Source organism: Peromyscus maniculatus, chromosome 1, assembly GCF_049852395.1.
Source record: "Peromyscus maniculatus bairdii isolate BWxNUB_F1_BW_parent chromosome 1, HU_Pman_BW_mat_3.1, whole genome shotgun sequence".
NCBI classification, from domain to species: domain Eukaryota; kingdom Metazoa; phylum Chordata; class Mammalia; order Rodentia; family Cricetidae; genus Peromyscus; species Peromyscus maniculatus.
The window spans coordinates 208,184,398-208,328,576 of NC_134852.1; the positions used below are offsets into that span (position 1 = coordinate 208,184,398).

Sequence of the window (144,179 nt, forward strand, 5' to 3'; positions counted from 1 at the left end):
CAAATGGGCCCCGGCAGGACTAGGCATGGTGCAGGACAGATCAAACTCTCTGTCACTGAGCAAACAGTCACCTTTTCTTCAGGAAGGTAAGCAGGGAGAGAAGAAAATGCTCCTTCTAGAATTTTCCTGTAATCTGTAGTGATACAGAAATCCCCCCGCAGTAGAATCAATTAGGAGGAAGCATCATATTCCTCTACTGTGTATAATAGAGAGGGGGTCCTTACTAGGTAGCCCTGGCTGTCCTGGAACTCACAATGTAGACCAGGTTGGTAGCCTGAAACTCACAGAGACCCACCTGCTTCTGCCTCCCTAGTGCTTCGATTAAAGGCATGCACTACCACACTCAGGTCCCCCACAATCTCTTAGAATAAAGATAGATAGCACTGCACTAACACACCCAGGTCCCCACACCCTCTTATAATAAAGGTACATAGCACTGCACTAACACACCCGGGTCCCCCACACCCTCTTATAATAAAGGTAGATAGCACTGCACTAACACACCCGGGTCCCCCACACCCTCTTATAATAAAGGTAGATAGCACTGCACTAACACACCTGTTCCTTTTCCCATTTTCCCTTTTTCATTATTGTTCCTAAGACACTCTATACTTTGACATTACAGTATTAAGACGTCACTTTATATATGGTTCTAACAGACTATTTCAGTGAAAGAAGTCATTTTTGATGTATCCTTAAACATTCATATTTAAAGCCATGTCAATCACATGGTAGAATTATTTGTCCAGTCAATGAACACATGGATGCTATGAATGTCTAAACGTTGGGACTCCACAGAATCTGGTCTCCCAGGGAACATGTCCATGTTTAAGTATCATTTTGCATTTTTCTCACTTGTCTACCCATCTTCTAACAAGTTGAACCAGATCCGAAGCTATTTCTCTCAATTATTTTGCAGTTCCCCATTGATGCCATGGGTTCATGGTTCACAAAATTCATCTCATAAATCTGCAGGCCATTTCATTGTGCTCTTATTCAAAAGATGGAAGGAACTGAAAACAACATACAATATTTAAAAAAGAAAAGATCTACTAAGAGTAAATACAGGGCTGGAGGGATAGCTCAGCCGTTAAAGGCTAGGCTCACAACCAAAATATAAGAGTAAATACAAAAATGAGGCAAAATCACCATAAATTTTTATCTTTCTTATCTTCCCTTTGGACATGCTCGTCGGTCTACTTCAGTGTCACAGATGGGAGGTGGAAACTATTTTCCAAGAGTATTTCACAGTTCACTCAACAGCAACCCAGTAACCAGCCTCCCTCCCAGATTAGCTCAGAGCATGCATACAGAGGCAGAGCCAGGAAAGTACCATGCTTCATTCAGCCTCAGTAGTTGTCAGCAAGCCTAACAGACTTCACAGGGATCCTTTAAACTCACTTGACACTGATGTACTTTAAATATGCATCAACTTTGGGGATGAAATCATTAGGGAAAAAAGTAAGATAGAGCCAAAGGTCAAGGCTGAAGTGAATCAGTAATGGCCTAGGTCCCCTGAAGATGTCTTTTCCCTCCAGATGCCCTCTCTGCCTCAAATCTCCACTGAGCCACTTGGCAGCTAATAAGGAACCAAGAACATCTATGTTCCTCTGTTCACAGGCACAGAGTTGGAACTCGAGATAATGCTATGTCCATCACCCCCCAGTGGGCAATCCCCACTAACACCAGTGAAGTCAAGGGCATGCTCTACCTAAGGCGGGCCTGAATCAGTGTGCAGCTGGGCTTTCCTGAGGATCACCCTCAGAGGAAATGAAGCAGGGTACAAAGAAAAAAATTAAAACTGGAATCTTTTAAGCTTTCTTTTTTGACTTCCCAGGAGGGTTGCATGAAAAATGAAATATCATAAGGACAGAAAGAAAGCTAGGGAAATTTTCAGCTCTCATTTTAAAGGAAATAACACAGTTGTTTGTTCTGGTGCCAGATATGAGTGACCACGACCTGGGGAAACAGATTCAGGCTGCCTCAAATACCATGTTCCACCGTAAAGTAGTTACAGAATAAAGGAAGTCATAAGTCAAGGAATTTACCAAATGCACGGGTGGGAACCAGAGCTAGACAGATTTCTAGCAAAGTGGGGAAATGTGTTGCAGGCCTCAGATGTGATCTTAGCTTCCAGGTTGATGGATGCTAGTGATTTATCAAGAACACATTTTCAATGTTGTGATAGTCACTGGATGTTAGTTCAGACATAGAACTCAGCAACGAAGACGTTCCAAGGGACTAAAATTAACCCAGGATAATTTACCTCTGACCTAGAACATCTGAATTCTCTACAATCACACATTTCAATCCTTCAGCTTTGTAGAACCTTTAACACAGGTGTAGCCAGAAGTTCTTCTGTGTCATGCCCAGCCCTCAGCAGCTTATAAAATAATCACTCATGGGCTTAACATTAATTGCAGACTATTTGGTCTATGGCTCAGGCTTCTTGCTAGCTAGCTCTTTCATCTTAAATTAACCCATTTCCATTCATTATGTTTTGCCACACAGTCGTGGTGTTACCTTTCTGCTGACAACCTGTTCCTTGGGCAACGGGATGGCATCTGTCCTGGCTCTGCCCTTCATCTCCCTGTATCTCCCCTTGGATTTCCCATCTGGCTCTTATTCTGCCTTACCATAGGCCAAACCAGCTTTATTTATTAACCAATGGGAGCAACATATATTCACAGCATACAGAAAGACCATCCCACAGCACATAGATGTGGCTCTATCCCACTCCCTGCAACTATAGTTCACAGCAGTACGTAATTTTTTGAAAGTAGGAGAAGACAATGATGTCAGCATGTTTAGGAAGCCCCAGTCTGTGAATTGCCAGTTGAAACATTGAGTAATATCTTTCAAGTCTTTTCCAAATGAGCAAGGAAAAAAATACTACAGTGTAATCTTCTATCCATCAGGAGACTGCCTTGTCCAGCTGTCAGACTTCCCTAGACAATCAGACAGCAGCATATAGAGCAGAGGTCCATGCTGCTGACAGGGTTAGTGGTCTCAGCAAGAACGAGTCACCTGGTTCCTGAAATAAAAAAAACATACTGAAGCTAGAATCTTGAGTTCTACTTATTTTCAATTTTTAAATTTAAATCTATTTGTACTTTTTTTTTTTTTTTTTTGGTTTTTCGAGACAGGGTTTCTCTGTGTAGCTTTGCGCCTTTTCCTGGAACTCACTTGGTAGCCCAGGCTGGCCTCGAACTCACAGAGATTCGCCTGGCTCTGCCTCCCAAGTGCTGGGATTAAAGGCGTGTGCCACCACCGCCCAGCTCTATTTGTACTTTTTAAATTTTGAGATATTGAACATTTAATAATATATATACATTATATATGCAGATATATAATCAGCTTTGCCATTATCATTTAAACTCGGCGACTGATTGACATATCAAATCTGTCAACTTCTAACCTCTCTATACGTTTTGATCTGAGAAATCCAGTCTTATCTTCCCTCTAAATTGTGAAGTCCCAGCCTGTGGGTTGTCAAATAAATTTGAGGTGGAGAAAAGCCCATCTATCTGCTTCTTAGCCCCAGAATTTACTGCCATCAATTCAGAGGTCAGATTTGATACATGCCTGATAGAACAATTCAATGTATTGAATTTAATGCCCATGTTTGCAAAAATATTAATGCATCATATTATTAGAGGGAAATCACCATTTATCTAAATGAGGATCTTCATTAAGTAATGAGAAGTCATCATCAAGAACTTTATGAAACCAACACATTAGGTCACCATGCCAAGACTGTGCTATAGGTTGACCACCAAACTCATGAAAGAGTTCAACTCCCAATATTATATGTTAATGGCAATAAGAGAGCCCTCATGACGAGAGTCAGATGGAAGGTCGAGCAGACAGACATAGGAGTCTCTTGCCATGGGAAGTTCTTCCAAAACTTAGGTCTTTGCCAGCAAGAAGTCATCTCCAGATTAGGCCCCTCAGCTTAGGACTTAAGTAAACATTTTTTTTTCTTTGTAAAGTTTCCTGCCACCAGTATTTCATTGAAGTAATAAAGACTGCAAGTTTGCAAGTGTCAGAAGCCTCCAGTTGGGAAGTGCTCAAAGGAGGAACAGCATCTTTTCAACTTTCAAAAGTGTTTTGGGAAAGTAGTATTTCCAGACTCCTCCCTACAAGAGCCTGGACTAGCTGCTCCCGAGGTCAAGCAGCAGCCCTTCTGTCAGGGGTCACATGACCCTGCTCTACACCTTGCTACATGTACTCACGGGAGTTGGAACAAGTTTCCAGTGTGCCTGTGTTTCTGTTGTGTATTCCTGTGATTATGTCCTGCGTTGGGGTATGTTCCACAGCCAATGCCCCATCTGGTCCTTTCATGTCTTTCCCACAACCCAGACTCCTGCAATCATCCACTTCCTTTCTCTTCCCTCCTCTGCATGCTCACACTGATTCTTGCTTCTTGCTTTCATGGCTGCCCTTGCCTTGAGCCCTTTCTCTCTAACTATGGAATCCCTATCAATGCATCCAGACCCAGAGGAAGCACTACGTGGCTCCATTGTTAACCCCTATTATCCCACTTTCCTCCTGTTAATCTTTCTTCTCTGATCTCTCAGAGCACAAGTCAGTGGTTCATGATTTGGTTCTTGATGTTTTATCTAATTTATCTAATTGTTTTGATGTAGATGCTCTGGTTTCAAGTGACTTGCAAAGTCTTCAAAGACAAGGTTAGACAGTCTGCATCTGTGCTAGGTCCCAGGGAGGGAGGTGCGCAGTCTTCATTTTAGGCTACTCAAATATTTTCTCTACCTGAGGCCTTCCTAGGGAATCAAATCAACAAATACTTGGTGCATGCACACCTGCTGGCTTCAAGGCATGCTTCCCTGGCCATTTCAGCTTCCTTGTTTATATGAGAGCCTCACAGGTGAAAATCTAAATGAGCCAGACATTAGGAGGACTTGGCTGATACTAACGCTCATGAATATTTAGCAGGGGTTGCTCATTAGCTGGTGTAGCAAGGTCTCCCTTGCAGTCACTGAGCTATAATGACTGCTGGCATTTAATTGTGCTCATCCAATAGTAACTAAGCCATGGGGGAAGGAGGTGAGCTGAGACACACAATACAGTGTGGCATTATGGTTTAAATCAAAGCTGCACACAGCTCTTATATCCTTCCAAGGTAATTTGGGGGTAGGAGAGGGTAGCAAAGGAGAAACTTGCAGGTATCAAACTAATCCTCCACCACTCATTCAGGCAGCTCATCTTCCATGACAGCTTTCATGTCAGGCTGATCTCAAGAAAAAAAAATGTTACTAAAAATATTTAAAAAAAAAAAAAAAAAAAAAGCAAGCCACTGTAGACAGAAGACTGTTTGGAATCAGAAGGCAAGGTGTTTTGCAGGCTCAGCCTAGTATTACCAAAGGGAGACTAGATACATGGAGATCTCTGTGCAGCTCAGGTTTCCCCATGTCAGCAGAAAGAATGACCGATATTGTAGCCATCCTGGAGGAATGAAGATCTAAAGCCCCCAACCCCTGGACTGCTTCAGATGTCACATTATTGAAACATTGGATCCCAAGAAGTTGGGATTTCTGTAGGAATTTCACAGTGGGAAAAGAAAAAGGTTGAAGTCTGGACCCAGCCTGAGGAGCAACTGATCTCCCAGAAAGACCACAGTTGGTGCTGACACCTTGTCAGACCACCCTTCCAGAGAGACTGGAGCAGAAACAGTGATGGGTCAATGATGGGTGGGGCTACACCTTGATGTAGGATGGCTTTGTTACCATACCCATTGCCTCTGTTTAAACAACCTAATGTCAGGTGTCTGACAGGCTGTCATAGGACCTCACGGCTCCTCTTCTCAATGCAGCCTCATTGGACAAATCCTCTTTTCTACTCTCCACTGCTGTCCCTCTAATTGGTCGACATCCACCTGCATGTTAGGGCTGCCAGAGTTCAGGCTCTAACAACTCCAGTAACTAACCAGACACATGGAGTTACAGTGACATGTACAGAGTAAGCACCTAATCTATGCTACCCTGGAGGAGACAGCCTCATCTTTCCTAAGAGGCACATTAACTCAATCAAACACTTGACTCCTAGGGACCTAGGAACCTCCATGCATCTAGCTCACCATGATCAGACCCCAAACACAACACAAGACATCCTGCCACCTCCTCCTCCACCTCCTCTCCCTCATGAAATCATATCCTGTCTGAGTCAGGGCTTGATCCTGGCATCCAGTAATACCTATGCACTGAGCATCCTGAAAATGCCTCACTGCATAAATGACTACATAATTCAATTCAGAAGACTCCCTTGTTGAACACTGGGGACATAAAAGAGTACAAACTAGGATTCTTTGACATTAAAGGACTCTTCTAGTCCCAGAAATGACATAGATGAATGGCATCTCACCCAGAGGAATAATATTGAATTTCTAACAAACAAACAGAAGCCTGCTGGCCTGATCTCTTCACAAATTTGAAAGAAACATATATTTGGAACAGTCCACATTAAAACACTTTTATATAAAATTGACTCTGAATCTCACAGCCAAAACTGAGATGCAATGAAAGACCTGACCATCAAGAAATAGAAGCTAGAGATGTTAAATTGCGCTAGGTGAAGCCACACCAAAAAAATTGCATTTTAATTTGGAAAGAAGACCCAATTTACAGGTGGTGATTTACAAGTGCACTGTTTCTCACCAGAGCGATGCTGTGTGTTAATCATGCTGAATTCTATCAGCATTGGTTATTTAATGGTGGTTAATGGTTCTCAAGAAAAGCCAGCAGTCTGAGTCAGTTGCTATGATTCTCAGTCACAGCAGTGTTTGCCAGTCCTTATCCCTAACAGTGACAACACCCTTCCTGACTGGTGTTGTGCCTACTGTGCAAATGAGTTTAGTCAGCAGCCAAGAATTAAGTGCTCAAAATGATGACTTGGGAAGTATCCCAAGGAGGAACTAAGCCCCAGACTCTGTGACTCTAAAGCCTATGGTCTCAGCTCCTGGGAGAAGAAAAAACTAAAATGTGAGACATCACATCTTTTCTTGCAGACAAGCTCCAAACACAAGAACCTCACCCTGGGGTCCAGAGTTGGAGGCCAAATTGTCCAGACCAGGAATTGTGGGGGCCCACAGAGTTTCCCTAGTAAGGCCTTACTCAAGGTCAGGAAGTCTGAGCTTGCTTTGCCTAGCAGGGCTGCATAATAGGATGATTTGGCCAAAGGCATGGATACTAGGTGTTTTAATGAGTCTACACTTGTTGGTGCTCTATTCCTCGACCTTGAAAGGGGGAGGTCTTTTGCTCCTCCCCTTGCTGATGTATAAAATGCCCATCATGATTAAACTCAGGGCGACTGGGTATTGACCCAGGACCCTCCCTAAGCTATCCTGTGTCTCTATCTTTCTCTTCATCTAGGCCTATATTTCTGTCTAACACTTCTCCATTCCTCACTCCTCCCCTCAAGAACCCTTTGACAGGTCAGGGCTGGTCCCTGACAAGGGATGGACAGCTTTGGCTTTGAGAGAGATGGACAACACACATAGCACCTCTCTTGAGGAAGCCATGGATTTGTGGAATGAGCCCAAGGCATTTTCTGTGCTCAGTAGGAAACAAACCTCCGCCAAGGGTGAAGCATCTCTGTAGTGCTCACCTGGCCGCAACCTGCCCCACTTGCTGCTACCTCCCTCCCTCTTTCTGTCCTCTTCCCAGAGAGAGCCTCTGTTCCAAACTGAGAGTTAATCATTCTCTTGCTTTTCTCTTTAAATGCCACTGCTTAGATTTGCCAAGAAATTTCCACCTAGATTAACCTGATTGAAATCATTGCAATGTTTATATAAAATGAACAGGGTCCAGAAGAGAAAGCCACAATCACCACAGCTAAAATATATAAGCCACCAGCTGCATGAAGAAAAATGGAGCCAGTGATGGGGTGATGCATCCGTTCAAGCTCTTCTAGCAAGTTCCTTCTGATCTTTTATTGACTCCTGTTTTTCTCCTTCTATGGAAAATCAGAGAGAAAACACCTATGTCCCAGGGTGGTTTGTTTACATTCAATATCTAAAAGATATTTCCATGTTTACATATTCATAATTCTTTCCCTAACAAACCAGAAACATCTCCACAAGTTAGAATTATCCCTGTCTCCATGTCTTGCAGACAAAACAGAATCCCAAAGTACATTCCTGCCTTCTCCTCCATTCCCCCTCCTTTCTTTTCTCATGATGGCCATGATCCCAGCCTTCTGTGCCCAGGAAGTCTTGACCCCATGACTCTGACCTGTTCTCAGTGATATTTTGTTTATTAATGTCTGTAGTTGGCTCACTCTTGGTAAGCTTAGTCAAGAACCTCAATTTTGCCGGGCGGTGGTGGCGCACGCCTTTAATCCCAGCACTCGGGAGGCAGAGGCAGGCGGATCTCTGTGAGTTCGAGGCCAGCCCGGACTACCAAGTGAGTTCCAGGAAAGGCGCAAAGCTACACAGAGAAACCCTGTCTCGAAAAACCAAAAAAAAAAAAAAAAAAAAAAAAAAAAAAAAAAAAAAAGAACCTCAATTTTGTTTTCATTGTAGGGATTCTAGTCAAACAGCCCCTTTCCTTGTGCTGAGTGACTGATACACCCTCTCTTGTCCCCAAGCAGTTTATAGCAAGTCACCTAGAATTTCAACTAACACAAAACATGGCACCCACTTCTTCCACTTTTCCTCTCCTGCAGGCTCCAGTTCTCCTCGCAAAGCTGCATGGCTTTAACTCATAACATTTCATTATATCCTTCTACACCTCTTTTGACATCCCATAATTTCTCATGGCCATCTGAGTCTGTGGCTCAGCTTCCAAATTCAGATAAAAACAAACATGTTCCCTGATAAATCACAAGTTATGCAAGCAATAAATCAAAGGACAATTGCTCTGTGGGAAAATTTTGTGCTGATTCCCTTTAAATAATTGACCAGCAACCAGGAGATTCATCAACACAGTAGTTGACTCCAGACTGAGTCAGCCTTTCCTGCAGGCATATGTACACACTGGTACATGTTAAAGTCTTGGTAATGTTTTCATTTTTCATCCACGGTAGTCATGAACATGATAATAGATAACCCATCGCTTACAACACACACTCACAGTGTGAAGCCCTTCCCATACAGCATTTGATCCTCACACCTTATTAACACTATTTCACAGGTAGTGAGTTTGAGATTGGAGATGGTAAGTGGCCTGAATGTAGTCATGGAACTGCTCAGAGTCCATTGAATGTGATTGTTTGATAGACATTAATTTTCCTTACTCTATGATAAACTCAATCAGATGTTCAATAAATATCTGACAGGTTGACAAAATCAAGAAATATTTTGTGGTTCAATGTGGGGATATTTTGTTGTACTCTAATAAAATTTGCCTGAAGATCAGAGGACAGAGTCAGTCAGAGTTAAACACAGAGGCCAGGCAGTGGTGGCACACACCTTTAATCCTAGCACTCAGGAGGCAGAGATCCATCTGGATCTCTGTGAGTTCAAGGCCACCCTGGACTACATGAGATTGATCCAGTCTAGGAGAGAAACAGAGCCAGGCAGTGGTGGCTCACACCTTTAACCCCAGTGTTTGGGCAGCACACACGCTATTAATTCCAGCACTAGGAAGATTGAGATAGGGAGAGAAATGGATGGGTGGAGAAAGGCATATAAGGTGTGAGGAGACAGGGGCTAGAGAGCCTTTGAGCTAAGGACACAGAGGCATTCAGTCGAGAAAGAATCAGCTGAGGAGTTAGCAAGGTGAAAGTAGCTGTGGCTTGTTCCTTTGTCTCTCTCTCTCTCTCTCTCTCTCTCTCTCTCTCTCTCTCTCTCTCTCTCTCAGCATTTATCCCAATATCTAGCTCCAGGTTTTTATTATAAGACCATTTAGGATTCATGCAACAGCTAGTATAGTGTGTGCATTGAACTCACATGAGGTCTTGAGTTCAATCCCCAGAATCAAAAAATAATAATTAAAAAATAAATTTTTGGGAAAGTTTCAAAGACTTCAGAACAACACAAGCTCTTGCCAGGTCCCTTGGTTGTGGATGTGCTGTCTGCACCAGACTGGGTCTGCACCAGACTGGGTCTGCACCAGACTGGGCCTGCACCAGGTCTGCACCAGACTGAGTCTGCACCAGACTGGGCCTGCACCGGGTCTGCACCAGACTGGGCCTGCACCGGGCCTGCACCAGACTGGGTCTGCACCGGGCCTGCACCAGACTGGGCCTGCACCAGACTGGGCCTGCACCAGACTGGGCCTGCACCAGAATGGGCCTGCACCAGAATGGGTCTGCACCAGAATGGGTCTGCACCAGACTGGGACTGTCACCAGTCCATTAGGACCAAGCAGAGGCTCATGGGCCCTACTCCTTCTCAGCTGAACTACTGCTACTGATGGATCCTGGGAGAATTGTGGGCATCGTCCTCAATCGTGTGCCCACTTAAGAGCCCACTTGGTGCCAATGGATAGTTCCAAAGCCAGGCTGACAGAAAAAGCCCTGGTTAAACTCAGTGGGTCTCAAAAGAAAACAGCAAGGCAAGAATGTAGGAAAGGGAATAAAAGGATGGTGGATGAGAGTAACCAGAATATACCATATCCACGTACGAAACTGTCAAAGAACAAATGTAATTAATAAAAAAAAGTGATTGAATTAAAGTTTCTTGAATAAAATTTAGGAAAAAGGAAACTTTAAATAAATAGATGCAGATTTTTATTGGTAGTGAAGCTAGCAAAAGTAGCAGGGGAAATCTGGAGACAGGATTCATGGAGGTAAGATGCAAATTCAACAAAACATCTCAGGAACACAGGAGGTAAGCTAGCTGAGGGACAGCATGAGATCTTCCTCCAAATATACTCACGACCCAAACTGACCTGCGTTCTCCCTCTGGCTCCGTCCTCCATAATGAAGGGATAAGAGCGAGGAGGTCCCATTAAATGTGGTAGAGCAAACACTTACTGTGCTGTCTAAAAGGAAGGAAAAACTAAACCTCTCTACAATTTCCCTAAGTGGATTTAAAAGAGCGTTTTAAAATCTAACAAGATGAGCAAGCCAACGATAACAAGATTTAAAAACCAAAAGGAAGAAATTGTGTTACATCTGAGGATAGAGATTCAACACAACAAAAAGAAAACAAAGAGTTCAGCTGGAAGTTGAAGAGACCCCCCAAATAAAAGCATGGGACAGGATAAGTGGAAGGTCTCGGGGGTAACCAGACCTAGGAATCCACACCACACCCCAGAACATGCTGGTAAGAACGATCTTCTATTCTCATCCAATGGGACTGGAGCTCAGGGTGACTGAGAATGCCATAGAACACAGGAGGCTGTGAGGCTGTCTAGATGGGAAAATATCGAGAGCCTTGGCCCTCCCCCGCCAACCTCTTCCCACCTTTCCCAGTTCCCTCCCTACGGGATTTCTAAGCTTCCTTAGTCAGGTTTACATCATCCAGGTGGAAAATGAGCACGTTTTCTCTGGGGAAAATAGAAAGTCTAAGAAAAGTGACCTGGTATTGAAAGAGCTGCAGATTCTGTGAGGTAGGAGCCCCCCAGCTGCCTGAAGGAGTGATGTCTACGCTGCCAGGCTCCTCTGCAGCTTTCTCACCCATCAGTCAAAGAAAACCAGCAGACATCTTAGGAGCCTTCAGCCCTCGAGAAAAGCGTCTAATGTGAAAGACAGAATTAAAGGCAACAAAGAGGGAAAAGGAACTTGGGGGAAAACACTGTGTAGGGAGCAGAGAAAAACATCTAATGGATGCTATAATTTACATCTTCAGAATGGTGACACCAGAACATTGCGTTATTTTTTAAAAGAACACATAAATATGATAAAAATATTAAGAATTTGGAAATTATAGCAGAAATGAAAAATGCAACAAAGGGTAGAAAAACCAAGTTAAGGGAGTTTCCTAAACGTAAGTCTTTAAAGCGGTTAAGGGGGTGGGCGTAAGAGGAAAAAACTAGAAACCCAGCACATGGGACCAATGAAAAGAAGAACCTGGGGAGAAAGTTACGAGAACATGCTTTAACTTATGGGGGATAGCCCAGAAAACTTGTGTTACAGATTTGAAAGACTGACTAAGCATAGTCCAGAGAAAGATGAGAATTCACAGATAGCCATGGCCATGAGACTCCTCTAAAGTCCCGAGGAAAGTGCCAGGGCTGTACTCAGTGGTAGAGTACTTGCTGGCATGTGCAAAGCCCTGGGCTCCATCCATAGCACCCAAGGAAAAGTCCTTTACCAGGCAAATTCTCACACTAGTCTGGCCATTGATGGAGTGTAAAGGGTCAAAAACAAGAATAATACAGGCAAGCCCTTCGAAGGAACCTTTGCCAGGCAGTGTTTCTCAGAAACCTACACCAGAACAATCTTCACCCAAACCCCAAAATAACAAGTGGGAAGCTATGGCAACCTGTAAAAGGGATCTAATCCAGGCCATAGCAAAAGGGAATGTGCTAAAATGGTAGAGGGAACAGCACATATGCATGCACATGCTGTGGATACTAATTGTATATGTGTTTAGTCAAATATATATCTGGTAGATTGAATGAGAATGGCCTCCATAGACTTCACATATTTGAATGACTTGTCTCCAGTTGAACTATTTAGGAGATTAGGAGGTGTGGTCTTGTTGGAGGAGGTGTGTCACTGGGGGTGAGGGGTGGGTTTTGTGGTTTCAAAAGCCCTGTGTCTCCCCTGCCTGCAGATCAGGATGTAAAGCTCCCAGCTGTTGGTACAGTGCCATGCCTATCTGCTTCCTGCCATAATGGTCATGATCTCCACTACCCCCTAGAACCGTGAGCGTCAAATTAAATGCTAAAGTTGCCTTGGCCAAGGTGTCCCTGCACAGCAACAGACCAGTAACTAAGACAGTATGCATATATCACATGGTTACCTGAGCATAAGTACCAGGTGTTAGGTTCCTAAAACAACTACTGAAAGATGAGCTGAGGGGAAATGGCATAGAGAGATTTCAATCATCATTATGGGAAATCAATAGTTCATCTAATGCTGAAAAGGAAAAAGATACATTTGCAGAGAATTCAGAGATGAGCAGGAAGTCCAGGTGAAGCTGGTAAAGAACTAAAAATACTAATTACTTCTGAGAATGAGTGTCGGAAGCAGAGTGAAGGGTGACAAGGGACTGCTCCTTTTTGTTATAGATATTATATAGAAGATTGAATTAGCTGATCGGCAGTTCCCCGGGTTTTAATTGGATTTTCAAAACGTCTCTTTTGATAAATGAGTTCAATTTGTATTCTAAAAAACTTCCATGAATCACTCTTGCTAGAATCTAAGGGAAGAAACTTCTCCTTCCTGCTTGGCATCAGTGCCAGGGTCACATGTCCTACATATTGTCAGAAGCTAACCCGGTTCCTGCACAGCCAGGCACACATTCAGTTTTCAGAATTCCTCTACGAATAAAAGTTTGGAGTAGGTTTGCACCATGTGTAAAGCAAGCTGTCTAGGCGGGTGGAAGAAGCAATAATGATGAACTGGGAGTAATTAGGAACTAAAGCATTTGTTTTAAGAGAAGAAATTGGCGGCTGGAGAGGTGGCTCGGTGATTAAGAACACATACTGCCTTTGCAAAGGCCCTGAGTTTGGTTCCAAGCACCCATCTCAGATGGCTCACAAAAGCCTGTAACTCCAGCTTGTGGGGACTCAATGCCACCCTCTTCTGGCCTCTAAGTGCACCACCTGTATACACTTCACACGGACATGTACACATATACATAATTAAAAATAATAAAAATACACACTTTTAAAAAGGAGACATGTAATAGTTTCCTTGCATCTCATCCAGTCCTCCATGTCAGACAGACTTCGTGACAGCAAGTCTAATGGCTAGCTGTTGCTAGGAAGCAGTTTCAGGAGGCAAACAGGTCATGTGCTGGCTAATCTCATTTCAAATGGGAATTTCTCTGTGGTGTGCTGTTCCATGATGGGAACAGAAACTGTCCCTTCTTGATGCTCTCAGACTCTGGCTATGTGAAGTTTTAACATTTTCCAAACAAACTGGGCCATACATATGCTAATTAGTGCAAGTTTCCCCATAATACATAGAGAGAAGAATCCATTTTAAAGAAGAAATAGAGGTACCCACCTTCCCATGGCCTAAGCTCCACACCCTGAGCTCTCTTTCTCTCCCATCCCAGTTCTTGGACCTCCAAGGGAAGCCGTTCATCTGCAGCCTGTCTCTCAGGTGGTCCTGCTGCACTGATCAATAAGGGGAGGCCCAGAATAAAAGTAAAAATCGGATTCCCCGCTCACTCCCTAGCAAACCATCTCCACCAGGGAGCAGGCTGCGTGACATAGATGCGGACTGGCTTTGCAGGGAACATGGGGAGTGTGTGTGTGTTTTCTCGTGGTTCACAGCTTAGGAAGATGGTGTGGGATGATGTCTTTTTGTATGCTGTGAATATGTGTTGCTCCCATTGGCTAGTAAATGAAGTTTTTTTGGCCTAGGGCAAGGCAGCTTAGAGGCAGGTGTGGGAAATCCACGCAGAAAGACAGGAAGAAGGCAGAGAGACACGCCAGCAGACGGATAAGCCACAGAACACGGTGGCAAAACATAGATTAATAGAAATGGGTTAATTTATGATATAAGAGCCAGCTAGCAAGAAGCCTGCCATAGGCCATGTAATTGGTAATTAATATTAGGCCTCTGAATGATTATTTTATGAGCAGCTGAGGGACTGTGAAGCCAGGTGGTACCGGAGAAAACTTCCAGCTACATGAAGATGTGCACAAAGCTGTGCCTTGTCCATGTTCCCCTTTGTAGTGAGGAGATGTACTCCGGCACTAATCTCAAAGTATGGGGAAACCAGCAACATGAACTGCTCTGGAGAGGGAGCTCCAGCATACTATGGAGTTCCTCCATGCAGGAGAGTAGTGGAGGCCACTGTCTGTCTCAGCCCATTGCAAGACACCAAACCAAGAGGCCTTTTAGGAAAACCCAATCTCAATGCCTGACTTGAAGGTAGACATAATTACTGCTAGCACAATTCCAGTTTAAATGTAAGGAAAAACACTTAGGAAGGACAGAAAGACAAGGACCAGGGGGACATAGAAGAGAAAAGCAGCCTCTGGTCCCAGGGTTTGATTCAAGCCTCTCACCAGTTGAAAGCAAGAATTGCAGCAGCACACCCCACAGTACTGCTCTGAAGACACCAACCTAGAAATAGTACTCCTTTCATGTAGCATATTTTATATGAAGGTCACAATGAACCAGGGTTAAGGCATGGGTAGGGCTTTATTCCTTTTCCCAGACATTGCCTGAGAGTCTCAAACAAGACTGTTCACTTTGTTTACAGAGAAGATAATGTATCTTTCTGCATCCCAGGATCTTATCAACTGTCAACCTACCATGGACACCTCTAGAATCACTTGATGATCTCATCCAGATTCCTCAGGCACTTCCTCAAGTTAAAGATAGTAACTTCCATCCCTACCAAAATCCTCTATATGACGAGCATGGAAATCTATAAACTGTGACTCACTCTTAAGCTTTATCCACTCTTGAGTATGTCTTCCTTTCTGTGACTCTTCTTGGACAAGGTGCTCACAACCATGCTCACACCCATGCGCACATCCATGCTCTAAGGTATGTCTTACTATCTCCTGGATGCCTCCCTTTCTCTTAGCCTTGAGCTCAAGTCTGGATTAATAAATCTTTGTTAAACCACACCTCTGCTTCATACACTAATCCTAAATTTCTTTTCTGCAATAAAGCCATGAATCCAGGTTTCGCTTGAGTCAAGGTCCTGAAAGAGCAGGTAATTCCTCCAACCACTGCAGGTGACAGTGGGAAGCTGTGCCTCCTGCCTCTGTTCTCCAAGATGCTAACAACTCATGCAGACATCCTACGCATTGTCCCTGTTTTCTAATGACTTTGTTGTAACCATCAGAGTGCCAAGGGTTGTGACACAAACCACCCCTCATCCTTCCCCACACCACCATATGGCTGCCTTACCCGTAGACAGACTTTGTGTCCTCAGAATACATTCCATTAGTCTGCACAGGCTAATTAAGTGACTCAATTTCAACCCTTTGTACTTTCCAGGGTTCGATGGACTTCAGAAGTGTTATTGACCTGTGCTAAATGAAGCAAAATATTCATTCTTAAAGAATTCACTCCAACCATGCAAGACTTCAAAAAAGACTCCCGCAGAAGAGCCAGTGTGGGGACTAGAGTGCTTTGATAGGGATCGTGTCAGGGACATCGGTGGACACTACCCACCACGTGTTCCTGACTTGGTGGGTATGTTGTACTAGACACGGTACATGGAGGCACTCCCTGTGCTGGGAAAGGAAACAATCCTATAACCCAGAAGGAAATGAAGGAAATACTAGGGAGACTCTCAGAACACTGCAGAGCTCACAGAGAGAGAAAAAGAAAGCAGTTAGTCCTGACCAGGTGGATTTGTGACAGTCATTGCCCTTCATATGAGCTCAGCTAACAGTGCAGCTTCCAAAGATGGGAAAAGTGGAATGCACCAGGCAAGGAAGTGTTGGGGATAAAAGCCGGGAACCCCTGAGGGAAAGGGGGTGCTCTCTGCAATGGGTGGCTCGGGGCTTGAGCAGATCACAGAGGCAAAGCCTGATCCTGGCTTTTGTACGCCAGTCCTTTCTGGGCTTCAGCCGTCCATTGGGGTAAATGCACTAGGTGAGAAAAGCCACAGCAGCTGGTGTTTTGTAGTTAGAGGCTGAGTCTGAGTGAGAGATTCTTCAGTGCTAGCATCAATCCCAGGAGACTCCCAGGTTGGTGGAGAGCCTCTGCGCTGGCAGCCCCTGCTTAAGTTGAGGGCGACAGAAGAGCTGAAATGTACCAATGAAGTCAGTAAAACAGAGGCACAGAAAAACATGTGAGTCCAAACTCCAGGCTGTGACGCAAGGAAAGCACACTCCACCTGCCCAGGTGAAGGAGATGGAAGGAAACCTGCTTCCTGTGCTCTGTCTGGAATGTAGACAGCGCCAAGTGCAACCTTTAGCCTTCCCATTTTACAGGTGTAGAGACTGAACTCGGGGAACCTGCCAAGGACAGAGCAGGCCTAGGGCTCTGTGCTCCAGATCTCTTGCTCAGTCTCATAGGATCACATACCCCTTCAAGTGGGTACCACCCCATTGGCCCAGAGGATTTCACTGGTCTTCCTCCTACTTATCACAGAAGTGATGGGCTTTATTCTCCAACTCCTTTGTAGCTCTCCATCTCTTCCATTGTATAAGGAATCATCACTGAGCTGTTCAGAACTGGGTCCCTAGCACTGAAGGTGAATCAGCCACAGGGCAGACTCAGGATCAGTAAATGCTGGCTAAAAGAATGGATAAGCAATGGGTGGATGGGTGGATGGATGGATGGGTATAATGAATCTTTGTCTTGCCTGTCAGCTCCCAAATAATGACGCTGAGACTTCTTATTAATTATGAAAGCTCAGCCAATATCTTAGGCTAGTTCCTAATAAGTTCTTATAACTTAAATTAACCCATTTCTATTAATCTATGTGCTGCCACATGGCTCATAATTGCTACCTCTCCTCCTGTGTGTCTTGCTTGTTCTCCATCTCCTGGCATCCTGCTGGAGATTCTTTCTGTCTTCTGCCCAGAGCTCTCTGTCCCCAGAAGTCCCACTAATCTCTTTTTGCCTAGCTAATGGCCATTCAGCTCTTTATTAAACACAAGACTGGACACATAGTGGGTAAACTTTCCCTTGATGGAACTCTGTCCCAGAATTTTGGAATGACCCCTTTTGGTGGTGGCCATTTAAGAGGTCACATTTTCACTGACATTTCATCCAGAAATATTATTCCTATTCCTCCCCAAGGGGGCAAATCTCACCTGGCTCTAGCCTGACCCACTCAGATGTACAGAACAACATGAGCCAACATGGTGACAGCCACACCCTGTCAACATCCCATTCTCTATCAGCTGGCACATCCATGAGAGCTGGAAGGACAAATGGCAGCCATCCCAACACAGCAGGCACATAATACTTCGCCACATACCTGGGGTGATATTAATTTATTCAGTGCCAATAAATAGAGTTCACGTAGGAAAATGATTGCAGCCATCTTCCTATGCCAGCTAACATAAGCAATGAAGAACCACTGCTCAATCCATTGTTCCACCATGAACTTGGTTGTAGACTATCAAGGGAAATACACTACTAGCTGATCTTCGAGTTTGGCCAGGTACAGGGGAAGGAAAGACCTGCAATGCCCCCTCCCCCCACCTCAACAGAGAGAGATTCCAGGCCTAAGAGCTTAGAGAACCATCTCTAACTAGGAGCCAGTTACCTATACATAGTCACAGGCCCTACCCAGCCCCTTTGAGTCAAACACTCTAGGGGGTGGACCCCTCCATCTTTTTTTCAACAAGCCTTCCATGGCTTTTTAACACCTTCAATTAAGGTAGCAGTACTGGGAAGTGTTAAAATAGTTCAGGTGTTCACTCCCTGTTCCTGAAATTCTGATTGGATCAAGCCAGGTGTGGTGGCATGTGCTTATTATAATCTTAGCATTTGAGAGGCAAATGCAGGAGGATTGCAACAGGTTCAAAGCCACCCTGGGCTACATAGTAAGACTCTGCCTCAAAAAAAAAAGCACCCAGGCAGGAATGGGAGGGTAGAGGGCCTCCCAGTAAAGGGTAAGGTGTTGAGGAATATTATTCTAACTAGGCAAAGATGTATTACATTTGTCTATACTGCAGAGTATTAGTTTAACTGTGGAATGATGTGTTAATTTGTTTGTGCTGCATCTGTTTAATTATGTAAAGATGTGTTGCATCTGTTTCACCTTGCCTGCTTAAGGCACCTGATTAGTCTAATAAAAAGCTGAATGGCCAGTAGTGAGGCAGGGGAGAGATAGGCTGGGCTTCCAGACAGAGAGAATAAATAGGAGGAGAAATCTAGGCTCAAGAAGAAAAGCAAGAGAGAGAAGAAGGAACAAGAGAAAAGAAGAGAGGAGAGAACAAGGGAGATGCCCAGGGCCAGAAGCCAGGCAGCCACCAGCCAGCAGACATGAGGAGCAGTGAAAGAAAGATATACAAAAAAGTAGATAGAGAGGAAAAGGTTAATTTAAGTTAAAATAGCTAGCTAGAAACAAGCATATGCTGGACTGAGCATTTATAACTAATAAAAGGTCTCCATGTCATGATTTGGGAGCTGGTTGGTAACCCAAAAGAAAAAGCCTAGTACATTTAGGAACACTAGAGAGTCAGGAGGAGAGCCTGCAATCAGATGAGTGCCGTGCTCGGCCCTGCTCAGAGAAGCCTCCCTTTGCAACAGATGAGAGTTAATGCAAAGGCTCCCAGCTAGTTATGTACTAAGAGTAAGTGACTGTTGAGTGCTCAGCCCTAAATGAGACCTCTACATTGTACGTTCTAATGCTCGGGGAACATCGCTGGAGAGTGGGGGCAGAAAAATGTAGGGTTACAGGATAAGAAGAGCACTGTGAATGCTATCATCTAGCCATGACATGGTTGTTGGACCCATGAACTCAGAGGATCAGTGGTTACCTGCATAAGACCCACACAAGATGGGGCCCACCACCATGTCCTCATGAGTAGAGGCAGAGCTTTCGAGGCCCCATTCTCCCTGAGAATCCATTAATGGTTGCTAGAAGAGAGAGTCATGGTCTTCAGTGCTGTAGTCACTGGTAAATTTCACACACTCCAGTTTAAAAACAAAAACAAAAAAAAAAAAACATACCCATGCTTATGCAAACACCCTAGTTTAATGCATGAGGCACAAAAAGAAATTAAGTCAGGAAGGGTAGTTTGTCGGGAGGAAGGGGTTTAGTGGGAGGGACGTGGAAGGCTTCCTGACAAATGGTTCTGCACCTGGTCCGGAGATTTCCCCATCTTTCCCTGGGAGATGAAGAGGCAATGGCGTCACTTCATTTTGTATAAGTGAGTGTGTGATCTCCATTTCATCCCTTAATAAGTAAGTTTTCTTTCCAGAAATTCTTGGATTTCTCACTTTATCTGGTACCCAACATGGGGCATTGATCCACATAGACCTGAGAAAGCTGAAAAGAGATTCTGATCGCACAGAAACAGAGCCACACTGGGCCTCCTAGTCTCACAGTCTCACGCCAGCAGCAGCACAGAGACGTGTCTCCCAACAGTGGCCTGCAAGATGGAGCTGGCCACCAGCTGCCATGAGCTAAGCAGTGTGCAGGGCTCCTGCCGTCTCTCCCTCAGGCCGAGGTATAAAGAGGCTCCTCCCAGCCACTGCCTGCAGGCTTGGGAGCACAGCCGTGGGCTTAAAAACACGGGCATGCTGCTTAATACTGCTTCCCAGAATTGAGGGGGTAAGCGTGACTTGTTGGTACCTGGACCATGGTGGAAGGCAGAGCAGGGTGGAGACACAGTTCGGGTCCTAGCCATGCTGCGGTTTAAAGCAATGGTCAGAAAATGCTTACAGACACACAATAAGACAGATTCAGATGGAGGGGGACCTCTAAACGGGTTATAGTGTGTTTGAAAATATGCCTAGGCTTGAGAGAGAGGAGAAAAGGGGTAGAGAAAGTCCTTAAAAAAGAAATAGAGTATAGCATGAATCTTAAAGAGTCTTATTAATAAAATCAAACCTGAGCCAGTTATTGGGGTGAATTCTGGAAGATCAGAGAAGCAGAACAAGCCACAGCTACCTCACCCTGCCAATTCCTCAGTTGATCCTGTTTCCTCAGACTGGAAGCTTCTGAGTCCTCATCTAGGATGAATCTCAGCTGAACTGTGATGCTCAAAGCCTAAAAGCTTAACCAGGCAAAAGCTTCTAGTTTCTGGTCTTCATGCCTTATATATCCTTCTGCTTTCTGCCATCACTCCCTGGGATTAAAGGTGTGTGTCACCATGCCTGACTGTTTCCAGTGTGGCCTTGAACTCACAGAGATCCAGATGGATTTCTGCCTCTGGAATGCTAGGATTAAAGGTGTGTGCTACCCTGCCTATCCTCTATGTTTAATATTGTGGCTGTTCCATTCTCTGACCCCAGATAAGTTTATTAGCGTGCACAATATTTTGGGGAACACAATACCACAATAGAGTGATAAAAAAAAAAGCCATGTAAAGACAGAAAATATACAGAGTCTGGATACTGTATATTATTGTGTTGTCTTTGGGATTTTTTTTTTTAACTGCAGAGAAACATTTGATTTTGTGGGTGGCTAAGTTAAACTAACATATATCTTAAAGGTATCTTGACTTCAAAATTTGGGTCTAAGGATATGTTGCTTTGGAAAAAAGGTTCTGCTTTGTTTCCACAGAAGATGAGAAGCTGAGGATTCCTTCCAGGTTAATATGGTTCCATCAAGGAAGACCCCTGAGAGGATCCAATGGATCTACGGCCCAGATGATCCAATATCCAGAACAGCTTTAAAGCAACTGGCTGAGAAGATGCAGCCTCACAGACTACTACAGCCAATATTTAATCACAATCCTGAAATTTCTCAGGATCCCCATAAGATTGCCAGTGTCCCCACTCAGCAAGAAGTAGTATGGAAAGCTACGCTCAAATTCCCAAAATATTGTTTATGAAGGTTTGTTTTTATATAAAGGGGGTTGATAATAAATGCAATCTGTTTCTAAAGAAAAAATGGAGATAATGATATAGAAATGATAAAAAAAAGATAGATTATTGAATCTACTTTAATCCAAAAACAACTGTTAAACTTACATATTTTACATCAGTTTGGATTTTAGTTTATTGATACAAATTTAAAGTTAATTTTGTTATATGTATATTTCTGCTCTTGTTTGGGGTATTATGTTTATATAGCTCATTTGAAATTGCAACATATAATTAAGAAATACAGATTAATAGCCATCTATAATAATCAAACTTATATTAAGTTTTCTAGATATACAAAGATATATTTCATATAGACAAGCAATCTTTAAACACTTCAAAGACCTACAGAATGTGGCATTTAAAATGTTTTAAGAACTTAGACTTTTCTGGACAATGAGACACATCTGCTCCTGGCAGCACCAATTGCTTCAAAGAAACTCATTATGAAATTTGCTTACAATATAGAAAAGGCTAGCCATTTGGGAAAGAAATTGCCTTTGCCTAGACTGCTTCATAAAGTGAACATGCAGGACCCATGGGAAGGTGATCACTAAACTTTTCCAAAACAAGGTGAGATGGTTCTTCAGGTTCCTGCTTCACAAAAGAAACTGCCAGACATTCTGTAGGGCACAGAGAAAAGTAACTGATGAACTTTGTCAATAGGCAGAACAGTCCTTCAAATTTCTCACTTCACTGAAAAATCTGCCAGATACTCTAGGCCTGTAGGCTGAAGATAGATGCCCCAACATTACAGAGGAACTTTGGGTGACTATCCAGGCAGCCAGATGTCTCTGTCATTTCCAGAATTATGGAAATTGCTTGCAATGCACTTCCTGATTACTCAGATAATATTGTATCCTTCTGGGGTCTTTGATGGAGTTGAAGACTAGATAGTTATAGTTTTCCTTAGTTATGGCAAAGGTAAATTAGATATGAAACTTTAGACTCACAAAAATAGGATAGATGTTAGAGTATTTTCTTTAATTTTGCCAAATACAAATAGACTAGATATTGTAACTATAATTATTGCTTGATAACTGTTTTGTTATGTGTAATTTTACTATGTTAAAGTGAAAACCTTCCTTTTTGCTTAGACAGAAAATGGGAAGTGCTGTGGGATGGTCTTTCTGTATGCTATAAATATGTGTTGCTCCCATTGGTTAATAAAGAAGCTGCTCTGGCCTATGGCATGACAGGTTATAGCCAGACAGGAAATCCAAGCAGAGAGACAGGGAGAAGAAGGGTGGAGTCAGGGAGATGCCATCCAGCCACCCAAGGAACAAGATGCCAGCAGACCGGTAATGCCACAGCCATGTGGCAAAATATAGATTAATAGAAATGGGTTAATTTAAGATGTCAGAGCTAGCTAGCAATAAGCCTGAGCTGTAAGATGAATCTTAAAGGGTCTTATTAATAAAAACAAACCCAGAGCCAGGTTTTGGGGTGAATGCTGGAAGATCAGAGAGACAGAACAGGCCACAGCTAACCTCACCTTGCCAACTTCTCAGCTGATCCTGTTTCCTCAAACTGAAAGCCTCTGAGTCCTCATCTGGAATGAATCTCAGCTGAACTGCTGCTAAAAGCCTAAAGGCTTAACCAGGTTCTAATTCCTGGTCCTCATGCCTTATATACCTTTCTGCTTCCTGACATCACTTCCTGGAATTAAGCGTGTGTGTCACCATGCCTGGCTGTTTCCAGTGTGGCTTTGAACTCACAGAGATCCAGATGAATCTTTGCCTTCAGAATGCTAGGATTAAAGGTGTGTGTGCCACCATTTTCTGGCCTCTATATCTATCTAGTGGCTGTTCTGTTCTCTAACCCCAGATACGTTTATTAGAGTGCACAATATATTGGGGAACACAATATCACCATACTGAGCCATAGACCAAACAGTTTGTAATTAATATTAAGCCTCCAAGAGGGGGCAGACCAGGTGGGACAGAGAAAGTTCTGTCTACAGGGAACAATAAAGGATAATAAGGGCTCTGACATTTTTCCAGCACAAGCCTGGGTTCACTGTCTGCCTACCTGCCTTGCTTCCCAGCAAACAAGCAGCTCTGTCTGCTCTTGATCTGCATGTTCAGCCCCTGAACAGACAGGCCAGCTTGTCACAGCCACCATCTCATTTTCAAAGGCTCTGAAATGTCAAGCTTCTTGTTATTCACATTATTTTTGTGTTAGTTACGGCTGTTGGTATCATCAGCAAATCAAATCAGAAGATTTTACGGGCTTGCTGTGAAAATCTCTCTGGACATCTGCCTCTCTAGCTGAGGGGCTTCTCAGGCAGTCATATCTGCTATCTGGAGGAAATGCAGGAACTAAATGAAAAGAGGGAGAGCCAGCGGAATCCAGGGGCCTGGCGTGCAAACCTTGGTTCAGTCTACCCGCCCACGTGTCCCTGATCTTCATGGACGTCCACTCAACACCAGCAGTTTGGTTCTGCCCAGGTTATCAGTCAGAGCCAGGTGGTGTGTCTTCTGTGTCCTTGCGATGATTTGCTTCTTAACCACTATGTCTTGTTAATATTTCTAGTGACAATGTACTTTTCAGAGTCCCATTCATAGGCAATAACCTTTTTTGTGTTGTTTGATTGAGAAAATCTACGAAGAGTTATTCTGAGTTTATTTCACTTAGAAATTAACGTGCATGGCACATGTCAAGTGCATTTGAATATGCCTACCTATGTCGGAAGCAATTTTTTACTCAGCCTAGGTGCAGTACTTGGCAGAAAGGGAAATTGTCACTTTACAACTCGAAGGGACCCACTACATATATTACCAGCCCAGGCTCTAGAGCTGCCTCTCCATGACCAGGAATCCTGTGGTGGTTACAAAAGGTACCTTGGTTTCTGTCCAGATTATCCTGAACCACTCCCTCCGTGTGTGTGTGTGTGTGTGTGTGTGTGTGTGTGTGTGTGTGTGTATACATTTGGAGGCCAGAAGTCAACCTCTAGTATCAACTTAATCTTTGAGACAGGTTCTCTCATTCACTCTTTAGCTCACTGACTTGTCAAGTCTGGGGAGCCAGTGAGTGCCAGGGATCCTCTTGACTCAGCTTCCCCAGAACTGGGCTTACAGGCACATGCCACTGCAGCAGGTATTTCAGGTGGGTTCTTGGGTCAAACTCAGATCCTCATGCTCAAATGGTAGGCACTTTGCCAAATGAACCATCTCCCTGGCTCAGGACCCTTCAACATTAAAAAAATAAAATAAAAAAATAAAAACCTTGCCCTATTTTTCCTTTCAGAACAAAATTACATGTATAGAATTATTTTTCCTTTGAAACAAAGTATGTTTGTCAGGTGGTGGTGGTGCACACCTTTAATCCCAGCACTTGGGAGGCAGAGACAGGCAGATCTCTGTGAGTTCGAGGCCAGCTAGGTCTACAAAGTAAATTCCAGGACAGCCAAGGCTACACAGAGAAACCATGTATTGAAAAACCACAAAAAGTATGTTCAATATATGTGCCCAAAAATGTTGGTATGCATAAATAAAAAGAGCAAATAAAACTAAAAACATTGATATCCTGGAGTATCAGCACTTCCTTTTGGCAACACTGCAGACATGAATAAGGTTGTTCTGTGCTTGACATCATTGGCCTCGCAACACTGCAGACATGAATAAGGTTCTTCTGTGCTTGACATCATTGGCCTCGCAAGGTTCCCCCAGCAGATCCCTCTAAGCAGAGTGTCCTCTTCCTTCCACACATCTGCCTGTTTTCCATCCCCTTCCGTTTCTACCTTACACACTACACACTGGATGATGTCACATCCAACTGAAGTGTTCACCACACAGAAAGGTACACTAAAACCTGATTCAATAGATGGTAATTAATGAACTACTTCCTTCCAGGAAGCCCTCCTTGACATCCTCATTCCTGGGGTAGTTGATCTTGTCATGTGCTCTCATGGACCAAACACAAACATTCCCACCTCCCCCTGCTCTGACCATGTGACTCTTCTCTTTCTCCCTCATGACTCCACACTCTGAGACCAGTTCTACATAATTTGCCCTGTACACACCTCCCCACCGTCTCTCTAAAACAGAGAAAACCCACACACTGTTCTGTAAACTGTCTTACTTTTTTTTAGTCTAGACAGTGAACATATTGCCATGTTACCCAAGACAGAAGTCTATTGTTATTTTAAACAGCTGCTTCCACTGTATGGAAATCCTCAAACCTTTAATCAGGTTTGTACTGACCATTGCTATGACATGCTATATGTACTCATGACTATTTTACAACACTCAATACAGTTGAAGTCACTAGGCTCTGGGTTAGAATGAAATAACTGTGTTCCAAGGAACTTTAATGCAAGAATTTTCTTATATCTTCCATCTGCTCAAAGGGTCTTTGCATGTATAGTATGTTTTGTGGATGAATAAGAAATGTCCCTCATAGGCTCATGTATTTGAACACTTGATCACCAATTGGTGATGCTGTTTGGGGAGGTTAGAGAACCCTTGGGAGATGCATCCTTGCTGGAGGGATATGTCACTGGAGGAGGGCTTTGAAGATTTACAGTCTAGCCATACTTCTTGTGTCCATTTTCTTTCTTTCTCTCTCTCTCTCTCTCTCTCTCTCTCTCTCTCTCTCTCTCTCTCTCTCTCTCTCTCTCTCTCTCTCTCTCTCTCTCTCCCTGTATCCTATGTGCAGATAAACCCACTCCCTGCTCCTGCCACCATACAGCACCCTCCTCACCACTGTGAACTATAGCTCCCTAGAATATACATAAGACAAATAAACACTCTTCCTTAAGTTACTTTTGGTCATCATATTTAATAATGCCAACAGAACAATAACAAATTTACTGTGTGGTGACTACATTGTAATGGTTGGTGTTGTGACCTTATAGCCTTTGGCTACACAGTACATTGTTTTAAAGTTAGTGAGTGATCACCTGTACACTAGACCCCAGTGATCTTGCCCAGGAGGAAGATATTTCCTATGACATTTACTTTGCCCAGAAGACAATGTGAAATACAAAACCCACACCCTAACCTCAGCTTCACCGAGTTCTCTAGAAACTGAGAACATTCTAGTCCAGAGGCCAGACAGTCTGCACATCTCCCATTAGATCAGGTTTGTAGGGCTCTGATTGTAAGCCTGGAACTGTACTGGACCCTGTGGAGAGGGGAAATTGTACTTCTTGCTCCAGTAGAGCTTATCTTTTTGTACTGACAAGATATTCACATCCGAAGTTCTGGATCCCAAAGCCAATCCACAGCCCCAAGGAGATACAAACAGGCCTGCATCCATCAACAAGCCTGACCCACCATCTGGAAAGTCAGGTGAGTCACTGCGATGGCACTGTGAGGATAATTTGAGGACTTGGAGGGAAATGACTAATCTCACAGAGACCAAAGGGTCTTCAGGGCTATTGAGTCAAGGCATGCAGAAACCAGGCAAGTCTCTAGAGTCACTTTGCTCTCCAAATTTAAGTGTTAACCTTTATTGCTGTGTTAGGATGCAGACATGCAGCTGAGTGATGACTAGAGTTTGGGGACCATCAAGCAGTGTGACAATGACACCAATATTTACGTATTCCCTTCCCCTGAGGTGCTCAGAGGCTCTTTACAATTGTTTAAACTATAAACAAGAATCTCCATAATGCTCAGCACATCCATCTCCAGAAAAGACACAATGAGAGTCCAGTAAGACCTGAAGTAGGGTCACATGCAACCAGCATGTGTTCACACCCAGCATCCTTTACTTACCCTAGGTTCATATTCCCTTTTTATCAATCAATCTATCTATCTATCCATAGATAGATAGATAGATAGATAGATAGATAGATAGATAGATAGATAGATATAGATAGATAGAAGATATCTATCTACCTATCTATCTGTCTACCTATTTAGCTATCATCTATCTATCACCCATCTATCTATCTATCTATCTATCTGTCTATCTATCTATCTATCATCTATCTATCTATTGCCTCTGCATCTTGACTGCCTGCTCAATGTTTCAGAGATTCTCCTAATACTGCATAATCAGCCCCAGAGCTGGGTTGGAGCCAATGAATAATTTTTAACAAATGCACAATGACAAATGTGAATTGTGTCACTCCTGAGTTGAGGCAAGTACAATAAATGGTTCTGGGCTGGAGAGATACTGCAGTAGTTAAGAACAAATGCTATTCTTGCAGGGGACCCAAGTTCTGTTCTTAGCACCGATAGCAGGCAGGTAACAACCTCCTACCACCCCAGTTCCAGGGCAGCCTATGCCCTCTTCTGGCCTCCACAGGCCTCTGCACTCGTGTGGACACAGACACAGACACAGACACAGATACAAATTAAAACATAAAAGTAAATAATTTGTTAAAATAAACTAAATATTCTCTATGGACACCTAGGAGGTCATGTGGAGACCTGGGAGGCCACATGGAGCTGGGGGCAGGGGTGTCATATGGAGACCAAGAGGTCACATGAGACCTAGGAGGCTCACAGGAGCAGGAACAGAGGAGCAAGAGCCCCAGTCACCAGGATGGGTAACAGACTCCACCTAGCACTCCTCAGACTCTCTGTTAGGGGAATAAACCTGTGCTGTACTACCCACTAGAGTAACAGGGCTTACCTCGCAACTCAGCACAACCTCTGGTGTCAACTTCATTTTTGAGACCCAGCACAGCTCTGTCTATCCTTCTGTATACAATCCATCAGCCATTATTGCCTCAACAGTTATGACTGGCGAAGTCCCAGTTGTTCACAATTCCCTCTCCATCTGGGCACATGCTCAGAGTAACTTCCTCTCCAGCACCAAGAAGATGAAGCCTGAGTTGATATCAGCCAATCACAGTCCTTGATGCATTGGGTAGGCTCTGGCAGGTGATCTAACTCTGAACAGGGAGAAATAAAGTTTTTTGGTAATTTCAGGAAAGGCTTTCTTCTACATGGTCCTGCACACATCCACAGCTTTGAGGCAAAGGACAGAATCCACATGGTGAAGATCGTGGAAGACAGAAGGAAAGTGTGTGAGTTCTTGAAATAACAGGAGCCACAAGCTAACCAACCAACTCTGACACATCTGCTGTTCTTCTGAATGAATGGTTGTCTGAAAAGTGCCTGCCACGCATGCGCATGCGCCAGCTTCTACCCAACTGCACACAGATCTGAGGAGAACTTGAGGTATAGCCGTACCTCAGTCACACCCCAAATTCTGTGCTAATCCAACTGCTCTGGAGCACAGACATCAGCCCCAGAGGACAGCCCACTGTGGGATACAAGGACAGCAAATGCACCAGCCACAGGACTTCATCTGCAAATAGACACTCTCAACCTTGGCGACTCTGCAAAGCTTTACTGTACACTGAAAGATCAGATCCTGCACAGCAAGAGAAACAAAGGCCATGATGCAGAGCCAGCCAGAAGGACTCTGGCACCTCCCCATTCCCTCTGTCACTGCTCTGGGGCCTCACCCTCCACAAAATGTGCAGACAACTCCCCAAATAACAGCTGCCCCTCCCCCTCTCTTGCGTTCCTAGGACGCTGGCTTCTTCCGACTCCCCTGTGTTCCTTTCCCTTACAGAGCAAAACAGAGTCCAGAGGGCTCTCTTCCGTTACCTGCCACTTAGCAGCAGAGTCCAGATGAAGCTTAGCCGGAGCCTCACTATGAATCACCCTGAAGCCACAAAGCTATCCATATATCACGTGGCTCTAAGGCAGTGCTTCACGGTGTGGCTCGGGGTGCCGTGATTCACACATCATGTGGAGTAGGGAGCTTGCTTGGGATAGCAAGGAGATAGTGTGGGATCACAGGACTGATGGCTGAGTTGAAAACAACTCTGCATTTCTTGAGATTTTAAGCTAAATCAGTTATGCACTTTTTTCTGGTCCTTTCTGTGTTATAGTTTGGATTTCAAATATCCTACCTCTTTGCTACAATGCACTTCCTTACTACCAGCCCAGGAAATATGGAGCCAAGCTATCATGGACTACAAACATGAGCCAAGATAACCCTTCATCCTGTAGGGTGATTTTCTCAGGCATTTTATCAGAATCCCAAACAGCTGATTAGCACCAAAGGTTTTCACATATTAACCGGGGGTTGGCACAGCGTCTCTGCTGCGGGACACTGGCCTGCTGGCCAAGAGTCTCTGAGAGCACACGTGGGCTTCGGCACTCCGGGAAACTAGCACTGGCTTTGTCTCAAAGCTGAAGTAGTGCTGCAAGAGAAGGCAGACCTATGACGACCCTTGAGGTCTAACCTTGGAACTGAGAAAACATCACTTCCTCTGCATTCTGTTGAGTACAGAGGGCCAAAAGTCTAGTCTGCCTCAGGTAGTAAGACAGACTCTACTCGTAAGTGAAAGAAGCACATGACAATGGAAACGGAATTGGGGAATATTTTCTATTTTAGTATCACACCACTAGATTGCATCATTGCTACATGCTCAGTGGCCAACACTATAATCCTTGCTTCATTCCTGTTGCTATGATAAAACACCCTGACCAAAAGCAACTTAGGGGAGGAAGGAAGGTGATTTATTTGGCTTACACTTCGGGTGACAGTCCATCACCAAGGGACTCGAGCAGCTAGTCACATACCATGTGCAGTCAACAGCAGAGGGGGAAAAAATGGACCCAGCTGTCTGCTTGCTTCTGCTCACATCCAGTCTTCTCCTGTCCTGTACAATTCAGAACCATTACCCAGGGAATGAATGATGCCACCTCCAGCGGACTGGGTCTTCTCACATGAGCTCACAATCCAGGCATGCACCACAGTCATGCCCACAGACCAAACCTGGTGGAAGCAGTTCCTCAGCTGAGTCTTTCTTCTTGGGCAATTCTAGGTTGTTCCTAGTTGACAATTAAGAATTAACCAGGACGACTCTCCCACAAAAAGTCTGAAGAGTTATGTGTTACCTCACTGTAAAGTGCTAAGAAATAAGGCGTCTTTTGTGAAACTGCAAGAGGTAACTCTTGAACAGTGAGAGTTTTTCAGAACAGCCACTTTCCCTTTGGAGAGCTGACAGTTCACCCAAATGAAGAACTCAGTACCAGAATGGCAACTCAAAACTCAGACTGTAATTTCCAAGAGAGCTTCCTCCCCAAACTCCATCTCATAAAGGCTGCTCCGTGACCTTGAACTCCCAAGACAAGCACACTTCAGTTTTCTTCAAATTACCTTTAAACAATTACATTCGTATTGCACTCATGTCCAGCAATCTGAAACCCAGTCCTCCAAATTGTCTGTAATGGAAAACATGACTAACTCCTTCCCCAGGCAAATATTTTCGCCTGGTATGTGTGGTGACATCTTTTAAACAGATTCTTACAAATTGAACTTCTTATGGAGTATGTAAAGTGCCGTTCAGAATGTGGGGAGAAATCTGGGCTGCAGAAAGCCAAGTCCACAGCAACATGCACTGCCTCACAGTGCCCCGCTCCTCCAGCCAGACTGAAGTTCCCAGGTAAATGGGACACACCCACAGTACCTGTGCTCATCTCCACTGTCACCTCCAATACCTTGAGTGTCCCAAAGACCTGTGGGATGCTGTATTCATCACTTTTATATCCCTGTGGCAACAATAATTTATAGAAACTGATTTTGACTCATAAGTTCAGGTTTCAGTCTAGTATTGTGGGGAAGGGATGTGGAATTTCACAGTAGCGGGAGTGGGTGGCCCAGGCTCTTCCTTGCACAGTGGAGGAAGGAGAGATAGCATGACCTTTATTCAAACAATCACAGCATACTATTGGGTGTGTCCTAGTCCCTCCAGGTTCTCAAAGTCAAGGGAAATTTTGCCTATAAAAAGTAGCCCAGTTATATTTTTCACATGTTCCTTCTATTTCCTTCCAAATAAAAATATTAAAATATTGAAAGTATTGTATATGTTGTCCATCTAGAGGCAAGAGGTCAACTTCTGGTGTTCCTCTGTCACTCTCCTCCTCGATTTTTAAGACACAGTCTCTGAACTTGTCGCCCACCATATTGGCTAGCCTGGCTGGCCTCCATTCTGGCCTTACAGACCAGAACTGCCTCACACAGCTTTTTCTGTGGGTGCTGTGAGTCCAAACTCACATTTCGTTCTTGCATAGCAAGCAGTTTACCAACGGAACCATTTCCCAGTCCAAAAACATTATTCTGTTGAGGGAAAAGGAGAGCAAAGGAGAGATTAAGGATGAAAACCTTTTTTTGTGTGTGTGGGGCCCAATATGATGTTTTAATTTGTGTTTATAATACATAATGACTAAATGAAACTAATCAGCAGATCTACCCAACCAGCTACTTATGCTTCTTTGGTTCAGAAGTCATTTAAAACTGTTTTAGCAATTGTTAAATACATAATAGATCATATTTTTTTAAAGATTTGTGTATTTTTTAGTGTGTGTGCATATGTGTGTCTGAGCAAGAGAGAAAGGAATTTGTGTGTGTGTGTGTGTGTGTGTGTGTGTGTGTGTGTGTGTGTATTTGAGTGTGCATTTGAGGGTAATGGCTATGAAGTCCAGAAGAGGGTGTTGGATCTCCTGGATCTAGAGTTCCAAGTTCTTGGAAGCCACCTGACGTGAGTTGGGGGAATGAACTTGAGTCCTCTGCAAGAGCAGCATGTCGTCTTAACCCCCGAGGCATCATCTCCAGCCCCCCACATTGGTCACCACTCTGCAGCTATTCTCTCTAGCTTATTCTTTCTGTCTAAATCAAAGTTCCTACTCCTTACCAAAGGCTTCGTTCCCTTGAGCCACCCTCACCCTTGTTGCTAGTTGGGACAATTGTTCAAGGATTGGAGAGGGTTTCTCCAGGAAGTGCCTGTGTCTCCCGAGGGAACCCATGATCTATCCAGGGAGCCCCTTATGGTTTCATATCCCTATCCCGATCCCCTCAAACCTCCACAAAAGATAGCTGAACATCTCCAATTGCTTGCATCTCTCCTCAGCATTTTGATTGGCCAAGTTTGGCAACAAGTTGATTAGGAGACCTTAAAGATCAGATGTGGCTAGCAAAACCAGATATGGGTTCTTTGGGGAGAAAGGGAAATCACAAGAAACCATTTTGCCCACACATGTAACACTGCCTGAATGACATTTTGAAGACTCCAGTAGTTGTGAGCCATAGGAATTCACTAGGAAAGGAGAGAGAAGACCCTTCCAGGCAAAGCCATGCCAGAAGAAACACCAAAGGTGTCACCTGCAGTCAGAATACCTTGAACACGCTTGCTTTCATCTGGTCTCAACTCAAAGCTAAGCAGAGCTGTGCCTGGTTAGTCTTCAGATGGGAGATTGTAAACAAAGTCTTGGAAGAAATAAGGAAACACAGTACATACAATATGTTGAGACACAGGCAAAAAGAGAGAGAGAGAGAGAGAGAGAGAGAGAGAGAGTAGCATCGGAGAAGGCTTTGTTGTAGTACAGCAGTTCTCAGTCCGTGGATCTCAACCTCCCCAAATTAATTAATTAATTAATTAATTAATTAATTGGAAAACACAGATGTTTACATTATGTTTCATAACAGTAGCAAAACTACAGTTATAATGTAGCAACAAAAATAATTTTATGTCACCACAACCTGAGGAACCGTATTAAAGGGTCACAGCATTAGGAAGATTGAGAACCACTACTTTAGTGAAGGGATTAAAGCATTATCATAGTAGCAACACTAAATCCTCCTTTCAACTGGGAGGTGGGTGGTGAGGAGTTTAAAAATGACCTAGCCTACTACTTTCTATTGGTGTGATAAACACTGTGAGCATTGGGAACTTAGGGAGGGAAGGGATTATTTTACCTTAAAGGTTATGGTTTGTTATCATGATTGAAGGAAGCCGAGGCAGGAGAAGAAACAGAAACCAGTAGAGGAATGCTGCTGACTGGCTCAGTTTTTCATGGCTTGCTCAGTTTGCTTTCTTCTATAACCCAGGACGCCTGCTCAGGGGTGGCATTGCCCACAGTGGGCTGAGCCCTCCCACAGTCATTGACCAAGAAAAATGCTCCATGGATGTCCATAGTCCAATCCTGTGGAGGCGATTCCTCAGTCAAGGATTCTTCTTCTCAGGTGACTATAATATGGGGGTGGGGAACCCTAGCACAACAACAAACTGCAATTCTGTATAAACCTCCCTAAGAAACTTAAAAACACACATGTCGGGCTGGTGAAGTGGATCAAAGGGTAATGTTGCCTGCTGCCAAACTCAACTACTTGAGTCTGAAGCCAGGGAGGGAAGCAGATGCTGTAGTTACCCTCGTGTCCACACACCTGCCCTCTCATGCGAGTGCACACACATAAATAACATAAATAAATAAATAAAATGAAGAGATCAAATTTTAAGTACACATATTCAGCCCCTCTGCCACAAATTTCAAGGAAATGTTTCCAAGCACCAATTTTTTTTTTTTAAAGAATCAAGAAACTGCCTGGAAATAACTCAAAGGCCACACTAATACATACCTCTAAAGAATAATTTAGAGAGCTGGAGAGATGCCTCAATATTAAGAGTACTTGAGCCGAGTAGTGGTGGTGGTGGTGGTGGCGGCGGCGGCGGCGGCGGCGGCGGCGGCGGCGGCGGCGGCGCACGCCTTTAATCCCAGTACTTGGGAGGTAAAGGCAGGCAGATCTCTGTGAGTTCAAGGCCAGCCTGGTCTCAAAGCGAGTTCCAGGAAAGGCGAAAAGCTACACAGAGAAACCCTGTCTTGAAAAACCAAAAAAAAAAAAAAAAAAAAAAAAAAGTACTTGTTACTCTAGAAGAGGACCTGAGTTCAGTTTCCAGCACCCATGTGGTAGCTCACAACCATCCCATCTGTAACCCCAGTCCTAGGGGACCTGACACCCTCTTCTGACCTCCCAGGGCACACAAATATATGCAAGCAAACAGTCATACACACAAGGTAAAGTAAGTAAATCTAAAAATAAATTTCAAATCTATAATTTATTGTCACACAGATGAATCTGAAGCCTTCTGTGGATGAAGAATGACTCCATAATAAGAGCTCGATTGGCTGGGTGCCTTTATTCATGCACAGATTCTCATTAGCCCATCAGCTAGATATGGCAAATAGCCACAATTCTATTTTTTGTCTTTGCAAAACTACATATACAGTTTTTTCAGAGAGTGCAAACCCCTATGGGTTTGGAACTCTGCAGACAGTGAAGAGTGAATGCATTTAAAGGTGGGGGTGCACCAGCAATCAAAATTGCACAGTACAGCCTAACAAGGACAAATAAAAACAAAGGGAGGGTCGAGTCAAACTCTATCTGGGTGTGCAGGAAACTGCTGGGTCGTTATGTAGTTTTGAGGGGAATAGGGATGGATGTGTTTCTGAAGCAGTAGATTCAGTGTTACCTGGAATTAAAAATACTTTATAAAGGTATGGAAGGGACCCTAGCTTTCTCAGGCAAAGGGACATTGTCTTCTGCTGACTTAGCCCATTATGATATAGAATAGGCAATTAAACCAAAATGAACATGACAGAAAGATAATTGCAAATCATATTTAAAACCTTTTCCTAGCACCACCACCAATAAAAAAAGATCTATATTTCAAACTACTAAAGGCAGGCAGAGAAGTGATAAGTATTTCAACACAACTCATTATGCCAAACAGCATGGATAACTCAATAAAACCAAACTAGCTCCAGGTGCTTGGCTTTACACATCATCAGAGAATTCATTTGCCTCAGTTCGCCACCTACAACAGAGCAGAGTTGATTAAAGACACTTGGGAAACAGGGCATCTCCGTAGGATTCGTGACCGAAGCTCCTGGTCAAAACTCACTGCCAAAACCAAATGAGTGAGGAGCACTAATTTCTATGGTCTTGCTTGTATAAAGAAAGTAGGAAAGAGACAAAGAAAATGCTAAGAATGCAGTGGGCTTATTCAGACAAAGGGAATCTTCAACTTTGCACATAGAAAACCAAAGTACCCTAAATCTTTCTAGAAGTGTCCGTTTGAGAATAATATCAAAATTCTACACAGAGCTAGCACCCCATGATTCTGCAACAGTGGATACCTAAGACAAAGAAAAACAGGGCAAAGTTAGATAACAGAGGTATTAGGAAATTGGGACCTTTTTTAAAATTCTAATTCTTCATGAAATTCAAACAGCAGGAACGCTTTCTTAATCCTGTGTTCTGTAGTCATTTGTAAGCTAGACCACTCTGGTGAAATAAGTGTCATTTAAGTGGCTACACCCGAGACTTAGGAGGAGTCACTTCCTCACTAGGGTGATGGATTATGATACCACAAGCTAAAAAAGAGAATTTTTCCCCTGGTAAAAGAAAAAGAATAGTAAATAATACATAAAGATTTCTCATTGTTTTTAACCAGTCAATCAATTGATGGTGAGTGCTGGGCAAAACATTGAGGGTTTCTACGATAAATTATGAGTTAAAAAACAAGTCAGGAAAACTCCATTTAAGGCTCGCATTTGCTCTTAACGCATATTCCTCCAAACTCACAGACAGATGCAGTGACATTTACAAAGGAAAGATGCTGTCATTTCTGGACAAGGAAGTATTTGTCTTCCTCTAGTTAAATTTACAGCCCATTGAAAATGAAGACACAGCAGGGTCACACTGTTTATATTTCACTTACAGCTAAGTGATGCTAGCAAGTGCTAATGTTGTTGAAAGGAGGCTCATTTCCAACAGGCCAATCTCGGTTACTTTAGAAAAGTCACTGCTAAGGCCACCAAGTGCTCTAACCAACAACAAATTAAATGGTGACACTCCCTCTTTTATTTGAGATAAGACCTTGTTATGCAGCCCAAGGCCACCTAAATCTTTCAATGCTCCTGCCTCGGTCTCCTAAGCGCTGGGCTTACAGGTGTACACAACCACACTGAGGCTTAAAACAAGAACTTTCCATAAGACAAGAGCCTGTGTATTCTATAATATACATATTTCTTGAATGTCTGTTTTAATTTTTAAAACATTTGGCTTTTAAAATTTTATAATACCATTATTTGAGATGTTTTTGCATGAATAAATAAAATCAAGACCCAGAACTTAGGTGTGTGCCCAGGACCCCAAGCTCCAGCCTCCTTTGTGGGTGTGCCCAGGACCCCAAGCTCCAGCCTCCTTTGTGGGTGTGTCCAGGACCCCAAGCTCCAGCCTCCTTTGTGGGTGTGTCCAGGATCCCATGCTCCAGCCTCCTTTGTGGGTGTGTCCAGGACCCCATGCTCCAGCCTCCTTTGTGGGTATGCCCAGGACCCCATGCTCCAGCCTGCTTTGCACTGAAGCTCAGATCACTCCCTAGTCACTCCCAATCACAGCATCCTTGGACAGCAGCTTCATCAGTCTCAAAGATTCACTGAGACACAATGGTGAACTGTGGACCAATTATAAGTCTGCTCTTTCTCAACCTCTGTTCTAGGAACTGAAGGGTAAAAATGTAAGATCAACTTGTCTTCCTCAGGCTTGCTTAGTCCAGTTATAACTGCATAAACATAAATATGGTCACACAACAGCATGACCTTCCTGATGTGAAAACTTGGTCAGAATCTCCTGTGGGTTTAAAGCACTGTGTGCATCTGCGGATAGTCCCCATGTTCCAGGTAGTTTACACAAACCACTTGGTTTAATTCTGAGTGTAGCCTGTGAACCAGGCATATAACTTCCACATTTTGAAGAGAGAAATGGGGGTCTGGAGAGGTCAGTAGCCACCATGGATCACGCAAAGAACCCTCTGCTTTTGGCCTCGATGCTGTAGAGATTTACAAAGAGGAGATAATGAGCTTCATCTTGTATGGAGTCAGGACAAAGAGCAGCAAGTGTTTCAGACAGGAGTTGACCCTAGAGCCAAGCTCAGTAGAGTGAGTGGTGTGCACAAGACGGGCAGTAAACATCCAAGCCCTCCCATGAGTCTTCTGGATGGGGGCTGGAGCCGTGGGCTGCACATGTCCACAAGAGCTGGAGAGTATAGAACCAACTTAGCATTGTAGAATTACCTGGTGTCCTGGGGTGACAGCTCATTCCGGAAAGTGCTTGATTTCACAATGTTCTCAATCACCAGAACCAAGGTGAAAATGTTTGTAATACCTGCCCTGGGGAGGTGGAGACCAGGGATGCCGGGGCTCACTGGCAGCCAGCCTCGCCTGCTGGGTGAGCTGCAGCCCAGTGAGAGACCATGTCCCACAAAACAAGGTGAACAGCTCCTGAGGAATGACACCCAAGGTTGTCCTCTGGACACACACACACACACACACACACACACACACACACACACACACACACACCTGCGTGAATATACAAGCACATGCACATACACACACAAAAAGAAAAGAAACAGAATTATCTGGTGGTAGGGATGGAAGGTGGACTAGAGGACTGGGTGAGAGAGGAAGCCAGAAAGACCTGGTTGTTGTACTCAGGCCGGATAAATCCTCCTTCTTCAGCACTGAGGGAGGGAAAGGGCAAGCCCAATGAACTCTACAGATTGTGATGACTCATCCTGAAGAGAGGGATGAGGTACGGTGGGGAGCCAGATTTCTGATTTAGGAGTCTGAGGGATGCCAGACTCTAGGAAAATCATACAGAAGAGGAAGCAACATTAAGGGAAGGCAGAGGCCATGAGATCATCTTTGAATTCATGGACTATCAGGTTCCCACAGAGCATCTGAGCGGAGGTACATCCACTGTGAATAAGGGAGCAGTACGCATCAAATGCAGAGAAGGGGAAGAGCCATGGACAAAAGTACCCTAGCTTCCTGGTGTGCCCATGCTGTGGAACCTGTGGTGTGTCCCTGGATGAGAAACCTTGAAGCCCCATGAACAAGGGAGGTGCACATCCCCAGAATCTCCCACAAGGGAGCAGCCAAAGAGTCCCTTCTCCTGACCACACCTTGCTCACCCAGGGGGTGGTGGTATTCTAACTGCAACATGGTCCCAGAGGAGGCCCTGTCCATTTGCCCTTTGCTCCTTCAACAAAAAGGCCAGTTGGGATAAGTAATTTTACCTTAATGGTCCTGACTGTCTGAAGGGGGTAACAGGAAGACCTAATTCTGCAATATATATATATTGCAGAATTATATATATATATATATATATATATATGATATATATATATATCCAAATAGGAGCTTAAGTGTGCCAAAAGAAGTAAAGGTCACAGTGGTTTCCTGTGGCCAGTTAGCCATTGATAACTCCACTCGCTCCTTCTTATTTTTTTGGTCAAGGTATTCTGCTGTTTATTGTAGAGATCCACAGAGGCTATCTAGTGAGACCTTACTCAAGGACAGAGAATCTGAACTAGCTTCATCCAGCAGGGCTGCATAAGGAGATAATTTGGCCACAGGCATGTTTACCAGGTGTTGAGAAGGTCTACATTTGGCTGTAGAGTATGCTTTGATCTTGCAAGGGGACGATCTTGGCATGTTATAAAAAGCCCTTTTGAATAAACCTCTGGGTGGCTGGGTATTGATCAAGTGTAGCTAGAGTTTTCCTGCCTTGCCCACAGTCAGGACAAATCTCTCTCACCCACCAGTCCCACAGCCATTCAGACCCGACCAAGTAAACATAGAGACTTATATTGCTTACAAACTGTATGGCCATGCCAGGCTTCTTGCTAACTGTTATTATAGCTTAAATTAATCCATTTCCATAAATCTATACCTTGCCACGTGGCTCGTGGCTTACCGGCATCTTCACATTCTGCTTATCATGGCGGTGGCTGGCGGTGTCTCCCTCTGTCTTCCTGTTCCCTCCTTTCTCCTTTCTGTTAGTCTCGCCTATACTTCCTGCTTGGCCACTGGACAATCAGTGTTTTATTTATTGACCAACCAGAGCATTTGACATACAGACCATCCCACAGCAATCAAGGGCCCTCCTGAAGCTACCCTGTGTCTCTTTCTATCTTTCTACCTAATATTTTCTCATTCCTTTCTTCTTCACCTAAGAACCCTTCGTAAGGTGGGAGCAGGTTGGGGCTGCACTCTGGCAGACTCCCACAGTTTATAATCACACGTGTGGTTGTTTAAATGGCATTTGCCTTTCTATTCTGCTCATGCCTACTTGTGTAACTACATCATCCTAGTTGATACCTAAAATTCAGTAAAAGCTTATTCAACACTCACTGTGAGTCAGGCACCATGCTTAATCTTAGTTAGGGATGTGGGTTGCTTGGACCTGGCTCCTACCATCAAGTTGTTTACAGCAGCTTATTATCTTCTGATTCTGTTTCAAGGTGACTTCCTTGGTTTCTCTACGCCAACCCCTGAAAAGCTCAAGCCAAAGACAGTCCAGGTAAAGGAAGCTCCCACAAGATAGATGTTGTCAACTGAGTCATACTGCCACCATCTTCAAGAAATCAGCTTGTTTATTTGGGAGAGTCTGTCATGATTGTTGGCGTGTTGACCTGATGTGAACTGTTGATATCCCTTCACAGAAGGAGCACAGGGGTAGTCACTGGATCCTCATGCCAGTTTCCAGACACTCTTCCCCACCATTTTGTATGAAATTCCACCCTAATTACATGTGGTCCCAGGGTCTCTAAAGGTGCCACAGTCCAGGCTGGGAAGGCCAAGAGAGAGAACACCCACCCCATCTGTGTGACAATGGTGGGACTGAAGCCCATACTGGGTAGATTCCAGTGTGGCTGCTTTGGGCTCACTCATGTTTCTCTTCCCCATGCTCCATGTAAGTAATCCCAATAAATTCACTGGTGGAACTGAACTTTGGTTTGCCATTAGGACTTCAGAGGAAGAGGTGAACATTCACATTTCCCCTGGAGAAAAAATTAGCAATGGCTTCACACAAGACAGGACCAGAAATGCTCAAGGCACTTTGAATTGCTCTTACAGGTGGTTATGAGTGATATCCATTTCAATTCTTAAGCAAGAGGGTGTCTTTATTCCTTTAAGAGTGCCCTTTGCTACTTTTCCTATTTGGACCTTGAGATATTTCACCAGAATCTGGAAATCAAACAGCACTGCCCATTTCCACCACATGCCTGGCCTCCTAGAACAACATGGTCAAAGACAAGAGCTGCATATTTGTCCTTGACACTGAGATTATTATATTTTTCTGCCCCAAAATAATCATTTACAAAAATCAGTTTAAAAAAGTAGAGATCTAACACATGATCAGAACTGATTAGTCTTGGGGATAATCGAAATTTACAAAATGACTTTAACACTGAGTATTTCCGTGGCTGCTATTTACATACACAAACTAAACAGTGAACAGTGAACACTCTCATCCTATGTTTCAGGTAGCAACTCATCTATCTGTCTGTATGTCTATCTATCTATCATCTGTCTATCTTTCTGTCTATCCATCCATACATCTACCTATCTGCCTATCTACCTTATATCTGTCCCTGTCACTCTCTTTTTCTTCTCTACCACTATACACACACACACACACACACACACACACACACACACACACACACACACACACACACTTTTTATTTTACATGGGGTCTCACCATGTAGCTCTGGATGGCCTGGAACTCACTATGTAGACCAGATCACACTGAACTCACAGATAGCCACTTTCCTCTCTCTGCCTATCCAGTGCTGGAATTAAAAGGATGTGCCACCACACCTGGCTTCCACATTTGTTTTAATCAGATATAATCTATGTGCTATCAATTCACCCATGTTAAAGGACACCGCTTAATTATTTTTAATATACATCTGAATTATACAACCATAATCACTGTAACTTCAGAACTGTTTCATTATTGCTAAAAAGAAATCCCACATACAACGCAGTTGTAGCCCTTTCTGCCTTCTTCCCAGACATCAGGTATATCCATAGCTGATCTCTGTCTGTCTGTCTATGTAGATTTTCCCACATTGAACACTTCCTACAGATAGAATCCTACCTTTCATTTGTCTTTTTCACTAGGTTTTGCAATTACAGAGTATAATTCATTTAAAGTTTACCCATGTTATAGTTTATCAATACCTTCTTGCAATGGCTAGTTATTATTCTGTTGCATGAATAGAGTACATTTTGTTGATTCATTCATGGTTGGTGGAGTTGTGGGTTATTCCCTCTTTCAGCCTATGGTAAATAATGTTACCATGAACATTCTATAAGTGTATCTTGCCTATATACCTAGGCCTGAATTGCCGGGTGATAAACCAGCTCCGCACCCAATCTTTTCATTTAGCTTCTGTCTGAATATTAACCCCATATCTATGAGCTTACAGATCTTTTCTCACACCCCACAGATTGTCTTTGACTCAGTTTCCCCAGCACCACTTGTTGGTGAGGTGGTCCTTTCTCCAAGCATGTTCTTGATATCCATCTAGATCTATTGACTATAAATGTGTTCATATTATGCTAGACTCTCCTATCCCGTCCGTCTGCTTATCTGCTCGCACGTCAGCACCCTGTTATCACTTAACCTTCTGAGGATCTACAAGACTGTTTCCCAACACACTGAACCCTTTGGAATTCCTTCCAGAAATTCCTTCAACACTGGTGACTATCTTTCTGTCGTGAACTATCCCAGTGTGAATGAAGTGGGACCTCATTGCAGTATTGATGAGAATTTCCCTGCTGGCTAATGATCTCATGGCTTTTTGATGCCTAAAGTTCTGAGTGTAAGGATTTGGTCCTTAATTACGTCATCAGCCTTTGACGGCATCCCAGCCTAAAAAGCGGGTGTGCCTTCTGTGTGCCCTTCTCTTTCCTTTCTGCTCCTTCCTTCCATCGGCCCCCCTCTCCCTCTCTCTCTCTCCCCTGTCTCTCCCAATAAAGCTCTAAAAAGGTAACCATGGCTGTGATTCTTTCAATCAGCACTCTTCTCTGCCAGCATGGCCGCAGCAGGCGGCAGCCAGCCACGAGGAGCAGCGCCACGGCTTAACCAACACTGAGATGTGTTTTCTCCCCATATTAAAATAAAAAACTGTCTTCTGAGAACTTACCAATATAAAACCATAGGATCTACTGGGCCCTTTTAATATCAGTAGCACTTAAAAGCCCCATCAGTGACTAGGGGGGATAATTAATCATGCAGTCAATATAAGATGATGGATGGGACAGGAGGCAGTGGCCTTTAATCCTAGCACTCGGGAGGCAGAGACAGGTGGATCTCTGTGAGTTCAAGGCCAGCCTGGTCTACAGAGTGAGTTCCAGGACATGCACCAAAACTACACAGAGAAAAAAAAAGATAGATGGAATATGCTCATATTTTGGGGATTTCAGAAAGAAAGAAACAAAAAGTACCATTAAAGTTCTACCAATCAGAGAGGGCCAGTCCAAGAGCCTACTTAAGCAGGCACTCATTTTTCTAAACAATAAGAAAAATGGGAATTTGGAAAAGCAAATCATAGTCTGTGACTAGCTCCAGAGAAGATGTAGATTAATTTTACATACTAGTCTAGAGATGAGATTGTAGGGAAATGTCTGAGGTTGTAAAACCAAGAACAGATGAGTATGTTGAGCATGTTCAACCTGCAGCTGCTGATGTGAAAATGTGCTCTCACCATGGATGTGGCCATGACGACTGTTCACCTTTCTAATAGCCTCCCTGACCCTGAGATTTGTATGGATCACATGCATTATAAGAAATTAGAGAAGCCGCTTGCTAGTTGATGAAGTTCTTAGAAGCAGCATTGAAACATGCATGTTTTAGAGAATGCTACTGAATGCTCACCTCTGTGATTTATTTAGTATATGATATTTATCAGTACACTCAAGTTTAAAAAGTTAAAAGTCACTGTTTGGGATGAGACTGTCATTGAACTGATTGCCAATTCAAGCTGAGTCAGCATGCACCTTCCCAGGATTCCTGGCCATACCTGCACTCTGGGATATTTGGGACATGCCATTCTGTAGCTGATCATCCATGTTGCCCTCACACTGGATCACATGGGTGATCTTTACAAGGCATTGATGCCTCACCCTCTGCTCCCCAGAATTCCCTTGCAATTGTTCCAAGGTACAACCTGAACATCAAATGCTGAAAAGCTCTCCAGATAACCAGACTCAGGACAACTTTAAAAGATGTGATAAAGCCCTAATCAGAACACCTTTGAAATGGAAATATCCTTTCATGCAAACTACCAATCCGGCCAGTCACCACTCAACACTCTCCTTCCTGAAGGGCCACGAAACCTTACCACTTGCTCACAGTCAACCTCAGAGAAACAACTTTCAAAACCTAAGGGCATTAAAAGCCTGCCACTCTGCCTGGCAGCTAACTCTAGATCTGGTCAATTTAAACTCTTCCTACAAGCATTCAAGTTCACTAAAATAATGAAAGAAGCCCAGAGGCTGTGGGGTCTAACCCTCTTGCTTTGCAGACACGACACAGAGAAATATCTTCAGTCTGATGGAGGACCTGAATGCCACCTCTCTGCTGGACACATGCTGCCTTTGAGCAAAGGATGCTCATGGAGAAAAGATGCATCTATGGTCAAAAGTTCATCACCAAAATATTTGTTAAGGAGGTTGAAAGTTTCCACGCCAACCCAGCGCGGCCAGGTGGCTCCCATTCTTTCAGTTCACATTCATCTAATTATGGGTAGGTACAGTAATTAGAAACAGGCAGGGATTCAGGAAATGGAAACCTCTAATACAATTCTGTGTGGAAGGGCCAGTGTCCACAATGGCGAGCAGCTGGGACTTGCACGGTCTGGTCTGAGGGAAGTAAAAGGAAGCGCATTCCAGGAGTAGAAAAAAGTGCATTAAAAAGAGAGGTCCCAGGGTCTAAGAGCTACAGCCCCTTCTGGATATAAAGAGCACTGGCCAGGCCACCGTCCAGCTTGTGTATGCTGAGGGCTATGGAAGATTCACTCTGCATGCTTGCTCGAAGTCAGGAAGTTGTTCCACAAGTACGTACCAGGTGTCTTCTCTTTATACTAGCCTGTATAACCCTTGAAGCCATTCCACGAGGTGCATACCCCCATTTGGCAGAAGAGGTAACTGAGGACTAGGATGTCTGAGTTATCACCTGTCTGCCCCCAAACCCCGGTCAGGAGTGGAGTCAAGACTAAAAGCCAGAGTTTGGGCACCCTCTATACCACACTGTCAAGACTAAAAGACACATGCATCTGAAACCAGAGTTCTAGCACCCTCTATACCATGCTATCAACCCCTTCCCACATCAGCAACCTCCATTCCTAAAGGGGACTAACCTCATACTGACAGGCAGGGTGCTCAGAAGAACCAGGATCCCTCAGAACATTTGGTGGACAGAGCAGAGTGGGCACTGGAATGCAGGCCAAGCCACACCCTGAGCACACGCCCCTCTCTGCAGCTAGGAAAGTGCCCACAGGAGTTCAGCCATCCCAGACCTGCAGACTTCACTGCAAGAAGACCCCAGACCCATAGCTACTATTTGTACCATCTGGCTCAGTTGCCTGTCATACCGCCATGTCAGCCGAGCACAGGGTCTCCAACAAACACAGTTTAGCGAGTTCACAGCTCAGTGATTCCCTAGATGAATTACCCACACTCTGGTGCCAGATTTTCCGCAAAGCCAGCTGCAGGTGGCTTCTCCTGGTTGCCATCTGTCTTGTCAACAGACATGATATATAGGTCATCATTTTCCCCTCTGGTACCCACCAGCTGGACTCTAGTGGTTGTGTGGTAGTTTGGAACTAATGTGTCCTCTCTCTCTCTTCCCTCTACTCCCAGTGTGTGACCTGACCAGACCTTAATGAAGGATGGATTTGTTCTGGCTCAGTCTAGAGGACTGTGGTCCATTGCTGCGGGAAGGTGTGGAGTATGCGTAGCTGGTTACATTGTGTCCTTAGTCAGGAGATGGAGAGATGAATGCCAGTCCTCACTTTGCTCTTTTTTTCTTTTTCCACATTTTAGGATCACAGTTCATGGGGTGGTGGCACCCACATTCAGAGTAGGTCTTCCTTTCTCAGCTAAATCTCTCGGGAAGCACCCTAACAATATGCCTCCGAGGTTATTCTCAATCCAGTGGAGTTACGAGTGGAGATTAACCAGCATGCCCCTTCCTTGGCCATCCCTACTTCTGCATTTCCATTCTAAACTTTCGCGACAGATTTGAACTTCATACTCCTTTGTGATTGCTTTTAAGCCTAACCTCCTTCGCTCTGCCTGTCACATCCAAATAGAAATCAAGGCTGGGATGCTCCATTTTGTCTATGCAAGGGAGGGCGTAGAACCTGCTGATTGATGCCCACTCTCCTTTTCCCTAAGGTTTTCCAGGAGCTTCAGGGGACACGTTTGACTTACTCCTTGCCTGCCTGACAAGAAGCCTAGAAGAAGAGCCTGTGGACGCCAGAACAAAGGCTTCTGGAAGTAACTAAAGGTGGGGAAAATCACCCACAGACACAAGTATATGTACGCACACATGCATGCACATGGCACTCAGCAAGCTACTCTTGACTTGTGCTTTCCAGATACCACACTCCAAAACCTCAAACCTGAATCATTCAAGCCTCCAGAGTCACACACACCAGAAACACAGGGCCCAGGGAACTTGCTAGACAGGACCCCAGGACACATAAAGCAAGTACTAGGTATGGAAAGCTGCCCAAGACTCAACCAGGTTTCCTAAACAAATTATTACAAGGGCAAGAAAGAGGGAGAGAGAATATAGTACTATGTGTGACACTTGTTTAGATCCCAGCTTGGACCAAAGAGGAGGAGGGGGGAAGAGGAGGAGAAGGACAAAGAGGAGGAGGAAGAGGAGGAGAAGGACAAAGAGGAGGAGGAAGAGGAGGAGGAAGAGGAGGACAAAGAGGAGGAGGAAGAGGGGGAGGAGGAGGACAAAGAGGAGGAGGAGAAGGAGGAGGAGAGGGAGGAAGAGGAGGAGAAAGAGGGGGAGGAAGAGGAGGACAAAGAGGAGGCAGAGGGGGAGGAAGAAGAGGAGGAGCAGGAGGAGGAGGAGCAGGAGGCGGAGAGTGTTGGAGAGAGGGCTCATTGGTTGAGAGCACTAGCTACTCTTCCCGAGGACCTGGGTTCAATTCCCAGCACCCACATGGCAGTTCACAGCTGAGGGGATCTGGCACCCTCACACAGGCATACAGGCAGGTAATACACCACATTAAAAAAAATAAAATAAATCTTTAAAAGAGGAAGAGGTAATTGAATACTGGCTGGAATTAATGCTGCTGTTTTATGTGTGATCATTGGATTCTGATTTTTTTCTTACAGTGCCTCATTATTCTCAGCTGTCTGCTCAATATTTATGGATGAAATGACAGGATGTGAGCGATTTGCTTGGAAACGATCCAGGGGTAGAAGAGAGAGGGGCATAGCTGGGAGGAAGCGGGCCCTGGGTTGGCAACAGTGGAGCCCGTGACTGGAATGTGGGACCCGGCAAGACGTCACTGCTCTTACCACTCTGATTCGTGTTCTGAATGTCCCACGATGAACGGGGATTTTTTTTTTTTTTTAAGGAAGAGGTTAAAAGGCCTCTGCCCAAGAAGACTTCCAGATCGGAACATTCACAGTCTCTCTAAATCTCTGTCTCAAAAGCGAGGAGTGCTGCTTCCCAGGACTAGTAGCTAATAAGGGCATCATCATGGTCCTGACTTCCTGCCCAGGGTGTGGGCCTCTCCTTTGGATCACCCTGACACTCTGCATGGATGTCACATGGCCTGGCCATCCCTGGAGCTCTGTCCTCTGCCTCTAGCTTGCATTAAGTGTCCAGCAATATCGTCTGACTGACTAGTTACATGAACACTGTACTCCTAACCCTTAGGATACTATTTGCAGACAGAACTTTGCAAGTTATGATTAAAAGAAGAAGAGGAGGAGGAAGAGGGAGAGGGAGAAGAAGGAGGAGGAGGAGGGGGAGGAGGGGGAGGAGGAGGAGGAGGAGGAGGAGGAGGAGGAGGAGAAGAAGTAGTCTGACTTCTCTTCCTTGCTTGCTGTGTGGCTCTGGGCAGGAATCTGAACCTCTCTGAGCCTCATCTCTCATAAGTCACACCGACCGACTGCCTCCTACCTGCTGGGCATGGCCTTCTGTTGCCTGTCTGGTGGGAACGCCCAAGTCCCCCACACACACACAGAGCAGCTCCCTAGGCGTCCCCAGCGGCCCTCAGCTTCAGAGGTGCCAGCTCGCCAGCCCTCTAGCCTGGTGCTTCCTCCCTGGAGTCCCATGGCGGCTCTGCACAGACTTCAGGTCCTGGCGAGTTTTAATACTAAGGTCCTTGTAATGGAAAGCGTCCCCCAACGTCATTATAAAACAAGTGTGTTCACATTTTAGACAAACCCACTACACAACCAACCCAATGAGGGGTTGTTAGGGAGTGAGGGTCACTGTGAGGAAGCAGAGTGCCTGACTGCAGGAGACAAAAGAGTCATCTGCCGAAGAAGAAAATCCAGCCTGGCAGGTGTGGCCTGACAGGCAGGTCTGCCAGCGGGCCAGAGACACAAGACCATGCACAGACCTGAGTCCAGGACAGCCTGTGTGGAGTCCGCCTGGGAGTCCCAGCAGACTCAGCCTCTACCGTGCATAACACCTCTACCCGCCACTGTCATCATTTCCAAGGACCCAGTGGAAAGGCCAGTAAGGCCGTGGCTGAATAGCCGCCAAGCAGGGGCCCACGGTGCTGGTGGCCGGTGTCCCTGGTTCCCCAAAGAGCTTGCAGAGGCCAACTGAAGGCCACGCTGCAACAGAGTAAGGATCTAGTTCCGCGGCCTAGAACAGCTTAGCAGAAGGGAAGGGTTCGGGAAGCTGGGGGGAACCATCATCATCTGTTCATAGCCTGCTTCCAGAACACTGGGCCCAGGAGAGGTGATGAGCTCCGAGCGATGGATCAAGCTGGGCCTGGAGGGGATACAGAAGAATGAGCATATGCTGCCGACACCATGGCTCTGCTGGTAAAGTCGCTGGCTGCCAAGCCTGAGTTCCATCCCTGGGTCCCACCAGAAAAGAGAACAGACTCGGCAACTTGTCTTCGGACCTCCATGCCTCATCGTGTCCAGGAGGAGCAGGCTCCTAGGAACGCCAACTCGGCGGCTCTGCCTGTGAGGGCTGACTGGGTCCCTGAGGTGTCCCCACAGCAGCCCAAGTCCCCGGGCCCAGGCCAAGAGATACCCATCCCACATCCCAGAGTTCACGCTGGCAAAGGTGGGACCGGATCTGGGCATAAGATGCCCACGGAAACAACAGCCACACTTGAGCAGGAAAGGGGTTAAGTTTTAACTGTTAGGGGGCTTAAGGGGGTGCGAGGAAACAGTCTGCTGATGGCAGTGTTTAGAGGTCCCTGAGATGCTCCCCAAACCTCACACTTCCACGCCGGCTCCAACTCCAGGCTAAACTGAAGGACGCCTGCGCCCTCCAGTGGACAGAACGGCCATCGTCTCCATGGCTCTTCCTTCCGCGGAGAGGACGCATTCAGAAAGGGGCAACCAAGAATTGAGCTGTGGGTCGCTTTACACTCCTCTCCAGCCCGGTGCCCTTCCCTCGCTGCCCCTCAGTGGTGCCCCGTTTTCACACAGACCAGATCCAAACTTAACCTCCTCCCTACAGCCCCTTCCCAGCGCGCTCTTTTGCTCCCACGTAAAATTCACACTGGGGATGGATGCAGGAGATTAACATGGAAGTCCCATCCGGAGAAAGTCGGTTTCAGCGGGCAAAGCCTGGCCTGAGCCCTGTTCCCACACGACGGCTTAGGCACCACAGGGGCGTTTCCAGGTGGCCGGGAGGCACTTGCGTCCTCATCATGGACTTTGGAAATAATTTGCACCCTACTTTCGGATAAAACAAAGGTAGGCCAAAGGGAGGAGTAAGACTGAGCCTGAGCTCAGTGGTAGGGCTTGGAGCCCCCCTGGCACCAATGAATGGAAAGCTGGGGAGAAAAGCGGAGACCTGCGCCCACCCTGCACCTTCCGCAGCCTTTGCAGGCATTCATTCCTAAGGGTGCCTGGACAGCAGATGTCCCGCCGCCACAGAGGCCTCCAGCTTCCAGTGGACGTCGAGCAGCCCGAGCCACGCCCTCTGCCCCGCCCCATGCCCAGGCCGGGTCTCTGTAGCTTTCCCTGTCCTGCCTTCATTTCAGGAAGCCCTCCCTCCTGGGGTCTAACCCTGGCAGCCTGAGACAAGCAACTAAGAAGTATTCGTAGACGCACCCAGCCTGGCTGTCTGGGCGGCCTCGGCCATGCTGTTTTAAGCCTACCTAGGTCTGTGGCTAAGAACCCCTTGATGAAGTTCTATCGCCACCTCGTGGGCAGATCCAAAAAGTGCGGCAGGGCCACACCCAGCATCCTGGTACAGGTGGGCCCGATTGAAGGAAATGAAAATTAATGTGTGACTGACTTTAAGACAGACTGAGGCTGGGGGATCCCAAAGCCTGTTTATGCAGAGGCTAGTCAGTGTCTGTCAAACGCTGGCCAAGGAGTGGGCGGGCAGAAGACAAATGAGTTTGCCGGGTTATCTGAAGAGACAGCGCCCTGACTGAGCTAACATTTAGCCATCGTAATAAGCAGGCTGGGGCAGAGTGCTTCCAGCGTGTTCGGTTTTTCAGGTTGTCACCTGTTAGATGAAAGCAGGTCGTCAGAAAACAGGCTCAAGACCCAGTAGGTGTGGGGCTGGGACGTGAACCCAGGCAGCCTTGACCAGGGTCTGCTACTGGGTAGCAAAGCTTTGGGCACAATATCATGCAAAGACAGTTACACCTGAAGCTGCTGTGGACGGGAGGAAGTCTCCAGATACTGGCACCAATTTCCATGGGTTCAAAATGTTGTGTTGGCAATTTAGACTCCATGCCAAAAGAAAGCATTTTTTAGAAAGCACTCACCCATGACCTTCTATGCAGTGGTCATCTTTTCTTCTCCCTGAGGTCCCAAAGGTAAGATTGACGGTTCATCACATGCAGTGGTGATGTTCAAATTACCACACATACACACATGGCCACAGCTGCAGCCCCTTTGGGCTGGGCTGGGTTCTGGCATGGGGCTTCACATTTTGGATGAAATAATAACTTTATTTCCTAGTGCTCCTCCATTCTACCCCTCTCCTTCCCCCACCCCAGATGAGATTTAACCACATAGAGTCCTGAACTCCGAACATCCACAAAGAAGGCCAAGGCCGAAGAAACCTGAGGTCCGGCCTCCTAGTTGCCAGCGTCCCCGAAGAAGCTGAAGAGTTTGTGTTGAAGAATCTCACTGCACTTCTTCATCTGTCGATCGGGAAGTGGCTGGTCCTGCCCACACAGCTGGCCGCTCGGTGATTGGCTGTCAGTTTGTGTTCAGAAAAATCAAATTGCTCCGTCTGCAGATTCAACTGGCCCTCTGTCCTCCATTTTAAAGATGTGTGCATTCGGAGACACCTCTGTCCACTTTAGAAGACAAAACAACTGCACAGGCCCAGGGATCAGATGACCCTTCGCACAGGGCCCGGGCAAATGCAGCAACAGAAAGATACACATCTCTGTTCCCCACCAACCCACAACTCCAGGTAGGAGTGTAGATCTAACAACTTTAACCACAGCCAGAGGGTTACAGGGGGAAAAAACACTTCCAACGTCTTAGAAAATGTATTTCACTTGCTTCAAAAGTCAAGTGCAAGCAGATCAGCCTGGAGCCTCCAAGTCACCAGAGCGGATGGGGTGACAACATGCAGATCCTGTATATAACCACTTAATAGTTTGTCAAATTGAATTAGCAGGTGAAATTCTGAAAGGTTCCCATCTAAACTATCTGCCCCTTCCCCTTCCTTAAAGACCCAGTGAAAGGGTGTCTGTTGGATGAGAACCCCACAGTCATGCCCGTCTCCACAGCAGCCTTGGCAGGCTCTGGAACCACCTCATCCAAATGCAGTGTCCTCAGGAATTTTTCTTGAGTGTGGTCCTTGTCCCCTGGGGGATACAGTGCTGCTCCAGGGTGAGGGCAGGACGCTTGTGTGGTGACAGTTGCATGCTCTCCCCATTCTGAAGGTTGGCTCTGGAGAGTACTGGCACTTCCTGGACACTTAACTCCCAAATTTTGACATCCCCAAACACTGGGGGTAGACCTTTCCCAAAGAAACAACAGAGGAACCATCCATCCCGTCACTACCTCTCACGGACGGGGCTTTCATGGTGCTCATCCAAAATGCTGGAGAGATGGCTCAGTGGTTAAGAGCCCTGGCTGATCTAGGGACCCAGGTTCATTTCCCAGCACCAACACATGGCTCACATCTGTCTGGGACTCCAGTTCCAGGGGATCCAACACCCTGTTCTAGCCTCCAAGGGCACTGCAGACATGGTGCAGTAATATACTCACACACGTACATACACATAAAATATTTTAACTGTCCAATTGTAGTCTTTGGAAATGCTAACTCTTGACATAGGTTCACAGCTCAGCATTGTCTAAGGAAGAGTAAAGAAGACTGTCTTGGCTTGGTTTTCTAGAACCAGCCAAGAGACAAGAGTTCAGCACCAAGTCATCTATGTGTGTGCTGAGGCCAGGGAGGAGGAGCAGAAAGGGACTGACCAAGGAGACAGAGGAAAATGAGAAGAGTGCTGGGTGGGTCACTGGTACAGAAGCCTGCCAGCACCGGGACCCTCAGAATGTTCTGAGAGACGAAGAAGCCAAACAGAGGCTGCGGTCGGTCCCACCTTATAAACTGAAGGTCATACATGAGACGTTGGCTCACCAGCACTTTGGGCGGAGTCTAGGAATGGCGTCTACAGAATCAGGAAGAGATGGGCACAGGAGCTCCCACAGGTGACAGTCGTGGCAGCCAGGCAGAAACAGGTCAGAGACCTTCTGAATCCACTGAAAAGCCCTGCCGCGGGAAAACCCAGTCCAATAAAAGAAGCCCATCTTCAAGCTGAGAATAAATGATACTTCTGGGACACTTCAAAAGACTCATCTGGCAGTTGCTTTTATTAGCCCCAACTTATAAAAGGGTGAATTCAAGCATGCGCCCAAAAGTCATGTAAGCAATTAACTGACTCTAATTTGCATACTTGTTGAAGTTCATATTACAAAGACCTTGCCAGGCAGGCGATCACCTTAGGAGCAAAGCATTCAGTCCCACTTTGTAATTCTTGACAGTACTCCGGGACACATCATGTGGGTGGCAAGCGTCTGTGGCGCTTGCTTGGCTGTAGCGACCCCATGGTCAGTGTCCACCATGTTCTAACTCCTCAGAGCCGTGAGACCCGAACACTGCCCGCGTTGTATGTCTGTGCATGTGGTGCACGTGTGCGGTGTATGTGCATGTGTGCTGACGAGCACACGGAGAGACCAGGCAGGGCCTTGGGTGTCCTGCTCTGTCCACCTTATTCCCCTGAGATGGATGGGGTCTTCACTGACCCTGGAGCTAGGCTGGAAGGCAGCAAGCCCCAGCCATCTTCCTGTCTCCACCCTCGACAGCACTGGTCACGAGCATTCGCAGCCAGGCCTGGCTTTTTCCATCAGCGCTGAGATCCCAACTCAGACCCCATGAGGGCACAGCAAGCACCCCATCCTAGTTTCATTCTGCTGTTATGACAGAACGCTCTGACCAAGAGCAACCTGGGGAAGAAAGGATTGATTTCGGCTTACACTTCCGGGTCACCGTCCATCGCTGAGGGAAGTCCGGGCAGGAACTGAAGGTGGAGACCATAGATGAAGGCTGCTCACCAGCTCTCACTGCCTTTTTTGCTAGCTTTCTTTTTTTTTTAATTTTTTTTTATATTTTATTAACTTTTATTGATTCTTTGTGGTTTTCACATCATGCATCCCGATTGAGTCCATCTCCCCACCTCACCCCTGCATCCACCCCCCCACTCTCGCACCCTCCCCACAACGCAAAACAAAATTTAAAAGAAAAACCAAACCAAACAAAGAAAGCAAATCAAAACAGAATAAGGAAGGAAGGAAGGAAGGAAGGAAGGAAGGAAGGAAGGAAGGAAGGAAGGAAGGAAGGAAGGAAGGAAGGAAGGAAGGAAGGAAGGAAGGAAGGGACTCTTGCTGTAGAAGCTGTGGTGTGGCCCAGTGAGTCCCACACACAGTTCACCCTTTAGTTCTTCATTTCATCTTCATTTGTGCTCATTGCCAACAGTCGTTGGTCTGGCTGAGGCCTCCATCCTCGGTCACACCATCAACACTGGGTTCTCACGGGGCTTTCCCCGCTCCGTTGTCCTGTGCTGTGGAGATCCTGCAGTTTGGGATCTGTAGGTTTGTTGCCTTCTCGTGCTCTAACAGTTCATCGATGAGACGGATGTTCAGCCGAAGAATGGATAAAGAAAATGTGGTCCATTTACACCATGGAGTATTACGCAAAGCAAAGGATAGCCAGGTAAAGAGGAGGACCCTAAGAGGGACACACATGGATCGCTCCAGGAAGGGGAAAGGGTTAAGATCTCCTGGGTAAACTGGGAGGGGGGATTAGAGGAGAGGGAATAGGAAGTGGGAACATGAGGGCTTGAAAAGGCTGATATGGGGGAGACAGGGAGGGAGAGCAATGGAAGAGATATCTTGACAGAGTGTACCAGTAAGGGATGGGAAGAAATCTGCATCTAGGGAAAACCCCAGGAACTCACAAGACTGTCCCCAGCTAAGACCTAGCAATGATGGAGAGGTGACAGAATTTTCCCAAGGGCCTACCCTGAGAAGATTCTTCCCAAAGTCCTGGGGCAGAGGCTACGTCTGGAGTGGGGTTATCTGAAGGAAAAGAATCTGAAGTGTACACCATGTTCTTTCATCCGTTACTTTATTTCTCTAAGACAAAATTCTATCTATAGAGCTTCAATTCCATCCTGACTCTCAGTTCCTCTCTGTATCTACCTTTTCAGTCCCCTCAAAGCCCTAGTAATAACTAAGCCCTTACGCTTTTGATCTCATCTTTGTCCCCTGTACCTTCATCCTCCATCTTTCCTTCCTAGCTCTTACTCCTGGCTCTGAGAAAACTCTACAAGAGATCTGCCTTAGCCATCTACAGAATCTCTGCCTCTCTCTCTTCTCTCTGGCCAAGTGGCTCTGTCTACCATCTACAGAAAACGGCCTTGTTCTTCCTCTCCTCACCATGCGACTCCCTGCCTACCTCTGGAATCCCACTCCAGTCCTTACTGCACCTGGTTATGCAGGAAGCCCTATCGTCCTCAGTCAATCGCTCTGCAATGCCACTAGGCCTGAAGGCAAGGGATGGTCTGAGCTTCATTAGCACAAGAACAAAGCTGTGCATCCATAACCTGCCTGTCTCCTAGGCTGGGGGGGGGGGTGTTAGTTACCTAGTGGATCAGTGTCTTTGCCATGGCCTGGTAGTATATGGGTGTACAAGAATTTCATAGCAGGCCAGGCGTTGGTGGTGCACGCCTTTAATCCCAGCACTCGGGAGGCAGAGTCAGGCGGATCTCTGTGAGTTCAAGGCCAGCCTGGGCTACCAAGTGAGCTCCAGGAAAGGCGCAAAGTTACACAGAGAAACCCTGTCTCGAAAAACCAAAAAAAAAAAAAAAAAAAAAAATTCATAGCAGAAGACAACTGAAATATTAAAAATTGATTAACACCAAATATTTCTTGATAATTGGCTTCCTCTAGAAAAAAATGCCTTGAATTTTCTAGGTATAGCTTAAATATACAGCTGAATCTCTATAATATGTTCTTGTGGCCTGCTAGAGAGAGGATGCTTGAACTAGCCTTCCCCTGCATTCAGATTGGTGACTACCCTGTCATCATAGAACCTACATCCAGTGGCTGATGGAAGCAGATGCAGAGACCCACAGCAAAGCATTGGGCTGAGCTTTTGGAGTTCAGTTGAAGAGAGGAAGGAGAGGTTATCAGAGCAAGGGGGTCAGGATCATGATGGGAAAAACCACAGAGAGAGCTGACCAAAGCTAATGGGCGCTCATGGACTCTGGACTGACAGCTGGAGATCTTGCATGGGACCGCACCAGGCCCTCTGAATGTGGGTGAAAGTTGTGTGGCTGGATGTGTTTGTGGGTCCCCTGACAATGGGACCAGGACTTACCCTGGGTACACGAACTGGCTTTTTAGAGCCCATTCCCTAAGGTGCGATGCCTTACTCAGCCTTGATGCAGGAGGGAGGGGCTAGGTCTGGCCCCAACATGGTGTAACAGCCTGTGCTGACTACCCAAAGGAGGCCTTACTCTCTATGAGGAAGGGATGGGGGTAGGTGAGGGGAGGGAGCGGGAGAAGGGGGGGACAGGGGTTGGTATGTAAAAGGAAAGGAATTTTTTTTAATTAAAAAAAAAAAAAGAGGGCCTTCCCCTTCCCACCTGCCCTCCTTCATCTGCCATGTATGGGTGAGGGGAAGATGCCCTCCTCCCACCCCTTGCTACCTGTGGCAGGTGAGAGAGCAGGCCCCAGGATCACAAGAGTTGGGGAACTAGCCCTGACCCTCACCAGCTGCAGCACACAGGAGAGCAGACCCTGCAACCCACCAGGGCACCACACTAGAGCGAACCCTGTTGTCAGGGGCACAGGTGAGCCAGCCCTGAGGGTGTAAGAACAGGAAATCTGACCCCAACACACACACACACACACACACACACACACACACACACACACACACACACACACACGAACCCTGTTGTCAGGGGCACAGGTGAGCCAGCCCTGAGGGTGTAAGAACAGGAAATCTGACCCCAACACACACACACACACACACCTCATATGCCCCCTACAGCAATTGGCAGACCCTGCACCTCACCTGGGCAATACAGCGGGGCTAGTCCTGATGGTGTGAGTGTGAGCGAGCATGAGTGTGAATGAACGGAGCTGGACCGGAGGGCCTGAGAGCAGAACAGGCTCACTGGAGGGACTGGCAGAGCATGTGAGGCAGGGGGTTGGAGAGACAATGGGGGAAAGCTGGCAGGCTGACCAGTCCAGCTGAAGCCCAGGTCCGTGGCCCACCCCAACATCCACCTCATCTATGAGCTGATAGCTTTCTTATACAGCCCAGAATCACCTACACAGGTACCAACCATACTGGGCGGGGCTTCTCCCCCATCAATCATCATTCAAGACAATTCCTCAGACACAGACACAGGCTGCTGCCCTAACCAGCAAATACACTCCACAGCTGGCGGCGGCGGCCAGGTGGAAATCCTGTTCCCTCAAGCACCGGCTCTCACAGCCGCTAAAGGAAACTTTACCTCAATCTCTATACAAGTATAGAACTCAGGACTCAAAGGTTGAGGTGAAATCCTGCTAGCTCAGACAGGCTGAACAGTAAATAGCTGACCTTCTCTCCTTGCTCACACCTCCCAAACAAGGGGGTCGTCCTTCTGCTCAGCCCCTACTTAAGAACCCTCGTGAAACTTAGTTCCTCCCTACCACTTCCTGTCAGCTAGTTGCTGACTCGGCCTCCTGACCCCAGGTTCATTTCATTTCATCAAACAAATGTAACACGTCTTTACATTGTTAACAAAAGCAGCAGAAACAAATGTAAGACACCTTTACACAGTTAAAACAATATTCCACAACAGACTGGGTTTTTTTTTTTCTGGTTTATTAAAACAGAACTCCATTTCCATGCTTCTCAGGATACACCATCATCAGGCATAAAAATCAGTGAGCATTTCCACAGCGGGGTCCCTCACAAAATCATACAGTGCTATTCTACAGTAGTAGTTTTTTACAACAATCTAGGTCACTTTGTACAATGGGCAAATACTGTAACAAACATCCGGCATAGAGACGGTTAGCCCTTCAGCTGTTGGGAGGTAAGGTCAAGAGTCTCTAGAAGCAGTCATTGGTTGTACTAAACTAAATGCCAGACGGCAACTCTCAGGCTCCTAAAAAGTGTTTTTAAAAAACAAATTTACATCCCATAGTAAGTCTTATAAACCTTAAAGATAGGGTCTATCATTTCAAAACACTAGAATTATCTATGGATAAAAATCTGCATTCAGTTGTGCAGCATTTTCTTCTAGATCTGAATTAAAACCTTTATTGTTTACCCCAATTAATCTTTGTATTAATTCTGCTACTTTCAGTTTTAAAAGGCCAGGGCCGTGGGTAGCTGATTTCCAGTCAATGTTCTGTGCTTACTCTTTCCAACTAGGAAAAATAACGTCCACTCAATGCATCATGGACGATACAAAAGCATGCAAATTCTGCCTCAATACCACTGTTTGTGACCATTTGGTCTGCTTAAAGAACTAATTAATTAATGTAGTTTCCCAAAATGTTTTCCATGGCATGCAGCGAGGTGTCCCGGAGGGGAGAAAGGTCCTGAGGTCAAAACAGTTTGGGAAATTCTAGGTTCCGCAGGCTTGTGTACTGCCTTTCAGCGCTAAAGTGAACTGTAGATTTCCCACGTCTCCCCAGAACCCAGACACACATGTCAGAGCTCACATGATACAAACACTATGGGAAACGAGGACGCTTCCACTCACTGCCATCCCAGATATATTTTCTGTACTCACCCTCATGACTTCCAAGGTTTAATAGAGCCAAGAAGGGTGCAGCGCATTCCTGGTTGCACTCACCTTAACACTTGTCTGCCTTCACTGTCCTTAGGATTAGAAAAGCAAACATCCCTCCCCTCTCTGAATTACTTGGGTTAGCCTCACTTAAAAAGAGTGCAGCTTCATATTGCTCAGTATTAGGTTTTTAGTTATTTATTTTAAATTGACTCACAGTCTTCCCCTGAAGGGCATGCATTTCAGTTTGACAGAAATGCAGTAGAGTAAACTGTAATAAATTATATACAAGCACCTAGTTTGTTTAATCTTCTGAGGAAGCCACCACTGCTGGAAAACAAGGGGATGTCTCTATTAGTGAACAGGGCGCCCTGCCAGCCTTAGTGTGGAACCAACCTTCTGGTTTTCTTTCCTTTTCCTAATGAGGCACTGAAGAATGAGTTGTGCTAAATTAACTAACTCAAGGGTCAGCTTGTCGGGGTGAGCATAACTTTGGTTGAGATTTGTCCTCTTTAAAAAAGGTTTCAAAGCACCAGTTAATTCCAAAAAGCATGCATACCGCTCCTCACAGTGAGTTAGGTGTCCGTGACAGCAAGTGAGCTGCAGTCTCTAAAATGAAACTGACCAGAAGGGAAGCACAGCAAGGGACGTGCACGTTTTTCTGCGTGAAGCAGGCTGCAGAAGCAGCAGTTTTCTGCAGGTGCCAGGCAGGCAGGCAGGGCGACAGCACCCACTGGGAGGTCAGGTCCACAGCTCTGCAGCCACCTGACCGAGGGAGCCACCTTCCGTTTCCATTTAGAGGGTAAAGAAAGAAGAAAGACCAACAAAATGCTCGAGTCCCCAGAAGGGTCTCCCCAAGGGAGTGAGCCCGACCCCGGGTACTCCCAAGCACAGCCAGTGTAACAATATAGAAGGCTAAAGGTGAACATCTCACTCCACACTCACGTCGCTACAATTGACAGTGAACTGACGCAAAGGGAAGGGAGACTTGACATGCACAACTGGGCAGGGGTGCAGACCCCAGCACGGCGTTATTGCTATGAGCTCCAAACCAGCCATTTCATGCACTGTGTGATGCCAGGCAGGAGCCCACCCTCCCCGAACACACACATCTCTCACAGGATACTATTAGTGTTTAAAATTCAAGTTCAGGAAAGTACAAACCTCACCCCTAATACTTTTATAAATCCAAATCATCTATGGAACACTCATCAGAAAAATTCCTAATTCCATAAAATCAATAAGATATGGACAGGAGATTGTTAGAAATTGTATTGTCACATGATCATTAAGAAACTGCCATAATTACCACAAATAACTAACAATTATGCTCCTTGCTCACAAAAAGGCACCTACCCATTGTAAAGAGAAAATTTTCATAATTATTTGCCTGTAAGTGGCAATGGAGTTTGGGTATGTAGCCCATACAAATGTCTAAAACACCAAGGATTCTTCTCAGAGTTTAAAATCCACATAGGCCTCCAACCATCTGCCACTCTGTAGGGCCACTGTGCATGCCACACAGGCTGCACAATGCACCATTTGAGCACTAGTCATCTAGACTGGGGTGCAGCACCCAGTGTGTGGGCAGCATCTGGAAACCCCAGGTCAGCAGGCGGCAGCCAGGGTGCCACAGGCCAGCAATCCCCAGCCAAGCTACCAACCAGCACAGAAGCTGACGGGCTGGAGGCCCCTACGAGGCAGAAGTGCCCACCATTCAAGGGCGGGGAGGGTGCAGCTATCAAACAGTGGGCGATTCTGAATACTGCCCGGACATCACAACTCCATGGCCCTCTGTCCTGTGAGCAAAGCCTCCAGTGCCTCCTTCCTGGCCAAGTGCAGCTTCATTCACCCTTTCCAACCAGATTCACCTCCCGACACTGGATCTGTTGTCACGGTATCTCACTTCCTGCCCTACACAGTATCGTCTGCTTTCAGGCAGCTATTCAAACATGTTTTGAGACTGCCAGCCCAGGGCAGAGTCATTCCTTAGTAAAGCACTTGAGAGGAAAGGGTTCTCACACAGACAGCGCTAAGATGGAGATGGAGAAACATTATTACATACTATACAGGAGTCAGTTCTACATACACCTCTATGTCCATCACAGTAACTAGTCCTTAGAAGTCAAACTTAAAATGTGAATCTTTAATAAACTCCAAAATAACTTACTGAGATGTCACCTAGTAACCTAGCGATCAGGGATCACAGATGGCATGGCCCCAAGTGCTCTGCGCAGGCCACTGCGACTGTGCTGGGTGGAGCGCAGGTCCCCGGGGGTGGGCAGAAGGCACGCATCTTCCTGGAGGTCTCCTCGGAGTAAGGCAGGCTGGGCCACACCAGGACACCTGCCACACTGGGTCAGACTGGAGCCTTCGAGGGACTCATCCTTAGCCCCTCCCTCGCCGTAGGTGCTGAGAGATCCCTACAGCACCACAAAACTCAGAATATACTCCAGGAGTTTCTGCCGGTTGCACTGAGGTAGGAAAGTACTGCTCAGTTCTAAAACAGAGACTCTCTTCTGCTTGGTCTCTTTGAAAACCTAAAGAGAGAGGTAAGAGAAAATACAAGTCAAAAACCAAGCAGGGTAGAGGCAGCACGCTTGTTAGCAGCCCCAGACATATGTCCACGGCCCAGAAAGACTCCCTCTATTCTATCAGTTAGGACAGAACACTGTAGGCCGCTCCACATAAATGTGGTATGGAGATTTGCACGTCCAATGCCAGCACTATAGATGTGTGGGTCTGATGCAAGCGTGGAGACGTGAGACAGGGATTTCAGGGAGTTCAGCCAGTGCCTTGGGTTTCACAGATTATATTAGAATAAAGTCAGAAACAGACCCTTATAAAAAGTCACATGCAGCTCTGTGGAGCTCATCATACATGAAGGTAAAGAAACCTGAGGCTAATTCTAGCAATGTTAGTAAACATGCAAGAAAATAACAGACTATGGAATAGTTAACTCTGAATGTGCCCAATGGCCGTTACTTATAGTTTGGGAATGAATGTGAAACCCAAAGAATCCTGAGACATCCAAACAAGCCTTCAACATGTCCTGCCCCAACCCTCACCCTAGGAAATACATTCCCAATTAGCCCTGCAGAAAATGCTTCTTCCAGATCCCACAAAGGGAGAGCAACAGATCAAGCCACATGAAACAAAGGCCAGCACGGTCGTGGACACATACCCCGATATCCTTAAACATTTTCACAGCGTTCTTCACAAGACAGTATGTGGCACTCTCAGCTGCAGAGAAACAACAAGGCCTGTCAGTGTTCAGGCTCTGCACACCCAAGTCTCTACATCGGAGGCTACAGAGTGTGGAAGCAGGAGTCCAGACTGGAGCAAGCTCCCTACTGCTCCTGGCAACTACCACGGCCTCCTTCAAATGACCTACTATCTCTTTAAACCTATTCTATCATCTGCTAATGAAAACAGATTTAAAAAGAGGCAGAGAAGAGAGAAGGAAGACACACAAAGCATCCGTCTTCCAGGGGTTTGTGAGAATCCAACAAGATGGTGTGTAAAAAATTTTTTAAAACTGGACAGTGATGCAGAGATGATTCTTAGGCCCATGACCACACACGAAGCTCATGTCTAGGGATCAGGAAACAAGATTTCTAACCCATGTTTGCCACTGATTAGCCAAGGGCCTGGGACAGGCATCCCTAAAGTGGCATGAAGGGAATAACTATCTCTCCATCTCTTCTGGCTCTGAAAGCTGACTGTCCTACAGACGTGCCGAGGGCACGCGCTAAGCTGTGGTGCCCACCACCTGGATTCAGACAGGTACAAGGCAGCATATGGCAAAGGGGCTCTTCACTGCCAACAGCTCGATGCCATCAGCAGCAAGGCAAAGAGAGGTGGCACCTGCACAGTGAACAACTACACAGCAGACAGAACCACACGCAGCATGTACGAATCTCACTCATCATGTTAACTGCAAAAAGGCAGACACAGAATACAGAACTGCACCATTTAATTTATATGACATACCATGGCAGATCTCGGGAATGAAAAGTCAGCATAATTCCGCATTTTTTCCCAATTTCCCAAAATCAACAGATCATAGGGAAACAGTTTTAAAAGAAGCCAAAACAATGATTCCACATACCATACACTGCCACATTCCTCTCTGTCCTGGTGATAAGATATCTGTGCAGCTTCTGCAGGTACTCAGACTCGGGAACTGGACCACTGAAGTTGTGGACAAAGATGGCAGCAGAGCTGTAGGCCTCTAGCAAGGGCCCCAGGAGCCTCTGAAGAAAGGTGATGAACTGCTGGTGTTCCTTGGATTGGCTCACCTGAGTGTGAGAGGAGGCGAGGTCACAAGAAAGGATGGGACAGCGGAGCTGGCTGCTGGGGAATCTGGGAGGGCCCAGTACTTCAGATGGTCCCTCCCACCAGCACTGCATGAAAGGTGTCTGCTGCTCCAGCATGTGATTAGGAAAGAGCAGCTGAGATCAGAGTACTCTTCAGGGCAATCATTCGCCTCCATAGACTTGAGGGGTGTGTCCGCTCAACAGTCATCCAGAAGGAATCATCCCAATTGGCTGACAAGATTATAACCAATTCTCAGCACTAAAAACACCTGGACTAGGGGCTGAGCCCTCCAGGTTTGCAATCCAAGCATGACGGCCACTCATGCATGCAAAAAGCAGGGAGCAGCTACTATATATTCAAGTACACGAAGCAAGAGCACTGTGCAATGGGAAACTATAAAACCCAAGTGGAAAGAGAGGCAGCGCCTAAGTGTCATGTGGAAACACGACGCCTGCCCTGTGGAAAGCGGGTACAAGCAGGTCTCGGGTGCCACCTGAACAGTTCTCGGAGGTGCTGAAGTCGCTTCCTTTCTTCCTCCTACCTTTTCAAATAAATCCTCTCCCCTGTCCACTTACCAGGCCCCAAACTGGACAATATAAGGCATTAACTCTAAATGACTTTACAGGGCGAACGGTCCCCGAGCTGGCTAGAGCTGGCTCAGAAGTTCTTTGGATATGAGTAAGTCACAGTCCCCACTGCCGGGCTGCAACGCCAACTTAACGCTTCACTGCTGTAGACCCAGAATCCTTCACCAAAGTACCTTCAGATAGCAATCTCGCTGCTCCTCACCAAAATCACTGTCTTCATCTTCTTCATCACTTCTCCAATTCAGGGGTTCTGGAAGCTTCTTGTCCCACTGCTGTTCTGTAAGACCAGGACTGACATCTTCCTGGTCATCTTGCTATACCAAGAAGATGACTAAGAGTAATTACTCTGCCTAGGCACACAACCAACCACCAACCAACCCTGACAAAACAATCCTCTTCTCAGAGCCTGCCTGATCCTTCTCTGCCTCACACCCCTCATGCTAATTTTCAGCCTTTTCCAAAGTCAAAACCACTGGGAGGCAGCAGGGGAGCAGAAGGAGCTTGAGGGAGAGCTACAAGATGGAACTTTCACATCTTCCGAAACTGCTTTCCCTCTCCCCGTGAACTACGCTACATCTAGCAGACCAGATCTGCAATCTCAAAAGATAAAAATGATTACGTGTAAGCTACAAGTATCCTGATAGGCTTCATGTCTCATTCCAGAATCAACTTCTGGATGCCAGAGATCAAATCACAGTATGTTTTAATCTAGAAAATACCACTTACAAAAGAAATCCAATATTAAACAACCCCAAGACTCTGGTGCCCATTTTTACTGTCCTCTTCTACCATCTGGACATCGGAGCAGAGCAAATGCATTTTGTTGGCTGAGATAACTGGTGGAAACACTGGTTTAAATAAATCATTGGCAGGAAAGAAAGTGAAGAAGAAGAAGGGAAATAAAGAAAACAAAGGCGGTGCCCCTCACCTCTGCCACGGTAAGAATGCCGTACTGGATGAACTTTCCTACCGTCTCGTGACAGACTTGGTGAAAAGTCTGGCAGGGCTGAAAAGAAAAGTCATCTCCAGGTGAGTGACCTCACACGTCTCTCAGAGGCTGCAGAGCAGCTGTTAGTCCTTCCAACCCACCGCCTCACCCACCCCAGAAAGGCCTCGGGTCTCTGATGTCCACTGTCTTGATAAATGGCCACGACAAGGCCAGAGAACGGAGCCCTTCCCAAGGGCAGTGCATGTAAGTGGTCCCAAGCACAGTCAGAGCTCTGGAGCCCAATGCCCTGAGTGGGGAAAGCCCTGGAAGGACCAGCTTCCCAGACCTTCAGGGGACTTCTGTCTCTTGTTCTACAATGCTCTCCACGCAGGAGCTATCTCACAATGAAGATGGTTTACACAAGTCATCAAAAGGAACACAACACCCCAATAACAAAAAATTCCCTTAAAAACTGTGAGGCCCACATTAGGAGCCCTATCTGCACACACCCTTCCTGATCCTGCCACCCAAGTGTCAACCACACACAAAAGGCATGTTCAAGAAGACCACATTCAAAATGTACATGCTCGTGAATGTCCCAATAATCAGTCATACAGGAGAAAAAGTACAGGGCAAATATAGATTCTACTTGGTTTTGAGAATCCAAAATCTGCTCACTACGCCTCAATTTAAACATCACTAGTGTAGGGATGTGATAAAATGAACACGCACACTTCACTTCTGAGCCTCTGAGTGTAGAAGCTGAGAAGGTGATCTCTCATCCACTTATCACCAGGGTTCCAACAGTCACACGTGGGTGTGCTAGCTACTGACACCCACACAGTACCTTCTGCACAGTGACTGTGCAGTGCCTGGGGTCTGACTGCCAACTCCCAGCAATCCCTCATGCCTCAGAGCCAGGGCACTGGGCACTTAGCCAGACACAAACCCAAACAGTCAAGGCCTAACTAGGTTAGTGGTCGCTAAAACTCCCAAGTGGAACAGAGAGGTGCAGCAACAGGACACGGAAGAGAAAGTACAGGTATTTCACACCTGCACGCACAGAATCAGGAGAGGATCGGAAGCATGGAGGAGCCTTCACTCACCAGAGAAATGGTGCCTTCGTTAGAAAGAAGGTAGCACAGGCTGGCCGCCTTCCGCACCAGCTGCTCCTGGCTGACCAGGCTGCTAGGGCCACCAGCAGACCCTCCCGAGCCCCTCTTGTTCAGAAGTGCATAAAGGCTGCAGGCTGCGGAAACACAAGGGATGGCAGAGTCACCAGTGCCATGCCGGGGACTCTGACATTACCACTAAAGCCGAATAACAAGTGAAAATAAGTCTGCAGCAGCTGGAGAAATGTAAGCAAAACCCCACAGAATCCCACTCTCTAAGAAGCTCTGGTCCTCCGTTCTCCCAACTCTAACTCACCTCCACAGTAACAACTGCAGCGCTGTGAAGGGTAACTTGGTGGGCAATATTTTCACTGGAGACTAAACCACAGTGGTGCATTCCCTCAAACAAGGTGCCGGCAACTAAACCAACCAGGCATCCCATGTGTTCCAGGCAAACCTCTGAGAACGTTTCCGGCCCTAACGTACCTATGATGGCTTCCATGATAAAGACGTGAAGTACCCCGTTGCTGTAGAAGTTGAGTTCGAAAACTGATGGGACAGTTGTGCTGGGGGTAATAAAAAATTCATCCTTCCTGCTAGTGTGGGTGATAGTGACACAGTTTCCCAGAAGCTGAATAGCATGCATGACGACATCTTCTGAATTCCCTGAGAATCCCAGGTCAAAGTCACGAGCCAAGACTTCCTCCTTCATCACAAAGAAGTCTTCCACCAGTGTGGAGAGGTGGATTCCCTACAGAGACAAAAGTGGACTGTGACAGCACAAAGCCTGATCTCCCCAGATTCTCCCCCTGCTGTGGCTGCCCTGCAGGCACACACAGGAACGGGCCCAGACCAGCGAGGCAAGCGGTAGGGAAGGCACTAAGAAGCTGCTCCCAGGAATGTCATGGGCAGCCGTCACATCACAGAACCCGAGCACAAGGGGTCACACAGGGAAGGAGACACAGTGTGAAATAGTGCCGAGTCTCAGTCGGGACCCGTTTCATTCACCTGCCGAGTGTTTATCTGGGGTCTATATACAGACCCCAGTCTGGTGTCAAGAGGTTGACAGTGAACATCCAAGTCGCGGTCTCTCCCGCGGCAGAGCTAACCAAGCCTACTGTGGGAGGGCAGAGGGGACTCTAACATACATAGCAAACTTGCTGGAAACTGCTCTCCACCAGAATGCATACTGTGTGTCACTGAAATACACCCACTTAAGTTAACTACACTAGAGCGGCCCCCTTCTGTTATATGCATTTACAGTCTGCCTCAATCTCATGTGAACTTCTTCCCTCACGGGGCTGGTGAACTCTGGGCAGGGCGCTTTCCTTCTGTCACGGTTCGTCGCACAGCCTCAGCCTAGACCAGGCTGCAAACACCCGGGCTTCCTCCTGAGCCACCAGAAGCATCCGACCTACCTGCCTGTGTCTGTAGAGCAGCAGGCAGGCCACGATGTGGGTGGACATGATAGCGCAGGACTTGCTGGCAGCTGAAAAGAAACAGAGCATCAGTGGGCCTTGCTCTAACTTAGGTGAGAGCTTGGAAGTACCTTAGCTTTCAACAGGAGCACGTGGAGCTAACCATGTCTTTCAATTCAGACCAATAAGATTAGGTCACTAAATGAACGTCTTTACTGAAATACCAAAACTCAAAATGTAGGCACACTCTGGAACTCAAAGGGGCCCTCCGCTGTGTGTGTTGGCATGCTATGGGCTAGCCTTATGTCCCTCTTCTTGTATGTCTCCATGTGCAAAATGAAAGTTCAAGAGCAAGGAAACAGACTTAAGTCATAAAATCAGGGCTCAAATTCTAACTTTTACACTAATTGATTTCATGACTTGGAGTGAATTCATAAACTGAGGAGCCTCCATTTTTAAAACATGGAGACACTCACTGGGTGGCAGGAAATGGCCAACGGCCTGGGAGACACTCATAGCAAGGATGCTCAGTATGCTTGCATTTCCTCTTTTCAGTGTGGCCCAGAGAAGCAGGGAGGGGGAGACATGGAGATACATTTAGAATACCTATGCTTTGGAACTCAGAACTTTGAATGTGTACAAAATTATCATCATATAGAGATATATGAAACAGAGTTGCCATTTCGGAGTCTTTTGAAATGACAGTGAATTTAGAAATACTTCACTCACAATTAAAGCTGACTCCAGTATTTGCAAAGAACCCGGCACCATTTTACAGCCATTAGGAAAAATGTTTATGAAAAACTTAAAAACACCATAATAAGTAAAAAATAGTTCAAAGCCACAAAATATTTTTAGAGACCAGACAGCAATACCACTGATTATCAGGAGGTCAATGTGCTATTTACTTCATTTCTGTTTCCAAACCTTTGACAGTTAGGAAGAGTCCGTTTGGGCATCTGTATCTGAGGTGTGGGACACACTATCATACATTCTTAAGGAAGAGTTCTCTGGGCGGGTGCGCACGCGCGCGCGCACACACACACACACACACACACACACACACACACACACACACACACGGAGGAAAAGCAGCAGCCACAGTGGGAGAATGGGAGACACAAGCTGAAGGACGGCTCCTCTGCAACACTGTCCGTAGGAGTGATGAGACCGACCAGAAGTGGCTCAGGAAATGGCAAGGAAAGCCAACGAGGGCTGAGCACCAGGGCACCACAGTGCTATCTTCAGGTCTTCAAGAGCCACTCCAATGCACAATGCTGCACTTGGAATTTAAGGACAGCTTGATGGTGGCTGGCTTACCCTCTGCTCAGGGTTAACCTGGGTACACAATTTGTGCACAGCTATTCCAGGACAGCAGCAGAAGTTGTCAGGGTGCAGAGGCACTAGGGGTTCCATCTGCATTCCCCACAGCTAACCCAGCTTTAGGATGGGGAGCCACTCAGGAGTTACTGAATTAAAAATATGCATGGGGTTAGAGGAGAGATGCCCAACTGTAAGCCCAGACAGCATGCCACACAATAGCTCGGGCACACAGTCCTAAGCATGTGTTAAGAAGCATGAGAGTCCCGGCATGGGGACTCTCTTACTGGACACCTTGGGTGTCCTGCTGTGCTTCTCAGACCCGACCCTCGCTGTCACTTTCCTTCCAGGGTCCCGATCACTACAGCCCATGGAAGAGGGGACGGACTCAAGAGGACTGCCCTGAGCACAGCCCGCAAGGCCCACACTGCTCCACAGTGTGAACTGGGGACAGCAAAGCGTGGAGCTCAGCTTACTGAAGAGGATGTGCTCGGCCAGGTTTGCAATCAGCCTTCTTCGGAAGGCTTCATCTCCCGAGTTTCTGGACTCATTACCGGATATGTCTTGATTTTCATCGGCAGCATCATTAGGTCTGAAAAGATTTGTAAAATCAGCCTCCTATAGCCCCACACTTCAACTGTATTTTTATTTTATTTTTTTGAGCTAGCATCTCATTCTGTTGCCCAGGCTAGCTAAAACTCACTATATAGACTAGGTCCTCTTTAAGCCTGCAGCTTTCCTACTGCTGGGGTGACACACACGTGCCACACCTAGCCCTGTGCTCACAACCCTGCCTCTCAACTGCTGGGGTGACACACACACATGCCACACTTAGCCCTGTGCTCAAAATATAGGACTAATTTCTAAATGTATGAATAGCTCTGATTACTACATATTTTAAATTGAAACTATAAACAGATCATTTATCTGGATTGTTTTCCTCTACAACATAGAGCCTAATATATTTTTTCAGACAGAATACTTTATTTATTAATGACTAAATAGTCTATTGATACATCACTTCCAAACTCACTGAAAGAAAGAATGCAGGAAGCAAGAGACCATGTTTTAGAACATCTGCAAGCTCCACATTTTACCTACTATAAAGGAAGGGCTCTAAATTACAATGCACTTTCAGTTCTGGAAAATTCAATTACTATCAAACACTCTTTTACAAATCTCACTCACTTAGAATATGCATAACCCAAGTGAGCCCCAAATAAATTCAGTTAAGACATTCAAAAGCATAAATCAAATAATCCAACAAGATTCACAAAATCCAAGAGGTTTGACTTGTAATTAGACAAAGCCTACATGGAGAGGGAGGGAGAGCGAGCGAGCGAGTGCCTTCCCACATCCTTTCTCCCATCAGGACTGTCACTGCAGTGAGGAAGGGAGTAAGAAGGAGCTGAGAGTCGGGACGGTCAGCACAGGGGCTGAGTCGGGACGGTCAGCACAGGGCTGAGAGTCGGGACGGTCACAGGGGTTGAGAGTCGGGACGGTCAGCACAGGGCTGCACACCCTACCTTGTAGGAAGGATCGCTGGTAACAATGCTTGCTCCAGAGAGAGGGGAGCAGACACAGGTTTCTGACTTTGGCTTTCTAAATACTCCTGGAAAAATTAAAAGAAAGGGGGAAAAAAAACCTTCATAACAACATATAAACTGTACTTTGGTCTTCAACAGTTAAAAGGAAGTGTCTGTGACACAAGCTTCAGGCCAGTGCTTTAAAAGCTTCTCACCTTCAAGGAGAACGGCTGTGCAAAATCCACTCGGACATACCCGTAGTTTTTCCGCAGCATTCTGATAACACCTCTCGCCACACTCCAAAGACTCTCGTTCTTCTTGGGCTTGCCCTAAACACAGCAGTAAAGGGGGGTGCTCAGCTGTGCTGTCGTCTCTTCTGGGGGCTCTCACTATGCTACCCAAATCTGCAACCCTGCAGCCCCACCCCAACTGCTCAGACACAGCCATGAGACACCATGCCTGGCTTAGGATAATTTTTAAATGGAAACTTGAGTTCTATCTTGGTAAAAAAGACAATGATAAGAAGGAAAAATGAGTGACTGGGAGCCAGGGTTGTCAACCTTCTGACTCTAAGTGGGTTGGGCCACATTCACAGCTGTGAATCATGTGACCCACAGGCACAGACTAGACACGCCTGACTGCTTCAACTGAAATCTGCCAGAAATCTCTAGTATTCAAAGATGCTCACAAGATACAGCCTCGTCGTTCGGGGGGAAACTGAGCAAACACGTAATGCTTTCCCTGAATTCGCAAAGCTATAGCTCCAGAACAGTGAAGGACAACTGACATCGTGCCCTGGAAACTCTCTCCAAGTACTAAGACTCAAAAAGGAGACGAGCAGAGGTGGGGGGCGCCAGCCAGCCTCACGGTGGCCTTTCCACTAACGAGAACGTTTTTTACAAAGTATTTTCTTCACAGGGCATCCCACACGGCACACACAGCGATGGCACAAACTGTCTAGAGTCATCAGCCAGCTGTAGTTCCAGGTCCATCCCTTATTCTTTAAGCCTCAGCTGTCAGGCATCCTAGAGGTTCTGACACACGGGAAGCAGAAGTTTTGAAACACACACTTTGCCCAAGACTTCCACACTATCAACAAAACTGGACTCCTCTGGCACCCCCACACCGCTGGTCAGAGTGGTCAGCGAGGAAACGATCTGGGAGACGTGCCTGATGTTCAGTGTCTATAAACCGAGCACACTCAGAATTACAGCTATCGCCCCTCCTCAGTACACACGTACCAAAGGGAACCCGAGGGCTCCAAGGGCAATGTGCTGAGACTAAGGAGCTTTGTGTGTGATCATTCACAATGGAACCTTCCCCTGTGGGCTCTGAACTGTACCCAGCAACAAGGCTGAACCTCACAGGTGCCTGCGCTTACACAGGTAATCAGATGCCAAAGAACCCCATACACTATTATTACTATTATTAATGTTGTTGTTATTTAGAGTTCAGCAATGGAGAAAACCATCTTTCATAAGAGGCCGGACAAGCGGCTCCCCTGGAGGGAGCTAATAGGAAAGGCGTGCGGAAGACTTGTGGGGTCCTGACATCTTTCCTTCTTCTGGGTGCTGGCTACACACGTGAGTTCACTTTTTGATGATCCAATCTATGCTTATGACTCATGCATCTCTTGGTAAAAGTTCACTGAAAAACTTGCTCCCTTTTCTCATATTAGTTTACAGTTGCTTTGCCAACATGACCCAGCCAGTCTTCAGGTTTCACTAATACTCGCTCGCTCATAATCAATCCATAGACCTCAGAGAGAGCAAAGCATAGATAACACCCCCCATAGTGGACATCACAACTCACTGACAAAGTGGCTTTTCACCTGCAATCCCATGATCAAGGCCAGCACTGACACATGTTCACATATATGTCCTAGCCCAGGGAAACACAGGAAACTCACTCACATGCTGACAGACAAGATGAAGGCAACTCACCAATGCCCACTCAGGCAGGTTTCAGATGGGCAACAAGAAGAGCCATGTTTAGCAAAATGCCACTCTTACCTAACGCTAACCGTTAAATATAAAAGCAAAGCTTGAAAGGCAAAGATGGCCTTGTGCAGGCTGGCTCCTTACCAACTGTTCACCGTTGTAGTGACCTTCGATTATCCGGTCGTAGGAGATGCCCACAGGAATGACGAGGATGTCAGGGATGGTGTTGGAGGACAGAGTATCCACTACCACTGACAACAGCCCTGCCCGAGCACAGGAGGTCTTCCCACTGCGGGAGCGGGTGCCTTCCAGGAAGATCTCCAGGAACTGCTGCTGCCGGAGCAATTCAACTATGTGCTGAGACAGACAAGAGAGAAGGAGACCTGGGCTAAGACCGTGTAATTCAGATGAGCTCACAACAGCTGAATCTTAAGATAAAACACAGGGGGAAATATAACTTCATCACTGACTGAACGTTTCCCCATATCCGTAACTGCAGAGCATCCCACCAAAGCTGTATTTGGGAAATTACAAAAAAAAAAAAAAAAAAAAAAAAAAAAAAATCACTTATATCTATGCAGCCACCTCCCAAATCAAAGAACAAATTTATAAAAATCCTAGTTCCAACACATCTCTGTTGCCCTCCTGTGACAGCTAACACTATGGTGTTGAGGATAATTAGAGGCCATACGCACCCCATGAAGTAACGCTCTATAGAGAATGTCTTTGCGTCCATCTGGGGTTTCATCGAGCCTCCTCCTTATGAAAAAGCCCCCAAGCTTGTGAATCAAGGTACTGCAAATGAGGGAATGAATGAATTATTTATAAGGAAAAATGTAAAAAGAAGACTCAAAGGTCAAGATACTCCAAAGCACTTTCCATTCAGAAAGAAACCCCATATATTGACAGTGTAAGTGCAGAAGCTCATTCTCCATGTTATTGACATGTTATTATTGACATGCTTCACCCATTCCTTGGCCTTTGGAGTAATGTTGTGTAACTTCTAAGCCACAAAGGAGTTCTAATGTGATGTCATCTGCAAAGGTTATGGCACAGCTTTGAAGATTTTGGAATGCTTCTAAATTTAAAAGTAGAGAGTCACTGCCTTCAGCTGTGTGCCCACTGGTGAGTCCACCAGGCTCTGACGGACGGCTCCGCCCAGTGGTCACACAGACTGGAGTCCTCCGGGATCCAGTGGACAGCTCTGTCCAGTGGTCACACAGACTGGAGTCCTCCGGGATCCACTGGACAGCTCCGTCCAGTGGTAACACAGACTGGAGTCCTCCGGGATCCACTGGACAGCTCTGTCCAGTGGTCACACAGACTGGAGTCCTCCAGGATCCAGTGGACAGCTCCGCCCAGTGGACAGCTCCGCCCAGTGGTCACACAGACTGGAGTCCTCCAGGATCCAGTGGACAGCTCCGTCCAGTGGTCACACAGACTGGAGTCCTCCGGGATCCACTGGACAGCTCCGTCCAGTGGTCATGCAGATGGGTGGCCCTGGTTAAACTAAATGGCTCACGGCCTGGACCGATGGTTCAGGAGTTGACAGCACTGGCTGCTCACTGAGGACTCTGGTTCAATTCCCAGCCCCCACATGGCGGCTCACAACCATTCATAACTCCAGGGGATCTAACATGCTCTTCTGAACTCCTTGGGCACCAGGCACACAAGTGATGCTTATACATACATGCAGGCAAAACATTCATACACATGAAAGAAATAAATCTTTAAAATAATTAAACATAAATGGGTCACACACAAAACAAAACAGGACTAAAAGCCATGAATTTAGAAAGGGGCTGACTGGTAGGGAGGGGGCAGGGGAAGAGAAGAGAGGTAGGAGGAAGGGAATAATCAGAATATCTACATACATCTATGAAACAAGATCAATGGCTGAGCATGGTGGTGCATGCCTTTATTCTCAGCACTCAGGAGGCAGAGATTAGGATTTTCAAGTTTAGCCTGGTCTACATTGCTGGTCAGCCAGAGCTACAGAGTAAAACCCTGTCTCAGAAGGGGCGGGGAGCGGGGGAGAAATTAACCAATAAAAAAATTTTTTAAACCCTGTTCATTCTTTCTAGACACGGGCCCATGGAAAATTTGTAAAGTGAACAAATATTCTTTGGAGAAATACTCTCAAATAACTAATGTATAAGAGGGTCCCTATGATAAGAAAAATTTTATCAAACTGAAATCAAATATAAGCATCTTTACAAAACAGGAAATGGCTGGAGAGACAGCTCAGCAGTCAAGAGCACTGGCTGCTCTTCCAGAGGACCTGGGTTCAATGCCCGGCACCTATGTGCCCTCTCAACCCTCTGTAACTCTAATTCCAGGGGTCAGACCCCTTCTTCCAGTCTGTGTGTTTAAAAAAAACAAAAACTAGAGCCGGGCGGTGGTGGCACACGCCTTTAATCCCAGCGCTCGGGAGGCAGAGCCAGGCGGATCTCTGTGAGTTCGAGGCCAGCCTGGTCTCCAAAGCGAGTTCCAGGAAAGGCGCAAAGCTACACCAAGAAACCCTGTCTCGAAAAACCAAAAAAAAAAAAAAAAAAAAAACTAGGTCCATTTGCACACGCAGGAAAAAAAGCAATTCTGCTTCCTCCCCCAAGTCTCTTTCTGCAACCCTGATAAACTTGGATATGAAGTTGAAAGTTTGTAATGAGATTTCCTGGATTCACAGCCTCCTCCTGGACTTTGCAGATGGAGTAATTGTTTTCAGATAGGCATGAGTATTGTACTGGTGTACACAGCAATATTATATTAAAATGTTAACATCTTCTGGTCTCCTCCTTAGTCTGGATATGGAAGTCAGAGTAAGATGTGGGTGAGGTGTATGTGTGAGTGAACAGTGTACCCTGAGATGTGTTTTGTCACTGTGGGAATTAAATGGGATAAAAGAAAACTGCAAACAGACAAGTTTGTCTACAGTCCGTCATATCTGAAGAAAAGGCAGGCTAAGCGATGGCTGGCATGAGTTCCGGAAGAGGAATGCTCAATTATGGGAAATGATAAACTTGACACTTAACAAGAAGCCTCACTGGAAACCAGATCAGAAGGGAATGAGTATGTGAGCTGCCTGACCACGGGAGAGCACCAGCAGAGAGAGAGAGTGTGTGTGTGTGTGTGCGCACAAGCACGCGCGCACGCACAAATGAAGCCAGAGCACAACCACAAGTGTCATTAATCAAGTCCTATCTACATTTTGGGACTGGATCTCTAACTGGCCTGAACTTGACAAACAGGCCAGGCTGGCTGGCCAGAAAGGCCAAGGTTCCCGGCCTCTGCCTCCCCAACACTAGGATGACAAGCCGACACCACCACACCCAGACTTTTCCACAACTCGGGTAGGTCTTCAAGCCTGACAACAGTTTACCAACTTCACCATCTCCCCAGGCAAGCTTTCTGACGATTTTCTGATTTAGCTTCTCTGTTCCTTGGTGCTGGTAGAGACGCCCTTGAGTGTGACATGGGTGTTCTAGTCCCTGGGGAGCCTATCTGTCCTGTAGGCTCCCACCTCAATGTCCCTGTCGGCTGTTTGTCTGTACTCCTGGTACATGCCGAGCTGTTGGACAGCGAGGACTGAATGTGTCTTGTCCATGCTTGCTCGAAGCTCACCGGGATAATTCCCACTGACTCTGCCGATGACGCCAGTCAGGCTGGCTGCAGCAGTCTGGGGACCAGGAGACTGAGGCCAGGACTCTGGATGCCACTGTGGGAGGCCCTGCCTGCCGGGCCACCAGCTCTTTGGAGTCTCTCTCTGTGATCACCCTCCTCACTCATGGGGTCACAGAGCTGGCCTCAGTGCTCTGTGCTGCTTGGAGTTACGAGTTCCATTCCTCAGCTCAACCCAGCCCTCACTGGCTCCTGAGTGACCTGACTTCGTAGACAGCAGATCCAGCCTCCTGCACCCTCTGCTGAGCCCCACATCTAGGAACTTAGTTCACTAATTCCTTTCAGTCTGCCTCTGCCCCCTCTCCAAGAACACGGCTGTACTTCTGATATAAGCCCTCATCATCTGCCTGAACTCTCACAACAGAATCAGAATTATTAATCTCTTCAAGCCCAGAATGGCCACTCAGCATACAGGTCCGAACTCATCAGTGTCCAAAGCCAGGACGGATGCCAACCTTAGCTTAGAGCTGCTTTGGATCTAGCCCTTACGATCTGTGCAGCTGCCACTCAGGCTTTCCTTGAGCTTCCTAGTACACACTCCAGCTTACCTACTTGTCCATCACTTTCCTACCACTGTGCTTTTGAGTCTCCGCCTTTGCACACTGTTCCCTTTGAGTGGAATGCCAGCAAACACCGTTTGTGTTTTATTGGATTCTCTACATCAGGAGGTCAAGGTAACAGCGGGGTTACTCTCAACCACCTCCATCTGTCGTGGGGCCGGCACCTAACCTCCTTTGACAGGTCTGGTACCATACCCCACCACACTGCTTTTTAACAGCCTTTCCTCCACCTGATAAACACTGTCCCCCAACTTTATCCAAGCACAGTCCAACATGTAGCCCATAGACAGAAATATGGTCATGAACAATGCCTTGTTTTGTGTACTAGCCAAAGGTTACACAATGAAGTATTACTCTTTTTTTTAATAAAAAAGGCTAATGCCATTTTTATAACATATCAAAATATAACACAACAAATCCCAAATTCAAACCAATCTTTTCTTTTTTTTTTTTTAAACAGAGACTCACTCACTATACAGCCCTGAGACCAGGAACTTGCAATGTGGCCCAAGATGGCCTAAAATTCAGAGATCCACCTGCCTCTGCCTCTCGAACACTGTGACTAAAGTCCTGTCCAACATGTCTGACAGAACAGGCTCTGTAATCCCTTGGATCTCAAACAACGCTGAGCTCACCTGAAGATGGGGATGTTGAGATTGTTGCCCGAGGCAATGTACGGCGCCTTGATGTTGTGGCAGAAGAGAATGAAGGTGAGCAGCAGGTAGTCGATGTGGGATCTGTGCACCGGCAGGAACAAGAGCGGCAGATTCGTCTAGGGCAGAGGGAGCGCCAACTTTAAAGCTCAGGTGTTAACGGTCGGTCCCACTTCACTGCGTTTTGGTTCCAGTCATTCATCACTGGCTAAGCAATGACTCACTCTCCACAAACATGCTCCAGCAATTCTCCAATGCCCGCATAGCTAGATGTAAGATCCACCACTACACCAGCAGCCACTAGTCAGGGGAGAATCTCTGAGAGTCCAGGCCAACCACACCTCTTCTGAGAGGCAGTCTTCATTATGAAAAGGAGCAGAGGCTTTGGAGCCAGGCTTGGTTTAAAACACTGAGAAAATCATTTACTCTCTGTGACTTTGGCCAATGGATCCCCCCACCTACGCCTCTATTTCCCTGTGTATAAAACAGGTATTGTGTGACCTGGTGTTCAGGTTGCTGCGAGGTAACTTATAAAAAGAATTCTATACATTTTTGATAGGCCCTGCTTCTCTCCCAAAATGCTACTGCAGTTATCACAAAGTGGGAAGCTTCCAAAAGGCTTCCAAAGCCTGACCGCACGGAGGAGATGCTCTGAGAGAGCTCACAGCACGAGCCACACACTCGGGAAACAGAGTGATGGGGCGCAGAAACCTCACCTCGGTTGCGGCTTTGACCATCTCCAGCTGACCCTTGTGAATCTGAATGTTCCAGAAGAAGCTGTTGAAGAGCTTTAGCAGCACCCAGCCAGTCAGCCTGAAGGAAAGAAAACGTCTGAATCCACACAAACGCAGGCAAACGTGCACAGGTTATAAATCTGCACACAGCTCACTCTTGCCTCCCAGCTTCTGAGCCTACGACCTAAAAGTGCTTGTAAATGACTTCATGTGTGCGCACTTAGGTTTCTGGACTGATGAATGAGTGTTCTAACGTAAACACACACTACTCACAGAAGTACCTCCTCACTGTGGACTATGAACACATTTTCCTCTGATAGCACTTAGTCCTTCGAAGGTGAACAGCCATGCTAAATTAGTGAGCAAAGGGACCCTTCTAACACATGCCACCACGCCCTGCAAGACACCAGACTCAGCCATTTAGGAACAGACGATACCCATAATAGAGCGGCTCCTGCCAATCAGCAGGGCAAAGTGGATCGAGGCCTCCACTGTGCTGTTTCACACCTGCGTGGGTAGATTTAACACTGAAATACACTAACACCTTTTGTTCGTATCTTGAGCTAGGAAAAGAAGCTCCAATGTTCTAATCTACTTGGTGGAAACACGCTGGCCTTGGCCTCCAGCCAGCCATCCCTTTACTACCTGATCATTCCTGGAGAGACGGTAGCAACCATTTCCTGCAGGATCTTTCTGGCTTTCTTTTTCACTTTCTGGATGGCTTTCGACTGCTGTTGGGCAGATCCATCCAGGTTCAACTCAGCAGCCACTTCAACAATTGCCTCTTCGACTCTGATTTGAAAGTAAAAGTCAGACAATGAAGCCGATTCTGTGTCACAGGACATATATGGTATATTCTAAACTATGGCTATAAATGAATAGGATGGGAAAACAGAATAAAATGTCCAGTCTTTAACATGCAGAAAAAAGTAGTTTAGTGGCAAAAGAGAAAGCTCAAGTGAGGACCATTAGCCCCTGTTGTCTATCACAACTGATGGCCAGGGCCTGGAAGGATGGCTCAGTGGTTACGAGTATGTACTGTTCATGCAGAGGACCTGAGTTTGATTTCCCAGCACCCACATCAGGCAGCTCACAACTGCCTCTAATTCTAGCTCGAATGGATCGGTCACCCCTCTGGCCTCCTCCTGCACAGACACATACTCATATATACATAAATAACAATAATAGTAAAAAAAATGGGCAACACATTCCTAAGCCAAAGAATCCCTTAGGAATCTGGACAGGCCTAACGATTTCACTCAGATTCACTGAGTGACTGCTATGGTATTTGAATGCCCCAGTCATGTTCCACTTTAGCAAAGGAAGGAAAAAGAAGGTTACTCCTGTGTACATAACCCAAGAGGGAGCATGTACTCAAAGAAGACACAAACTTCGTGAAAATGGCTTTACATAATCTAGTATAATAAACAAAGTAAAAAAAAAAAAAAAACTGCGACAAAAAGTCAAAGTAATGTATGGTTTTTCTTTAGAAATCATATCTGTCATTTCTTTATATTGTCACAACACTAGAACTGCCTATAAAACTCTCTGAGAAGCATTAAAATGGACATAACTATTTACTTTTTCTTTTTTCCAATTGAACCAGTCATTTTACAAGGGCAGAGCTCGGGATCAAAAGCTCCTCCCAGGCGGACAGGTCTGGTCTTGACTCAGAGCATGTCCACTACCCTAGTTACCTGGAGGTTTAACTAGACGGCATTTACTGCGGAGCCTAGGATGCTTCTCTGGGTCTCTAACGTGGTCTCTCCACTGCCAACCGTTCAGCAATTCAGCTAACGTGTTTTCCTAAGTACTTACTAAGAACCAGCACTATTGGGGTCGGAGCCAGAACCCCTGGCAGGCCTACAAACAAACCTTATGAACTCCAAGTTTCAGTCACCCCCATCTCTGGTTTCCAGCTACAGTGAGGAGGGCCACACCCAAGAGGTGAAGCAGAGAAACTCTCACCAAAGCTCCCATGCTTAAGGGCTCAGAAACTCACCTCGCAAAGTATGGAGCAAGCCGAACTTTAAATAAAGGTGAGTGGAATGCCTTGGAGTCTGCCCTACCTCCTAGCTCTCCGTGGTCTCCTGACTTAAGGCACTGGGAGGGGCTCTCTGGAACTCCCTTGTTTGACAGAAACTTCTCCCCAAAGAGACGAGAGTCTCCGAACCTCCTAGAATCCCGGTCAGCAAGCAGAGAGGGCTGCCGGGCTGGGACGAGAAGTCCCGGCAGCGTCAGGGTCATGTCACTAGTCTTCTGAGGAAGGCTCCAGCTACCTGGGCGAGCTAATCACTCTGTCCCGAGTGACGTTCCATGGCTCATTCCATCTCCCTCAACAGGACAACTTTGTCCCTGCTACTGATTTCTCTCGCTCACTCATTAACCCCTGCAGTTATTTACATCCCAAATCCCCTAAATCCCCTTGTTTCCTTTTCCCTACAGCTACTCCAGTTTCTGGCTGTGTTAGGCAACTGCTCCCCTGGACACTGGTACACATTAACGAAGGTGTGTGGCTCTTTTCCTTGGTAGTCTGCTGAGGTCGGCCTCCCTCACAGGTAAACATCTTCTCTGAGAGCAAAGGATCTTATTCTCCAAGACTGAAGCAGTGACCTCCTACTACAAGGACTTGGCCTTAGGCACTCAAAACCCACTAGACAAAAGACCAAGCACTCCTCTTTGGCTATCAAAACAGAGAATGGGTTGCCCCCAATAGTCAAGAAAACTGATGGGGACCCCTAGACCTATGTGCACACATCTCTAACATTAGCTCATGACTTGCCTTTCACATTCTAGAAGACTATTCAGTACACAGTCCATAAAACAGAACTGTCCACCTATATCACACTCCTCACCACACCTTCCTCTCCTGACTTTCCTCAATTTCTTTTGGGGTTTAACACTTACTGCTCGGAAATGCAAGCATTTCCCTGGGGGGGGGGAAGCAGAGAAACCAACAGAAGAGACTTAACTCGCACTCCCGTCCCACTGCCACACATCCAACCTGTCCCCGTCCCCGTCCCCATCCCCCGCCCCCGGCCCCCCCCCCCCCCCCCCCCCCCGTGTCCCCAGTGTCCCTCCCTCACCTGCTGCTGTTCAGGACATTCTCAGTGACACCGGTGGCAAACATGCCCTTGTGCACATCCCGCTCCTGAACAAAAAGGATGTAAGAGAGACGCCTTGCCAGCCATCCTCGGTGCCTGCAAAACACACACACAAACCTTCTCAGCAGGTACTCCAGCACACCTCCACTACAGCCGATGGTCCTAGAGGTCAGAATGCTACGCAGTCATTTTGACTCATAATTGCTTTCGTATATTCTCAGGTAAAACTGAAACTTCAGGGCTGGAGAGATGGCTTAGAGGTTAAGAGCATTGGCTGCTCTTCCAGAGGTCCTGAGTTCAATTCCCAGCAACCACATGGTGGTTCACAACCATCTCTAGTGGAATCTGATACCCTCTTCTAATATGCAGGCATACATGCAGTTAAGAGTACTCACATACATAAAATAAAAACCTAAAAGTTGGAAACTGTCAATGCTTAAATTGTCTTATTTTCCTGAATAGTAATCTAAATCTAAAAACAAAAGGGAAATTGACTTTCTCACTAGTGCTACAGAGGCAAGCAAGTGGGGTGTTGGCCGTTAGCTGTGTTTGGGCAGGGGTAGGCAGAGGTGTGCACAGCTTAGAGCTACAGCTATACGCTACACAAAGCAGACTTGGAGGTCTCTTCCCAACACAAAGGGCCATTTTCTTTATTAAAGCATTCTTCCAAGATAAGCCCTGCGTCTCAAAGTGAATTAAAAGCTAATCAAAGCAAAGACATCCAGCTTCTGAACATCTCTATTTTTCCACTGTAAACACACATCAGGTCTATCTAAGGGAAAGCGTATACTCTTGTAGGTGACAGCAACTATGTGGGATTGGCTGGGGGTTCACAGAGATGGGTTTTGGAATAAGAAGCTATGCATCTCTCTGTGTAATGATTTGAAACCATGTATGACAATGGCATACGGCAACATTATTATTATTTCCTCCACAGTGATACTGACAGCAGATTCAAACATGAGGTCAATAACTCTGAAAAGAGGCCAAGAGTGACTGTCTGTGAATAACTTCTCCTTTCCTGTCTCCAGCTTCAGAAAGGTTAACTCAGCGTGTTGCAGTCTCGCTAAACCCTGTTCAGTGAACATGTTCAGATGATTACTACAACCAAAAGCCCACGCGCTCTCTGAAAGCCTGTGCAGTCTACTGAAACATGGCATCTGTGTGGTGTGAGTGCGGGTGCGTGGACACCTGAGCACGTGAGAATGTGCCAATGGACCTGGGGTGTGCAGGACAGTGCACACCCGTGCTCTCAGTTTTAGCTTTTGTCACTGAACACACAAGCAGCTGCACAGGCAACATGCTTCAGGAAACAGTTTGGGCCACTGTCAAGTCGGTGTCTTAGAAACTGCTCAAATCAGGGCTAACGGACAAAACTTTTGGCTTCCTATGTAAAATGTCTACTTATATGAAGAAGAAACTGTTTCTTAGGACCACAGTCATGTCAACTAAGAAAGGAAATAAAAACAAATTTCATGGACCAGTCTTTCCTCTCTGCTTTAAATTTAAACCAAGAAGACAGAGAGGAACCTGAGAAACGGAAAGAAAATACTTGGATTTGGACTCTGGTTCCATTACAAAGGCAAACTTTAACACAAGCAGGACTCGTCACCCTCACACAAGACCCTCTTCACCTAGTGAAGGGCAGTGCCGTCGGGGACCAGATCCACACACTGCATTCTTGGATCACCTTGCACAGAATTCCAAGCATTTCTCATCACCAAGAGCACCTCTGCCACCCCGGGCACTGTTCGGGCGCTGTTCTTAGAACCGTCAGGACTGGTGGTGTCTTTGGCTGCTGTTTCTCTGGCGTCACACATTCTTCTAACTTTCCCTTATCTGCTTGTCATTCATACAGCAAAGGCCCTTTCTCCCTGGCACCTACCAAGTCCCTATGTACTGGAATTTGGAAGTCAGAACTCATTTTTTAAATTATCTTCGGTAAATAAATCGAAGAACATTTACTGCATGGAGGGGACCAAGAGGAGGGAGAAGGACAAACGGAGAGTTGAATCTGAGCACATTACAGTGATGTACATCATGCAAATATAACGAAACTCGCTGTTCTGTACAACAGGTGCTCACTAATAAAAGGGGGCATTTACTCAGGACCGAGTATGTTCCAGGACTCTACAGAACGGAGTCTATGGAAGATTTTTAATCACTTGTTTCTTAAATTCCTGTGTTGGTGTATGACTGCACGCATGTGAGCATACATGGCAGTCAGAGCTGACCTCATGTATGACTGCACGCATGTGAGCATACACGGCAGTCAGAGCTGACCTCATGTATGACTGCACGCATGTGAGCACACACGGCAGTCAGAGCTGACCTCATGTATGACTGCACGCATGTGAGCACACACGGCAGTCAGAGCTGACCTCATGTATGACTGCACGCATGTGAGCATACACAGCAGTCAGAGCTGACCTCATGTATGACTGCACGCATGTGAACATACACGGCAGTCAGAGCTGACCTCATGTATGACTGCACGCATGTGAACATACACGGCAGTCAGAGCTGACCTCATGTATGACTGCACGCATGTGAACATACACAGCAGTCAGAGCTGACCTCAGGAGCCCGCACTTTCCTTCCATCACTGGTGCCAGGAGTCAGCCTGGGGAGGTCATCAAGCTAAGCCACCTCATCGGCCACATTTATGTTTTTGAAGCATGAAACAGTTACAACATACCATGCGACATTCAAACCTTTATCCCTTGTCAAAGCAAAAGTCAGTGTCTGGATGTGTTAAAGAACACCACAGGTGACAGCTACCCCACATGGGGAGGCCTGAGAGCAGAGCAGCAATGAACTGGGCCAGGCCTCCAGCGCCTGTCCTGCTTCTGATCTTTAGAGGAACTCGCGTGTATCAAAGGCTCACATTCTATCCACTCTAGAAACCACAGGTATATCTTAAAGTATGCTAATTAGCATTACAGAGTTTTACTTCTAAGACTTAGTGGAAGTATAAAAAAATGTCTTTTTACCTTGTATGAGTTTCATTGATATAAATAACGTTCCGCAAACCCAGAGATGGGATACTGGGGTTGAAAAACCTCTCCTATAACAAAAAAAAAAATGAATGTACACATGAATTCCCAGCTGGATTAATGGTCATGAATCCCAATAATGTCTCTAGACATTTCAAATTCAAGCATAACAGTAGGAATTGCTGCTTCAAAACTTACAGAATGAAGAAAATACATGTTTTATTAAATAGTACTTTTTATACTTTAAAGATAGTCCCAAACTCAGTTTTAACTTTGAAACCCTAAAACCAAAGGCCATGGTATCTTTTCCCTTTCCCATCCCCTCTCCCTCTCCTACAGAGCAGGATCTACAATCAGCCTCAGTCACAGAGCAGGACCTATAGTCAGCTTCAGTCACAGTCACAGAGCAGGACCCACAGTCAGCTTCAGTCACACTCACAGAACAGGACCTATAGTCAGCTTCAGTCACAGTCACAGAGCAGGACCTATAGTCAGCTTTAGTCAGTCACAGAGCAGGACCTATAGTCAGCTTCAGTCACAGTCACAGAGCAGGACCTATAGTCAGCTTCAGTCACAGTCACAGAGCAGGACCCACAGTCAGCTTCAGTCACAAAGTCACAGATTTCAGTGGTCCCCAAATTCAAACAAACTATTATCCTAAATACCACAGTTACTGTTGAATTAAACCCCTCTGCACACAAGACACATGAAATTTACCCATTATGTGGGGAAGAAAATTGAGGCTGCCAAAACCTGAGCATTCAGTCTCAGATATTTCCATTCTCTAAAACAACTGAACACCTAATAGTCACCTAAAAGTACACCTACCAGTCACTCTCTTTACAGGAGATCTTAAAAGGACAGCCTAGCCCTTTAACGATCAAAACAGTAAAAGTCCAAAAATAAATGCAAAAAAAAGTGTCAACAAGATGTAAAAACTACTGCAATGAAATCTCTTCATAAAAAATTAGGTTTTCAAAGAATGGATGTCAAATATTAAGAACTATAAAAAAAAAAACTTTCTAGCCGGGCGGTGGTGGCACACACCTTTAATCCCAGCACTCGGGAGGCAGAGGCAGGTGGATCTTTGTGAGTTCGAGGCCAACCTGGGCTACAGAGCAAGATCCAGGAAAGGTGCAAAGCTGCACAGACAAACCCTGTCTCAAAAAACAAAAAAACAAAAAACTTTCTAACAAATTATTTAAATGAACATAAGGAGGAATTCAAGTTCAATGTAGTTCCATCCATTACTACCTCTACACAAAAAGCAACAGCCTGTTACAATATACCCAACTCAACCCCAGGCCACAGCCTCACCACCACCAGTAATTCCCTATGCAGCTCTGGCTGACAGTAGACTCTAGCACTGTAGGTGCAGTACTGTGGTGTAGGGCTGTAGTGAAGGCATTGCCTTGTGATCAAAATTAGAACTAGGTGAGAGGCCAGTCTACAAAGAAAAGCCACGTGGCCTTCTATTTAAGCTTTGTTTCCACTGTCCTCTATATGCAAACTGGCCTCACTCCTGGACTGGCATTTTCATGCTCCTGCCGTTGTAACAGAGTCCTGTGTTAAGGCACTTATACTTTAAAAGGAGCATCTCTAACAAGCCATTCTTGAGCAGACCTGGATGCTGCATAAGAACTGCTCCGGCTCTGTCTGGATCTCACCAATGTTAACAAAGCCATCTAGGCCAGGCTCAGAACTGTACCGCCTGCCAAGCCAGTCTCCAGTAGAGAATTCACCCAGCACAGTCAGCCATTCACACAAGTTCTAAACAACCTCTGTAAACGACAGTTTCCGATTCCTAAATATTTGGTCCATCCCAAGAACAGCTTAACAACTAATACAATCTTTCAAAACCCTAACTCTGCTCAGAACAGTAGGGAAGGAAATACTAGGGTTGTTAACTCATCCCTCTACCAAATGCCATTAGCAGCTCACCTTTCACCCAGTCGGCTCTTCTCAAAGAACAAGGAAGGGTGTGGCATGCTTATCGCTCAACAAAATAACAAAAACCAAGGACATTTTTGGAGGCTAAAAGTCAGCACCCAGCAGGTATTGAGCACTACTCCATCAACGCTATGGATGTTAACTCAAAGTAAAATCTACTCTCCCCCTAACTGTGGACCAACATTATTGAATAAATGAATTAAGTCCATTTCTTTACCTGAAATGTTTGACTTATAAACTGGGGTCTTGGTTCTGAAGGAGTCAAATCCATTAAGACCAAAGAACAAAATCCACAAAACTGAAGCCCTCTGTGATGAGCAGGGGAGTTCTTACCCAGCTCTGTGGCGTGCAGGAGTAGCAGCACCTTCCCACAAACGGCCTCTTCCGGCTCATGAGGCTCTCCTTCCATTTTAACGTTGCAGATCTGAAGAAGGTAGGTTTGAACCCACAGTCACCCTGATAAATATAAGGCAGAAACTGTGTTTAAATGGCATCAGAACTGTTCTCATCCTCTTGGTCTCTAAAACTAAGATATTTCAAATAAAAGAGAAAATTATGCTGTCTTTTTCTTTGGGCAGTATAATTACATGTGCATTGAGTGTTTTCATGTAAAGTATCTTGCTCCAACAATCATCACTTAGAAAAAAAGTTTGTTACATAAGAAAAAGTTGATTTCCTAAAAACATAGTTTGTAACAGTTGCTAACTGCTGGATACAGCATTCACAGGTTTTGTCACAGTTTTGATGTTCACCAAAGGATGAATGGATAAAAATATGACATACATATTACCCAGTGGAACATTATTCAGTCACAAAAAGGGATGAAAGGCAGAGAAGCCTGAGTTATGTTAACAACAGCCAGGCACATAAAGGCAACCACTGCCATTCTTACATGTGTACGCTGAAAATGTTGGTAAACTAAGTAGCAAAGGTCAAAGGGGCTTCTGACCGTGGGATGCAGAAATCAGACTCCTGAGTCCCTGTGCTCAGTCAGCCTTGAGCCCTTCCAAAACACTCCCACACGAAAACTATGAAGGCCTGACACAGTGAGCTGTTGCTCTTGCCATAGTCAGAGGAAAAACAAAGCATGCTTAATGGCATTGTTACCAAGAGCATTTAAAGCTGGAATGTGAAGCAGAGACAGTTTGACTAGAGTCAAACGCTGTTCAAGTGTGTCCAGATTCCTCTTTAACTCCAGGTGTGTTTATTGTTCAGATCTCACTGATATGACAGTCTTTAAAAAACCAAATACTGTTATAAAGTTGTGTTGAGGTTTTTTTGTTTTGTTTTGTTTTGGTTTGGTTTGGTTTTTCGAAACAGGGTTTCTCTGTGTAGCTTTACGCCTTTCCTGGAACTCACTTGGTAGCCCAGGCTGGCCTCGAACTCAGAGATCCGCCTGCCTCTGCCTCCCAAGAGTGCTGGGATTAAAGGCGTGTGCCACCACCGCCCGGCTATGTTGAGGTATTTTAAACACCCCATGTACTTTGAAATAGTAACACAAGAGAATGCATGCTTGTTTAATAGCAAGTTTCCTATTTCTAATGTTTTTAGAGTTCATTTCCATTATAAAATTCATGCTTACTAAATATAAGTTGTGGAGTAGATACTGAAAAGAATTTGTAAGCACACTACCCAAAACAATGGTTATTGTTTATGCCTCCAGACAAGTGATTTGCTTTTTTTTTTTTGGTTTTTCGAGACAGGGTTTCTCTGTGTAGCTTTGCGCCTTTCCTGGATCTCACTCTGTAGATCAGGCTGGCCTTGAACTCACAGAGATCCGCCTTCCTCTGCCTCCCGAGTGCTGGGATTAAAGGCGTGCGCCACCACTGCCCATGATTTGCTTTTTAATATAATCACTATTTTGAAATTTTCCATCCAATTTTTCTTCCCAATTAATACTATCAAAAATTTTAAATTATTCTTAGGTTGCAAAAAACACCACTTCTAACAGCTGGAAGCAGTTTCTGTGATGATTAATCTCTACTTGATATAAGGCAAACAGTTCAGTAAATTGTTCTGAAGTTTCTCTTCAGCTTACCCAATCCTCACTCGTGTGTTTACATCGGCCAAGGCTGTATTCTGATGAATTGGGCAGATAAGAAACGTCTATTGTGCCAAGCGTCACTGAAGACTCATCCATGTCACAATGTGGAAGTCCCAAATCATGTGCTGTAAAAAATAAGTACTATTCAAGGAGGCATCCAGAGACTTCATGCCAGGTCTGAAAATGCGGATGTCTACACCATTCTGCTTGGTAACAGGGTATCAAATGGAATGACAGGTTCCTAGTGCCGTGAGTCGCTGCATAAAAACCCTAGGCTGGTGGTGGAGTGCTTATCTGGCCTGATGACCCCAGAGGAAAAAGTCAATATTTGTATACTAGTATTTCCTGAACATACAAGGATACAACATCTGTACCCTTCAGATTCCTGAGCAAAACTGCCATGAATATCACTTGTAAGAATGAAAGGCTTAATGCTGGTATGCAACAAATAATTATTGAACTTTGTTAATAATTGATAATTCCTGAGAGGATGAAGACATAATTTTTTTATTATTCACTTATGAATATGTGTGCATGTTTGTGCATATGTATGAGTGCCTGAGGAGGCCAAAACAGGGCATCAGACCTCCTGGAGCTAGAGTTCCAGAGGGAGCTCGAGTTCCAGGTAGTCAGAAGGCACCTGGTGCAGGTGCTGAGAATCAAACTCTGGTCTTCTGAAAGATCAGCAAGCACGCTTAACCACTGACCCATCTCTCCAACTACAGCATAAGCTTACTAAATACAATACACGTCATATGTCTGAGTACAACTTTCTTATACAATCTTTAATTATTTTAGCTGTAGGCTATTTCTCACATAGCATTAGATTCTTTTTGTAAAATCCAAAGATCACCTTCAGTTAAGTGTTCTCTAAAGGGAACACTTGGACTCTTTACAATCCCCACGTGGATTTATTCCAGTAACTGTTTAGCCTCAAAACACCCGCAACTACATAAGCTGACACCAGAGACCCATAAAGCATAGCACCTGGAGGGAAAGTTCTTCTGTAGCATAAAGATTCGGCCCTCGGCTACCAACTTCCGGTCCAGAATGGCCACACAACAGGGGAACACGCTGCTGCCTGAGGAAAAAAAAAAGAGGCGATCAGAGGAGGAAAAGGAGGCTAGTGCCAAGTGAAGTCCCCGCCTTGCTCCTCCCGCCCCACAGAGTTTACCCGAGGTCAAGGCAGATTTTTTTTTTTTTTAAACAGGAGAGGGGAGGAGAATTTTAAAAAGAAAAAACTAAAATCCCAAAGGGTACAGACAGCTGTGCTGAGCAGGGCAGAAAAACAAAATCTGACAGTCGGACACAGGCAGAGGCAAGCGGGCCGGCCCCCTCCGGAGTTCAAAGCCCCGGCTGCACAGCCCGCGTGTCAATCTGGACAAGTTAGTTAACTGCTGCGCCTTGCTTTTTCCATCTGGCAAATGAGCAGCATTAACCCGACTCGACTGTCAGGGCTGCAGGGAGGGCAGGGGTCTCCATAGCACGCCCAGGACAGCGTGGAGTGCACGGCGCTCAGTCCCACCGCGCGTGGCTGCTGTCAGCGAGCGGTCCCCAGAGCCAGCTGCTCGCGGAGCGCCCCGTGGCCTCAGTTTCCCCGGGGGTCAGAGACGACAGCCCCGCCGGTGCTCCCACGGCAGGCGGGTCCCGCGGGCATTCACGTGCCTACCCACCCCGGAGCCCGGGCCACTGCATGGGGAGCCCGGAGGCGAGCCCGGGCAGAGGGGCGCCCACGCACCTGTCCCCGCGCTCGGGCCCAGCGGCGTCCCGCAGCCGCAGCCCACACCGCGTCCCGCAGCCGCAGCCCGCACCGCGCTCCGTTCCACCAGCCCCGCAGCTCGCGCCGGGGCGCCCGCAGCTGCCAGCGGTTCAGCTCTGCGCCTGCTGCAGCGGCGCGCGGCGGTGACGCAAGCGGCGCGCGGCGGTGACGTCAGGGGCTGCCGGCCGCCCAGCCTTGCATAATGCGCTTGGATGAAGGGTGCGCTGCTGCGTGCGCTGAGCCTGGGGAGTGAACCTAGTGGTTATGCTGCCCAAGCTGCATGCTTCGTGCGACCGTCGGCGGGTCGGTCGGTCTGTCTGCCATCCTCCTTGTGTGGCTCACCAGACCCTGTCGTGGAGTGTATGTGGGCTGTGTGGGTTTAGGTAGCTAAGCGTGGTCTTGCCCGTTTATGAGATGTGTGAGAGGAAACTGAATCTGTTCACAATGTTGGAGGCAGGGGTTGCAAAAGGCAACGTTGTGAAATTTCTGTGAGTGGCTGAGCCTCACAGGGGGAAAAAATGAAGAATGGACAAGGTAAGGCTTCAAAGATACAAAGCCTCCAAGGCAGGAAGAGTCAGCTTTTTTCTTTTGAGGTATATTGCCAAAATAGTATATGCGGTGATTGTGCTAAATGGCCATGTTCTGCCTTCCTAGGAGGTGTTGAAATGTACATTTCAAATGTTCTCACTACAAAAACTAAGTGTTTGAAATAATGGTATGCTAATTATCTCAATTTAGTTACTTTGCATTGTACTCAGAAATCATTAACAGCACTTTAGTTCATATGTGTGTGTATAAACTTACATATGAATTTACAGTTAAAAATGTCTTTTTTAAAACAGCTTGAAGAAGTCCCAATCAAACTTTACCTCACTTGAGCCATTTAAACAAAACAGCACTGGGCAGGAGGGACTCTTTTGCAATATTTGTCAGAGCTATTGGCAAGGCCGATGGTTATCAAAAGCATTAGCAGTTTAAAATGAAAACGATATACCACTCAGCACACATGAACTAGAATCTGGGAACACAGATAATTAAGACATGGCCTCTGTTCTCAGGTCACTGCTGTTGGTTCTTGTCCATCTTGCATGCTCTCACCCTAGTCCTCTGCTCACATACATCTTTGTGCACAAATAACCCAATAGAAACTTACCCAGAACTCCCTAGTGTTGAAATCCCTGGGCCTGGCACCTCAGGCAGGCCTACAACAGAGAGGCCTCTCTTTTCCCACTCTTCCTCAGCAGTTGTCCCTACCATGGTCCTGAGACATGCTGTGCCATGCATATTATGCTCATGGCACTCCGCAGTCCCTAACCCGGTTCTCCAGGCCTTCCCTGTTCACTCCAGTCCTCAATTATCACGTTCTTCTGTGACATCTCAAAGATTAACCATAGCACCATGTCTCCAGTCCTCATCAGTCTGTGTCAGAATTCCACAAGGTTACAAACTCATGATGGCAGTGCCCTGCACCAGAGTCCTAATCAATGCTCAATGCTGTGTTATAATAAGCACCCTGTAAATATTTGAAGCGGAGGCATGAGAAAAACAAGACTTTCTTAACTTGAACTTTCTACCTCTCTCTATAAACCCATCCTAAGAAGCAAATATTCTCTTCTGGGAAACAACCCCAGAGAATGGAAGAGGATGTTCACAGAATAAGCAATACAGACCTTCTTGAAGTCAAAGACCCTGCCTTTATTTAGCTTCACATGTACCTTAGCAAAAAACAAACACACTTCACCAAAGTTCTGGAGCACTGTATATTGGCTACAAAGAGTGATTCTTATCCCAAAACATGAAATTGTGTGCATAGGATACTGGGCCCTAACAACAACAAAAAACACGGGAGGACAAAAAAATAAAAGCCTTAGTGTGGTGAAGAAAACAACATGAAGTGAAGTAGAAAGACTGACAGAAATCTAAAATGTAAGTCAGAAGGAAAATGTCTTACATAAAACTCGTTTGTAGGGACTCCTCTTGCACAAGGGTTACTGTATGCGTAAATGTGAGTTGCCATGCCAAGAAGTTCAGGTTACTTAATAAAAATTGTTTTGGAAACCGGTGACACCCTAAGCAATCTCTTTTATCAACAGAGTGAATTATAGTCACCAGTCCAGCCCGTCAAGATGGAGCAATGAGTGAATCCACTGCCTGATTCAACACAACAAAAAGCAAACAGGCAGGTATAAAGTAATGTGCAATAGGGCCAGTATCCTATGCACACATCAGACATCATGTGCCTGAGACTGACAGGCTAGGGGGAGGGAAGCAAGTGAGCTGAGCCCTATAATTATGTTGATTTATCACCTAGAAAGAGTCATCAGGCTTCAATACAAAAAGGAGGAACTCTAGGAGGTTTAGGTATTTTATGAATTAAGGAGCTAGAACTGAGACATTATGGGTGTTGGAGCTGGAGCAGAACACCAGAGAGGAGAAAGCTGTGTGGCACAGGGAACCTCAGTCCAGTCTTGAGCTAATTTGTCTACACATGTCAGGAAGCTATCCACTTCCAGGGAAGAACACAGAAACATGAAGAGTGGAGAGAGCACTTTGTTGTGGCTTGCACAAGATGGGGATTTATTCTTGTTCCTACAAGTCAGACTTAAAAGATTCTTGGTGGTCATACGAGACTGTAAAATGCCTCATCTTCAGAGTCTGAAAACCCCATAATTCATGATATAAATGATCTCACCTCAGTAGCAGAGCAAATCTAGCCTTATAATAAAGTCTATTATGGTCCTATCTAACACATCTTAAAAAACAAGATCCACTCCCAGCCCCCTGGTCAGTTGCTTTAAAAAAAAATGTATCTTGGAATAATGCATGAGAATACTCACAGGATATAAAAAATATCCTGTATCCTGTACCTCACAGTGAAATTCTCGGTGTTGTCAAATTGAAATTATTAGGTATGCAAAAAAGAAGAAGAAAGAAAGACAGACGGGAAAGAGTAATTGCACACCAGAAATGGGGAAAACGATAGATTGAAAATCTTAGAGATAATAGGTTAATAGCAAGTAGAGTAGAAACATGTAAAAAAAAAATTAAGCCAAAACTAGACTGGAAGAGAGAATATAGCCCAGTTGGTTGATTGCTTGCCTAGGTAGCATACATAAAGTCATGTAGTCCATACATAGCACAACATATGTCCACTTCTCCAAACGAGAAATAGTATTAGCAGACTTTTCAAAATCGACTCATGCAGGAGCCATGGCATCCCTTGATCTAAAACAGCACAATTATTCTAGAAAATTCTAGTCTGAGAAATCAGTTGAGCAATGAAGAGACAATGCTTTTTTCTCATCATCTGCTTTTCTCCAGGCTCCTTTTGGTTATTTAATTATTCAGTAACTGTTTACAAAGCCTCTCCTTTACGCCAGGTACTCTGCTGCACACACAGCTTTAACAAGACAGTGCCATCTCTTCTCTAGAGTGGAGAGTCTTGTGTACTTACTCAACTCCTGTTAGTAATTGCTCCCCAGAAGATTCAAAGCTCCGCTGTGGCTTGTGGCTTCTAGGATTCTCTTAGTTGCTCTCCCTGAGAGAGCTGCTGGTCTAGCATCTATCTGTCCTTTCACTCTGATTTTGTTCAGGGTGATCTTTTGCCAGGCTCTGAGAAAAGAATGAAACGAGGTGTCTAAGCCAATTATGATAATCTCATTCCCGAATATTGCAACTGTTGCTGCAGCCAAGACGGTCACGTGACTTAGTCCAGGGCAGTGTGACCTAAGAGAAAAGCAACTGTGAGGATTGCCCAGCTTCGCTCTCCCAGTTAAAGGGACACAGCAGGCATTGCTGCTTCCCCGCTTCCCCCGAGTCCAGCGGTCTCGGTTTTTGTCAGATCCCCGTCTGTTTAAACCACTAACATTTGGCAGAATTCTGTCCTCTCAGGCAAAAACACATTTGCTTTGACTTTAATCATGGGCAGTTCTTGCTGCTAGAATGACTCAACCACGTGAAAGAATAAACAAATAAAAGAGAAGGGCTTTGGAAATCAGCCTTACCAGCCCAGCAGGCTGAGGGCTGGCCGTGGAAGGCGTGGAACTGTGTTTCTTTTAGAAACCACCTCAGGCCATAGGGGACTGAACATCCTTGACTCACTTTGGACACATTCATAGCACTGAGAGGACCTCACTTTCACTGAAAATTGCTTCATCAGTGAATGGATAAGTAGATTAAGCTCCAAATAAACTCAAAGGAGGATTTGAGTTAAGTATGGTGTTGGCTGAAAACAGCTGTAACTATATGATACCTTTGGACTGATATGCCCATCATATCTTTATTGGTTTAAATAATAACACTTCAAACCTGAACAATTCAGAGCAGCAAATAATGACCGATCTCACTCCTAGAAAATTCAGGACCCTCCAAAATGCTACACCATGAAAAGTGGTTCCAGCCAACAGCCCCAAACCACTTATTCAGCCTTAAGTGATACTTTCTTCCAAGTTTTGAAATGGAAGAGCAATGGCTGATGGTAGTGTAAACTTCTGGCTTAGGTGTTAGGCATTGGGCCTCAGTTTAAGAAAGAAAAGACAGATAGAGGCAAACAAAAGTCTGCAATACTGAAGCTAATTTTAGTGAAAGATAATGTTCTAAGAATGCACCAAGGCCAGCATTAATAAATGCATAAGCCGAGGTTGGGGAGGGTCCACATGACATTCTTTCAGGATAGCCTTCAATTCCACCAGGAATGGTCAGACTTCCAGGAAACCTGTCCTGGCATGGCCTAGTGTCTAGCTGATAGAGTGAGGGACAAGGCTGAACTTTTCAGGAAGAAAACAAGGCAGAAACTAGGTAGATTCTAGGCTACCAGCCACTAGCTGTGCCTCAGGGTGGTGAATTAGTTTTAAAAGAGAAACTGTTCATAGGTGAACTGGGTGAGCAATCAGATAATAGAGAAATTAGCTTGTATGTCTTTAAAGAGCCAAGCTATCTCACTCTCATGGAATGAAAGCTATTTCCTCTCTGCTCTAGAGTGTAACCAGACTTAGCTGCATAAGTCCTACATTTTCCTATCAGGGAAGCCAAGCAGCTACAGTCTGTGATAGAACGCAAAAAGAATGAGAAGCTGCCTGACTGGGGTCTCTTGTCTTTGTTGACAAGACAAACTCCAGAGAGCTTTAGTTTCTCACTGGAAGTTCGGCTCGATTGTGTGAGACAGGAAAGTTGTCTGAAGGGAGGTAAAATTCAGCATAGCCCAGACACTGAGAAGCGAACAGAGGTGAGGGATCTAACTGTGGTTCAAATTATGAGATCCCTCTCATCCAGTACAAAGTGCTGGAGGCAACAGACCCTTCATGGTGAAGTGAGTCTTTGGAGCCTCAGGGAAGGCCCACATGGTAGAGCTTGTCACAGAAGGAATAGAGTTCTGAGAGCTACACAGGACCCAGGCAAGGATTAGGAAGACCCAGCAAAAATGAGTCAGGGCTTCTACATGGTCCTCCATACAGCATGCATACCCAGGTAAGGGACAGGGGCAGACTTCTAGCGATGATCCTTTTTAACATCTGAGGAATGGCTTAAATATGGGTTAATGCAACATTCACTCATTCACAACTCACTCAGAGTCTGTTGGGTACTAGGTGTCTTGCTATGTGTTGGTGGTAGAAAAATAAAAATGTCATACATGGATCTGGTCCTGGTGAGCAAAGAGTCCAATGGACCTTGACACACAGGAGAGGGAAATAGGATGAGATGAGAGGTAATAAGCAAATAAAACAGGAAAGATGAAATAAGGACTATCAAGAGTCCATGTCACAGAATAGTGAGGAGAGCAGCCTTGTGACAGTCATGGTAAGTCTCTAACTAGAGATTAGTAGGCTGGATGGCCATTATGTAATCTCAGAACTCAGCAGGTAGAGGCAGAAGGATTGGGAACTCACTGTCACCCTTAGTTACACAGTGAGCTCAAGGCTAGCCTGTGCTGCTGTGGGATGTTAATGTATGTCCTGTGGGAGCCTGTTCTTGGGTTCCTTGTGGCGTTACCCAGCAGGTTTGCATAGAGGATGATTAGGACCATGGGCCTGAGTGCAGGTGTCTGAGATGGTCTGCACTTGGCTGTACTGGGGGATGGTCTGTATGTCAAGTTGCTCTGATTGGTCAATAAATTAAACCTGATTGGTCGTGGCTAGGCAGGAAGTATAGGCGGGACTAACAGAGAGGAGAAATAAAAGAACAGGAAGGCAAAAGGAGACGCTGCCAGCCACTGCCAGGACAAGCAGCATGTGAAGATGCTGGTAAGCCACGAGCCGTGTGGCAAGGTATAGATTTGTAGAAATGCGTTACTTTAAGATATAGGAACAGTTAACAGGAGGCCTGCCACGGCCATACAGTTTGTAAGCAATATAAGTCTTTGTGTTTGCTTGGTTGGGTCTGAGCGGCTGTGGGACTGGCGGGTGACAGAGATTTGTCCTGACTGTGGGCAAGGCAGGAAAACTCTAGCTACACTGTGCTACCTAAAACCCTATCTCAAGAAGAAGAAAAAAAGTTAATACAAATGAGCCTGTCAATCTGTCAATCACCTGGATGGGAAAACACCCTTTGAAAAGATATCTGTTGCTAAAATTTCAAGAAATGGAGAAAGTCTACCTAAACAAATAGGTCAATGTAAGGCTTAATCTGGCCAATGTCTACTCTCATGGAATGCAGGCATTTTCCTAAACAATCATCCCTGACCATTGTGAGAGCCTTTCCTCCTTGAGGGCCTCTTTGGTCGTTGTTCACTCTGTCTTGAGAGTGCCTCCTGTTCTAGAACCACCTTTTCTCACCCATGCTCTGCTCTGTCTCGTCTTAAGTCATACGATGAGTGTCACAGAGCTGAGAATCCCAGAGGAGCCAGAAATCCTAGTCACATTCAGAGGGTGTTTCTAGGTGGAGGGCTCCACACTTACTTACCCAGGGTGAAAATGACTTCCCGTAGAAAGAGCACAGAGAATACCTGAACAGGAGCCAAAGAAATTCCAGAGCCCAGAGGGAAGACAGAGCTGGAGAGCTGAGCCAGGACCAGTGAGGCTCGAGGAGAAGGAAGCCACAGAGGAGGTTAGAAGAAAGTTGGGACCAGATATGGCATGGTGTCGTAGGCCACAGTGAGTTTGAAAACTTAAGTTGTGACATAGGATATGAATGTCATGCTGGGGTTTGCATCTCTCTCACCTTGTTAGGTTAGGTAAGAGCTAACAGACAGGTCTGGAGATGGGAGCAATCTGGAAGGAGGAGTGGGCAGTGGCTTGGGAGCTTTGCTGTTCCCAGGAGCCTGCCTGGGGCAAGTTGGCAGGGCAGGAGCTGGTGGGCAGCAGGTTCATTTTGTAAGCTCCCTTTATGCTGCACTTGCTGTGTGCCAAGCACAGTCCTGCACACATTGTAGGCACTGTTTCAGGCTGGCCTCAGCCATGGAGCAGCCAGGAAAACACAGTCCATGCCAGAGAGCTCGAGAGTGGGACTTTCACACAGAAAACCACTTAGAAAGATCCTGGGATTGCCCTGGGAGGCAACCCAGAGATTAGCAGAAACACAAATCACTATGCTCCCTAAGTCTGGAGAGACAGTCAACTGGACGCAGGAGGCAGGCTGCCAAGAGGAGCCTAAACCACAGAGCCACCGCCCAGCCAAAGGACCAGAGCCTGCCTTTCCCTCTCTCAGCACTTTAAACACTGGCTGGCCTTCCTGTGAGCAAAACACAAGCTGCAGGGAGGCCCGACCCATCATTTCCCCAATAAGAAAGCGTGGGCAGGGGTGGTGTAGAAAGGATCTGATGTCAAAAAGGGAAATGGGGGATCTGTCCTTCCTACAGCCCCACAGGCTGGGAACTACTTACACATCTACTTCCAGATAGGGAAACCGAGGCACAGAGGGAAGGTCAAGTGAATGTAGTTAAGTGGCAGGACCCTCACGTGAATTTAGATGTCTGACTCCAGAACACATGCCCATAGTCTTACATAACCTGGCAGCTGGGGCTGGGATGCCATGTCCTTAGCCTGAGAAAAGAGATTCTTTTATTAAGGCCCTCTGCCTGAAGAGCACAGAGCACTGTCACTCAGATCTAGTTAACTGAATAGTTCACTGGGAGATCAGAGCTCCCCACCCCACTCCCACCCCACACACCTCTATAGCAGAATGTCTGAGAGTTCTGAGAGGGATGTGGAGACAGAGTCTGCTTCCCCTACTGCATATGCCCTGCTTTAACCCTCTCTGACCCCCAAGTCACCTACCCGGATCGTTGATTTTCTATGTTCACTTACTGACTGTATTATTTGGGAATGAAAATGAAATAATGTATACAAAATCCTTAGTACAGTACCTGCCACAGGTGGGATTTCCTCAACAGCAGCCATCATTATGCCTAGTCGAGATGTGCTATGGACATAACCATAGTTCTTTGACAGTTCTCATCTCCAGAGATCTATGGTGTAAAGCCTGTGCTTGGAAAACACACTCCTTGTGGAGTCCTCGGGGCCATAAATAAGAATCCTACTCTCTTGAGCTTGGATCCCAGCAAAGATTCTTCTCCAAAATTCCAAAGCTCGCATAAACCCTTCAGGTTTGTTTTCTGGCAAAAGTGCCTCTGGGTCAGTCAGGATGAGCTGAGTTACGATGCAGCAACAAACGACCCCAAGTGCTAAGACAACAGAGGTGAGTTTGGGCAGATTCTGCATGCCTGTTGGCAAACAGTTCTTACAGGGACTGTGCTCAGGAAGCCCCTAAGTGAGCCACGCAGAAGGAAGCCGTGTCTTGACAGACACCTTACTGATTGTCAAGACTGCAGAAAGACGACCTTGCCCTCTTGATCCATGTGTCAGTCTGTTCACATTTCAGTAGCTACAGTAATCCCACCAAGCTTGTGGGGAAAGGAAGGAACATCCCAGATATCTCCAGAACAATCCGGGGCAATTCTGGTGGGCTGAGATAAAGCAAAGGCCTTAGTCTGAGATGAAGAAATAGAGGGAGTTCTAAGGAGCCAGGCCAGTGCACATCCAGCACAAAGGTGTGCCTTCGTCTTCGCAAGGAGCCTGGCCATTGCACCTCTGACGATACATTTGTACAGGGAAGCTGTCTGTTCCTAAGTATTGTCTGAACCTGTCTCTGAACCTTGTCATTTGTTCTTGAAAGACACTGAGCAAGTGGTCTGGTGAGGAGATGCCGGCAGGAATGACGGGATACTAGGCATCTGGTCTCCCAGAAGAGCCTGGGAGACTAGGACACCTCCAAGGGAACTTTTCTATTGTGAGTTCTATAGTTTACAGAGCAAGTCGAAGCTGAGTGTAAGGAAAACCAACTTCCCCTGACTCGACAACCCATACCCTCCTGAATTCCTTTCCACCACTGGATATACTTCTCTTGATGTCCTCTGCTGGCTCAAGGCTCTCCTCAGTTCTACCCCATTCACTGTACTTCTCAGACCTGGAACTTCGGCCTTACTCTAGACTTCTTCCCATAACCAATCCAACGTGAAGTCCCATCTGTGTTGTCTCCAAGGTCTCCAAGAACACATCACTCACCTATTTCCCTTCCTTCCACTCTAGCCTAAACCAAGACATCACTATCTGGGAGGCAGAACAGCTTACTGTGGGGTCCCCACATCTAGTCCTGCCACCCTCTACCCTTTCAAGCATCCCCTCCTCACATTATCCAAAACTAACATTTAAAAAGACAACACAGACCATGTCAACACTTATCCCTACTCCAACTAATTAAAATTTATTCAATTGTCCCTTACACACCACTGTCTTAAACATGTTCTCTACTGCCTGTCCAAGTTTGCCTTTGCACACTCCCTCCCCTCATTTTCTTCTCGTGCTTCCTCTGAATTTAGCCACCTTGGCCTCTAGTGTTAGTTTGAATGAGAAATGGTCCCATAGCCTTGAGCATTTGAATGCTCTGTCCCCAATTGGTGGCGTAATTTTGGGCATTTTAGGTGCTGCAGTCTCGCTAGAGGAAGCTCATCACGTGTAAAAGCCTTACACCACTTCCAGTTGACTCATTTCATTCCATGGCTGTGGTTGAGGATGCGAGCTCTCAGCTTCCTGCTCTGGCTGCCATCCCACCATGATGGACTCGTATCCCTCTGGAATCGTAGTCCCAAATAAACCCTTTCTTCTCTAAGTTGCCTCAGCTCTGGTGTTTTATCACAGCAACAGAAAAATAACTAATACAAGTTCTTTCAGTTCCTCAAGAAAGATATATCTGCACTTCCCAGAGCACACTGCTTCTTCTTACAATGCAGAAAAATGGAATGGATTTCCCATCTACTCCACACCCCCACCAACATCTGGGTCAGAGTTTAGGAAGCAATGTAAGTACAAAAGAGAGTAGGTACTAGGTTCCCAGAAGTGAGCAACTACACAAGATAAGGGGCTGGGGGCCATGGACCAGAACAATGGTTCTCAACCCTCCTAACACTGCAACCCTTTAATACAGTTCCTCATGTTGTGGTGACCCCAACCATAAAATTATTTTCACTGCTACTTCATAACAGTGATTTTGCTACTGTAGTGAATGATATATAAATATTTTTGGAGACAATATTTTCCCAAGGGGATCTCAACCCACAAGTTGAGAACCACTGGACTAGACTATCACAGCCACAAACAAAAGCCAAGCTGAAGATGGGATCTAAATACACTTCTGCCCAATAATCATGAAAAGACTTTTCAAGTATTTAAAGGAAGAACTAGAAGTGGCCAGAGATGGTCTTATGGCTATTCTTCCTCTCTTAGCATCAACCTTTGTTAAAGAGAGAATTTCCATGAAAAGGAAGGTATGATACTTTCAAAGAAAATGGACCCCATAGGGAGTATCACTATTAAGAAGTATGGCTTTGTTGGAGCAGATGTGGCCTTGTTGGAGGAGATGTGTCACTGTGGAGGTGAGTTTTGACGTCTTCTAAGGTCAAGCTATGTTCAGTGTGGCTCATGGTTGCTTCTGTTGCCTGCAGATCAAGATGTAGAACTCTCAGCTCCTTCTCTAGCATCATGTCTGCCTGCATGCCTGCATGACAATAATGGACTAAGCCTCTGAAATTGTCAAGCCTTAACTAAATGTTTTCTTTATAACAGTTGCTGTGGTCACAGTGTCTCTTAACAGCAATAGAGACCCTAACTATGACAGAAGGTCAGAACTATTTTGAATGTTTTCTGTTTCTAATGAGTTCAAAGAAAACTAGGACTTCACTCATTAAGTATAATTGAGAGGAAGATCGACCAAATTTAATTAACACTTTTTTTTTTAGTATACTTCTGAGAAAATTTGTTTTTATTACTTTCAAAGACACAGAAAAGCTCAAAGATTTTCTTTTGGGAAATGTATTCACTTGGGCATTAGAAACATGCTCTATGCAAATGTCTTTGGTTTTTAACTTAGAAATTTCCCAAAGAAATGGTTTCCAAAGTAAAGAGTTAGTCATCAACCAACTTGTCACTTAAGGTGAAGAATATGTCCATCTCGTTACACAAATGGGACCCAAAGGAAAACGTAAATACAAAGTGATACTGCAGTCAAGTGTGGTTTCAGTCGAGTCTAGTTCGGCTGTCACTCATCACATCAAAACGCCATCTCCTAACACAGAAGCAGATACTGGGGGTGGCTTTTGCATTATCCCAAATCCCAGGGGAAGTCAGGTTGCAGCCCTCTCTCCCTTTGCTCCTGTTACCCTACCATTGGCTGGATCATGAAGCCAGCTTGTCACTCAGGATGAAGAACACACCCATCTCATTGCACTTTTTTTTTCCCTGCTTGTGTTACAGCGTGACTCCATTTATCAATGAAACAACAGCTACTACATTCAAAAGCTGTCACCAGTTCTGCTCATATGGCCCTGCTACATTTCCACAAGTCATGTGTAAATTACACACAAAAATCATAGAATTCCTAGGAACTTTAGTTAATGTATAGGTAGATAAATGTCAATACGAGTGAGGTGGTTTTTCTCTAGGTTATTTATAAGTGAAGTCCTTAGAGTAGTCCATCTAAATCTCTAGGTCACTTGTTCATTAACTACTGAACAAATACAATCTAAACCAAGAATTAATGATTATCCAAAGCCTTGGCAATTGATCAAATACTGGAATGAATGGAATTTTAGCTTGGAGATAAGACTGACTTGATTCTTAACTCTACAGAGTTGGGACAAGCCCATGCACACTATGTGAATTTTAAATAATGGTAATAGTACCTAAAATAAAATGGCCTATGTGGCTAATTAACCCCATGTATTTAGCCAGAGTGACTCTCAGACAAATTGTAATTAAGCAGAACAATAAACTACCTGGCCTCAACATATGACTGGCAAACTTTTATTATTCTAAAACCATGGTGGCACATATATGTATCCTGTTATTAGTTAGGAATGTGCTTTGGGATTATAGCAAGGCATCACAGCTGCTCAGACATGTCCAATAGTGTAATTATTCTGAACTCATACTTAAACCTGACCAACCACATATCCAAATTTTGTGAAGGAATGTTGATGTAAATGCAATTATGCAATTTGTTTTTAATTCTATCATCATCTCGCTATCATCTCTCTATCCTATAACTGTCAATCTTCCTTCCCTCCCTCACTCTCTTACTTATCCCCCTTTTTTGCATCTGTAAAGCAAAGCTTATAATAATACTTCCTTTATACTGAAACATGGGTTTAGAGTTAAAATATGTCATGTGTATAATCCAAACACTTAAGAAGTTGAAGCAGGAGAATAATTACTAAGTGTGAGGCCAGCCTGAGCTATATAACAAGACCTTGTCTCAAAAATCCAAGAAAAAATATAAGTTTCTAAGATACTCCCTGATATATAATAGATACTGTGGTGTGCCTTTAAGAGAACTGGACAGTTGATCCAGGCATCAATCCCAGTTGTCAATGTGTATTGACAATAATAATTGATAAAGGAGGTATTTGAGAACAATAATCTTCTCTAGCTTCAAACCCAGATCATTTTCCTTTTCTGATTATAAACTTAGAGGCTTTGTTTATAGGGGGTAGTAATTGCACTATTGACAGAGTTTGTAAAGCAATAATTCATAACTTAGTGACATCAAAATAAAAATCTTGACCCTATGGAATTTCAGGCATTTCCTCTGGAAAACTCGGTGTGTACATGCTTTCATTTCTTCTTAGCCAGTTCACAATCATTTCTAAGGTTATTCATGGTCCCTATACTTAAGAATATGTATCTATAGTATGACTAATATAAAAAACAATGTTAGGTTCCTTTAAAATTGTAAAGATAGGAATGCTATATGATCCACCCCACTTCTGGTTGTAATTCCAAAGAAAATGACAGTGTGTTGAAGAGACAGCTAAACTCCCATGTCTATTAAAGCATTATTCACAGTAGCCAAAATATAGAATCAATCTAAATGTCTACTAATGGATGAATATATAAAACACACACACAATGAGAAAACTAGTCAGCTTAAAAAAGAAAAGAAAAGAAGTCCCATGATTTGTGGAGACAATGGTGAACCTGGAATGTATTATACTAAGAATCATAAGCCAGGCACTTAAAATCTAATACTCTATAACTTCAAGTTTACATTGACTATGAAAGTGTTGGGCTCAAAGAAGCAGAGAGTATAATGGTAGTGACCCAGGCTGGCAGAAGAGACAAACAATGGGAGATAATATATTTTAAAATTGCTGAGAGAGTAGATTTTTAAATATTCTCACCACCCAAAACCACTACATGGTTGGGTATGGTGATACATTACCAGAAACCCAGCACTTAGGAGGTGGGGTCAGGAGGATTAGCAGTTCAAGGCTAATCTCAGCATGAGGCCAGCCTGGGCTGCACAAGGCTCTACCTTGAAATTAAAAATAAATAAACAAATGAGTACATAAGTAAGTAAATAAGTAAGAAAGCTACATATGTAAGGCAAAAATGTGTATTCTCCTGAAACACACATTTGCACAATACTTCTGATATAGGCAATGGTGTGTGTGTAGCTATGCGGGAGGGGTGGAGCTATGCTGGGCTTGAACCCAGGCCCTTGTAAATACTGGGCAAATGCTTTACCACTGAGCCACCAACATCCCAGCCCTCACACGGAAGCTTAATCAGCAGGGTCACATGTAAATGGCAGTAAGAACAGGAACTTAGTCCAAGTATGATATTCAGAAGTGAACAGGGTTATATAAGGCAACAGGAAAGGAGATCCCACACCTGAATGCTCACAGTTTTATAAGAAGTAGGATGGGATTACAGTTACACACATAGCCTCCATGTTTCTTGACATGTGACATCATAGGACTGTGCCAGCAAGAATGCCATCACCATATGTGGCCCCCCAACCTTACACCTCCAGAACTTTGAATAGATAGACCTCTTTTCCTTATAAAGTTAGCCTGCCTTGGGTATTTTGTTATAGTGACAAAAAGCTGATTATACTGCTTCAAAAAAGGGTGATTTTGAGGATGGTGAAGGTGATGGAAAAGGAGAATGAAGGAGATAAAAAAAGAAGTTATCTAAGTCAGAAGGCAGAGATTGTGGTTCCAATGTGAATGGTCCCCCATAGGGTCATGTGTTTAAACACTTGGTCCCAGCTGGTGGTGTTTTGGGGGAATGTTCTGGAGCCATGGGCACACAGGGCCTAGCTGTTAGATGTAAGCCACTGGAGGAGCCTTCAGATCTCCAGCCCAGCTTCATTCCACCACTGAGATTTCAACTTCCCGATCCTCCAAGATGGGAAGGAGCTGCGCCACCGATGCTGCCACCCTGGACTGAGCCCCTCCAGATAACACAACTTCTCCCCCGGGGTGCGTGGCACCTTCCGGAACTGTGAGCCTAACCAGCCCCTGTGAGTTGTGTCTGTTGGGCAGCTTTGTCATGGCAACAAGAAAAGCAATGGCTACGGTAGGCAATCTAAAAGTCTGCTAGACTTCCAAGCAGAGTATACAGTTGCACTTCATGACTGTAGCTACTGCGTGGCTATTATTAGCAATTGTGGGGCAGTTTGGGTAACTGATGGTATCTGAGGCTTTCATTAAGCCTCAAGCAGGTAAAATATTATCACACAGGCCCTTCACGCCTGTTCAGCGATTAGGACAAAATAGAAATGCTAATTATGGGAACCAGAGCCATGAATGCTTATCTGGTGGCCTTCTGTTGCTGGAAACTGTTGGAAGCTTTGAGATTACATTAACTGATATGCCTCTTAAGTGCTCTACCTGGAGAAGCACGAAGATTCCTGATAAAGAGTGATTTCAAAGCGTTACTAGCGTTGGCCTAAAGATTTGTCAGGTGAGTTAGGGCACTGTATGGAGAAAAGCCCCAGGAGATGGCCGAGCTTAGTAGAGTGGTGTGATGGGATTTTCATGACAGAGACAGGGCTTGTGAGGCCCCCTGCTCATTCCTATGCTCATTCCTAGTTCCAGTGGTGACCAGTGCCAGCATCAAGGAGGAATACTACTTCCTACAAAGAACGAGGATTGAGGCCACAGGCCCGCGTTCACACTGTCCCAGCTGTGTCTCAGATTTCCCTGATTCTGAGCTGAACCCCTTCCCCTGGGCACAGGCTCTCACCTGCTTCTACCCTGTCTGCTGTCCCTCACCTGCCCTTTGCCACTCTCCTCTCCCTCAATGCCACAGTCCCCAGGCCACCTCTTTCTTCTGGAACCAGTCAGTCTAAGCTCATCTGGCTCAGGGCCTGTGTGTTTCTGGTTCCGCCTGCCAGGACCACGCCTTCTTAAGTGTTTATATTGCTGATTCATTCTTATTTTTAGCTCTCAGCTCCATTTGCACTTTCTGTCCCAGCCTTGTCATTTTATTCTATGTCATTCTACTTTATTTACAGCGCTTACCACTGTCTAAAATTAACCTGTCCTTTTCTTTTCCTGATCACTACCTTTCTTGCTCCTAGCAGAATGTAAGCCCGGGGAAGGCAGACTTCTGATAGGCGTTTGCTGTGCAGAAGGATGAGCAGCCACCCACACTCACACTTGCTTGATGTGGGAGTGAGTGGCCAGCAGAGCTACCCCTTACTGAGCATTTACTCGGTGCCAGGCACATGGTGTAGGTTTCTGTAAATACAGTCTCACCCAGTTCTCCCCCAAGCCCTCCAAAGTAGGCACTCATCATCCCCATTGAGTAGATGCTGATTTCATAGAGGGATTATGCAACTTCCCAATGTCACAGCTAATAAGAAACCAAAACTCTATTTAAACACCAGTATGATTGACTCCAACACTAATACTATAAGTTAGGAGTCAGCACATTATTTTTTTAATGAACCAGATAGTTAATATTTTGGGCTTTGCTAACCATATGGTCTCCATGACAACTGCTCAATCCTGATGTGTGAAAGAGGCCACAGATAACACATAAGCAAATCAATGGGGCCGTGTGCCAGCACAACTTTATTTACCAAGCAGGTGGTGGGCAGGAATTGTCCTGTGGGCTATGACTAATCATTCCCTTTTGAAGTCCTTATTCTATGTAATCCTGGAAAGAAACTAAAATGAATGAGTAGAAGAGGTTTGGGAGATGTCTCAGTGGGCAATGTGCCATCTCAGCTTGTCACACAGTCATGACAACCTGAGTCCAGTCCCAGTATGCACAAACAAAGCAAGGCACGGCAACACACACCTGTAATCCCAGGGCTGGGAAGGTGGAGAGAGGACTCCTGGGGTGTGCCAGCCGGCCAGTCTAGCTGAATTGGTGAGCTCAAGTTTAGGGAGAGAACCACGTCTCAATCATCAAGGTGAAGAACAGTAGAGGAAAACACCTGACCTCAACGTTTAGCTTCCACTCAGCTATGCACATGCACCTGCACACACACATGCACACACACACACACACACACACACACACACACGCACACACACATGCACACACACACACACACACACACACAAACACACACGAGAGAGAGAGAGAGAGAGAGAGAGAGAGAAAGAGAGAGAGAGAATGAATATAAGAAAAGCATTAAGCATGCGATCTGTGCAAGGTGAGTCTCTTCAAACAAGGAAGACAGCGGGCAGGTAAATGGTCAGTTGGGAAGGTTAAACAGAAGGCAGGATTCTGACAGGACTCAGGGCTGTGCCCAGCACTTGACCGTACTTGACTGTGGTCCTTACTATAGTGTAACCTTCCTTTAGGATCACAGTGGAGATGAACTCATTCACTTCCTTTGGCCAAGGTTTCATTCTTACTGTAATTAGACGTGATTTCACATGCCAAGACCCTCAAACACCTGCATACACATCTACACCAGAAGTCCCACTGAAGGAAGGACTACATGAAGTAATCACGCTAAGCGCTGCCTCTCTCAACTGAGCCTGAGACAAGAAAACACTCTGGTCTTTCCCCAGCAAGCAGACTTGGGGTGATGGATCACAGGCAGAGCGAGGCCCACAGCTCTGAGCCAGCCCAGAGGGAGCTCTTGCCATCTCATTGAGTGTTGTGTGTGTTGAGTTGTTTGGCTCTCAACCCTGAGTATCAGCATTACAGCGAAAGACCAGTTTGCCAGTCCCTTGGATCCGTGTTGAACTTTGAGACGGTGAGAGCCAGGGACGAAGGATATGTTTTTATAATGCTGGCTGTGCATACACAACACAGCTGAAGTCTGGATTTTGAAGGGCCTGTCTTCCTTGGGCGCTCTGCTTTGAGAGGCAGTGCATTGATATATGAGATTGAGCTTGCACATGCACATGTATGTATGAAGTATGTGTGGCATGCAGAAAGGGGGGTGATGCTGGGGGAGAATGTGCAAATTTGTGTTGTGTGTGTGTGTGTGTGTGTGTGTGTGGTCTGTGATATGTGTGAGGTATGTGTATATGTGGTCTACATGTGTGTGAAATGTGTGGGATGCATCTGTGGTATGTGTGTGGTGTACATATGTGCTATGTGTGGTGATATTTTGTGTCCCCCAATATATTATGCACCCTAGTAAAGCTTATCTGAGGATCAGAGGAAAAAGCCAGCCACGTTCTTACCACTTGGAAATCCTCAGCCAAAGAGACCTACTTCCTGTATACCCACGCTTATTTGCCTTTCTGTCCCGCATCTCTCTTCCTCTCTCCACCCAGCTATATCACTTCCTGTCTGTCTGTACATACCTCCAGACCTCTATGGTTAGTGCTGGGATTAAAGGCGTGTGTGGATCTCTGTTCCCAGTGTGGCCTTGAACTTACAGAGATCCATATGAATCTCTGACTCCCAAATGCTGGGATTAAAGGTGTGTGCTACCATTGCCTGTCTTCTATGTTTAATATAGTGGCTGTCTTTTTCCTCTGATCCCCAGATAAGCTCTATTGGGGTGCACAACATATTGGGGGACACAATATATCACCACAACTATGTACATAGATTTGTATGGTGGTGTGTACAATGTATGTATATTGTATGTATACTATATATATATGTGGTATGTATATGATATGAATGTGTGGTGTGTAGGTGATATGTGATGTGTGTGATGTGTATGGTGTGTATGTGTAGTATGTATGTGGTATGTGTAGTGTGTACATACTGTACATATGATATGTATGATGTATAAATAGTATGTTGTGCATGTGTGGTATATATGTGGTATATGGTGTGTATAAGTGATGTGTATGTGATATATGTAGTGTGTATGTGTGATATGTATGGCTTGTGTGACTTTCACATGGTATGTGTAGTCTATATGTGTATTAGGCATATAGTATATATCTGTAATATAGTGTGATATGTGTATGGTATGTGTAGTTATATGTGTGGCATATCTGTGTGGCATGTATGTGTGATGTTTATATGTGAGGGTGTGTATATGTCTATGTATCTGTGTGTATGTGAGCATGTAATATGTAATACTTAGCCTCTTCTTCCTACTAAGATGGAGAATTAGAACCCCTCCCCAGGGTAACCCTGTGTAATTAGAGACATAGTAGGGGAAGCAATCATTTTCCTGACCCAAGAAGTTATCCCACTAGCAACAGCTATGAAGCAAGATTTCCATAAACTACACATGGGTCTTAGTTTCATTTTCTTCAACTTTTGTACAGTTTTCTAAAAATGGGCTTTCAATGTTTGAACAAAAAAGCAGCCTCATCAAGAGGGAACCAGTGTCTGCAAGAGATGCCAGCTCCGTTGTTAATCAGCACCCGGTGCCTGGGAAACCTTCCCCAAGTGTCCCTTTTCCAAACTGCTTTTCTTATCAGTACCAAGTCTGCCTCTTGCCTTTCCCCCACCAACTCCTGCGCTTTAACTGTGTTTTCCATTTCCTTCTACTGCAGGTAGTCGCTACTCAAGTGTCCTAGTTACTTTTCTATTCCTGTGATAAAACACCACGGCCAGTACAACTTATACAAGAATGCATTTAATCTGGTTTATGGTTTCAGTGGCTTCCAGTCCATGATGATGGAACAAAGGAACATCTTAGAGCTTACACCTTGACCCTCAACCATGAGGCAAAAGAGATGGCTGGGAATCACAAGGATTTCCTGAAATCTCAAAGCCTGCCCCCAGTGACACACCTTCTCCAACAAGGCCACACCTCCTAATCCTTCCTAAAAAAGTTCCACCAAATGGGACCAAGTATTCAAACATGAGTCCATGGGGGCCATTCCCATTCAAACCACCACATTAATGTAAGGATGTGGAGTTGGGTGGGTAGGGAGGTAAAGAGGTGGAGAGGATCTGGGAGGAGTTGGGGAATGGGGGAAACATGGTCAGAATATATTGTATAAAAATAAACAAACAAAAATAGTGCAGATTATTGACAGTGGATTTCTATTAAGTACTTGATACCAACAGGACCATGGTATCAACTGTGTGCTCTCTATATGTAATATTATTCCACAATTTTCCAAGCAAGGATGGACCCGACCATGAACTTCTCAGTTCTGATAGACAGTTGAGATTCTGGAGGGAGACCTGAGTTCCCCAAGATGAGCTGAGTAGCAGTTGGCCAGACCGGGGTTGGAATGAGAGCTAATTTCGTCAAGAACTGCTTTCTCCAGAAGGTCTCCGGATACCTCAATGGAGAGGAAAACACAGGCTCCCACTTCCTCACCCTGAAGTCCTTCTTACTCAGTCACCATGTCACTCCCCAAACCAGGGTTCCAGTCACCAATGAGCTTTCCCCACGGCAGCCACCATGGTGTCAGGGCACAGACTCTGCCTTTGTTACACTTAGAATTCAGAGGAGGTGGGAGCAGTTGGTGCCCCAGGAGGAAGAGATCTAGAAGCACCCATAGAAGGAGGACCCTTGTTCTTGGTCCCTTGTCATTTGCATGCATAAGCAAGCGGTGAGCATAAGTGAGCAGTGAGCAGTGAGCAATGACTTCTGCAAGTCTGTGCATCAGAGAATCTTCCTCAAAATTAAAAAAAACAATTCCTTCAAGGCCCTGGTCAACAATCTGGAAATATGCTCCTTCACACACAAGGCTCAAGGAAGGGGGCATGCAAGAGCAGGAAGATAGGAAGAAGTGTTGTGAAATGTCCTCTGGACGTGGCATGCTGTTGTACACATATATCTGAGATTACTTGTACAAGATGAAGCCAGTTAAAAGCTTCCAGCAGGAGCCAGGTGTGATGGAGCGCTCCTTTAATCCCAACACTCAGAAGGTAGAGGAAAGCAGATCTCTGTGAGTTCCAGGCCAACCAGAGATGCATAATGAGACCCTGTCTCAAATTAATTAATTAATTGGTTAATTAAAATAGAATTCCAGCACTTAGCCAGGAGGAGCTCCCAAGGCCTTACCCTTCCCTGAGGAGCTACTGGCAGCTGCTGACTCTGGGGGGAGGGGGCGGGTGAACGACTTTTCTTTGTGCGGGTTCCCAGAAGATGACCCCGCACCCACCTACATATGGGTGGCACTAACAGGACTCAGTGGCTTATAAATTATTTTGAAAAGACATGCAGTTGGTAGGGAAATAGTTGTGTTGAGGGGAGCAGAGGCGGAGGACATCAGAAAGAAGGAGTAGGGGTGAGTGTGATCAAGATACACTGCATAGATGTGTGAAGTTTTCAAAGACTAAAGATGCTAGAATTTCTTAACTACAAAAAGAGCCGGGCGGTGGTGGCGCACGCCTTTAATCCCAGCACTCGGGAGGCAGAGGCAGGTGGATCTTTGTGAGTTTGAGGCCAGCCTGGTCTAAAGAGCGAGATCCAGGAAAGGCACAAAGCTACAGAGAAACCCTGTCTCGAAAAACCAAAAAATAAATAAATAATTAAAATAAAAGACCCTTGCCCCAGCCGCACACCTGGGAACAACACTGATGCCTGCCCCCAGCTCTAGGCACACACCCTCCAGCTGCTGAACAGCCAGAAGACTGCTGCCATGGAGAAGTACGCACTGGGGAAAGCTGTCTAGGAAAGGAGCCCAGGGAAGTCAACCACCTCATGTGAGTTCAAGTGGACAAGGCCTGTTGTTCACCAGTCTGGACAGCCCTGGAATAGGCATTCAAGGAAGGTTCCAGAAGACAGCAGCTCAAGACCAAGCAGCAACCCCACACCCACACTCACCTGCGGGCTGTTGCTGCGTCTTGCTCCCCACGCTCCACCCCTCCCTATGCTTAGGTTGCTGATTAGTCACAGCAATGAAGTCAGAGAAAACTTTTTTTTTTTTTTTTTTTTTTTTTTGGTTTTTCAAGGCAGGGTTTCTCTGTGTAGCTTTGCGCCTTTCCTGGAACTCATTTGGTAGCCCAGGCTGGCCTCGAACTCACAGAGATCCACCTGGCTCTGCCTCCCGAGTGCTGGGATTAAAGGCGTGCGCCACCACCGCCCGGCTTTTTTTTTTTTTTTTTTTTTTTTTTTTTTTTTGGTTTTTCGAGACAGGGTTTCTCTGCGTAGCTTTGTGCCTTTCCTGGAGCTCACTTGGTAGCCCAGGCTGGCCTCGAACTCACAGAGATCCGCCTGGCTCTGCCTCCCGAGTGCTGGGATTAAATCTGCCTCCCGAGTGCTGGGATTAAAGGCGTGCGCCACCACCGCCCGGCCAGAGAAAACTTTTAATAGCTAAACGGGCAAGTTAAAAATAGTAGCAGTCAAGGGTCACATAGATTAAGGTAGAAACTTCCAGAAAGTAGTTGTCTCTGTCTCTAAAACAGGTTAGTCAGTTGTATTAGCATTCTCCGCAACAGGCCACACTCCTTTTCTTTTCTTTTCTTTTTTTGGCTACAGTACACGCAAGGAAGAGAGGTGGGCAGACAGCGAGAAGAGAGCGTCTATCGATATGATGCACGAGTCTGACTCTAAGCAGTTCTCTGTCCAAGCGTGCGCCTTTCCCATGCAGTTGAACATGGCTAAACCCACCTTACAGATGAACATCTGCACTGGGTGAGACCTGCTTATTTTAAACAACACATAACCCAGAAACATGCAACTGCAGCCCAATGACTTGGACACTACTACTGCGATTATTGGAATTTGAGCTGTCTGGTGGGTATTTTCTCTTTCCCCCAAGCACTGGTGGGAGGGGGTTGCCAATGCTCTGGACCATACTGAAAACAGTAAGACAGCCAGATGCCTTCTGACCTCTTGTGTACCCAGAGCAGATCTAATGGCCCCGCAATTCCCCAGCCTCAGAGGAGCCTGCCTGCAGGCCAAGCTAGACCAGGGTACTGGTAGCTTTTACAGCAGTCTCTAAGCACATCTAAGAGGAAGTGACAACCTGGGTTAACACAACTCCTTTTATCTTGAAATACCAATGAAAAATTGAGCAGCCTGATAACACTGGGTACCAATGGCTTTTATTTCCATTGTAACTGCTGTCTGAGATGGATAATTCCCTTTTAGAATTTCATGAGTTTGGCCCAGAAAGCAGATACGCAAGGCATTAAACATACAGGAGCCCGGGGCACTAAGAACACAGTAGATTCTATTTAAGGGTCTGACTGCCTCAGCAAGCTGAGCATCTTAGGAAGTGTTCCTGCCACTCAGCCAGTCGGGAACCCAGACACTGTGAAATACACTCCAGGGGCTCTGCTTGGGTTTGGACATTGGTATTAGCCTTTGTGACAAGCAAGTAGTTTGTTGGACAAGACTTGCTGAGATACCATGACGTAGAGACAAAGCAGAACTAGGTTTTTAATTGTACACAGCCATTGTATTAAACTAAACATCAAAACCTGCAATTAGAGGGGGTTGGGGACTGGGAGGTAGCTGTCCAGTGAAGTGTTTGCCACCTCATGTGGGAACCTGAGTTCTGTTGGCATCACCCAAGTCAAAAGCTGGGTGTGGTGGTGCGCACTTGGTGCCCCTAGGGTGGTAGAGACAGGTAGATCCCTGGATGGCACTCCCCAGCCAGGCTTGCTTAATTGGCAAGGCCTAGGTCCCAGTGAGAGACTCTGTCTCAGAAACCAGGTGGATACTGCCTGAGCGACAACATCTGAGGTTGTCCTCTGATCTACACATGCACATCATTGTACATACACCTGCACACACTCTCGAGCACACACAGACACCTTGCAATTTTTATCATTACTTCACTGCAGAAGTCATCTGCTGCCTATGTGGTTCTGTGAGCATTGAGGAGTCAGGAGAGATCCTTGGAGAAGCAGCTTAGCGGTTCAGCTAAGTCAGAAAGTATACCAGGACAAAGACAGAGAGAGGAGCAGGAGTCACAGGAGGGACAGGGCCACCCTGTGAACATCCTGTGCCACACCACAGTCACATTTTGCACATTGCAATGTCCCATTCAGTTCCTGTTAATGACCTGTCCCCTCTTCTGGGCTGTGAATTGCTTAAGTGGCGTTGACTCTGCCTTGTTGCTGAATTCCAGGACTAAGCAGAGGTGGGTCAGGGATACTAGCCTACCTATGGAATATTGAAGAAACAAAGTATTAAGGACCCAGAGTGGTGCTTAGCTGACCCACGGCACATTTCCTGTTATCTAAGGGTGGCTGCTGTACTGCCTAGTATGGGGTTCCCCATCCTGTTCAGCAGGCTCACCCTAAGCATCAGTGAACAAGATAATTACATGGGACTTAAGGGGGTTTCCTGGGATTAAGACCACTGCAAAGTGCTTGCAGACTTCTAAACAAAATCACAGCACCCTCTGCAAGTCACTGTGGAGGCCCAGACGGGGGCAGGGGGAGGGGGAGCCAGCCTTCTGCTATTGCCTGGTCCTCTGGTTTCCATTGTCCAGGCTAAAGTTCCCATTTTCCCAGGCCCCAGTTCTTCCAAGTTGCTCTTTGGAACTGATTCAAAATATACAGTGTTACCAGCAGTGCTCAAGAGTTCCATCCATAGCAACCACCCCTCCTCTGCAGAGAAGTCCAGTTTAAGGGTCCACAGGGAAACGGATGTCCTGGCCTTTCAAGACTCAGGTAGAGCAGTGTATGGGATTGGTGGTGGTGGATTGTTTTGTTCAGCTTGGTTAGGTTTTTTGTTTGTTTGTTTTGTTTGGGGGGGATTAACTGCCTTGGTTTGTGGCAGGACACTTCAAGTCCAATACACAGCTACGCCCCCCGTTTTGGGTGCAGACAAAGCAAAGCTTTCTAACCAAGTGCAATGAGGTAGGGGCTCCTGTTGAGGCACCAGCGATGGTGACAGAGTGCTTCCGTTATCACACCCAGCGCGACACCCAGAACCCCATTGCACATCTGAAATGCTGCCGGCAGCTGAAGAACTGGATGTCACTGATGTAGAGTGATCAGGTTCTGGGAACTGAATGCTGACAATGGACTCCGCCTTGTAATGGTACTGTCACTTCTTCTGAGTGGAGGGAGAGGCGTGGGGTTGCCTTGTAGTATAATGTGCTGTCTGAACTGCCTTTGGAAATGCTCTGGGTGTAGTGTTTCTCTGCATAACATCTTTGCTCCTTTCTCAACATCTGATCCTAGAGTGCCCCATCCAATGAGGAGTTTTAAAACCCAGAATACAAGTGCAGAGTGTTCTGTGCCCCAAAACACAGTGCTGGTTCAGCCTCCCAGGAATTGTTTCCTTAGGGCATCTTTGGCTAAAACATCCAGGCCCCTGGGAGGTCCCTTTATACCTTGTGTCCAGAGCAATGGGTAAGGATTGATTCACAGACTGCTAAAGGCAGGAGTGAGGTCCCAGGTACGGAAAGGGAGAGATGGAGCGAGTTGGTATGCTGCCAGAGACCAAGGGGGCAGACTCTAGAAGGAAAGGCAGGGGAAGCTAAAGAAGCTTCCTTCACTGTTGCTCAGGAGCCTGAGGCTAGCTGTCTCCTTGCATCGCTTACCCTTCTGACCGCCTCCCTAGCCACTGGCTTTGTCTGGAAAATATACCAACCAACTTCTATACTTGCTGTCTCTGGTGTCCTGGCCTGAGTTTATAAAAGCTGGCAATGTGGGCACACAATACTCGAGGGCAGGCCCAGTGGGCAGCTTTGGGAACACACAGGGACAATCAAGGAGGAGACCAAGAGCCCGTCTCCAGATCTTCAGCTCCCAGCTCACCTCCAAGGCTCCTGTTCTCAGAACTCCCCCAGCAGAGAACAGCGCTCCGTAGGTTTATCACCAGGCTGCACATGTGGGATTTGGTGCGAAGGGACACAGAATGCTACCCACGGGAGGGACACAGTTCCTGAGACGAGTAAAGAGGAAGTAGTTGTCACTGCCAGTGGGGAGTAGGAAGTAAATGCTGGCAAGGGACTTCCTGGAGATGAAGTGATCAGTCCCTCCTCCCAAAACAGCCTCTTCATCGCAGAAATGGAACAGAAACGTTCCAGAACGAGAGTCACATGGCTCTCTCTTGCCGTGTGCTTGGACATGGGTCAAGAACACCTGGGATGTCAGCACGAACAACTCAGTCTTAGAGACCACTCAGCCCAGCTTTCTCCTCTTGTTCACAGACCCTGAGCCCCAAAGTGAGCAGGTCCTTGGCCCATGCAGGGCCCCTGCTGCATGCCCCCTCAAGTGAGGCATGCAGATGCTGTGGTTTCCAAACAGCCCGGTCTTGACTGGCTCCCTCTCCCTTCTGAGTCCAGTCCTTTGTCCTCTCCACAGGTGCAAATGGCCTGTTTATTTCTATGCTGCTTTTAATGTCTGATATCCCATTCAGCCTTAGCTGCTGTGAGGGCAACTGGTTTTTCTCTCTGCTCTGTTCCCTGTGCTGAAAACACAGTAAGTCCATCACATAATCTCTTTTCTCAAAGTCATTTCATGAACAAAATATTGTGCCCATTTTACAGATGGGAAAACTAAGGTTTAAATGCAAAGTAGGAACATAGGATTCAATTAGAGATATAAAAACTACCCTTTTTCCTTCCATGCTCTACTATGATTCTAATAAGATTAATTGAGAGGGGTCAGGCAGTCTATGGAAGCAGGAGTGTACTAGTGGGAGAAGCAGATCTTGACAAAGGGAAGCTTAGACCTCAAAGTGTTTCATTTGGAGGTCTGTACCTGCTTAACCACCATGTCCACTCAGCCAGACTCACAAGCTGACACAGAGTCAGCACTCACAGCTCACAGGCATGAAAGCATCTTACGGAGCATGTGGGACCCTTGCCATGCTCCTGCTATTAGCTGTCACTCATGCGCTGTTTCTTCTCTCTACTCCACCATGTCACTGTGCTGTGAAAACACAGGACTCTGAAATCTCCGTGTACGAACAAACTTATACACGTCCTTGACTTGCAGTCTGCTCATCCCTGAAATGGGTTGACACATTTCTTCCCCAGCTTGGTCTGAAGATGGAGTCGGTCGATGAAAAGCACCAGGAGGAACATTGAGCAGGTAGAAGATGATTCTCCATCAGTGTGAGACATTGTGAAGGGTGAGAATGCTACGTGTCAGTAACTGTGCCGCTCCAGGGCCTGGCTGCCATGCTAAGCCTGCTCCCTGCCCGCACAAAGCTGTTGGTCTGGCATTGGCAATCGATCAGAAACTAGCAATCACAAGACAGCCTGGAGTAGCCCAGGACAGGAAGTCCATCGACTCCTGACTTGCTTGCAGAGAGAGTAGACACACTCATGAGACAGAAACTGACATAGTAGGCATTAACTTGACCAGACCCAGGATCGGGGGCAGAGTGAGGGTGCTTTTAAGCAGAAAGTATTAAATGTGATGTAGTATGTGTGTGGAGGGTCTCAGAGTTCAAAGACCGTCCATTTAGCAAGACAGAGAAGAAAAAGAGTGAAGGAGAAGGCCAGAAGAGCAAGCAGAGCCCAGGTCAGCCAGGCCATAGGAAGGAGGAAATGTTCCCCAAACAGCAGAAAAGAATCAGGCAGGGAGGTTAGCCCTGCCGTGACTTATCCTCCACCCCGTCAGTCATGCCCCTTAAGTGATGAAGAAGAGCATGAGCCACTCTGGTAAGCTCCTCAGACCTATGACTGTTGCTCCCAGAAAGGCCAGTGGGGCCCCCACAAATGCAGCTCCTGGGGAACCCACAGAGTAGAGAGCAAGGAGAGACCTCCATCTGTGTAGAAGCATATGCAACGGAGCTATCCTCTCCTTCCACCACAGACAACAAAGTAGAGACAACCTAGATACAAACATTTGAGAACTGCGACATAAGGAGAGGCACACCTGGGAATGAAGGTGGTGACCAAGAAAGGCTATCTGTATGGTTAGTCCCTAACCTATGATGTGCATGGGGCGGGGGACTTAAGGAACCCAAAGTATCTGGGCATGGTGACACAAGCTTTGAATCCCGGCACTTGGGAGGGAGAGGCAGGCAAGCAGATCTCTGTGAGTTTGAGGCCAGCCAGGGATGCATAGTAAGACCCTGTCTCAAAGAAAAACACACAAAAAATCCAAAGTAGCATGAAAGAATGCTTTCCTACTCGACCACTAAAACAAAATGGCTTGCTTTGTTTTAATACCACATCCTTTCCTCCCCAGCCACCTCCAGGTCTGACCTAACGATGCTGTCCTTTCACTGTCTCTCAACCACCCTGGAGCCCAGCTCTCATCTGCAGAAGTGTCCGTCACAGAGCTCTCTACCAGATGCCAGCTCAGAAAACCTCATTGTGTTGAGAATATGATGGCATCAGAACAGTTACGGCACATCCAACACAGATCTCAGTCCAACTGGGAAACTAACTTGGACGTGAAGTGCTTGGCTCGGAGCTTCTCCTTTATTCTTTTATTTTGCCGGAATATGGATACAAGGACTTGGAGTCTTACCCCTCAACCGCACATTTGAAGGTCATGTCCCATTTGCAAATCAGATTTATGTTTCAAGTGAAAGCAATTGGTTTTTTTTCTCTGAGCCAGGGTGACAGATGGCAGATGTCTAAAGAGTATGCAGACCTCAAGAATTGTTTGGGGTGCAAACAAGCAAACTCATGCAACAGCTGTATTACAAATACCCCTGCACATCACCCAAGCTGCAAACACCTTCTGCCCAAGAGTGTCGCTTTTCAGAAAAGTGCCATGATTCTCAGCTCTCTCTTCTTAGACTTGCTTCCTCCACCTTCATCTACTCATTCTGTGTTCCACTTCATTTCTTTCCCAGATCCACCCTATCCCCATGTCTAAAGCCATTGTACCCTGAGAAATTGGTCCCCATGTTCCCAGTTGCTCAAGTACCTGTATCCTTGATGTGGTGTCTGAGGAATTATTTCCAGTCAGTTGACTAGCAAAACTGTCCCGGACAGCTTCGGAAGACAGCCTCGAGCGTGGGTGATATAAAAGCTCCTCCAGGGGCCTATGTGTGTGATTGGAGGCCGGAGGTCTTTGGGTGCACTGCAGTAACCCCAGAAAAGCACCACAGGCAGCAGCAGCAAACACTCCCAGGATGGTTTTGCAATGGCAGAGGAGGAAAGAGAAGGCTCTTTCATCAAATAATAACTAGCTGGAGATAAGGCCTGCTAGGCTGAGCTTAATCAGCCAATCGCAAGCTTGAGAGCATGAGAAGAGGCAGACCCAGGCTTCTGGAGCCAGTTTTAGGGCTTGTTATAATTTAATGATGCTGCACGGGGGTGGGGTGGGGGTTGGGGTGTCTTCTTGGCTTTGCCTGGTGGGGATTTTCTAACCATGGAGCAAAGCTCTGTGCTCAATAGCCCATTCTCTACGGGGGGCAGCTGCTCTGAGCATCGCAGGGGTCACATGGAGCTCTAGGCTCCCAGCCTGGCTGTGTCTGCTTTGCCAAGAGTTTTTTCCCACTGCCTCTCGGGAGCTGGGAAAGAGACCTGAGTGGAGCTGAGCAATGTAGGGGTCAACAGAGGGCAAGCATGTCCAACACTGGGTATGCAGCTCCCTGTTGGTAGCATTGATGAGGTCAGGGACACCTTGGGGACTTGTGCTCACCTCTTCGAGATGGTACCTGCATACCATGTGAAATTTCCTGTTTGTAGTGATGGGGCCCCACCATCCGCCCAGCCTTTCCAGCCACATTCTTTCCAAGGTAACATTGATCTCTTTAAGATAAAAGACTCAGGGTAAAGATGTGTTCTGGAGGCCCAGCTGTCCTGGAGTTGCATAATGGCATGACACCCTGCTAGCCCTGTGACCTGACTGCAGAAGCTAAATGCAGGGGAACTTCCCCCAACTCTCTAGAAACATAAACCCTTAACTGGTGTTGATATGTTACAGCTGAACATTGAAAGGAACTCAAAAGAGGGCCGTCTTATCTATTGTATAGAGTTTTAAAGATACCTCTTCTCATTAACACTCGCTTCCTTTCCGCCTTCCCTCCTCACCAGCTCCCCGGGAAGAACCCCTGCCACACTCTAGCCAACCCCTGGTCTACTTGGATTATCTGTGGATTCTTCTCTTCCAGGCAGTTTTCATAAAGGCTGTCAGCTCCATGCACTGCTTCGTTCACTTGGCATAAAGCTTCACTTCTTTCCCTTTTAGTGGGAGGAACATCCATTCTGTTAAACATATTACAACTTGCTTACCCACTGATAAATAATCTCTTGCTACTATGAATAACAACTGTGGTATATTCATGGGCAAGTGTTCTCTGCCTTTTACCCTCAAAATCACAGGGGGACACGAAGGAGAAGCAGGGGAAAGAACCAGCCACGGAAGGGCTTTTCTCTCAGCAGAGGTAGAATATCAGCAGTAGCTGAGCCTTGGCACATACAGCCAGGTTACACACTCATTCCATATCCACTCTCCCCACCTTGTCAACCATGGCAAGACAAAGGGACATTTGCCATTTCAAGAGGTTGGCCGTGGGAAGCCAGAAAGTTTGACTGATTTACCAAAAGCCACTCATCCAGGAATTGAAACAAAAAGTTCCTCACATATCAACATCTCCTTACTCTTGTCCAGAGTCAGCCTTGGCTTTCAGGATGCTTAGCTCAGAGTGGGAAGAAACAAAGAAGACTCTTCTAAAGTGAAGGGGAAGCCAATAGTTGATACTGTAGCTGAAGGTTTTTACATAAGGCTAGTGGGGATGAAATTCCTTGTCTTAAGGCTCAGAACCAGTGGGCCCTTTGAAGTGAGTGTCTTACTCCTGGATGCAGCTGGCCCAGGTTGCCTTCCTCCCAGCAGCTGGCTAAGGGCAGTACTTCTCCTAATGTTTTGGTTGTTCAAGTAGGAGACATGGGAACTTCTGGTGAGTCTCTATAGATTAGGGTGAGAAATGGTGAGGTTACCTCCTGTACAGCAGGGGGGTACCAATGTAGATCCCAAGACTGTGGTAGCTTGAAGATGCAGGGGAAAGAGGCTATGAAGAGACAAAGAGCAGGAGAGAATGCAGAGAGAATCTGAGGATGGTTACACTGGGAAGCTGGTCAGTTTCCCAGTTTGCCTGTGGCCAAGAATGTTGCATCCCAACCCTTGTGGTTATTTGATTAACAGCCTGATCAGATGTGCCAGACTGAACCATGTAGAAAAATATCAACTGGAGATAGCAAGCGTGGTAGTAGAACAGGAGTCAGTAGAACAGATTCTCATCACCTGTCCAGTCCCAAAGTCCACAGCCCTGGCAGAGCTCTACCAGGGATCTCCAACAATAGGAGGAGGAGGATCTCTATGGGGAGAGATGAGGCTGAGCTGAGCAAGGGAGAGCAGGTAATAGGGCTGGACACAGGCCACTTCTGAAGGTGAGACTCCAGGGCAAAGTGCCTTTCATCTGAGACCAAGGATGACAGGACAGGTATCGGGCCCCTGTGAGTATCAAAGGTCTTGGACCACCATGCAGCTCATGGATCCTGAACCCTGGATTATTGCATCACAGTAACGCCAACTTTCTTTGATTTCCATTTTATTTATTTAGGCTCATGACTTGCAGCATTCAAGGGCATCTGGCTAGTCATTATCAGAAAGAACATCAGTTAGACAAGCTTTCTGAAAGGAATGGGTGTGGTCCTGCTAGTTTCAGGCCCTGCTTTTCTAGGATATCTGTGTGATCTTTTGGAAAACCACGTTTGGAGCATGAGGCAGTGGTGGGCATCTGGATTCAGAACAGGACCAGCACAGGTCAGCAGGTTCATCTTGGTACTCACCTAAATCAGTGCTTCTTAGTCACATTTTCATCGATAAAAGCTCATAATCATTTCAAAGAATGAAAAAGCAGAACTTAGAGGTCAGTTAACCTGCCTGAGCCCATACCATAGCACATATGTGGAGGAGCTGAAACTTGAACCAAAGGCTGTGTGACTCACATCCATGACATTCACATTTCTATCCCATGTTGCCAGGTGCTGTCACCCCTAAGAGTTCTTTTCATTTTTTTACTTATTTATTTATTCACTTATGTGTATGTGGTGTGTGTGTGTGTGTGTGTGTGTGTGAGAGAGAGAGAGAGAGAGAGAGAGAGAGAGAGAGAGAGAGAGAGAGAGAGAGAGAGAGAGAGAGAGAACATGCACTTGTCATGACACACATGTGGAGTTCAGAGGTCAACTCCTCTGGGGAGTTGGTTCTCACCTTCCATATCTTGTCTGAGTCGAGGTCTCCCTGGTTGTTTCTGCTGCTGTGCAGTGTCCTCCAGGCTGGCTGGCTCCCAAGCTTCTAGGTGAGTCTCCTGTCCTTGAATCCCATCTCATAGTAGGTGTGCTGTGATCAGCACCACCACGTCTGGTTTTTTTCATGGATTCTGGGGCTCAAACTCAGGTCTCTGGGCTTGTGTGCTGAAGTCTTTTCCCAGTGGTCCATCTTCTTGGCCCCACAAAAATTCTCAGGTACAGTTTTCTGTCCATTTTACAAGCTTCCACTCACTTCCATCATCTTCCAATGACTTTTGTATAACCATCAAAGTCACTAATCATTTGTATGTTAATATATAATTGTATACCTGGATCTACACACATACAGACACTCATCTTTATAAGAACATCTGTCTACAAACATGCACCCCCTCTCTCTGTGTCTCTGTCTCTCTCTGTGTCTCTGTCTCTCTCTGTTTCGCTGTCTGTCTGTCTCTGTCTCTGTCTCTGTCTCTGTCTCTGTCTCTCTCTCTCTCTCTGTGTGTGTGTGTGTGTGTGTGTGTGTGTGTGTGTGTGCCACATCTTTAACCAGATATGTTCTGTTGCCTTCACAGAAAGGTAGAAGTGGCTTCAGTTTGAATTGTTGAAGCTCAGTGAAGACCTTGGGAGAGTGAACAGATGGCAGACTTCTTGTTTCACGTCAGTTCTGTTTTTTTGTTTCTTTCCTCAAGACAGGGACTCACTATGTAGTTCTGGATGTTCTGGAACTCACTATGTATACCAGGATAGCCTTGAACTCACAGAGATCAACTTGCCTCTGCCTCCTGAGTGCTGGGGTTAAAAGCATGCGCCACCCTACCACCCAGCTTCATATGAACCCTTAAAGAGAGAAATCAGTTCCTTGTGACTAGGAAAACCACCACATTGCAAGTATTTCTGAGTGCCTCATCTGGGGATGGATCTCTCATCCCTGACAAGAAGTTTTGAATAAACTTCCATTCTTGAGACATCTCTAAAATGGTACCTAATGATGTATCTGTCATAACCAAACAAAAACCTTTGATGTGGGCTAAATCGTCACTGACCCAGGATGGGGTACACACCCATTCATACACATGCACCTGCCAATGAATGTGTAGACTACCCAATATGTTACAATGTCAGAAGCATCTAAGCACTAGGCAGCTAATATAGAATATATATGGTAGATATAAATGATGTAGAATAAAAATGGTTCTGATGTGGCTAGCATGATATAAGTTTAAAAGTAGATTGGGCCTTAAGTAGTGGGGTCTTAAGGACAATGGAGGATGGCTACAGATGTCTACTACCTCCTGCTAAATATTGCAAGGGTAAAATGTGGAGGTGCAATCTCTCTAACATCAAGAAAGGCTGGACGTGTCAACTGATCTGAAGTCTCCATTTATTTTAATCCTGGCAGCTATTTAAGATAGTACTTTCCAAAGTCTAAAAGCCCACACAGATTTGCAAGGTTACAGTAACCCATGGGCTGCTGGTTGTCTTTGCTCTCTCACTCTCTTTATGGATAAAGTGTGTATTTTGCCAACATGGTGTCCCCTCCTGCAAATGACTGGAGGTTCTCCATGAACCACGAGAGCCAGTCCTTCTGATGTTATTCTGACACTTGCTCCCTCTGTCTACTGTCACCAAAGTGTGGTCAGATGACACCTACATCAAGGGTCTAAATAATGGTACGAAATAAATGGATTTATAGGATCAACTCTCAACACTTACTCAGAAATCTGCATTATTTTTGAAACAGGATCTAATTAGCCCAACCTTGGTACCCAACGTGGGGCAAGAGTTTCCACCTAAAACCTGAGTAAAAAGATTCTAAAACGGAGCTAAAAACAGTTCCTAGTTGTCTCTTTCAAGCTAGCAGCAGCCTGTGTGTTTGAGCTACTATCGCGGGTTCCTGGTGTGTGCGCTCCACCTGCAGTATGGCGGGAATGAGGCCTCTGCAAGTGGCACATTAAGCTGCATGGTGGATTTAACCTTTGCTAGTACAAAACAAAAACAGAGGTTTCTGGGCTACACGCTGCTTTGATAGAAGTGTAGACCCAATATTTCTGAGAGTTGATGGCTCCCAGAGCTGGTGGTAAAGTATACAACCACCTTGTTGGGAAGCTGAAGTGGGTGGAGCCAGCAGCCACAGCACCATTTCAGGCTTAGAAGGCTGCAGTTTAAAGCAATAGGCTCAAGGTAATATCAAAAATAAGCCACGTAAAGATGGCTACCACACGGAGAATCTGGATTATGTTCTCTTTGATATTCGTTACTGAAGAAAAATATTTGATTGCAAAATCTGTTGAGTTATACCAAAATGTATGTTTTAAAGGTACCTTGACTTCAAAATTTGGATATAAGGATATGTTGCTTTGGAAAAGAGGCTCTGCTTTTGTCTCCACAGAAAGCCAGAGGCTCTGGATTTGTTCCAGATTAAGATACATCAGGTTTGACCAGCTAAGACCCCCTGAAAGGTCTCCGATGACACCAAGGCCCAGATGATCTAACATCCAGAACCATTTCAAGGCAACTGGCTCAGACGATACACCCTCACAGACTACTTCATAATCCTAAAATTTTCTTTGTGTCCCCATAAGATACAGTGCCCCCTTCCAGCAGGAAGTAGTAAGAGAAGCTACGCCCAAACTCCCAAATATACCAAGCTGACTTTGGAGATGTGTAAAAGTTAAAACCTTCCTCGAAAGAAAGAAAGAAAGAAAGAAAGAAAGAAAGAAAGAAAGAAAGAAAGAAAGAAAGAAAGAAAGGAAGGAAGGAAGGAAGGGGGAAGTGCTGTGAGATGGTCTGTATGTCAAATTGCTCTGATTGGTCAATAAATAAAACACTGATTGGCCAGTGGTAGGCAGGAAGTATGGGCGGGACTAACAGAGAGGAGAAAAAAAAGAACAGGAAGGCAGAGGGAGTCAATGCCAGCTGCCGCCATGACAAGCAGCATGTGAAGATACTGGTAAGCCACGAGCCACGTGGCAAGGTATAGATTTATGGAAATGGATTAATTTAAGCTATAAGAACAGTTAGCAAGAAGCCTGCCACGGCCATACAGTTTGTAAGCAATATAAGTCTCTGCATTTACTTGGTTGGGTCTGAGCGGCTGTGGGACTGGCAGGTGACAAAGATTTGTCCTGACTATGGGCAAGGCAGGAAAACTCTAGCTACACAACCTACTCTTAAACTTGTCATGAAGCTGCTATTAGGGTCAGACCTGCGTCTAATAGGCTTGGCCTCTATCCTCAATAGAACACTAAAGAATCAAATCATAAGGAAAAGCAGAAAAGGGAGATTGATTCAATGTGGCCACATCGGGAAGAGGAGTAAAGTGGTTCCCTGATGCCTCCTCATGAAGTTCGGCTTCTGGGTCCTGACTTGGGGCTTAGGTTAAATAGAAGCATTGCAAACTGAGCTGTTCTGCTCAATATGTGGTCCCACCACCATCAGTGTCTCTCCTGCAAGGGGCTCTCAAGTTGCCAGAGCCATGTGAGGTCTCCTGCTAGACAAGCTCCAATTAGCTGGTACAAGCTTCAACGTTCTTCTTCTCCCAACGTGAGAGTTTGGGAAATTCCACTGTGTGAACCCCAACTTCTTCTGACTCTACTTCCTGAGTGCTGAGATTACAGAAATGCACTGCCAAGCCTGGCCAAGAAATTTTAACAGGACCATGCACAAATTCTAAAACACACTAACATTAGGGAACTGTAAACTCTCAGCCCTGAAGGGACATAGATATTAAGATAAAGCATTCAAGTGTGTTGTGGATTATCTGTAAAGAACATGGAGAATAATAAGAATCAACTTTGTTTCTAAAAAGATGATCTAAGTGAATCATTTTAATCCCAGAAGAGAGCATCTCAGACTGTGGTCCAGGTCCTGCCTGCCTGAGAGTCACCTTAACATCCTGTCAGAGCACTGATTTGTGGCTCTTCTGGTTCATAGCTTCTCACCTGTTACACCCATAGTAGGGAATGAAATTCAGCAGTTACCATGGACAAGGCTAGGAATATTATACAAACCACAAGTCACACCTCTGCCACATAGATGACAGTATGAGGTTCAAAAATGTGAAACACTTCACAAGATTATCATGGATTTATTTTAAAAGAAAAAGAGCATCTTTACATTTCAGCAATGCATACCATAATATTCACCAGTGAAATAAGAGAGTGTCTAAGAATTATCACCAAAATAATAACAGAGAGATGTGAGTGAGGCAAACATGGAATAAAATCTGCCATAGGAGATGTTTGTTGTTATTGTGAGCAATAGGTATATTCAAGGCCCAGCGTGATTTATTATGCCATACGTTTTTTAAAATTTTTCTATATTCATGTTTTTCTATTAGTTCATAATAGTTCATATTAGTTCATTTGTGAGAATAAAAGACTTAATCCCTACATACCACTTCATCATGTGCTAGAGAACTTGGTAAATACTTGGCTGCTAACAAATGGCTTACTCACTGTTTGTGACTAGCCACATTCTAGTTATTAAGGGTTTCACAGGAAGCCAAGCCTCTTGGCACAGGCCTGGAATCCCAGCTTCTCTGGAGGATTGCAAGTTTAAAGCTAACCCAGGCTACAGAGAGAGTTCAGGGCCAGCATGGGCAACTGATGAAGCTCTCCCTCACAATTCAGAAAAGGCAAAAGAAGGTGGAACATGTACAAGGTCCTACAGTCAATTTGCGTTTCAGTGGGAGGAGAGGGTTGTAGTAGTCCCACAAGAGGCCACACACCTTTCTGTAACTGCTTTTAGTGACACATTAGTGACCATAGCTCCTTCAGTGCCATGGGCTTGTTTATAGTCAGATGCTGGCTAATAAAAATCACTTAATGTGGCATGCAGGATGGTACTTGAGAGGCACTCAATTAGAGCCAAAGGGGTGGAGGCAATTCATGGGCACAGGGAGGCCTTAAATGATGCAGAACACGCCCACACATGCCTGTCCTAACCTCAATGGGTGCACCTCAAGCTTTCCTCTTGGGGTCCTTCTTTGATGCCTGCAACACCTTGTCCCTCACCTTCACCCACCCTTTTTATTACAGCCTGGAGATGGGAACAATGGCCCTCAGATCTCTGTAGTCTCTGGTCCTGGCACACAGCATGGTCCAAGATGCACACGTAAATGATGGATGCCACAGCAGCCACAAGAGGACCCACCCTGATTCCTCTTCAGATCACCTGCTACAGGAGCACAGCTGACCAATGGTCTCTTGGAACTGCACCTTTGGGTCTACCACAGCATTCTGCTCAAGCCGATCCTGTTCAGCGGCTGAGCATAGGGATGGAGTCAGCCCTTCCCTGCCACTCATGTGCGTGCACATGTGCACACACGCACACACACACACACATACACACGCACGCACGCATGCGCACGCACATACGTGAACACATACACACGCTCACCTTCACTCCATCAGACACGATAGTGTAACTGCCACATGGCCTCTCCTTCCTCCACCTCCATTCCTTGGACTCTCACCTGATCCTTTTTTTCCGTGTGTGCCTGCTTCTGTTTCCTCCACCTTGCTCCTGCATGAGCATCTCTCACAATGGACAAGAGCTCTCAGCTTCTCTTTGGTATCTGCCTCTCAGGAGCTCCAAACTGTTGAAGTAGCAGACTTGCTACTTAATGCACCTGGACTTCACCGGTAACAGTGGACTTCCACGCTCTTTCTTGCTCATAAAACCAATTCTCTTAACTTCCCATTTTTCTTTTAGTTCTTGTGAACTTCTTGTCCTAAAGCAAATTAAATAAATTTTTCTGCAATAAACTTGAATCCTCTATTTGAGTTTGTTTTTGAGACAGGGTCTCGCTATACAGTACTAGCTGAGCTCAAACTCACAGTAATCCTCCTGCCTCCAGCTCCTAAGTACTGGGATTACCAGGTGTATCATCTCCCCTGCCTGGTTCAAATAATTATACTTTGAAGAACTATGCATCTGTGGCTTGGGGAACCCTGTATAGTTAAAACTGCCACTGTGACTTTGATCTCAGCACATCTCACAGGGACTTACATTCATTACTCCTAAAACAGGGTTAATAGAATCTTCCTTCCTCCTTCACGGAGATATTAGAGGGATGTATGCTCCAAAGCTGTGGGGAAGAGAGGACCCCAAAGTTAAGGCTGTATACTGCCCTCCCAGAGATGGGAGTTCTCTTCCTAGAACCCACATCACTACTGCCTACAACAGTCCCAGAGGATCTGGGATTCTCCTCTGGCCTCTGCATGCACCTGCACTCATGTACACATCACACACACACACAACTAAAACTGAAATAATAAATTCCAAAATATAATAAAGGCTCTAAACCATTCTAATGCAGGATTGGCAAACTCTGATGCAAATAGACCAGTGACAAACATTCAGACTTTGTGGACCTCAGTCTTTCTCGTGACTACTCAATCTGTCATGCAATGCAAAAGCTGCCCAAAGTTGTGAATGAGGGAGTGTGACTGCGTCTCAATAAAACTTTATAAAAAATGAAGCTAGAGCACTGTACGAGCATGAGATGAACTTGGTCAAAGAGCTTCGGTTTGCTGATATTTGCCCAAAGTCATGGAATGTTATAGACAAGTTCATAGGCATCATACTAATGGATCCCCAAACTATTCCTCAGACATTCAAACAAATTCAAACTGTTCCTCAGACATTCAAACTTGACTAATCAATCAGGAGCACCCTCATGCAGTGCTAGAGGTAGCCTCAGAATCCTCCTGGACCCAGGGCTAGAGATGAAGCTAAGTTGGTAGTGTACAGATGTCTATTGATGCTCCACCCCCAATCCTGTTCTGTTTCCACAGCTCATAACTGAAAAACAGAGGCCAGTGGTTCAGTAATAATAAAGACAAAGGCAACTTGAAATGCATAGAGACAACTTCTTCAATGGTAAGTATGCTGATGTAGAGCTAAGAACCAGTAATTTTCATTTTTTAAATAATAAAAATTTAAATCATTTTACAAAAGGTGGTTGTGATGGTTGTCTAAAGCAAGAACAACTACGCCTAAAGTTCTTCTTCCCTCTCCCTAGAAGGCTGAGCTCCATTCTGCTGGTATGAATAGGTGTTTGCTCCGATTTGCCACTGGCAGAAAGTGGGACATGCTCCCTGGCCCTGGGCTAAAGTCCAGGAGGCAGGGTCTATGCCCCTCTTCTACAGGACCGTCCAAGCGGTGAGGGGCAGATGCAAGCTGCCACCTCCTCTCCCTCCAAGCCAGTGTCTGTGTTCGGGGCAAAGACACAGTGTTCTGTGCTCTCTCATCCCCTTGCAGCTGTTTGCCCCTGCATCTGGAAGGCATTTCCTCTCTTACATCAACCTCTTCACCAGGAAGATCAAAGCCTTCTGTAAACCATGCAGCTTCCCAGTATTGAAAATCCACTCTCCTACCCGAGAAAGTCAAGCTCCTTACAAATAATAAATAGGTGAACCTTTGCCATCTGGAGCCAGTTATTCCTTCTAAAAACTAATGATGGCCATAGAGTTTCTCTACAGTTAGAGTACACATACCATAGGCACCCCAAATTCCCCAGCCTGCAAGATTGCCTCTTTGTTTATATGTAAGCAACAATCACAAAACAGCTATATTCAAGAGGAATTGCTAACCTCGTGGTTAACATATGCTTTTAGATGACTTCACCTGGTTAGGGCTTCCCCAGTGGCCCTATGTGGGTGACAGCTTGGCTGCCTGGCAAGGAAGTTTCCAGGGAGTCCCTCAAAGACCAGTGGCTGCAACATGGGTGGTAGCTTCCATTCTAGAAGGCAGTGAGCTGTGCTTTCACAGTAAGTCATTAGCCATACTCCCTTAGCACACATAGCTCAAAGTTGCCCACAACCTCAGGAGAGCTAAGTACTGGCAAAGTTGCTCTTCCCCCTCCTCCTCTTCCCCCCTCCCCCTCCTCCTCCTCTTCTTTTTCTTCTTCTCCTCCTTCTTCTCTTTTTTCTTCTCCTTCTAACCACTTTTAGATTTTTTTTTATGTGTATGAGTGTTCTGCTCACATGTGTATCTGTATATCCTGTGCATCCTGGAACTGGAGTTATGGACAGTTGTTAACTGCTTTCTGGGGACCAAACCTAGGTCTTATGCAAGAACAGCAAGTGCTCTTAACCACTGAGACATCTTTCCAATGACCCTGCCTGAGAGCCATTGGCTTCTAGAGAATAGACTATTGAAGTTGGGGAGTATTAAGTAAAGTCTTAAAAAGTTACAGACTAAGGTTCAAATAATCAGAATCCTGGGTCACCTGGCCATGTCTGTCACCAGATGTGTATTCATCTGACATCTCCCTTTGTCCCCACTCCCCATGTGGCTCCCACCAGCCTGATTTTACTCCCAGAGTGTCTGTGAGAAAGTAAAGGGAAACAAATTGTCTTAGTAAGGGTTTCTATCACTGTGCTGAAACGCCAGGACCAAAAGGCAAGTGAGGGAGGAAAGGGTTTGTTTGGCTCACACTTCAGCAGTGCTATTCATCACTGAAGGGAGTCAGGACAGGAACTTAAATAGGGCAGGAACCTGGAGGCAGGAGCTGATGCAGAGGCCATGGAGGGATGCTGCTTATGGGCTTGCTTCCCTGGGCTTTTCAGCCTGCTTTCTTATAGAACTCAGGACCACCAGCCCAGGGATGGCACCAACCACCATGGGCTGGGCCCTCATCAATCACTAGTTGAGAAAATGCCTTCCAGCTGGATCTCATGGAGGCATTTCCTCAACTGAGGCTACTCTTCACTGATGACTCTAGCTTGTGTCAAGTTGACACAAAACCAGTCAGTACAAAAATGTTGAGGAGCAGTGAGTTGGAGGGACATAAGAAGGATCCGGGTGCTGGAGTCTGCTACAGAGCAGACCAGTCCCCTTTATAAGGAAGCCCTCCTGACCTCTTCATAGAAAGTGCCAGCCTCCTCCTACCCCACTCTCAACCAGTTTATCTCCCTCATCTGATTTCATTTTCCTCAACTATACAGATCACCACGAATCACTCACGAATTGCTCCATAAGATGGCATCGAGGTCTACTTTGTTTCTGTCCCTCCACCAGGACGTCGACTTCTTAGCAGCAAACAGGCACTCATTAATTTTTTCTGATCACTGTAGTATCTCTACCATCTAGAAGGAAGTCTGACACAATATGTCCTTTCTAAATCCACTTAACAAATCAGCCCAGGAGTCACAGAGGCCACAGCTCTGGAGCCAGGCTCAGACTCTGCCTCCTCCGGGAGCTGCTTCGATGTTCTGGGGGTCACCCCATTGTCCTGCAGTGCTTGAGCTTTTTTCTCAAGAGCTTTGTAGCGAAGCCCCACTGTGTGCTGGATTCCATGCTAGATGCCGAGTTTACAGATCAGACAAGCAAAGTCCTCCTCCCCACAGCCTAGAATGTCACTTAGCACATGCCAAGGAGCCAGCTTGGGTTTCCAGCTGTTCCTGAAAATGGGATTTTTTTCTAGTCCCTTTCTCTCCTCTTTTCTTCTCTCCCTCTACCCCACTCCATGGTGTGTGTGTGTGTGTGTGTGTGTGTGTGTGTGTGTGTGTGTGTGTGTGTGTGTGTGTGTAGGCTGGCACTGTCTGCACACTGACCCTATTTTTAACACAGAATAGTTGTGTTCTTCTGTGATTAGGTGGGTCCTTGGTAGGTTGAAGGTGGGGTCAGCGAGGGGCAGCGAATGAAGAACTTTGGCGTGAGGATTCTGGGAGGAGCTGTTGTCCATAGGGAATACTTACTAGGCCTGATGTCAACCCTCTGACCTTGGGTGAAAGATCAGCAGGCCCATTGTGAACCCCATGACCTTGGGAAGTCCTCTTCCTCTATGGGGTTTCTGTATCAACAGCAGCAAATGTGCATCTAAACGACCTCTCAGGCTTTTTTCGTCCATGAGTGTCCATCATGATGATCCTTGCTAACCAATGCTCCTTCATTCCCTGCAGATGGTCCTGACACCTCAGTCCTGAAACCGAATATAGTGTTTAAAATGGTCTTTCTATAAAGGAAGGCCCGTCGAACTTGAACTTCTACTTCAAATGAGTAGGAGAATAAAAGAGCATACAAGAGCCCTAGCATTCCTCTGCCCCTGCTTCTCCATCCACACCTAGTACATTCTGACCATTGTCCACTACACACTCCCCACTGGGGCCACCTCCTCCCAGAGCCCAACCATTGGCTGTCCTCACTCCTGTCTTGCTCAAGTGACTGATCTGATTGCCATAAGGTCCAAAGCCCATTAGGCTCTTACACTCACCAGGAGACCTTGACTTTTGGCCTGTGGCCTCCTCCAGTCAAAGCCAATGAGACTCATTTCTTGAGCAACTTCTCCCATATCATGTTGGTCCTGACTGCAGAAGATGAATTGAGCTGAGAAAAGACATGAGGTTAAGACACTTGAGCTGCTGGCTCTTGTCTTACAGCTGCACATGGACAGGAATAACTCAAGGTTCCCTGCCCTCATTCCCAACCATTGCCCAACCACACACAAGGAGAAGTGCATGGCAAGTTCCTGCTGGCTTTTGGAACCACAAACAGTCTAGATTGATTTGTTCGTATGGCTTATTGGGTAACTGTGCTGACCTCTTCCCTCTTGGCCAGGCCATGAGGCTCCCTGCTGACCCACAGCTTATTCAGATAGGCAGGAACAGAAGCCTCTCAATTCTAAACATCTGAGATGCACAGTGCACCCACTGAGTACAGCCCATTCCAAGGCATGATGAGACATGAGCAAAGCCACTACCTCCTCACTAATCATTTCCAGATCTTTCCCAACACAATCTTCCTTTCAAAATTAATCAGGTCACCGCCAGCTTCAGATGTGTTTGTAGCAACAATACCTAAGCGATTGAGTAGTGGCTGGAAATACTTTGAATCAAAGTTTATGACCATGACATTTTGTCAGATCTGCTTGATTTTTTTTTGAAAAACAAACATTTCATGCTTGCGGGCTCTATAAAGATATTTCAATCTATAGGATATATAATATAAAGAACTGTAGGGTGCCATGCCTGTACCATCTCTCACCAGCAGCTGGCCAACTCAGCTGCCATCTGGGCTGAGATCCAGAGCTTTGAGTGAGTACACCCCAACATCTACTCCATCTACATGCCACTGGAGCACATGGAGGAGCCAGTGTTGCAGAACCAGATGCAGGAGCACGTCATTGCCGTCAAAGATGAAAACCTGACGCATGGCTGTTACAGGAGATGGCAGCTGCCTTCAGCATGCACATGAGACCTTGGAGCAGTTCTGAGGAACCTGAGAGACCCGTGGAGGATCCACAGGGAGATACAGTGGCAAAGGAGGAGTCTGTAGATCTTGCAGTATCCCTAAAACAAGCAACAAAAAAGTCAAGTCCTGTGGGAAGGTGCTTTTAAAAAGTGGACTCACCAAGTTGGAAGGAAAGATGGAGGAGTAGAGCCTTGCGAGGGGGAGAGTGCAGGGCCATGGCACTGTCCACAGGCTCTAAGCCTGTGCTTGTGCTCAGTGAGTCTGGGGTGCAGGCATCAAGGGGGGGAAGGTGTGTGGAGGACTGGAGTTTGCACAAATCCTGCCCACCCCAGATGCCCTGCCAAGCTGCAAGATCACCCTGACTCTGGGCAAGCACAGGATATCCGATACAAGTCTCGGCAATGGTCCAGTATTTATGGTACTTTGGAAATCAGAGACCTTGAACTAGAGCAATGACTTGTTGTAATGAGCATTTGCATGTAAAGCTGTTTGGGGGGGGGGGAATATGTACTGCATGACACACTGCCATTTGCACTGCCACTTCAGTGAACAAATATGAGGCGGAGAGATGGGAAAGGTGGAAAGAGCGGAGCAGTGTGAGCACAGTGGAGAGAGGCAGAACCAGAGACTCCACAGAGGTGACAGGTGTGGGAGAAGGCTGTGGTGGGCATCAGAGCATGTTGTTGACAGGGTGGTGTACAGCAACCTGAAGCTCTCACGGGCTCTGCCCCCAAACATACCACCCAGCCACACAATTTCCCTGGGTCTGAGCAGTAACAGGATGTCCGAGATGCAGAATGGCTCCTTTTCTGGATCCATCTCCTCAACAGACTCCCATGGGCCCCCAAGGCCATGTTGTTCTATATAATCCATGCTGCTGCCCCAGGCAGTGTTGATACCCGAGGTTCTTGTTGATGTCTGAGTTCTGTGCTGCCACTGAGAGCCATGATGGAGTCGATAGTCCATGCTGCAGCCAAGGATCATATCAATGTCTGTGCTCTGTACTGCCTCTGGAGACCATGTTGAGGTCCATGGTCCTTGCTGCAACCAGAGGTCATGTGGATGTCTGTGGTCTGTGCTGCCACCTGAAGACATGTTGATGTCCATGGACTCTGCTGCCCTCAAGGGCCATGATCCTGTTCATTGTCTGTGCTGAGGCCAAGGGCCAAGTTGATGTCCATGGTCTGGCCAGAGTCTATGTTGAGGTTTCATGGTCCTTGTTGCTGAGGAAGACCATGTGGATATCTGTGATCTATGGTCCCTCAGGAGGCCATGTTGGTGTTCATAGTCAGTGTTACCACTGAAAGCCATGTGGATGTCCTTGGCCTTTGCTGCCACCTGAAGCCATGTTGACGTCTGTATACTACCACCAAGGGCCATGATGGTATCAATGGTCCATGCTGTGGCCAAGGGCTGTGTTGATGTCCATGGTCTGTATTGCCACTGGAAACCATGCTGGGGTGTGTGTGTGTGTGTGTGTGTGTGTGTGTGTGTGTGTGTGTGTGTGTTCAAAACCCTCATCTGTCAAGGAAATGCAAATTAAAACTACGTTGAGATATATCTGCTTCAACCAGTCAGAATGGCTGTCACCAAGAGAAAAATATACTAACAAATGCTGATGAAGATGAAGAGGAAAGCCACCCTGGTACTCTGTGGTAGAATGGAAACCAGTAGGAGGTTTGTCAAAAGCTGAAAGCAGAGCTAACTTGGGATCCAGCTATACCACCTCAGACAGTAGATATGAAGCAATCTACCATACTACAGAGATTCTGGAACACCATGCTGATTGCTGCACTGTACAGAGCCAAGTTACATAAGTAGGTTAGATGTTCAGCAGTGAATGGATTGAAGAAGGAAATGTAGGATACAATACACAAGTTGAGTTTTACTTAGCTATAAAGAAAAATAAAACTAAATCACTGGCAGAAAGATGGGTAGAAGTGAAGATCATGATATTGACTTAAAAGAAGCCAGATTCAACCAAAAAAAAAAAAATGCCGGGCGGTGGTGGCGCACACCTTTAATCCCAGCACTCGGGAGGCAGAGGCAGGCGGATCTCTGTGAGTTCGAGGCCAGCCTGGGCTACCAAGTGAGTTCCAGGAAAGGCGCAAAGCTACACAGAGAAACCCTGTCTCGAAAAACCAAAAAAAAAAAAAAAAGAAGCCAGATTCAGAAAGACAAATGCCAGATGTTCAATCATATGTGGAATTCCCATAAGAAGAATTGTGTGTGTGTGTGTGCGCGCGCACACACACACACACACACATATGATGTGAAAACAGCAGAACAATTTGGGAAGAGGAAAAGAACCAACAGGAAGGAAAGTGGAGACAAGAGCAGGTAATGGAGGGTGACTATAATCAAAGTGTAAGATGCACATGTATGAAAATGTCATTATAAAACCCATTGTTTTATATAATGAATATATGCTAATGTTAAAAGCCTACAAAGATTATACAAATCTACGGTCTCCAAAATCTTTACAAGTTCTGCAACCAAGATATGGGAGCACTAAAGTCAACCCACTCCTATCTATTGAGCACCTGCTACTCTCAAGGCCCGGGGCTATAGGTTGTTATACAGAAGTGTGTAGCTTAGTCTTCGAGGTGGGTGTGTGACATTACTACCGGATTAGCCAATTTTCTGTTCATATGACAAAATACTTGGGGCTAAATATAAGAAAGAAGTTTGTTTGGCCCACAATTTGGGAGAGTCAAAGTTCAAGATCTGGGGGTCCATCTGTTTAGTCTTTGGAGTGAGGATCCCTAACTGCATCAAAATAATGACAGAGAATCTGGAAAGAGCCAGTCACTCACAGGAGGGGCCAAGTTCACTTTCAAGCACTCTCAGTAACCAGCTGCAAGAGGCCAACATTAATCCTTCCTAAGAGCAGCAGCCTCAGAGGCCCCTCACCTTGTACTCAGCTCCTCTTCTAAAGGGTCCCAGCACCCCAGCACTCAGGAGCAGCCTCTGGCACACACCTCAGTGGAACAAACCACATCCAACCATAACACCCGCTGCATGGTGGGGGAGGCCAGAGAAGCTGCACATCCTACATGAAAACAACGCAAACTCAGCCTGGTGATGGAAACTCCCACTGAGATAGTTATCCAAGGAGGCTCCTTGCTGAGAGGAGGCAACATGGCCCCCGAAGTTCTAGGTCCAGTGTAAATGGAGGCTTTTCTGTCCTGCCCAGTCCTGCAGCCACTTTTAAAATAATCATTCAGAGGCTTAATATTAATTACAAACTGTTTGGCCTATTGTTCAGGCTTATCATCAACTAGCTCTTACAATTTAGATTAACCCATTTCTATTAATCTATATTTTGTTACGTGGTTTACCTGTTCTCTAGCACATCTTGCTGCTCACTGACATCTCCCTGACTCCTCCCTTCTCCTCCCCGTATCTCTGCTTGGATTTCTCACCTGGCTCTATCCTGTCTTGCTATAGGCCTAAGCAGCTTCTTTATTAACCAATGGTAATAAAACATATTCCCAGCATACAGAGGGGTTAGCCCACAACAGTCCACTTGATGGTTGCCTTAGAGCAAAGAGCAATAAAAAACTAACATGAGCAACAGCAGATTCAATCAAATACCATGTTCAGGAAGGAGGTCAGGTTGGAGAATGTGTAAGTGCAAGCAGCAGAGAGCTCCTGAGATACAGTGGACAACTCTGGGGAATATCTTGTCATTGCCAGGACTGTCAGGAGATAGCCAGCTCATGATTGGGGAAGTTACCATGGAAACCATCAATGCTTTCTGCTTTTTCCACACTATATCATCTGCTTATGGACCTTGTCCTAATTTCAAACTGGCTGAAACATTTGGGAACATCATGTCCATAACCTCAGGATGGATAAAAAGAGTCTTTCCCCCACTTTTTACATTTTAACTAAATTTGATCTTTGACAAGTTGGTAGATACTTGCAATTCATTCTGGTTACCCTGAGCCCATCTCTTCTTATCCCACTCCCACTCCTGTGAACTCCCCCTCCTTCCTGCAAGTCCCTTCCCATGTTCTCGTCTTTTTGTTTTGTTTTGAGACCCCACTGGTTTACCCACCACTGCAGTCATGAGCTTGTGGCAGCTCCAGTTGCCTGCACTGGGCTGCACGAGACTGGACTTGTCAATGGCTGGTCATGGGGGAAGACCCCATGGTCCTCCCCTTCCTTGGTGACCCACTGTTTATGAAGGCCTTCTCTTTTAAAGATATTGTCTTTATCAGAAAGGATCTTCTAAGGTGTCATCAGGCCAGGATGGATGCCATGGCCACATAGCTGCAAGGGAATGGAATTTTGTATTTTTTGAGTTCCAAAGAGGAGGTACACAAGGGAGCAGGTTATTAAATAGGCCTCATGAATCAATAGCATCTGACACACAGCAATATTAATCATATAATAAAATACTATCATACTATAAGAGGTCATCAATGTCCTCAGTAAATGTAACACATGGCCCTGTTTGAAGTTTCCTAAAACTAAGTGTTTAAACAAACTACGGGATTTTTAAAAAGCTTCTCTTTATCAAATATAAACGATACACAGTAGTGGGTATGTCATGACATTTTCATGCTAATATTCCCTCCAGCTCTCTCTGTTGCTCCCCTCTCCATCCTCTTCCCAGCTAGTCTTCCTTCTGTGTTCCAGAGTGTTCATTTTTCATGGTGAGCCAGTAGGTTTAACTGGGGTTACTTCCAGAAGCATGGCTAACTTACCAGTAACCATACCACGCAAGAAAATGTCTCCTCTCCCAGCAACCACTGTCTGCCCCTCTGGGAGGGCTAGCCTCGTGAGCACCTCCCCTGTCAAGGAGAGGATGCTGATAGGCCGAATTTTGTGTGGATCTTGTGCTGGTAATCACAACTGCTGAGAGTTCAAGAATGCAAAGACCACGGCATGACTTAAGACAGCATTCCAAACACCCATCCCTTGCCCTCTTCCCTGATGTCGTCTGAGCCTTGAGGGGTCAGCGGCAAGGGCGTGCGCGCGCGCGCGCGCGTGTGTGTGTGTGTGTGTGTGTGTGTGTGTGTGTGTGTGTGTGTGCGTGTGCGTGTGCGTGTGCGTGTGCGTGTGCGTGTGCGTGTGTGTGTGTGTGTGTGTGTGTGTGTGTGTGTGACTGTAAGGCTGAGCCCTCAACAGCTACTGAGTCTCAGCACTTTGACCAGTCAGGAGTCTGCAGTAACCACCACAGACTGGAAGGCGGAGGCGCTCCCATCAAATCGATCAGCAGCATTAACCTGCGGACAGAGACAGAAATACTCAGAAGGCAGCTTTGCAGGCACCTCGTGTCTGTTGGACAAAAGGACAGCAGTAGTGTCCCACTGGAGCATGACACGATTTTTAATGTATATGCACATAAGTAAATGTGTCTGCATGTACATAATAGTATGTGTTTTGTTGTTGGTGTTCAAGACAGTGCTTCACTATGTAGCCCAGGCTAGCCTCAAATACACACTTCTGCCTTAACCCCCTAAGTACTGGAATTACAGTATGTACCTCCAATCCTTACTAAATATGTATCTTCAGGAACAGCTAAATTCACATTTTGTACCAATTGTCTCTGAAGGGTGAATTTTAGTGCTTTTTGTTGATTTTTCCCATGCTACCTGTTTTATTCTTTTATTTTGCTTCTTAACTATAACAGAAGTTTATTTTCTTATAGTAAGTAAGCAGAAAAAAATATTCTTAAGGACAGTTGGTGGCCACCTGTGGTGTGTTGTCATGAAACAGCAGTGTATGGGATGTGTTCTCAATTTTCATAAATATATGTGAGAAAAGCAAGTCTGGAGAAATGCCTCCAAATGCTTTGAGTATAGACTGACATTTCCATTTTCTTCCTCTGCTTTTTGGTGGTTTCCAAATTGATCATTATTTACATGTGAAGCAAATGGCATTCATGGGTGGAGAAATTGTTCTCATGGGCCTGGAAGAAACTGAGAAACTGGCTTTGGGAAGAGGAAGGGAAGGGGGGACAGGGAGGGAGAGAGGGAGAGAAGGAGGGAGGGAGGGAGAGAGAATGAATGGGAATTCTACTGAGGAACAGGCCTTTTATTGTTCAGACCCAAAAGGCCAGAGTAAAATGTTGACACCTCCCATTTTCTTTCTCCAAAGGCAGTTTCTGCTGAGAAATTCTAAACCCCCTTAACATTCTTTAGGGGATTCTCAAGTCCAGGGCTCAGAGCTCTGCATAGAGAGCTATTTGTTCCTGTGTGGAGAGGCAGCTGGGAAATGTGGCTACAGGAAAGGGACCTCTCGGGTCACCCCCCTTGCCACACGGCCAAAAGGCTGGCCAGCAGGAAGGCAGCCTTGATTTTTGGTGAGGGTGTTAATCTGCGTACAAATCCAATAGCTATTTCCTAATCACACACAAAGGGAAGAAAGGAAGGAGGGAGGGAAGGAGGAAAGAAGGAAGGAAGGAAGGAAGGAAGGAAGGAAGGAAGGAAGGAAGGAAGGAAGGAAGGAAGGAAGGAAGGAAGGAAGAAAGGAAGGAAGGAAGGAAGGAGAGGAGGAGGAGTCCCTTCTTGCTGAGAGCTTTCAGGACAGTGGCCTAAATTGCATGGTCTGGTGAGCACAAGCAGGCCAGGACTTGATGGAGGAGGAGCAGACCAGACCTAGGAGAGGATGAGAACGACCTCGGGGAGAGGAAAGCTTTAGGACATCCCCCTACACACACACACACACACACACACACACACACACACACACACACACACACACTCCTCTTTCTTCCATGGCAGGCATTTCTAACTACTGTAGGGAGCCGCTATTCAAAGATGGCGCTGGCTTCCTGGTAGCCTAGCTGTAAACAACTCCATATTTGGCTATGATGCACGAGTATGGTAATTGGCCTTATGTCCTCAGCCTATCCCGTGGCTCCCCGTGTTCGCATTCTGGCGGGACCCAATCACAGTACGGCACGTTTGCCTGATTCCCTTTATAAGCAGCTGCAATTTAGTCCTCGGGGCCCCTCACCTCCCGCTCTCCCTTAATCAAGAGGCGCTCCAATAAAGTGTGATCTGAGAAGAATCCTCGCGTGGTGGTCATTCTTCCTCGCTGGCCAAGGAGCGCGCCACAACTGGTGCTGAAACCCGGGAAGAAAACTTCGGACACCAGGTGAGGGGTCGAAGAGGATTCAGAACTCAGCACACGGAGTGGTGATGTCGGTAAGTTCACCAGGAACGGCGACGACGTCGGTATGCTGATTACTATAAGGGGATTAATCCGCAGCCCTTCGCTCAGACATGGTAAACGGGTATCGGTAATGCGGGCGTTACCGCAACAAACTACCACAGCTTTTTCCCACTTGCCTGATGCTAAAAAATCTTAAATTAGCAATTCAGGCAAGTGTTCCAGTGTCCATAGAAGGCAAATCTTGGCCTAACCCAGACATTAGGAAAAAACAGAAGGAGAAGAAAAGTCTAAAGATGGAATGGGAGTTACCTACGGGAGGGCGAAGGTCCCTCCAGCACAGCCCACGTAACAGCCAGGGGTAAGGAAAGCCGGGAGGCCAGTGATTTACTATAGCCATGTTATAAGGCAAGGGAGAAGAAAGCTTGAAGGACAGGCCCAGAGGATAACACGGGACCAGGTAGAGTCTGGAAACGGTGCAGCAGAGTGGGGCATTTCCGCAGGGCTTAGGCTGGAGCAACATGGGATCGGGGTCTAAAGAGCAAACGGGTGGCTTCTTCGCAGAGCTGAGCACATGTGGGTCAGCAAGCTCTTCTGGGAACCAGGGACCTGCACTCAGATGGGGTCAGGGAGTCTACAGTGTGGAAGCTGCTCAGAAGATGAACGTCCTCAAAACTACCAACTAGCTGTGAAGGTAGGGAAAGGAGTCAAGGATAGAGGCATGGGGGCATGTCTTAGTCAGGGTTCAGCCCATTATCATCATGGTGGGGAGCATGGCGATGTGCAGGCAGATGTGGTGTTGTAGCTGAGAGTCCTACATCTTACAGGCAAAAGGAAAGTTGACCCAGACACTGGGCAGTATCCTGAGCAATGAAAGCCTCAAAGACCACTCCCACAGTGACACACTTCCTCCAACAAGGCCATACCCACTCCAACAAAGCCACACCTCCTAATAGTGCCACTCCCTATAAGATTATGGAGGCGGATTACATTCAAACTACCACAGAGCATGTCTCTATTCTGCAGTGTGACATTTGAAGAGCTCTTCGCCCCTCCCAGTGAGCCGGAGGGTAAAGCTGCACCTTCCAGGCTCAGCATTGCTCTCGGTTTCATGCTGTGTGCCAGGCACATCCATGCCCATTGTGTCTCTGTGGCCAGCCCCCTCCTCCCCACAACCTTTTTAGTCACTGCAGCGAGAAGAGGCTTTTAGGTGCTGGTCTCATGTGTGGGGTGACAAGAGGCCCAGGTATAATGCACATGGCCCTCCAAAGTCCACTGGCTGTCTTGTTCCTCTTGGCTGACCTGGTCCCAACCTCTCTACAGCCTAAGCCCTGATCAGTTTTGCACTTTGGACAGCCGCCACTCTGGCCACAACCATCCCTCCCGGCCCCTTCCTCTCAATGGCAGCCCTGTGGACTCAGTTTCTCTCAAGCTCTGAGTGAACGCTCATCCTGGGATCTTGAAATTTTCTAGAAACCCTTCAGCCTGGAGTGCTCTTCTGCAGGGGATGGGGTGACCCCTCAGTTCCCAGTGCCTCATGGGGGATGACTTGCCCAACCACCCACCACAGGTCCTCCTCTCTTGCACACATGATCCCTCTCTGATCTTTGTGAGAGCCTTGCCACATGTGTCTTGCCCAACTTGGGGTATTTCTATTTACCATCTATCTTCCCCACTGTGAGGAAGCTTCATGAGACCAGATTTCAGCCAGGGGAATTCGTTGTTGGAGCCCCAGCACCCAGAACACAAGAATGTTTTTAATAGCTAGTTGTTGAAAGAGTGTTGAGTGGAGTGAATGAATGAATGAACGAACGAACGAACGAACGAACGAACGAACGAACGAACGAACGAACGAACGAGAGTAGGCTTATACTGCCCAGTATTATCCTCACTGTCTGGCTTCTGTTTCCAGCTAAGTAGATATGTCCCTGATTGTGCTTTCCTGGCCTCTAGTCCGAGGCTTTCTCTCCCTCCCTTATCTGTGTCTCTGGCTCTCTACATCTGTCATCAGCTGTTTCTCCAATGCAATTCAGCTCCTTGGACTTGCCTTCTACACCCCAGTTCAGCCCAGGAGGGCCTGGAATTCTGATGGGAAACATTAAGACACCTCTGCTTCCCCCTGCTCTATACAAGGTATTTATCAGCAGCTTGGGCCGGAGGGCAAGCAGCCGAGCCTGACACACAGTAACCACACAGGCACCTAATCAAGGAGACCAGGATAACTGCTCACAGACAGTTATTGTTATCATTAACTCATTCTTGTATACACTCATCCAATGGCACTTAGAACCGATGTTCTTCTAGATATCAGGGATGTTACCGTGAGCAAATTAACCACTGTGGTTTTTAGAAACCACCACAGAATTAGATAACGCAAGGTCACACTGAAGTAGTGAGCCATGGATTAGGGGGAAGTGGTGTCCTTAAAAGATGGCATGTGAAGAGAGACACAGGGAGAAGGCCTTGTGACGACAGAGGCAGAGATATGTGTGAGACGACTGTGAGAAACGCCAAAGACCCTGGCAAACCATCAAAAGCTACAAGAGGCATCAGGGAAGCATGGCCTTCCCCACACCTGGGTTCAGACCTCCAGCTTTCAGATCACACAGCAATAAATTTCTGTTGTCCTAAACAAACAACAACACTTAATAGCAGCCTCGGTGACTGCTAGCCGTTCTTGCCATCCTTCTGCAGATATGGCAATGTAGCATCTTCCAGACTGGAGTGAACTTGTACCAGCCATTTTCTTTTAGGGCCACCACCCAGCTCCCAAATCATAGCACAGAGACTCATTATTCTTTGTGACAAATGCCCGGCCTCAACTTAGGCTCATTTCTGGCTAGCTCTTTTAACTTGAGCTTTTGCCTTGGGGCCTATTGCCTTTTTATTTTTGTATAGCTCACTTTCCCTGCGTCTCTCATTGCTGGCTGGCATGCAGCTGCCTGCCTTCTTGCCCCAGGCATCTCTCTCATTCTTTCTCCTTCCCTCCTCTCATTCCTCTCCAGCCTACATTTCTCCTCCTATTCACTCTCTCTGCCTGCCAGCTCTGCCTATCCTTTCTCTGCCTAGCTATTGGCATGTCAGCTTTTTAATAGATCAATAAGGTACCTAAGGCAGGTGAAACAGATGCAACACATCTTTACATAATTGAACACACATCCTTACATTGTTAAACAAATGCAGCATAAACAAATGTAACACACCTTTACACAGTTAAAATAATATTCCAAAGCATAAACAAATATAACGCATCTTTTGCCTAGTTAAAATAATATTCCACAATATGAACTCACATTCTTCTTCCAGCAGCAAAGGCTGGCTTCTAAGTTGGCCTTTATGTATATTGCAAATTCATACTCAATAAAATCAGACTGAAAATTGTAAGCCTTAAATTCTTCCTTGGGTTAGTGAAATGTGGTCAGCAACTGTTGAATTGCCCCCATTTAGAGGCGTCAGTTGGTTATAAAGGCTTCTCGCCAACATGCCATCTCTTCACAATTATCAGGACTACTAAATTGTCTTTAAGCTGGTCACCTGGGACAATCAGAAATTTTTGGCCAGGAAAGAGCAAGTCCTTGAGAGGGATTGTGAGAGAATACAGCGAAGACATAAAGGTCTCAGGCAGGGAGGGGCCTGAAGTTGAAGAAAAAGTGTTCCCTCATAATGCAAAGCTGAGCTCAGATTTACAGACAGCAATCCTACTTGTTAGGGTCTAGAGATGACCACCCTTTGATCCACCACCCTTGATGGGAAGTCGCATCCAAAGCAGATAAGAAGTCTTCTTGGAGACAGGACATGTACTGGTGCTTTGTCTTTTTGCCAGACCAGAACCCTCCCATCATGTGGGTAAGACACTGCCTGTGCCTTCCAGTGTGGTAGTGGGGCTGTGGAGAGGAAAAGAACTCAGCCTGTGACTCTGACAGCTCTGAAGTCAGTTATAGCCACTTCACAGTTAACTGAAGGCTCAGAGCTTGAGTTTCTTCATGTGCTGGAAGTTTCATCAGGGTCCTTACCTTGTAGGATTACAGAGAGACATAGAGGATGTACTAACAGCAATGGGCACCCTGTAAGCATTGTGAAGAGTGTCTTCCTGTATTGTCATTGAACTTGACATTAGTGTTGAGTTCTCAGGTTGCCTTTGACTCAGTGCTTTCCAGATCCAATAGTTGTACAGTTGCCATGGAGTCCAACCCTACCACACAGCTCTATTGCCCCACACCTTCTGTCTCCAGCCCTCGGTACCTCCCTTCATCATTCCATGGGCCTCATCAGGATGTCTGCCAACCATAGTTCTCTAATTTTGCTGTGACAGAAGGACCACCTGGGGCAGTGGTTCCCAACCTGTGAGTCACAACCCTTTTGGGGACTCAAGGATCCTTTCACCGGGGTCACCTAAGATCATCAGAAAATGCAGATATTTACATTATGATTTCATAACAGTAGCAGACTTACATTTATTACATCGCAGTGGCAAAACTACATTCATAAAGCAACAATGAAAATGTTATGGTTGGGGTCACCACAACATGAGGAACTGTATTAAAGGGTTGCAGTGTTAGGAGGGTTGAGAACCAGTGCTCTGGAACCTAGAAAAGATGAGGAAGAGACAAAGAAAGAACTCACAGAAGGGAGCCCACCTCATGGTGCCCTGACCTCTCACTGACTTCTAGAACTGTAAAATAATCAACTTGTGTTGTTTGACATCATTAAGCTTGCGTTAACGTGTGGGAGTGGCAATGGAGTTAACCACCCTTGCACACACCCTTCAGTTCCCAGTTCTGTGTTTAAAACCTGCTGTGGGGCAGGCGAGATGCTTGGTAGGCAAAAGGCAGTGGCCCAAAAGCCCAGGCAAACTGAGTTTTATCCCTAGGACCACTGGCAGGTTGTCCCTGCCCTCTTCCCATGCACACCACAGCATACACCCACACAAAATAAATGAATAAATAAAAGTAATAAAAATCTTAATGTGCTATGCTTAGGCTCCCCAAATCTCCACTCACTGAAATGCTCTCCCCCACTCTATAGCAAAGATGAGAATTTACAAAGGGAAAGAAACTTAGCTGTGTCACTATGCATAACATATTCCAACATTGTTCATAATTCCAGCATTGCAGATCAAATCCAAATGAGGAGAGTGATCACTATACAGAGGTCACCAGAGTCAGCTGCTGTTTAGTCCTCCATCTACTTTAGACCTCTCCGATCCTTGTCATGTTTGGTTGTTCGGCTGTGTTTTGTTTTTAATGGGTGTTTGATTCAACCCAGTACCACACATACACAGAACATTCCATCGCTGACATTCTACCCTGTCCCTCTCTCTGTCACTTTGGACGTTGGCTCAGCTATAGTTCCAGGTGGCCTGTCAAACACTACTCAAGGGTTAAGAGGACATTTTGACTTTAGGAATAGATATTGTCCTGCATGATTTGAGTAGGTCTGATTGGATTCCAAGTGAGCTGGAAGCTTTAAAACCAGGCTAGACTTCCCTGAAAGGGGGAGAAATTCTACCTGTGGATCATGTGGCATTTCCAGCTCACCCTTCCCTGCAGCCTGCCTAACAGGTTTCAGACTCACTTCACCAGCTTCCACAATCACATACTGTCCATTCTATGCATAGACGCTCTCCACATATACCTCATTGTCTCTGGGTCATCACTGGCAGCCACTAGTCCTTTCCCCAGTTCTAAACATATGTCCTTGCCTTACAGCTGAGAACTGCTCTCAGATTTCACAGTCTGCCCAGTTTTG

General features: G+C 46.0%; 1 protein-coding gene across 3 annotated transcripts; it reads right to left on the reverse strand.

The window, feature by feature from the left end:
• Positions 1-57,807: 57,807 nt before the first annotated feature.
• Gpam (glycerol-3-phosphate acyltransferase, mitochondrial) lies at positions 57,808-117,002 on the reverse strand. Of its 3 annotated transcripts, XM_076563308.1 has the most exons (23): positions 116,773-116,961; positions 91,809-91,966; positions 87,583-87,676; positions 86,590-86,720; positions 84,885-85,007; positions 82,599-82,672; positions 79,588-79,701; positions 77,147-77,293; positions 76,484-76,580; positions 75,750-75,886; positions 71,575-71,674; positions 71,024-71,236; positions 69,155-69,268; positions 68,940-69,025; positions 67,890-68,005; positions 66,094-66,164; positions 65,162-65,426; positions 64,670-64,812; positions 63,564-63,641; positions 62,809-62,949; positions 61,840-62,029; positions 60,913-60,971; positions 57,808-60,268 (listed from the first exon to the last, which is right to left on the reverse strand). In XM_076563308.1, exons 4-23 carry the CDS (start codon positions 86,689-86,691, stop codon positions 60,152-60,154), a joined length of 2,487 nt encoding a protein of 828 aa, XP_076419423.1. In that variant the 5' UTR covers positions 86,692-86,720; positions 87,583-87,676; positions 91,809-91,966; positions 116,773-116,961; the 3' UTR covers positions 57,808-60,151. The 3 variants fall into 3 exon arrangements, with proteins under 3 accessions (XP_076419423.1, XP_076419424.1, XP_076419425.1); XM_076563309.1 differs by lacking the exon at positions 91,809-91,966 and having other exon boundaries at positions 116,773-117,002; XM_076563310.1 differs by lacking the exons at positions 91,809-91,966; positions 116,773-116,961 and adding an exon at positions 88,334-88,496.
• Between the last annotated feature and the right edge of the window lie 27,177 nt (positions 117,003-144,179).

Coding starts and splice junctions, on each gene's coding strand:
- Gpam (XM_076563309.1), bottom strand. CDS start 86,691: ATGGATGAGTCTTCAGTGACGCTTGGCACAATAGACGTTTCTTATCTG. Junction 82,673..84,884: donor CCTGCACGCCACAGAGCTGG/GTAAGAACTCCC, acceptor TTTTTGTTATAG/GAGAGGTTTTTCAACCCCAG. Junction 75,887..76,483: donor TGGTCAAAGCCGCAACCGAG/GTGAGGTTTCTG, acceptor CCTCTGCCCTAG/ACGAATCTGCCGCTCTTGTT.